Source organism: Miniopterus schreibersii, assembly GCF_964146895.1.
Source record: "Miniopterus schreibersii genome assembly, chromosome: 7".
Classification (NCBI taxonomy): Eukaryota; Metazoa; Chordata; class Mammalia; order Chiroptera; family Miniopteridae; genus Miniopterus; species Miniopterus schreibersii.
Window position 1 is genome coordinate 82,432,975 of NC_138108.1, and position 143,605 is coordinate 82,576,579.

General features: G+C 49.2%; 1 protein-coding gene and 2 long non-coding RNA genes across 29 annotated transcripts in view; 1 reads left to right on the top strand and 2 right to left on the bottom strand.

Moving 5' to 3' along the window:
* The window catches only part of LOC308559452, an 8,272-nt gene extending 7,832 nt beyond the window's left edge, over positions 1–440 (bottom strand). Inside the window, exon 1 of the long non-coding RNA XR_013999135.1 lies at positions 150–440. This is a non-coding gene — a long non-coding RNA (uncharacterized lncRNA). The remainder of the gene's footprint in view (positions 1–149) is intronic.
* Positions 441–25,868: 25,428 nt separating this feature from the next.
* Positions 25,869–72,855, bottom strand: BIN1 (bridging integrator 1). Of its 27 annotated transcripts, XM_081141940.1 has the most exons (20): positions 72,631–72,814; positions 49,833–49,913; positions 46,109–46,163; positions 45,798–45,892; positions 45,523–45,618; positions 44,386–44,493; positions 43,648–43,740; positions 40,792–40,877; positions 40,519–40,594; positions 39,096–39,178; positions 37,708–37,752; positions 36,192–36,339; positions 34,644–34,772; positions 31,591–31,698; positions 31,055–31,078; positions 29,836–29,943; positions 29,054–29,143; positions 28,707–28,817; positions 28,303–28,404; positions 25,900–26,544 (listed from the first exon to the last, which is right to left on the bottom strand). In XM_081141940.1, exons 1-20 carry the CDS (start codon positions 72,712–72,714, stop codon positions 26,437–26,439), a joined length of 1,830 nt encoding a protein of 609 aa, XP_080998066.1. In that variant the 5' UTR covers positions 72,715–72,814; the 3' UTR covers positions 25,900–26,436. The 27 variants fall into 27 exon arrangements, with proteins under 27 accessions (XP_080998084.1, XP_080998066.1, XP_080998077.1 ...); XM_081141951.1 differs by lacking the exon at positions 37,708–37,752; XM_081141961.1 differs by lacking the exons at positions 37,708–37,752; positions 43,648–43,740.
* On the top strand, positions 70,796–86,012 carry LOC308559323. Its single transcript, XR_013999131.1, has 4 exons — positions 70,796–71,145; positions 73,309–73,470; positions 73,580–73,688; positions 85,852–86,012. It is a non-coding gene; the product is annotated as an uncharacterized lncRNA (long non-coding RNA).
* Positions 86,013–143,605: the final 57,593 nt, after the last annotated feature.

Here is a 143,605-nt window from a genome sequence, read left to right on the forward strand (position 1 = left end):
AGATTCCTGAGGCTACAGCGAGTTACTGCAAATGCCCAGTTTTACCCTAGTTAATTTTATTAAACAGGTTTTGGAAGAAAGAGGCCTTGGTGTGTGAGTCAGAGTAGAGCAAGTAAACCCCGTGTCTAATAAAAATGTGGTGGGCTTACCTGTCACGTCAGGGGTCGCCCTTGGCTCCGTCCCTTCAGTGATGATGTGCTTGTGGGGTGAGGGCCAACTGGAGCACTGGAGAGTTGGGGCCTGTCAGTTCAAGGCCATTGTGTGGGTAGGTTCTGGTCCCGGGGACCCTCCAGCCCCCAGGACTGCTTTTTCCAGTGGCCAAACTTGCAACAGAGGGGGTACAGCCCTTGAGGTGACCTATGGCTTAAAACTGAGACGTTTGTTTCTGCGGGATGGTTTCTTGCTCTCTCTGCCGTCTCAGGTGTTAAAACCACTGAAGGTTATTTCCACCGGTTGCTCAGTGGGAGCCTGGGGGGCCTAAGAGTAGTTTTTGGTAACTTTCTCCTAATGTCTGGGGCTATCTGTTGGGGAAAACTGTATCCCCGAAGTGCTCAGCCCTTAACAGACTTGTACAGCTCCTTTAAGGGGTCCCTATGTATTGCTTTCTCAGCGACAACACGGTAAGGCTGGGGCGACTGTGGGCTCCGCTCCGGGCAGCGCGGGGCTGCCAGGCGCCTGCAGGCTGGTGGTGAAGACGGCGCCGCGGGGAGGGCGGGCGCTGCGAGGACAGTTCCCTCAACTGGATACCGTGGCAACATGTACTTCGTAAGTTCTCCTCCGATCCCTGTCCTGGCGAAAGGGCTGTAAAGCGCTTTAAGTGGAGAGCGGCGCCGCGACTCAGGTCCGCCGAGCGGCCCGGGCTCCCCGTCCGCGTCCGCGTCCGCGTCGGGCTGAGCCGCGTCACAAAGAATTAACCTCTGAGGCCTGAGCGGCAAAGCTTTCTCACTGCCCAGGGGCAAATCTCGCGGTTTCCCATCTGAAAGAGCAGGGGCGGTTACGGGCGAGGCGATGCCAGCTCCGGACAGCCTTTCCAGGCCAGGCGCCCGGCCGGCGGGCGACCCAGCGCGGGCACGGAGGCCAAGCCCGCAGCCTCCCGGCCCCGGGGACCGCCGGCGGGTGCCCGAGGTGCGCCTGTGCCCGGGTGGGGGGAGGGCTGCTTGGGGCCGAGCGCCAGGGGCGAAGGCGGGGGCACCCGTCACCCCGCGACCTGGGTCGGGGTGGGCGCCGACCCCGGGCCGCAGGCCAGGCCCGGATCCCAGCTCGAATCGAGGGTCCCGAGTCCGAGCGCAGCCCCGCCAGACCCCGCTCGGACACTGGCCGGAGCGCGAGCGGGCGGAGGCGTCCTCCCAGTCGCACCCCGAGTGACAGGCGCGAGCGGGGCCCCGCCCCGAGGCCCGCGGGAGGCAGACGCCACCCCCACGCTGGGGGCTGCGGGGTCCCCGCGGCCGGCACGGCTGACCGGGAGACGGGCACCGGGGTGTCCGCGAGGCCGGAGGGGCGAAAGGGGGACCCCGCTCCCGGAAGCGGGGACGGAGGAGGGCGCCACCCAGCGCCAGGGCTCGGCCGCCGAGGGGCTCGCGGCTGGAGTGGGGCGGGCGCAGGAGGGGCCCCCGACACCCCGGCCCGCCGCCGGGAAAGGCGGTGCGGCGCTGTCAGCGCGGGGGGACCGGGGCGGCCGGCTGCCTGCGCCCGGGGCTCCGGGGTCACCGCGCGCCTCCCGGCTCGGGGAGGGGCCCCGCACCCCCGCCCGCTGCAGGCCGCGTGCCCCGCGGGGCCGCCCTCCCCCCGGCGGGCGCCCGGCAAGTGCACAAAGGGCGGGACAGCCCGCTTGGGGGCAGCCGCCCCTCTGCCCCTCCCCCGGGGGCGGGTCCCGCCTGGGAGGTCGGTCGGCGCCGTCCGCGCTCCGCCCCGCGGTCCCCGCGCCCCGGGGAGCAGGCCCCGTCCCGGTCCCCGCCCCTTCGGCCCCCGCGACGCTCGCGGCTCGTCGGCATCGCCGGCCCGCTCCTTCCCCGCGGGCAGCCGCGCACCCCACGGCCAGCGCGCCCCGCACGCAGTCCCCAGGCCACAGGGCGGACCGCGGCGGGGGGGCCGAGGCGGGGCCGTGCCCCGGGCGCCCGCAGCCCCAGCGCCCTCCTGAGCCAGGGCCCCCCGCCCCGCGGCCCCCAGCGCCCTCCTGAGCCAGGGCCCCCCGCCCCCCGCCCCCCGGCCCCCAGTGCCCTCTAAGCCAGGGCCCCCGCCCCCCGGCCCCCAGCGCCCTCCTGAGCCAGGGCCCCCCGCCCCCCGGCCCCCAGCGCCCTCCTGAGCCAGGGCCCCCCAGCCCCCCCGCCCCCCGGCCCCCAGTGCCCTCTAAGCCAGGGCCCCCCGCCCCCCGGCCCCCAGCGCCCTCCTGAGCCAGGGCCCCCCGGCCCCCCGGCCCCCAGCGCCCTCCTGAGCCAGGGCCCCCCGGCCCCCAGCGCCCTCTAAGCCAGGGCCCCCCGCCCCCCCGCCCCCCGGCCCCCAGCGCCCTCTAAGCCAGGGCCCCCGCCCCCCGGCCCCCAGCGCCCTCTAAGCCAGGGCCCCCCGCCCCCCCGCCCCCCGGCCCCCAGCGCCCTCTAAGCCAGGGCCCCCCGCCCCCCGGCCCCCAGCGCCCTCTAAGCCAGGGCCCCCGCCCCCCGGCCCCCAGCGCCCTCTAAGCCAGGGCCCCCCGCCCCCCGGCCCCCAGCGCCCTCTAAGCCAGGGCCCCCGCCCCCCGGCCCCCAGCGCCCTCTAAGCCAGGGCCCCCCGCCCCCCGGCCCCCAGCGCCCTCCTGAGCCAGGGCCCCCGCCCCCCGGCCCCCAGCGCCCTCCTGAGCCAGGGCCCCCGCCCCCCGGCCCCCAGCGCCCTCTAAGCCAGGGCCCCCGCCCCCCGGCCCCCAGCGCCCTCTAAGCCAGGGCCCCCCGCCCCCCGGCCCCCAGCGCCCTCCTGAGCCAGGGCCCCCGCCCCCCGGCCCCCAGCGCCCTCTAAGCCAGGGCCCCCCGCCCCCCGGCCCCCAGCGCCCTCTAAGCCAGGGCCCCCCGGCCCCCGGCCGCCTCCACTCCGGGCCGCCCCGTTTCCGGCCCCCGGCAGCACCGCGTCCCGCGGGCTCCGCGCTCCGCAGCTCGGGGAAGGCCGGGCCGCTCGGCAGGACGCGGCCGGGGCGCCGGAGCCGAGCCCGGCACCGGGAGGAGCCGCCTGTGTCTAGCGCCGTCTGCCGGCCGCCCCGAGCGCTGCGAGGACCGACGGAGCCGCCGCGCCCGGAGCCTTCTCTGGCATCTGGTCGTCGGTGACCAGGCGAAAAGCCCAGCTGGGGGTTCCGGAGGAAGACAACGGTTTTTAAATTTTCAAGCGCTTACAGGAGCAGTGCCAGGGTACATAAGCAACCAATAATATTGGAGGCTTAGGAGAGGGGAACTGGGTGGCTTTGGACAGGAATGAGGAGACTTTAGAACCTTTTCATTTTAAACATATTTATTTTCAGTAAGTCTATGTACTTTTTCAGGCATACGTAAAGGAAAGAATGGTCTCTGTCACATGGAGACTGACCAGGAGCTGGAAGGGCAATATTTCACCTGAATGAGCAGAAAATGAATGATACGTTTTTAGGTAGAGTAGTAAATTTTGTGCATTTCTCTGTTCTTGTTTCTTTAGTTATTCCAGGGCTTTCAGGAAAGTACTGAACATTCCAGGCTTGAGTCAGCCATGCTGCAGGATGTAGTTAGCAATTCCAAAAATGCTAAGATGTGGGTTCTGCCTTCAAGAAGTTCCCAATTTTCCCGGGTCAAGAAATACTTATAATACCTTGAAATTAATAAATATGGATTATATTTGCTATGCAATAAACTACCACAAAACAGTGGCTTATAATAATAATGTGTCATTACCCTTATGTCATATGGGTTAACTGGGATCTGCTGGTGACTGCAGTCTGAAGGTGGCTGGAGTTGGAGTCCTCTGAGGGTTCACCTGAGCTGGACATTGACGATGAGGTCTTCACTCCCGTGTCTGGCTCCCCGTTGGGTGCTGGCCCACCTCTCTCCATGTAGCCCCTCCACGTGGCTGGTTTGGCTTCCTCGCAGTGTGGCTATCACAGAGCTCAATGGCTTCTCCCAGAAGCTGCAAGGCTTCCTGTGACACGACCTCAGGAACCATGCAGTCTCTTCTGCTGCAGTTGTCAGAGGCACATGGGGGGCCAGCCCAGCCTCCAGGGGAAGGGACTACACAGGGCATAAACTGAAAGCAGGTTTCCTTGGTGGTCATCTTTGGAAAATGGCCACCACAAGCTAAGAGAAAGACAAGTCCAGGGTGCAATCGGAGCCCAGAACTTAATCCTGACTGACTGGCTGTCCAGTTTATTCCGAACTGGAGCTTTATTATGCTTTTGGGAAAAGGGCTTTTGGGGGAGTTATCCAGGATTCCAAACTGCAAGCCTAGGCAAACAGGATAACTAATCAGAGAGACTGTAAACCTTGTTTCTGATTTATTGTATTAGAAAGACACCTGGCCAAAACACACAGTACACACACACGCGCGCACATGCGCACACACATACATACACAGCACACACACAGCACACACATTTCAGAATCAACTTTACCCATTCTGGAGTGTTACAGTAAAATCAACGTGGATGGTAGTGGGGCGACCTCTGGGTTTCAAGGCCACACCTCTTCTCTCCACACAGCACACATGCACACACACACGCAGCACACATGCACACACACACGCAGCACACAGCACACACACATCATCTGGAAAAAGAATGGCCTTCTCAACCTGTTCACCCTGAAACAAGACCACCATCCCTGTGGGGTTGTTCTATCCAAAAATGAACCCAAATAATCAACAAGAAAGTTATGAAAAATCGTTATAATACTAGTGAGATTCATCCTTAGACTTCATTCAGATATATATGATATAAAGATAATAGAATATAAGTATAATAACATCTTATAGAACTAATTAAAATAATATCTTTTGAACAAGATTAATTATATGAGGAGGTGATCATGACATATTGGTAACTAAAAAAAGAAAAGATACAAAACTGTCCACAGTATTTATAAACATGGGGCAGGGGGATTAGTGGATAAGATGCTGAAAATATTAACAGTGATTCTCTCTAGTAGTAAGATTCTGGAAGACTTATTCTTTATAAATTTCTATATTTTATAAAATGAACGCACGGCCCTTTTATAAACAGAAGAAAATCTATATATGCACCTGTATCTACATTTTTCTCTTCTCTAAACGCCTTTCCTAATTCCCACCTCAGAATTTTCCTGTGGCTGCAGTTTGAACTGACAGCTTGACCGGGGCCTGCTGGGACGGCAGCGGGTTGGTCCGAGGGCCTCCGGAGGCTGGCAACAGTCTTCTGTTTGGATTCTGCTCTGGTTCTCGATACCGGTATAAAGAGGCTGCTTAAAATTGTGAGCTCTTTGGGAGCACATGTGTGTGGCTGAGTGAGGGGCTGACTTGGCGAGGAGAGCTGTTAAGACGGTAGTTTGAACAAAGACACTTGACTGCCAAGAACCGAGACGGGAGCAGACCGCGGCAGAACGTTTCTGGGAGCTGCCCAGCCTGTGCACGCCCTGCTCTCCCCTCCGGCTCCCGCCCTGCTCACCTGCACGCACACCTGCCTGTCACTGTAACCGAGTCTTTCAATGACAGACTCGGACAAACTGGCCGGCTTCTGTGAGACACTCGAAGCCGAGAGGAGTTTCTGACGCACTTCCAGTCACCGCGGATCAGCTGTCCGCTCCCCGGAGGTGAGCCTCAGGGGCGATGCGTGCTGAGAGCACCCGGGAGAGGCCCAGCCCACTCTCCTTCCAGGGCTCAGCCCTGTCCGCAGCCGCGAGCCTCGCAGCGTGAGCAACCGCTGTGTCACTCTGGGGGAGTTCATGGTGTCACTACTATGGGAATAGGCGATGTGTTTGGGCAAACCCCTTCATTAACAATGGTGTTCACAGCCCAGGAGTCAAGGGTGGTTCTGTTGGGTTCTCATTAAAACTGGCCCCATAAGGAACAGGAAAAAAGCAATCAATCAGCCCTGGATCCAGTCGTCTCACGTCTCTGGGGGTCAGGGTCTGGACCACTAGAAAGTGGGTGACAGCCAGAGAATCTACCCTCAGATCTTGCTCCCTGAGCAGGGAGCTGGACAGACTACCTGAGCCGCCCGTCCAGACCACAGGGGGTCTAGACCGCAGGGGCCCTGCACTGTCCTAGGAGGGATGTCCAGAGCTAGGTCCCGTTACCTTCACATGCTCCCCAGCAATCAGTGGTCAGGGAAGAAGAGGGACAGTCCGCAGCCATCTCGGAAACCCTGATTCCCACCAGCTGCCCTACCTGCCAGTCCTGGTGACCCCAGGAATGCGAAGCCCTGGGCTGGGAGAGGAAAGGGTGAAGACTGATTCAGTCGTCATTCCTGGAAAAAACAGGGTTTGTTCCTTGACTTGCCTCAGAGCTGAGGAAATAAATAACATCCATGTGGGATTCACAGTTGACAAGAATGTGTTCATTTATTTTTATGATTTATATCATGCTCTTCGTGGCTTGATAATATGTTTATCATTATTTACTAGTACTACTAAAGAGGATTCCTGTAATTGTCATAAACTTCAGGCAAAATTACTTAGAGAATTAATCCAAAAAGGCATAAACGAAGGGGATTAAGAGGCACAAACTGCCAGTTATAAAATAAGCCCCTAGGATGTAAAGTACAGCACAGGAAATATAGTCAATAATATTGTAATAACTATGTATGGTGTCAGGTGGGTACTGGACTTACCAAGGCCATCACTATGTAAAATAGAGGGGTGGGCAAAGTTAGGTTTACAGTTGCATTACGACATTCGACTTAATAAAGCTTTTATAATCATAACTTGCATGTCTTTTTTTCTCTTTTCTAAAATATGTTGTTATTGATTTGAGAGAGAGAGAGGAAGGGAGAGAACAAGAGAGAAACACCCATGGACTGCCTCCGGAGGCCCCCTACTGGGACTCGAGCACACAACCCGCAGTGCCCTGCCTGGGAAGCGAACCCGGACTCCTCCGCGCCGGGGAGGACGCCCAACCCCTGCGCCACACCGGCCAGGGCACATGTCCTTTTTCACATGAACAATTGTAAACCTACTTTTGCCTAACCCTGTATATGAAAGTCTAACTGTTATGTTTTATATCTGAAACTAATATAATATTGTTTGTCAGCTGTAATTTGAAAATAAATTTTAGAAAAAGAATAAAACAAAGGAGGAAAAAAGGGGCAAATAAAGCAAATGTGACAAAATGTTAATAATCGTGGAACCTAGTGTCACTTTAGGTCTCTGAATCTGTGAGGCCACCATGCAGGCCCCCCCTGAGCTTGTCAGGTTTAGCATGTGGCCCCTTTGGTCCACACTTCCCCTTTGGGTCATAAATCAATCCAAAGGATGTATTGATGGCAGCCTTCAATAAAGCATCTACCTATTGGATAATGGGGTCCCACGGTGCTAGGAAGGCTCAGGGCGAATGTCTGTCTTGCCAAACAATGGGCAACTGGGGATGCCGTAAGACCAGAAACTTGATGAAGTCAAGGCCGAATGTTTCTCAAAAGTGAAAATCAGGTAAATGGGAGGCAGCCAGATCTTATGTACCTGCATTTAGAAAAATACTCTGGGTCATTTCTAACCTACAAGCTACCACGACCCAAGGCTTTCTCTCCATCTCACTTCTCTGTATTTTGCACCCAGCACAATGCTTACTTATAGTCTGAGGGCACAGCAGACACCTTTATCATTTCCATCATCTGACTGTGAGATGGCCCCGTTTACTACGGCCCATTTACTTCTCGTTGGAGCACATGAGTGCCGTTCATTATTAATCTCATTCCTGCTAGTTGTGCAACTGGAAGCTGTAACTTTAAGCTTTATTCAGGGTCAAGATTGTAAGAACACAATGGTGTAAATTACAATTCCACTGAGCTGGACCAGGTCAATTTGACTTTAATTAGACGTATAGAGGCGAGGCCATTAATGAAAAATTTGGAACCCAATTGAAACAATATCCACTCAAATCCAGGAATCTGCCCAGCCAGCGTGCTCAGCCACTGAGCATCAACCTATGATCCACAAGATCGTGATCCGATTCCCAGTCAGGGCTGTTAAAAAAAAAAAAATCCAGGAATCCTCTAAGCTGCTTTCTTGTTTCTGGAAAGGAAAAGATAGGATTCTTCTGAGTCTTTTAGGTTTAATCAGTAGGTCATTTTTTAGATATAAGATGGCCACAGTATTTTACTTGAGGTAAGCAAAATTGAATCTTGTCCTTTAAGATCTTATGTCCCTAATGGCTAGCTGCTGCAATACGTAAGTTGTGTCCTCTTGGGAGTCTAATGTGTCCCAGAGCAGAAAAATAAAGCATCTACCTATTGGATTAGAGTGGAATTTCTGAAAAATTCAATACCATGCAAATCAGCTTTTAGTATCTAAGACAATAGGTGGGACTCTTCATATATCTCTGGGGCATTACTGTCAAAGTAAATTTGTAATCTTCTTGGGTGAAAGCAAAGAAGTCTCTCTCTCTCTCTCTCCCCCCCTCAGAAATGATGAAAAAAGGCACTGCATAAATCTATCACTGAAAAATATTGGCAGTTCACAGGCATGGCTGGTAATAGGTTATGTGGATTTGAAACCACAGGATGTTTGGGAATAACTATTTTATTTATAGCTATGAGATCCTGTACAAATCTCCGTCCTTTCCCATTTGGTTTCTTTTCTGGAAGGATAGGAGAATTACAGGGGCCTATATATGGAATTATAAGCCCCCCTCCTTTTTTCCCCCTCACCCAAGGCTATTTTTTCATTGTTAATCCCTTTTTAAGTAACCTTGCACAATGGGCTACATTCCAGCTACTGCATCAGGTCTTAAAGGATATTGGTGTATATTAGGTAGGGGCAAAGTACTATCAATAGTTATTTTAATAGGAGTGGCTGACTTGATCTTGTCAGGATCTGTACTGGGAAGGGCCCAAAGTTGCATTGGAATGTCCTGCAACATTCCAGGGAGCTGTTAGAATTCCTAGATTATCTTTGTCTGAATTTCTGTTCTTATTTTCCCTTAGGTCAGTAGGGAATGATAGTGGAGGAGATGCAGAGGCTATGGAAGGAGAAGAAAGGAGGCGGGAGGCAAGTCTAAACAAGGAAGCTCAGAGCGCAAAGGAAGCTGGAGGAGCTGCAGAAGGAGGAGGAATGGGGTGTTGGCATTTATTAGTTTCAGAAGCCTTATTTAGTTCAGAGAAAAATCTCCAAAATTTCTTACCTTCTTTTTAAAAAAGATAATTTATCTGTGTTCCTCCTCGAAGCCTCTAATTTCCAGTCAAGATATGCTTCCCATTCATTTGGTTTAATTTTAGAGCCGAATTTTTCTAATTCTTTTGCATGCAAAAAAAGTATAGGAGTCAAAAGAGTTCCATTTTGGTCATCTTAAGTTGACATTGTGGTGGGCAATTAGACAGCCATGAGCAGAGCAAGAACAATGGGCCAGGGCCAGAAGGTCACCAGGGAGGAAAGCCCCCGGTGCCCAGCAAAGGACAATTGTAGGGTGGGACCTTGCCCCCAGGGTGACCTTTCCTCCCCAAACATATCACTGGTCATGTTGTTTGGACCCCCTGACCTTTCCTCCCCGAGATAACATCTAGGCCTCAGTTGTATTTCAGCTCCAGGCCCAGAAAAGCAGCAAAACCAGGCAAGCAATGCCATGGCTGACCTCAGGACCGGCTGCCCTGGTGCTGACCAATCAATCAGTGGAGACCTAGATCCTGAAAGGACACATCTGGAAAGCTGCTGAATATTCTATTGAGATCTTCACCTAGGACCTCCCCTAAAATCTCCACCCTTAAAACCCTTAAGACAGAGGACCCAGGGTGCTCTCCCTCCCTGGAATGTGCCAACGCGGTTCCCCTCCCCCTTCTCCCAGGTGCATTACCATTACCTTTCTCACTCTCAAGCTCCAAGCTTCCTTTGCCTCTATAACTTGTTTCCTCTGTCTATTTCTTCTACAAATTACTTCTTCTACCTCTGTGATTTTATAAATAAATATTCTCTTATAGTTGGAGTCTTGGCTCTGAATTCTTTACTTGCCAGAACTCAAGTACTGAGGGTGCTGAATCCAGGTCTGGTCTGATCCCACGGGTCTAATACCTGGTGCCATTCCCACCACCTACAACATCATTTCTAGTTAAATCTTCCTATTTCTCTACTTACTTGCAAATAAAGTCTTCCTATTAATTCTGTATCTGCAGGTGTTATAGTAAGAAGTTAGGAAAATTCCAAGACAAGCAGAATAGGAAAACTAAGACAGATAGTTAAACAGCAGTTTGCAGCCACCTAGTAAATCCTATCTTCCCTAAACCAAGGACACTTAAGAGTAAATGGTTTGCACTTCTCCTCCCAAGCCAGAAGATAAATAGCTTAAATCATCCTACTCAGGGAGACAGATAACAGAAATCCAATTAAGTGCCATTTGCCAACCACACCCAAGGACAGACAAATTAAGAGAATAAATCTCGTTTTGGTGCAGCAGAGTAAAGCAGATGAATATTCTATTGAACCTCCCCTAAGGCCTCCCCTAAACTCCCCTAATGAACATAGATGCAAAAGCCCTCAGCAAAATACTAGCAAGTCAAATTCAGCAATACATCAAAAAGATCATATACTATGATCAACCTGGATTTACTCCTGAGATTCAAGGTTGGTTCAATATCTGCAAAGCAATTAAGGTGATAAACCACATGAACAAAATGAAGGATAAAAATCCTATGATAATTTTAATGGATGTAGAAAAAGCACTTGTCAAAATCTAGCACCCATTTATGATAAAAAGAAACTCTCAGCAAAGTGGGGATAGAAAAAAAATACCTCAATATAATAAAGGCCATATATGACAAACCCACAGCTAACATAATTAATTCTCAGTGGTGAAAAGATTAAAGTTTTTTTTAAGATAAGGACAAGAAAAGATGTCTACTTTTACAACTTTTATTCAAGTGCTGAATTTGCTATGGAAGTCTTAGCCATAACAATCAAACAAGAAACAAAAAAGACATCTAGTAAAACTGTCATTTGCAGAAGATATAATACTATATATAAACAACACTAAAGATTTCACCAAAAAACTATCAAGACTGATAAATAAATTCAATAAAGTGGCAGGACACAAAATTAATATTCAGAAATCAATTGCATTTTTGTACAGCAATAATAAACTATCAGAAATTTAAAAAAACAATCCCATTATAATTGCATCAAAAAGACTATAACACCTAGGAATAAATTTAACCAAGGAGGTAAAAGACTTATACTTGGAAAATTAAAAGACACTAAAGAAAGAAACTGAAGATAACACAAATAAAGAAAGCATATACCATGCTCATGGATAACAAGAATATCATTAAAACCTCCATACTAACCAAGGCAACCTACAGATTCAAAATACCAATGGCATTTCTCACAGAACTAGAAGATATAATCCTAAAATTTATATGGAACTACAAAAGACCCCAAAGAGCCAAAGCAATCTTGAGAAAGAAGAACAAAGTTGGAGGCATCACACTACCTGTTATCAAACTATACTATAGCGATATAATAATCAAAACGGCATGGCACTGGCATAAAAACATATTCATCTATCAATGTGAAAGAATAGAGAGCCCAGAAATAAACTCGTGCCTATATGGTCAATCTATGAAAAAGGAGGGAAGAATATACAATGGGGTAAAGACAGTTTCTTCAATAGATCGTGTTGGAAAACCTGGACAGACACATGCAAAAAATAAAACTAGACCACCAATTTACACCATACACAAGAATAAAGTAAAAATAAATTAAAGACTTGAATGTAAGACCCAAAACCATAAGACTCCTAGAAGGAAACATAGGCAGTAAACTCTTTGAAATCACTTTTAGTAATATTTTTCTGGATACGTCTCCTTTGGCAAGGAAAACAAAATAAGAAATAAACAAATTGGTACTACATAAAAATAGTTTTTTCACAGCAAAAGAAATCATCAACAAAACAGACAACCTACTGAATGGAAGAAGATATTCACCCGTGATACATCTGATAAGAGGTCACTATATAATAAAATGCTCAACACAATGAGATATCAGCTCATGTCTGTCAGAATGGCTATCATCAATAAATCAACAGACAACAATTGTTGGTGAGGATGTGGAGAGAAGTGTTGGCATGCATTGTGAGTGGGATTATAAATTGTGTTATCCACTATGGAAAACTGTATGGAGGTTTCTCAAAAAATTAAAAATAGGACTACTACATTCTCCAGCAATCCCACTTTCGGGCATTTATCCAGAGAAATCCAAACTACTAATTTAAAAAGATATATGCACCCCTATATTCATTTCAGCATTATTTACAATAGTCAAGTTATGGAACCAACCTAAGTGTCTATTGATAGATGACTGGATAAAGAAGTGGTGCATACATGCAATACAATATTACTCAGCCACAAAAAATAATTTAAATCTGCAACAACATGGATGGACCTAGAGGGTAAGTGAAATAAGTGAACCTAGGCTAAGTGAAATAAGTCAGGCAGAGAAAGATAAATTCCATATGACTTCACTTCTATGTGGAATCTAAAAAAACAAATAAATGAGCAAACAAAACAGAAACAAGCTCTTGGATACTGAGAATAAAGTGATGGCTGCCAGATGAGGGGTGGCTAGGGGGCTGGGTGGAAAAGGTGAAGAAATTAAGAAGTACAAATAGTCACAAGATGTAAAGTACAGCGTAGGGAATAGTCAATAATTTTGTAGTAACTATAGATGGTGCGTGATCGGGACGATCACTTTGTAAGTTACATAAATGTCTAATCGCTGTACTGTACACCTGAAACTAATACAATATTGTACGTCATCTGTAACTGAAAAATAAAAGTAAAAACAAAAAACGATTTCTTTTTCATAAACTTTTTACAACTTTCTTTGTCCCTTTTAGTTTGTCTCTGTTCCCTTACCAACTCAAAAATAACCAGAACAAAATTACTTTCAGTTCCCTTAACAAAAACACATCTCTATACCTTTTATCAAAAGCCAAAATGTATGCTATTTTTGTATATGCAGTTGTTTTTATTATTATTCTGCAGCTTTAATTACACAGATTAGAATTTTTAACCTTTAGAAACCATTATTTCTGGTGAAAACTAAGAAGTAAGCAATTGCAAACTGTCTGTTACACCAGTATTCTTTAGATTGATAAAAATGTATAACCTCTAGAAATATGTTTTCTCCCCCTATCTTTCGGTGTGGCACAAGGCACGTTTACTAACATACATTTATTTTTAGTTCAATAAATAAAAAGATAAATACACCTATGTTCAGTAATTAATGTTTCATTATTTCAACTTATTTGCAAATTATCTGGATGTTTATTATTTAATTTAGCTAGCAAACTTGATAGTCGCAGGTTACCAGAGATTTAGGAAACCATTTTTAAATACACCTTAAATATAATTTTTGCTTAAGAGTTAGCCTAAAATGAAACATTTTACCCTACTTACATTTATTTCATTTACTTGCTCTTAACAATTATGTTTAGATTACTAATGAAATTTCACCATCCCAAATTACTTTTCTTGCAGATAAATTTTGCAACAGAAGTAAAATGAACTTATTTGACTAAAAAAGCCAGGTAGAATAAAAAGTATTATAATTAATGCCAATAACTCTAAAGATATACCTATTTAATTAAACCAACACACTAAATTAGTTTTAATTTAGTAAAGATTAATCTTAGATCATATAAACTTGAAAAACACTTTGGTTCATTTCTGTTATATTTTTTTAGAATTTTTATGTAAATACTTGTTTGTTTAAGCCAACTTAATAGAGCATTTTTACAAATTATCAATACTATTCGAGAGTAGAAAATACCACACACTATACATGGACAGACAGACAGATGCAAGCAGAAACCACCCAGCCTTTATTTAAAATTACTGCCATGAGACAAGTGACAGGTTAAGTTTATCCACTTGGATGGCTAAGGCTTCGTGGGATAGATTTTCATCAAGGGTGCTTCTAAAGCAATTGTATTTTTCAAAAAATCAGACTTTTCTTTCAGTCTTAGAAATCAGGATGGTAAAGATAGGGGGCCTTTGCAGCTTCCAGAGCTGCATTTCTGGCTGCACCAAGATCTGTCAGATAAGAGCAACTGCCTCAAAATTAGGCTGTAACTTAAGGGACATCACAGGCAGCCCTACCTGTCTAACCACATAAGCCCTAATTTGCTTCTTTCCCTCTGGGTATGCAGTTTTATTTTAGCTTAAGGGAAGAGGCCTGAAAAGATTCCTATAGAATTCGAAACATTCAACTTCCAATTTTGCCAAATTCCTAATGAAAAAGTTATTAAATCCTTTCAAATGTCTTGTTGGGTGTCAACTGGGACAAACAGTAAATATTTCTGGCTCGAGAGGGTACAAAATTCATTACCTTCTAGAGTCACCTCTCTAAAAGCCAAGAGAAAGAGCTGACAGCTTGCAGGGCACGTCCCAGGCAGCAGAAAGCGCAGTAAGTGCTTGGGACACGGCCAATCACTGTCCCTGGGAGGCAAAGGCTCAATAAACCGGCTTTGGGACAGAGGAACATAAACTTCGTTTCCCCTCTCCCTGGGCTCGGGAGACGATCCATTCATAAAAACTTTTGAGGACCCTCCCTGGTTGTAATAAATTCTCTAATTGTGGCCCTTAGACAGTTCTTGACCAAGAAATAATACTTCAGAGTAGACTCAGATAAAGGAGGTCGAAGGGGAACAGTGAGAGCTGTGTCAGTCTTATAGTCTGTTATTTTACATACCTTTTGCCTCTTTAATTTTTCATTGGCCCATCACAACAAATTTTTCAATGAAGCTATTAAATTTTTCTAGCATGTCTAATTAACACTGCTTGAAGGGTGGATTTATATACCTCCTGATTTACAATATTGGGCAGGAGAATGTTCCCCAGTGTTTATTTCCACAATACCAGCAGGTAAAAGGGAGGCAGTCACTCGCACCGAGCCTGTTCGCAATGCAGCAGTGTGCCACAAACTTGTACCTTAATTCCAGCAACTCTCACAATTTTAACTACAGCCGCCACAGGACTTCATCAACAGGTTTGGTTTATAGCACTGAGTAGGAGAAGTGTGACTGGCCATACGTGATATCCATTTTCATAAAACATTCAGGTAAAGTTGGCATAGCTTCTTTACATAAAGCCTGTTTAAACATTCCAATTTTCTAATCTTAGCAATCCTTCCATTTCTACATTCTTTTAATCCAGGGGTGAGGAAAGTCTGGCGCTGCCAAGGCAACTGCAGGCGGGACTCAAAATTCAATAAATCTAGGAGCTTTTTTAAGTAGCTAATGTTTAAGTTGATAATTTTGTATGGCCCACGAATGTTATAAATATCCAAGTGGCCCTTGGCAGAAGAAAAGGTTCCCCACCCCTGTTCACGGTAGCCTGAGTCAGGGCTTCACCAATGGGTTTGGTACCACAGTTGATGGAATTCCATATCCAGGAGTCCTGGAAATTGCTCTTTCTATCCCTTGACCACTTTGGCCACTCTTGTGTAAAAGGCTTTGGGTTCCCCGCAAGGGTGTCAAGGCAAGGAACCAATTTTTGCTTGATTTCACTGGCCTGACCGTTGCCCCATGTGATTGCTGCGCAGGCTTCTCACTGTAATCTCTGCCTTCCTGCTTTTTAAAGTTCTGCACACTAAGGTCAATAAGGCAGGCTTGTTCGGGGTCCTTTCATGTTGGGGGTCAACAGTGGGCCACTATGGGGCCATGCACCGCTGGCAGTGCTGTATTAAACTTTTGTTTTGGCCGCATCAATGACCATTTTATTTATCCCAATTTTCTTATCACCATCTAGAGATTCCCACCCTGCTGGGGCAAGTCCTGTGCCTCTCCTTTCGCTTTCCTCTGTTTCACCCTAATCTATCATCTATCTATCTATCTATCTATCTATCTATCTATCTATCTATCTATCTATCTATCTATCATCTATCTATCTATCTATCTATCTATCATCTATCTATCTATCTATCTATCTATCATCTATCTATCTATCATCTATCTATCTATCTATCATCTATCTATCTATCTATCTATCTATCATCTATCTATCTATCTATCTATCTATCTATCTATCATCTATCTATCTATCATCTATCTATCTATCTATCTATTTTAATCACCTGAGGATATTTTTTCCATTGCTTTCCAGAGAGAGGGGGAGAGAGAGAGAAAGAGAGAAGCATCTATGTGAGAGAGACACATCGATTGGTTGCTTCCCATATTCACCCCAACTGGGGCTGGGGATGGAGCCTGCAACCAAGGTACAGCCCTTGGCTGGAATCAAACCCGGGACCAACGCTCCAACCACTGAGCCAAAACGGCTAGGGCCTTAATCAATATTTTAAAATGAGAATCTCATTCTGTTTTATTGATTGTGGAAGCCCTTGTTTTTAAGTGCACCTTAAATGATCTAACCTAATTGGCGCATTCCTCGGAACTGCCAGCGCAGTTAGGCGGCAATCCCTGCAGCTGGCAGCAGCTGGGAGGCCCCAGGCTGTCCCCGGTGTCTGGCCCACGTTGCTGTCGGACTATACCACGGGGCTCAGGGGTTGAACGTCGACCTAGGATCCAGGCGATCGGGGTTCGAATCCCGGTCAGGGCACATGCCCGGGTTGCGGGCTCGATCCCCAGTCGAGGGTGTGCAGGAGGCAGCCGATCAATGACTCTCTCATCCTTGATGTTTCTATCTCTCTCTCCCTCTCTTTTCCTCTCTGTGAGATCAATAAAGATGTATATATATTTTTTTAATTTTTAGGTTGTCTTTTGACAGGATTTGGCCAGTCTTTTCTTTCCTTTTTCTTCTTACATGCAAGACACCTGTACATCCAATGTCCTGTTTTTTTACACTATCTGAAGGAAAATAAGGGGTCTGAGTGGACTTTGAGTTTTGCTCTAATTTCTGTCCCTCCGTCTTAGTAAGGGAATCATAATGACGAGCCATGGTACACTGTAAGAGCCCTCTTAAAAAAAAGTCTTTCTTTTTGATATAGAAGTTTTTCCAATTCAAAACTTTCGACTTAGATATTTTCCCACCATCTGGCCTCGGTAAATAAAATCTTAATAGTGACTCAAACCAAGGACACACAAGGGATTCCCAAAGGATAGTGCAAAAAAAAATCCAACCCTCAGAGGATAAAGTTCACTCCCGGTTAGAAACAGCATTCCAGAACGCAGGGGCTCGCACGCCCCTCCCCTTTGGGTGGTGTTTGGCTTCCCTGAGCTCAGACCCCTAGCCTGCTAGGCTGCCCACCAGACTCTGAGGCATCCTCTGACTAGCAGAAAACAAGATGAGGCCCTGTTTTTACCATCCCTGGGAGCAAATAGATAGACACAGAAAACTCCCTCGAGAGCTTGGCACAGCCCGAGAGCAAGGTGCACCCCAGTTAATGCACCCTCTAGGTGGTGAAGACCAAAGAGAAAATATTCCCACTGGTGATAAGGCCAAGGTCTCGGGACACATAATAAGATGAAAAAAGAGACACCAGACACAGAGAAAAACAGAAAAAACAGTGAGTACTCATACCGAATAACCAAGAGTCGTTACGCCCAAAAAACTAGTCACACAAATATTTTCTCCTGCTAATCTAAGTTTAGAAAAGGAAGAGAAAGGCTCTCGGCACTCCGCTCCCACGGAACCCTGCAGGTGGACACCGGGGGTCGGCCTGGGCAGGGGCTTCCCTTCGCTGCTCACGCTGGAGGCCCCAGGGCCTTCCCGCAGCAGCTTTGGGTGAGCAGCGCCCGGCTGGCGAGGCGTCCTGCTCACGGCACCAGCTGGAGGCCGGATAAACGTCTACCTCCCCTCCACATGGTGTAATGATCAAACAGGCACGAGGCCAGTTAACGAGAAAATAACGTGCGGAGAGGTGCAGAGACGGGAGGGGGAATGAGGGCCACATGGCAGTCTGGGGCCAGGCCGAGGCAGGGCCCGGGCTTTGGGGGGCCGGTCATCCTCAGCCCGGGAAGAAGAGCAGGAGTTCGGGACCCCTGTTTGTCCTCACTACACATAGGTCACAAAATGTTGTTTCTGGTGATAACTCTTGTATGGACCCAGTTCCTAATTTAAATTCTTTAAGGGAGGTAAAAGCATCTCATGAGCCTGCAGGGTCTCAGTGCTCTGAGCTCAAAATAATCCTTATTCCAAAGAGGCACAGCTTGAGTGACTCCTTACGTGGCCCACACGGGGACCCATCATGTAGCACGTCCACATGGAGACTGACTTTTCAGTAGGGTGGGGTCTGCTTTTTACTCTAGATGCTATGTAGGGAGATGGGAACCATCTCAAAAGTCCCCATACTCAAAAGCCTTCTTATGCCCTAGGCACACGCTGTGCAGGCACCCGCAATGCGAGTTGGGGGCGGGCCACAGATGTCTGCAGTCATAGGCCTAACTGAAGCCCAGAGCCGTGCAGTCAGAACTCCTGGCCTCCTGAGGGGTGGGAACAAGGCCGGTGCTTAATTAATAGCCCTCCGGCACACAGACGGGCATTCCTCACTGAAGGCTGAGCTGGGCAAGTCTGCCTGGCCAGGGACAGGCCTCGCCGACCAGCCACAGTTCCCCTCGATGAGAGACACCCGGCCGTCCAGTAGGCTGGACCCCAGGACCCTACCAGGAAGCAAGTCCAAACAGGGACTGGTCATAACGTGTGGTGTTTATGTTTAAATGCTCTTGTTATCAGGGATGCATGCTACAATGCGTCTCGGTAAAATGACATGGTGCATGACATTTCCTTCCAAAGGACTCAAGATTTTAAAAAGTAATGTAAGAGGAGTGGTAGCTCAAATAAAGGTAGAAAATATTGAAAATTATTGAAGTTGAGGGATGGTTAATAGGAATTTTTCATTACACTATCCTCTTTATTTTGTTGTTTAAAACTTTCCAACTGAAAGGTCTTCTATTGTTTTTAAGTTAAAAACAATGAGTTAAGAACATGAAAGTTTATCAAATTACAAATGGCTAATAAACTCACGAAAATTAGATAAAGTCAATAATAATTAAAGAAACCAAATTAAAATTGATGAAATGTTATTTTTAAATATGTTTTAAACCATTGTGGTGTGATGACAAATACACGCACACTGCTGGTGAATTACAAATTGTGCAAATTTTCTGACAAATAATTTAGCAACATGTATTAAAGACTTAAAAATGTACCCCTGGCTTTTGGGAGAAACCGCTGGTTCTAAGAGTGGAGCGGGAAATATTCAGGTGGACCTACAGCATCTTGTAGAGCCAGAAACTAAAGACGTGTGTGTCAGGGGAAAACAACCCACAGTGAGGGGGTTGTGTCGAAGGGACACAGGAGCCACTGAAAGAGCTCCCACTGGACAAAGCTGGAAAATGTGAGCAGCAACATAAAATAGCATCGGGTGGTAGCCTAGAACTTAAGATCAGCAGCCATGAGTCCATGCTGATAAAAGTGAGCAGAGCTGCAGCACACCTGCCCTCCCCTCCACGTGGGCCGTGCACTGCGGCCGGTTTCCAGACCTGGGGGCAGAGGGGCTGACACCACCCGCAGCAAGAAGTCTCGGAGAGTGTGCCCGACAGGCTGAATGAAAGGTCCCTTTGCCTCTGTGGGTTCAAGCTCAAAACACACCCCCCCAGTGAGTATCAGACCAGTCCCAGGTGAGGAACATTCTACAAAATACCTGACCCCCCAAAACTGTGGAGGCCATCAAACCAAGAAACCTGACAGCCAAGTGTAATGTGGGACCTGGGGAATCCTGGAACAGAATAGAACATTAGGGGGAAATGAGAAAACCTAAGCAAAGTATAGAGTGCTGGGCCGCACCTAGTGTGCCCTGGGGGCCGTCTGCGTCTGCGGTGTGTCTTTCACTGGGGCTGGCATGCTGCCGTTCCGCGGAGACGAGTTAGTGACCGCGGCTGAGGGAGAGGCACGTCCCGCTGCTGGAACCTCGTGCAGGAGAGGCCGGAGGGCTCTGCAAACCCAGTTCTCACACAGCTGCCTGTAGCATCCTCATTAACTAAATAAAATGTGCTGCTTTTCTAGTTATATGCTATGTATGATTTTACCTTTATAAAAATATTCTGCGATACTTCTTAATTCATGCAACAACCCCATGAATTGACTGTGTTGTGACTACCGTTTGGTAGGAAGCAGGTCCAAGGCAATGCTGCATCATAAAGGCCAGGTGGCTCGGGCCAGAGCCCCTCATAACTAGCCCAGCAGCCCTCCCGTGCCTGACCACCACCCGGACCTCTGCCCCGTCACTGCCCTGCCCGTGCCTTCGGGCATCACCCTTCCCTTGGCTCCAGGGTAGAATGGCTCACTGTTCCTTCCTACCTATTTTGAAATTTTCAGTTCCTGCCCTGCTGTGTCCTAAGACCTTTGCTGGGCAGCGGGCCCTGGGGAGATGGCATATTCCATGCACTACTCTCTGCCTCCTGCCCAGCAAGTCCTCTCTCCTTGCTGCCTGGTGTCAGCTTCGATGCAGAACTCAGGCCCTTCTTGAATTCCCCAAAGCAACACCGACACCCTGAAGGCTCAGGATCAAAGGTGGGACTGCCAGCCCAGCACAGAATTAGAAACAATCTGCACTGAATGTCAGTCTTCAACGCCCTACAGACTCGTCAGGGGTTCGCCGCAGGGACTTCCTCCCCCAGGTCCTTTCTCAGGCCGGCCACCTGCCATCTCCGCAGGCCCCTCTCCCTCCACACTTTCCTCCTCGCTCTACCCTTCCCCTCACACCCACCTCTCACCCCCCACAGGCAGAGGCAAATGACTCTGTCGTGAAGGAAAGTCCTCTCTGGCTTCTCCCATTCAGCCTACGATGGGGGGCATCATCTTTCAGAACCAAACATGATCTTTTTTTTTAATCGTCACCCGAGGATATTCTCTCCATTACTGCGTTTCAGAAGGGGGGGGCATCTATGTGAGAGAGACACACCAAAGGGTTGCCTCCCGCACTCAGACAGGGCCGAGCCTGCAACCAAGGCAACTGCCCTTGACCGGAATCGAGCCCGGGACCCTTCAGTCCTCGGGCCAACGCTTTAACCACGGAGCCACACGGGCTAGGGCCCAAACATCATCTTTATGGTATCTTTCCCCCAACAAATGACCTTTTGACTCTGTTAAGAGAAAATCTGCCCCAACTTTAAACTGTAGGCAACTTTTTAGCTAGAAATTGCTTTCTGCTTATTACATAGAAATCTAATTTCCCCAACAGATGATGCTGTCAGCATGCAGTGCCTGCAAACCGTTGCTGCTGGCCTGAGACAGTTCCCGGAGAGGACGTTCCAGAGCATGCCGGGCACTGCAGTCTCTGTGAGTACAAAGCACACACAACACGCTATTTTAAAAGATAAACATTCACTTGGATGAGCTGTTGGACACACATCTTAAAATGCAATCCCTGCCTTGCGATCTCATGGTCTCTCAAAAGATTCTTGTAAAATAAAGATCAGTGGATCGCAGGACAATGAAGGGAAGCCAAACTTGGCAAAGCCAGCATTTGGAAAGGGAATACCTGAGCAAGCGAGAGTCGAGGCTGGTGCACCTCAGGGCTCCGCAGGCGGCCCACTCTGGAGTTCAGCGGTTTGATGACAGCCTCCTTACCCAGACACTATGGGGAGCCGGAAGGCGGACAGCTGGAGTCCCCCAGGCGGCACTGAGCAGTCCCTCTGTCTGTCCACTGCCCTGGGTGCCAGGCTTTGCCCCTGTCAGGACACAGGCTGAGACACAAGTCCACCCTGGGCCTGGGCACTCGGGTCCTGAAGGGGAGGGACACCAGCAGGCGAGGGGAAGGGCCTGGCCGCAGTGTGGCAGAGAAGAGGCGGACAGAGGGAAGAGGGCGTGCGGCTCAGCTGTCCCCGGGGTACTAACTGCAAGACCAGGACTGGAGGAAGTGGAATGGTCAGGGCCCAATCCTGCAGGGTCTAGGTAAGGGACCTGTGTGGGAAATGGAAACTACTGGGGGATTTAGACACAGGCGTCATGGCGGTCAGAAGTGAGTTTACGAAAAACCACCCTGGCAGCCAGGGTGTACTCCAGGGATGAACCTACAGGAGATGCCACAGAGGTAGTGAGACCCACCAGGATACCATCACATGCACACAGTGAAGTCTAGCGCTCCCATTTCAGCCTTTACAACCGCTTTTTTTGTTGTTTTTTTAAAATATGTCTTTATTGATTTCAGAGAGAGGAAAGGAGCATGAGAGAGAGAGATGGAAACATCAATGATGAGAGAGTCATTGATCGGCTGCCTAGCTCGCAACCCGGGCATGTGCCCAGCCGGGGAATCGCACCCCGATCACCTGGATCCCAGGTGGATGCTCAACCGCTGAGCCACGCCCAGCTGGCCCAACCGCTCCTTTGGAGATAAGCAAGAGCAACAGAATTTGGTAAACAATGACCTCTTCCCCTCCCCTGGCTCTTTGTAAACTCTGTAAAAGGTTTCCACTGTAAAAATTCCAGGGAGTAAATTCCAGGGAATAGTTAACCAAGAAAGTTAATGAACACTTATCTTAGCTTCCGTCCGCTTTGCTAGTCCCCACCTGCCCCCTTAGCCAAACAGAATGTGGTTTCTGCCTTTATACTCTCTCTGCAGAGACTGTTCGGGCTGCCAGTCTGTTTAGGGCATGAGCCCCTCGCAGCCGCCAGCATAATAAATCTCCAAACACTCAATTTGGTCTCTGTGAATTAATCTCGCGAAAACTGGGTATAACAGCAGGAGGAGGTGACAAGGCCTAAACTCAGAGATGAGGGAGGGACAAAAGTGATCCAGGATTTTTTTTTTTTAATCTTCACCTGAGGATATTTTTCCATTGCTTTTCAGAGAGAGTGGGAGAGAGAAACATCAATGCCAGACAGACACATCAATTGGCTGCCTCCTGCATGTGCCCTACCTAGGCCAGGGATCAAGCCTGCAGCCGAGGTATGTGCCTTTGGCTGGAATCGAACCTGGGACCCTGCAGCAGTCCACAGGCTGACGTTCTAACCACTGAGCCAAAACCTTCTAGGGTAATATTTTTTTTTGTTGTTTTTTTCATTTCAAAGAGAGGAAAAGGGAGAGAGAAACATCATTAATGAGAGAGTTATTGATCAGCTACCTCCTACATGCCCCCTGCTGGGGATCCCTGACCGGAAATCAAACCACAATCTCCTTTATCATACATAGGTCAATGCTCAATCACTGAGCCATGCCGGCAGGGCTTTTATTTTTTTCAATCCCCACCTGAGGATATTCTTTCCATTGCTTTTCAGAGAATGGAAGGGAGAGAGAGAAACATTGATGTGAGACACATCAATTGGTTGCCTCCCATGTGTGCCCCGACCAGGGCCTGGGACGAGCCTGCAACCAAGGTACGTGCCCTTGGCTGGAACCGAACCCAGGACCCTTCAATGTCCATAGGCCAACGCACTAACCACTGAGCAAAACCGGCCAGGGCCGGAATTCTTTAAGGGGCTGCCAGAGGACTTGGGGTGGCAGACACCAGGGCACAGAGCAATCAGGCACTTCGAGTACCAGCAAGCCCCACAGGTGTGATGGGCTTATCTGTGTTGCACAAAAAGAAAAAAATGTCAGGAGATGGCAACCAGGCTGGAATGAACATGACTGTGGTGACACCTCCATCCTGCATGCTCAGCGAGGGGCTGCACCTCCAGCCCTCAGGCCAGGCAGGAAGCAGCGCTTTTCTCTTAGGAAGGCTTTGGCTTTGTATTTAAGAAACAATGCCCTCCCTCATCTCCTTGGCTGGGACTGGGACATAAAGCCACCCAGAGCTACAAGGAAGATTTAGTGGCTTTAGGGGAATTCATTGGTGCCCTGAACGAAATCAGAGTTCAGTTAGGGAGGAGCACGGGGTGAGCACCCAGCAGCATCCAGGGTGTGCCCTATGTTTGAGGTGCCTCAGCATCTGGGGAATTGGGCAGGTGAGGACACCTACCTGAAGCCATAGATTTGAGGTCCCCAGCTCGAGGTGAAGGGCTGAGCTGGCGGCACACCCTCCTACCCCAATTATGTGACTGCTCTATAGAAATTGTGCCCTAGACCTATCAAAGCAAGAATGGGTGTGTGTCTGGCTTCCAGAAGGATCCATGGCCTTAGCCCTGGGACAATCTCTGGGTGTAAACCTTGGCCTGCATGAGCATCTCCTGGGGGGGGGGGGGGGGCGGGGAGCCATGCCTCCTTTCTGGTCACTGGCAGTTCGCACAGGGCAGGATACTTCAGGGACACAAGCCAAACACTTGGTATTGGCATACTGGGGGGCAGGCCTCTGTCTACACTAGGACCACAAGCCTTTCCTTAGCCAGCCTCAGCATCGACCTTCAGCCCTGGGCACTGTCCTTGGCTGACTGGGATGGGAAACCAGCTTCCTTTCTCCCCCTGCAGTGCAGACCCCAAGGGCTGCCAGGAGGGCAGCTTCTGTGCTCACTGCTAATGACTCTTAACTATCCTGAGAGGTGCCTCTCCTTGGTGACTTGCTTTTCCGCAGGAGAGCCAGCCTGGAAAGTCGTCCTCAGCAGCCTGCCCAGGTCCCCTCCCGGGCAGCCCTGGAGACCCAAGAGCAAGGCAGCAGAGGCTGTGGACTGACTATTCCATTCTCTCCAGCCTCGTGGACCACTGCTCTGGAGGGAGTTCTCCTGAGGCCTCTCCAGCTCCTCAGCAGCCAGTGCCACAAAATTCCCTCCTCCCACCTCTACCACAAGGTTTCTCAGGTGCCTTCGACTTTCCCTGGCCTCGGCCTCTCCCTGTCTCCTGAGCTCAGGCTCCTGTCTCTCCCTCCCTCCTGAGCTCCGGCTCCTCAGCAGGAGTTTGAGCCCCAAAGGCCTCTCCAACGCAACAGCAACCTCTTGGCCAGATTTGCCTAAAGTGAGCCTTCCCTGTGTCAGCTTCTGGGAACCCCCACTAACCCTAAAGGCTCAGCAGACACCTCCTCCCATGTGAAGCCCGAAGCCTGGGTGTAGCTTTTGCCTCCAGAACCCTGCGCACACCACCACCCACCACCCACCACTCACCACCCACCACAACAGCCCCTGCTGCGGTCTTCACTGTTCCCCTTCCCCCGAACTGTGAGCACATCAGGGGTGGGAACCACATTTTAAGTCCTAACATCTCCATGCCTGCTGGGAAACGGTGAGTGAGTGAATGCCTGAGACTGCATTTATACATAGGTGCACCTCCTGCCACAAGTCTCCACGTGGCTGAGGAAGGCCACACTGCTACACAGTCCCCACGGTGGGCAGGCGCTGGGATGGATATTCCTCCTGGAACGTGTAGGCACAGACGCACATGGGTGACCTTCCCAGCCACGCACTGACTTTCCTAACGCCAGCCCAGGCGGACTGGACTTCTCGAGAAGCTGAGCGGCCGAGCTTGCTCCTCCTGGCTCAGGTTTTCCCCAGGTGCCTGGGCCAAGTGCTCAGGTTCAGACCCGTCCCACCACTCACCTGTGAGCCACCAAACCTCCTTGGGCCCATTTCCTCTTCTATGAAATGGAATCCTGGCACCTGACCCCCAAGTTCTCACATTATTAAATCACATCACTTAAGGTCACACCTAGCAGACTTCTTGGCACACAGCTGGTTCTTCAAGCTCCTGTCCTCCCTTGCTATCACCTGGCTTCTACCATCTCCATCCCATCCGGCCACCAGCCAAACTCACCAGTGCTGGCTGTGCGGCTGGTGGGAGGGCTGCCGTGAATCAGCCTCTTGCCCAATAGCACATGCCCAGGGAGAGAGCCTGAGGGGGGCTGTGTCCCAGGAAAGCTCCAGACAATCCCAGTTACAATACACAGGAGACAAGAATGGAGGGAGAAAAACATACACACTTTCTAAGCACTTTTGTCAGGTTTTGTTTCATTTTGTTTTGAACACTAAGATTTATTTTCAAACAGCACACAGACGGTCTGCGGGGCAGGGCCAGGCCAGACAGTTGTCTGGGGCGCAAGATGTCTGGAGAGACTGGACCCCACCCACAGCAGCTGCCAGGAAAGGAGGACCCTTGCCCAGGTGGCTCAGCCAAAGCTTCAGGCAAGCGCAGTGGCTCTGCAGCCCCCAGGCCCTGTCCTTGGGCCAGGGACACAAGCTGTTGCAGACACCCAAAGGGCACTGGCAGGGGAGGGGCGGCCAGGAACTCAACTAGGGGACACAGCAGCTTCGAACACTGGTGGTTCGACCAAACGTGCCGAAACCAGGCTCTTTGGAAAACAACCCCATCTTTGGAGAACCCCTCTTGGCTTAGGTCTCTCCTCTCGATTTCCCTTTGCTTTCCAAAAGTCCAAAAACAAAAACAGAAGAAAAAAAAACCCACACATTTTTCGGGAAAAGGTGTTCTTCACACACCCAGAGAGCTGCACCATCTCCACCTGCTGCCCTCACTGAACACGCTCCGTGAAGTTCTCGGGGAAGACTCCCTGGCATTTATCCAGCTCCTTGTGCTGGTTCCAGTCACTCTCCTTCACGCCCATGAGCCAGCCTTCATCCTGAGGGAAGCAGAGCACCCAGATCAGACAGAGATGGGGGAAGGAAGGTCCTCACTGGGGATCAGCTGGGAAGATATCCCCCCCTCTCGCCTGTCACCCCCCGCTTAAAGAACACCTCCTCCAGGCAGCATTCCCTGCTAATCTCCCCAGACCCAAACCTGACTACCCCAGGGCCTATCTGCTCTTCAGCAGGAGGATTTAACTCTGTCATCTGGCAAGTCCTCTCCACTCTGGAAGGCCGCCTGACTGCAGTGCTGGCCTGGATGCGTCTGAACAACTCCCTCAGTCCCAGCCAGGAGCTTCCCACCATCCAGTACCCACAAGGGACACATCACAAGGACATCTGCTGTCCTTCCAGATTTCCACAAGCAATTCCAGAACGAGCTTCTGGCACTGACCACTTAAAAGCTTCTAGAGTGACCCAAGGCCACCCCACCACGCCCTTCGACTGGGCCTCTGCCTTAATGCTGACCCCTCCCAGGGTCATGACGACCTCCCGGGCCCCAGACCCGGACCCTGGGCCTTTGGCTGAGGCCATCCCTGCCCTGTAGCCACACTATGCCTGGTGCCCACCTACATCCTTGTTGCTTCATTCTGGTCATTACCTGCTTGTCAGACCCTGTGTATGTCCTAGCTGAGCCACTTTCATCGGCCCCAGATGACTCCAGCTATGGGCCAGGTCCAGGATTCTGTTTCTGAAAACCCCACCCTGCCCAGGGCTAGACCATGAGGGAGATCCATGGAGTGGAGGTTTAGAAGAACAGGCTGATTCAGCGCCAGGCCCGGGAAATCCTGTCACTCAAACCCCCAGCCCATGTGGCTTCAGTAAGTACCTGGTGCCCTAAAGCCCAGCCTAGGACCCCCACCCAAGTTGGCCTCATCCCAAACCCAGCCCTCCTCCCACCCTCAGTAACCTGACAATCAAACCACACAGACGTGTCAGTGACTAAATGGGTCAGTCTAACCAGGACCCCTACGCACCGTAGATGTCACCTGGATATCAAGGGGGGCGCCCCAACCCACCACAGACACCCACAAAGGCTCACTCGACACCCACAGTGAGATTCCTGCTGCAGGGCCACAGCCACGTGCACAGAGCAGCTCGTCCCAACCTAGGAGATAGTGCTGTCTCGCTCTGGCCAGCCCTGCCGCCAGCGAGCCCACTGCGGAGGCAAACGGACAAGGAGAAGCCACAGCAGGAGGAGGTTCTGAAAGGCATCTGGGATGGGAAACAGCTGGGGGCATGGCTGGGGTGCTCAGGGTGCCTGCCAGAGACCACGCACAGTCCCTGTAGTTCTGTGTGGATGGACGCTGGGCCAGCCTGGAGGGGGTGGAGTGCAGAGCCAACGGGAGCCCACCGGGAGGCCACCGGGAGGCCACCAGGAGGCTACAGAGCTGGCACCTTGGTGGCAGTAAGCAGGGCAGTAGGGCTTACGGAGGGGTGGCCAGGGATCCTGTCCTGGGAGGAGGGAGAACTCAGGGCAGGAAAGGGGAAAGTGGAGAAAGAAACATGCAGAAGCTGAGAGAAAAGCAGACAGAGCCAGAGGAAAGGGGGACACAGAGGGGATGGAGCAGATCAGGTTCGAGCAAGACAGGAGAGCGCACAGACAGAGACTGCAACAGAGGGGGATGTGACACCATGGGAGGCAGGCGTAAGAAAGAGAGGGAAGGGGCAGGACGAAGGAAGAAAGGCGGGGGAAGGAAGATGGGAGAGAGGCAGGCAGGAGGGAGGGAGAGGCCCCGCTCCCACGGCCTCACCTGCTCCTCCGGGTTCTGGAAGGGGATCACTAGCACCACGTCCCCGGCCTTGAGCTGCAGCTCATCCGTGTCAGTGGCCGTGTAGTCGTGCTGGGCCTGCACCTGCAGAGGTTGGACGAAAGCTGGACACCCCTCCCCTCAAAGGCACTTGGTCCCACTTGCAACCTGCACAGTGCACCAGGCCTTGCGGGGGCTTTGGTGTGGTGGGCTACACAGTGACCAGAGTGCGTGAAAGTCACAGGGCCAGGGCACAGACACCACCTCACTGATCAGGTAGCAGCAGTTGTGGGAGCTGGACTTTGGGCCAACTACATAACCTTCTCGTCTATAAAGGGGGTGACTCCACCCCCAGAGCATCGTTGGATAGTGGCAATCAGGCTGTGGGGTCGATAGCCTGGGCTCACCTTGAACATAAACCCCGGGGGCAGGTCCACGCGTGCAGCCCCAGTGCTGCCCTCCGCAGTGCCGTTCACGGCTGCCGAGAAGGTCTCCACCACCACGGCAGGCAGAGAGTTCTGGGGAGGAGCAGAGGTCAGCGTGAGCAGGCAGTGCTCCTGGAGGGCAGGGACCACAGGCAGGGGAAGGGGTGTCTGAGCCTGCTGCCAGCCCAGCCTGCCTCCAGTCTCCTGGACAGGAACGATGACCTGGACAAAGCAAGGAGAAGGGGCAACACAGAGCTGGGAGGCGCAGGCAGGTAGGACGGCAGGCAGACAGCAGAGGAGAAAGGCAGGGCCCTGGCCCTGAGTCTTACGGAGGCTGCTTCACTTGCTGCTGTCTCCCCGGGCTCCTGGGCTCCAGCCGCAGGTTGGGTCCCACCCGCCACCTCTGAGGCCTCTGCTGGCTGCAACATAAATGCCGGATGGGGTGAGACACAGGGCAGGCACCGCCACCAGGGCAGGGCAAGGGGCAGAGGGCAGCACCCGCGTGGTGTCAAGAATCGGCCAGTGTCTCTGCACAGTACAGAGAGCCCTGGAAGAAAGAAGAGGCCCTGGGCTTGGGGAACAGCTTGAGAAGGTGCTGGCATCCCTGACGCCTCCCTCACAGGCTACCGCCGGGAGAGGACGCAGCACCGGCTGGGCACCACGACGGGGCCCAGGCAAGTCACGGGGTGCCCCTGGCGCAGCCAGGCTGCCCGGGACCAGCACTCAAACAGCCACTCCAAGCTCGGGGAGCAATCCCACAACCCTCCTAGCTCTGCCAAAGGAGGGGCTGCACAGTGTAGGGTAAAGGTCCAGTGAGAGAATTCTGAGTTCTCACCACAGCCAGCGGGTGCCCGAAATGCTCCTCCCTCCCAGAGAGGCCTGAGCTGGGAGGCTGGGGTGGGGTTGGTGAAGGGCAGAGGGGCTGATCTGACCCCAGCCAACCCTAACACAAGTGACAAGCCCTGTCCTGAGGCACCTGGCTTGTGGCCCTGACCTCACCCTCTGGCTCACGGAGGCCTTGTCCATCCTGTGCTCCCTCCTCTGGGCTCATCTTCCATGCTACGCCCCCAGATACTGGGGAGAGATGGGGGGCTGGCAGGTGGACACTTACTTCGGCAGGCCCCGGCTCGGCCGTCTGGCTGGGCCAGGCCACAGCAAAGGTGCCCTCAGCAGCGCTGGGCTCCCCGGAAGGTAAGCTGCCAGCTGGACTCTCTGTGGACTGGTGAAGACCACCAGGGAGAGCAGGGTGGGAGGGCGGGAGGCAGGGAGGACAAGGTGGTGGGTAGGGCACGAGACAGAAGACAGGCATGAGCCCCCAGTGCTGGCCGAGGGGAGCTGGTGCCTGCGACAGGCGGCCTGGTTGGAGCCCAGGGGACAGATGCAGACTCCCTGCAGGGACACCTCCTTCCACTCCCTTGATCCCACCACTGCCAGTGGACAGGCAGGCGGGACTGCCCTGTACTCTCAGCACCCACTGGAGACCTGCTGTCAGGATGGCTCTGTCCACCAGGCCTCCTCCAGGTCTGCCCACTCCCACCAGGCCTCCTCCAGGTCTGCCCACTCCCACCAGGCCTCCTCCAGGTCTGCCCACTCCCACCAGGCCTCCTCCAGGTCTGCCCACTCCCACCAGGCCTCCTCCAGGTCTGCCCACTCCCACCAGGCCTCCTCCAGGTCTGCCCACTCCCACCAGGCCTCCTCCAGGTCTGCCCACTCCCACTAGGCCTCCTCCAGGTCTGCCCACTCCCACCAGGCCTCCTCCAGAGGGCAGCCCTACCATGGGGCTCTCCAAGCAGCTGGGAGCCTGGGCTGCCAGCACCGTCGCACCAGCCCTGCTCCTGCAGGGCAAGTCTTATGCCCTCCAGAGCTCCACACCAGAGCCGCTGGGTTATGGCAACATGTGCCAAGCAGGCTCTGCTCACACAAGGGCACCTAACCTCAGCTTGCCTTTCCCTCCCTGTCCTTCCCGTCCCAAAAGCCCCCTGACTGCCACTGCCCCGTGTGGCCCCTGTGAACAGAAAGCTCCTCAAGGGCAAGGACCCTCCACTCCAAGGTTGTCCTGGCTATAAGTCTCAGCCCAGCAAAAGGACACCATGTCCATCCTGGCTGACCATGGTCACTGTCTAGGGCCACTCACAGGCCCTGATAACTGTGCCACACTGAGAAGGACCCCCTTCTCAAGCTGAACCAAGGAGCCCTTTTACCATAGGGCCTGGCTAGGGCATGGTGCGTCCACAGAGGGGAAGCAGAACAGCTGAAGCCAGGCAGGTGCGGTGAGCACCTGCATACGTGGAGTGGCTCCCCTGGGACACGCACAGAGCAAGCAGGCTTACCTCCCAGAGGTCCCAGGGGATTGGCTGAGCGCAGCAGAGGGAGAAGGAAAGGGTTAGCACTGAAGTTACAGACGGGGCAGGTGAGCAGTCCCCAGTGACCCCCACCCCATGCCCACCCAGGGCCCTCGAGCCAGCAGGCACAGGTTAGCGTGAGCCAGGCTGGGGTCCAGAAGGCTGAGTCCTGGACTCCTCTTAGGGCTACAACCCCAGGCCAGGGAATACCCAAACAGGGTTGCTGCTTGAGGCACAGGGTACTTGGGGCGGACGGTACACTGCCAGGTGAGGACAGCTGACCCTCCTCCCAAGGGCCTCTCACCAGCCTGTCTGCTCTCTTCCCTTCCCCCACAGTCAGAACCAGAAGAGGTGACAAGGGTCAGGGACCAGAGTGGGAGTGGGAGAAGAGCCTGGTGACCCTAGGATCCCCAAAGGCTCGGGACTACACTGGCAGGCCCACACGGCCTGTGGGGACACATGAGCCCAGGGCCCAGTGGCCCAGAGGCCAGTGGGCCCATAGGTGGTGGCAGACTCAGACCAACCTGACCAGAGGGCGTGGGCGCCTTCACAGGGCTTGCCACAGGCGGGAGGGGGTCAAAGTCCAGGTCCAGCAGACTGGCCTGCTCCGAGAATGGCCCCGGGGCCTCAAACTTGGCAGCAGCAGCAGAGGAGGAAGGCAGTTAGTATCCAGAGAAAGCACACAACACACACACACACAGCAGGCGCCCATGCTCAGGGCCGTGTCCACTTACACACAGAGCAGTGCCATCCTCGCCAGACACTGGCACACGTCCCCACCCACACAAGCCTGGCACCCACCTCAGTCATCCGCAACAGGCCAACTATCTGCCAGACCAATGCCAAGCCCCCCCCTCGCTCGCTCGCTGGTCTCTGCCCTACAGGCTACAGAGGCGCCTGTGCCTTTCTGCTCCCTGCACCACAAACTCTCAAGACCTCACCATGCCCCCCAGAAGTGCAGGTGACAGACCAGGCTGGACATGACCACACTTAGTTCCCCTGACTCAGAGGGCTCTTGGACAGGCTCCGCCTCCCCTCGCTGCTCCATACTGACATCCACCTGTGATGACAATCACCCACCAGCCAGCTCCAGAAAGCGAAGAGGGCTGAGCCAGCCGTACTGCCTAGGAGTCTGGTCATTAAGGTGGGGTCCCCAACACCTATGGTACCTGTTTCAAACTAAAGATCCCGCCCCAGCCACCTCCCATTCAGGGACTTGGGTGCAGCTCAGGAATGTGCATGTGACAGGCACAGCCCCGGGAGACTGGGACGTGGTGGCCCTGCTCACACTGGGAGAACCAGCCACACTGTAAGCTGGGCCTCATAATCATGGAAGAAAAGGGTCTTTCCCAGAGCGACCTGCAGAAGACAGGTCTGCTCAGCACCAGAGCCCAGAGGATGCGCTGCTCTCCTGGGAGGAGTGGCCTCCACCTGGGATCATCCCTTTGGGGCCAGGGAGGGAGCTGGCTCAGCCCAGGTCCTCCTCCCCTACTCTCATGCAGTCCTGGGAGGCGGCAGCCCAGGGAGCCCAATCCAGCCCAGCTCTGCTTGCTCTCGATGGGCGCCCAGCTCTAACAGGGAGCGACCCCAGCCCTTGTCCCTCCGAGGCCTTCCATAAAGGACTCAAGACTTGGGAGTGTGGGGAGGGGCTCCCCAGAGAAGGTTGCTCAGCTGAGGTGTGCTCTGTCAGGAGAGACCCAAGACCCTATGCCTGAGAACACTGAGTGCCAGCTGTCCCACAGCTCGGGGGACAGGCATTCACTGTGAGGCAAGCCACAGAGCCCAGAGAGCCCAGGACAAGCAGACTCACTTCCTGGACAGGAGGCCCTGCCCCAGGCTTATCCCAGCCACTGCCCTTTCCTTTAGGTCAAACCCTGTCCAGTGAGCTCTGTCCTCATAACCCTTCTGTCTAAGGGAACGCATGCTCAGGGCACCCTAAGTGCAGAGCCTTTAGGTGCCCTCCCATCAGCCTGCTGGAAGCATTTCTCTCCCCCAAGTAGCCACACCACCCACCCTTTCTCAGAAGTCATCCACGCCCAGACAGCTGCCACCTAATGCTCCAAGAGGACACGGTCGCCAGGCCAAAGGGCAGACTTCATTCCCCCACCCCGCCTCCAGCAGGCCAGCATCCCTGCCATGCAGGACCGGGACTGTCCTTGGCACAGGGATGCAGGCTACTTACCACAGCTAAGCACAGCAGCCCTGTCGGCACAGCTTCATGGAAGGGGACCAGCCCGCCCCAGCCCCAGGCAACAGCACCCCCAGTGTACACTCCCCACCTCGCTGGACAGACACCCGGTTCCCTGCAGCGAGCAGAGGGGGCAGCAAGGGCAGCATGCGGTGAGCATGGAGGTGGACACACTCGGGGCAGGCAGGCTGGCTGCAGGTCAGGCCTGCAGGTCACCTGTTACGTGGAGACAGCCCCCTCCCGGAGGGCGGGCAGAAACGAACAGAGTTGTGTAGGTAAGCGCCTCGGTCAGGGTTCACTGGTGCTCAGGTCCCCTGGCAGAGGCACACTCCAGCTGCGAGGGTCCCAGCAGCACGCAGCCCTGGAGGCCGCACCCCAGTCGGTCCCCCAGTACTCCGGGAGTGCCCGAGCCAACTTCAGTGACCTTTTACAGACAGGCTCCTGCATCTCCTGGACCCTGAGCCAGGTCACCACCCTGCATCCACCTAGCACCCCATACAAAAAGTTCCTACTTATGACCCAAAGTCCTCCCTGGGGGCTGGAAGCCCACTCACCCCAAGACCCCTCCTAATAGAGACCACTGTCCTCAGTTCCCATCTACTTCTCCCTCCACACACACCTCTGGCTCTGGCCTCCCCTTCAGGCCTCTGAGCTTGTGCTAAGGAGTCAGAGCCAAGTGCCCCAGGGAGGGCAACCCTATAGCAGCCCAACACAGGCCCACTACAGTCTGGAATTAGTAGTCCACACAAGAGACCAAGCCTTGAGTGGAAGGAGCCTGGCTGGGAGGCCTGGAAACCAGGCCGGGAGCAGCGGGCGCACTGCGGCCCCTTCACACTGCTTCCATCACGTGCCGCCTGCCCCAGTGCTCCCACAGTGACCTTCCCTGCTCCCCCTCCTTTTGTCCACCTGTGAATGGGCATTACACGCCGCCTTAGGGTATTTACGAGCATACTGAACTCCAGAAGTTCCCGAGCCCATCTCTCACCCTCCTGGCCTACGCACAAGCTGCTGTCTCCGCGTACAGCCACCTGGCAAACGTCACCTGCTCCAGGAAGCCTTCCCTGACTAGCCCAGGTCCTCCATGCTCCCCACTCCTTTCGGCCATAGCATCGATGGAACCAGGAGGCCATCGCTGAGATGATCATCTCTGCTAGGACCATTCCCCTATGTCCCTGCATCTGGCGAACGGCCAGAGATGGATGAGGGACGATGGATGAAAGGATGAGTGAACGAATGAATGAGAGAGAGAGGGAGGCTCAGGGCCAATCTCTCCAGCCAAATTCCTGGCTCTCAGGGCAGAGGCACAGGGTATGAGATGAAGGAAAAGGCCATGCACGCCCCAAGAGAGCAAGGGGAGGGGAGAGCTGGGCCGCGGCGGCCGCGGCTGACCTGGGAGGGGGTGGTCACGCTGATCTCAGGGACAAAGGTGTCATCAAACAGGCTGAGAATCTGCTCCTGCTGGACCTCCTTGGATGGGGTGTGTTTGGGAGGCGGAGGGACTGGCGGGCCTTTCCGGAGCTGTGGGTCGCCAGTGGGAGGGGGGCCGCACAGGGAGGCACAGCAAGCATGGAGGTTGTGGGGAGACAGATAGAGACAAAGCCAAGGTTAGTCACACGCAGGCCATGGCCCCACCCGGGCAATTGAAGGAGAGGAAGCAACGAGAGTCCCTGCTCCCCAAGACAGACACCAGGACCACGGCCACCCTCCTAAGGCAGGAGGTCCAGGAACGGAACACTGTGCAGAGAGAGGAGAAAAGGGAGGGGAGGGAAGGAAGAGGGGAGGAGGTGAACGACAGAAAAGAAGAGAGAAGAAGAGGGAGCGGCCACAGGAAGGGTCGCCACCGGCGAGAGAGCTGAGCAACCAGCTGAAAAAGAGCCCAGCCCGGCCTTCTCTCTGCCCCTCTGGCCTCTGTTATCCTGTACACCCAGGCTCTCCACACCCCCTCAGGAGCTCCTGCTTGGCCCTGCTGACACCCGTGGGGGCCAGCACAGAGCCCGGGCCCGGAGGAGGCCTGTGGAAGATGGTCACACACCTGCCCACTTGGGGAGCCTCAGGCAAGTCTTACACAGCACCCCGAAGCCTGGGTTGCCTCATTTGTCAAGCTGAGCTGATAACAGTCTAGCTCACAGGGTGAATGTCAGGATTCAACAAATAAAAATACAGGAAGTGTTGCAGCGTCTGGCCCAGAGTAAGTGCCACTCAAATGTGAGCTCTAGTCACATCTTTATCCTAATCAGCTGTCGAATGGTGTGATGGCACAAACTCAACAAGAGCTGCTGCCAGGAGCGGAAGGGCCAGGACAGCCTCAAACACTCAGCAATGTCTGCCACAGACATCGTGGCCCCTCCCTCACCTTCCAGCTCCTGGGGACGCTGCAGAAACTGGAAACCTGGTGGGGACAGCGCCAGGCTTCTCTAGCAGGCCAGACCGGCAGTCCAGGGCCTGGCCCCCTACCCAGCTCACACAACCCTCACTGAGCCCTTTCTCTCACTGTCCCTCTAAAGGTCCTGCATGGCCCCACGCAGGAGAGAGAAGGCGAGGACATGGGAGGCGACTGCCTCCGGGGACCTGGATGCTCTGGGGCTGAGGGCCCGAGCCTGTGCGTCAGATGGAAAGGAAGATGGAAGAAGTAAAGCAGCCCAAAACCCAGGGAGGGAAGGGAGGTGGGGCACTGCAGTGGGGCAGGGGGACACTGAGGAGGAAAGAAAGTCACAGATTCCCCTGAAAAAGCCAGGGCCATTAAGGTGAGCTGGGCCAGGCAGGTCCCGAGGGGAGCAACGTCAGGCTCAGCCCCATCTGGGCAAAGCCTCTGGCTCCAAACCTGCCCAGGCCCGGGCAGGAAACAGAAAACTAGGAAAGAGGGGAGATGAGAGCAAAGCAGGAAGAAAAGCAAGGAGGGGAGGGGACAGGCCACCGAGAGACAGAGACGGTGCCTACCTGAGACGGGGACTTGGGGAGGGCAGCCCCAGGGGTGGCTGCACTGGCCGGTTCGGGCTCATGGTTGACTCTGATCTCAGGGGTGGCGGCAGGGGAGCCGTCCGGTGGAGGCGAAGGGCTCTTGTTCCCTTTTGCAGGGGCGTTGTCACTGTGGAGGCAAGACAAGAGGGAGCCCAGTGGAAGGAGGTCCGGTGCCTGAGAGGACATGTGCAAACCCCAGGTGTGTGTGGGCAGGGTGTGCACCTGCAGATGCCCGGGGGTCCGTGGGCATGAAAACACGTGCATGTGTGTGAGCATGTAGAGCAGTGTGCGAGACTGAGTGTAACGTATGTCCACCAGGCTCACCGGGAACACGTGATGTCCCCGTGCGTGAACTGCGTGTCTGTGTGCCTGAGGGCTGGTGAAAGTGGGGCTCTGAGCTGGAGGCCTTGGTTCCCAAGGGACACAGGTGTCCAGGAGCCAGGGCCCGTGGCCTCAAAGGCCCGAGCTCTCAGCAGGAAAAAGCCAAACATCCTAGAGGCAAAGTGAGTCTCACCCCACACGCCACACAGCAGCTCCAGTGCCCAGGCTGGGCCCCGCAGCCGGGCCCAACGCCTCCCGCTGCCTCCCTGCCTGCCACCCATTCACACCCAGTGCCAAGCTCCCCGTGCCACCCCCTGCCTCCACGTTCCCGCCCCCACCCCCATCACTGTCTCAAACCTCTGCTCCCACAGGCCCCTCCAAGAAAACATGGGAAACCACCAGAGGCCATGGGCCAGTGGGAGGGCAAAGGGCAGTGCCCTACAGCCCAGGAGCTGGGATGAGAGCGTGGGGTCTCTAAGCCACAGTGTTCAGGACCGAAAACCAGGCAAATGTGTGTATAAGCCTCCACCTGGGCCCACAGTGGGCACAAAATAAACACCTATGTTTGGACACACATACACTCTGGGACAGTGCTGGCCAAGACCAGCCCCTAGCCATAGGTGGCTGTTTACATTTAAATTGAATTAAATTAAAAACCCAGCTCCTCAGTCACACTCCAGGTCCAAATACAGGCCAATCCCGAGGCGAGTGGCCACTGTGTTGGACGGGGTGGGTATAGACGAATCCAAAGAAACCAGTCACCTGGGGGGGGACCTAGACAGCAGGAACCTTCTACCTTATTGAGACTATGTTTTATGGGACGAAGGTGCTCCCTTGGAGAACATACGTGAGGTCAGTACAAGGCGTGCACTGCTTCAGACCCACCCCTGCGCTGCAGGCCCCGCGCCGCCCAGGCCTCCATCCCGGTCACTGTCCACCTGCTGGTGCTCCGGTCCGGCCCGGCCGGGGCACACGCCCGCCGTCCCCCCGGACCCCTCTGCCCTGTCCCACAGCCGCACACGACACAGCGAGCCCCGGCTCCGCCGGGCAGCCCACACAGGAAGGCGGGTTAGGGGTTAGTGGCGCCCTCGGAGCAGGACATGAGGCGCATGCACAGGGCCACCAGCCAGGGTGCTGGCTTCGGCCCCCACAAGGCAGCACTCACTGCCAGTACCTGTGCTTCTTTCTGCGCAGCCGGGAGAACAGTTTAGTTTTCTTTCTGTGGGGATGGAGGGGACGTGGAGGCCTTCACTTGAGGGAAATGTGGGATACGGGCTGGCCTGTCCCCATCCCTCAACAGCAACCCCTAACAAAGGGGTTAGGCAAAGACGTAAAGCCTCCTAACGCCCAGGGGCCGTGAAAGGGCCTGACCCTGCCCTTGGCCCTTCTGTCCAGTCCCAGGGCCCCCGCTGGCCTCGGCCTGCTGCCTGGTAGCACTGACAAAATGAGCAAAGAGGGGGCTGCCCCAGAACAGAGCCTGGCGAGCTACAGGCCGCTCCGCCTGGGGTCCAGCCCACGGGCGCTCCAGAGGCCCAGAGCGTCAGGAAGGAGCGGGCTCAGCTAGCCACATGGGCCCTGAGCGAGGCGGCCAGCAGGCGTCCTGTGGTGAAGGTGGCTCACGAGCCTCCACCTCCCTCCCTTTCCCCTCCCAATGACCAGTCCCTTCCCCTGAGCACCATGGCCCAGGATGATCACCGTGCGCCCTGCCCCCCACTCAACCCGGATGCTCCCGGCCACCTCAGGCCAGGCTGGTCCCTCCAGTGACCTGGGAAACTGCCCTTGGCCGGCATTCCACTCCCACTCCACCCCCAGTGCTCCTCGGCCCTGGGCACACATATATTATTTTCAGGGGAGGGCAGGGGCAATAATATTCACTGAATACCTCCTTAGTACTAGGTAAAATACCCCAATCCCCCCATCCTATGGATGAAAACAGCGGGGTTCCTTGTGCTTCCCACACTGTGCAGCGATGAACAGAAAGGAAGGATAATCCCAGACTTGCCACTGTTTCCCACGAGCCACAGACAGAAGGGAAGAGCTCCTCCTCCCTCTTGCTGGCCCCCAGGAAACAGAGGTCTCCTCCTAGGGGGTGGCAGGAGGGGCCAGGGCTGGGCTAAGGGCAGGAACAAGGACACCTCTGCGGGTGTGCAGAATGCCACCATCCGGGGACTTGCGCTTCCTGGGAGCAGAGGAGGGCAATGGTGGTGCCACCCCCGGCTCTAAGAAGACTGCTCACTCTCCAAAACTCCACACCTGTGAATCACTTAGTCTACCCTCCCACGCCAAGCTGCACAGGCACCTGGCTGTTCCTGCCCCACAGACAGGGCGGCCAGGCTCAGGTGGTATACAGGCGGCTGAGGAAGGCTCCTCCCTGATGGGAGGCACAGGGGAAATGGCAGTGCCCTCACTGTTTCCCTGAGCACAGGCAGGCCGAGCCAGGAAGGCCAAACCCATGGGGCCACAAGAAGCAGCCCTGTGCCAGCCCTGTACGAGCCAGCGGGCAACAGAGGCCCGCCCAATCCCACACCTCCCCACACCCACCAGCAGGCGGGTGTCACACACCTGGGCTGGGCCTTGACCGTGAAGGTGTTGCTCCCGTGCTGCTTCTCCAGGCTGACCAGCACGTCGTTGAGGTTCTGGTTGAGCTGCAGGGGGGACAGCAACCAGGTAGTGGGGCCTCTGGAGCCACCCAACAGCCTCACTCTCCCCAATACCATCCTGCTTCTCCCCTACTGACCCCCCCGCACCCCGTCCCTACCTGAAACAAGCTCTTCTCGCCTCATCAGTGGGAGCTGGGAACCAGCACACCAAACCCAGGAAGCCACGGGGAGAAATGGAGGAAGCAGCTACTCTGCTAACAGTTACTGTTTCTGGGGACCATCTTTTCTTTCCTTTCTACTTGTAGGGATTTCCTGAAATTCCACATAGAGCTTGTACTGTTTTTAAATTTTTTTAAACTGTTTTTGCAAACTAACTGCTGATCCTAATTGTTAAGGTCATTTCGTCACGATGTTTCCAGGCCACACTACTGCTGCCAGAGACGTCTCCCAGTGCAAAGGCAAGAGAAGAGGTTTACCCCAGGCACACAGTGAGCCTCATTACTGAGAATATTCCCCTTTGTTTTGGCCACTAGGAAGCTCAGACATTAACTTTCTTCTGACTTTACATAAATGTTTTCTTCCCCAAACCATCTGTTTTCTAAATTTTCCTACTCTGCCTCGAGTCTTTGACGGGAAAAGGAAAGGAAGGAAGGAGAGGGACAGCTTGAATGGCGGAAGTCGTACTCAGGGCGGTGGCTCGGGAAGACCCCAAGCTTCCTTCTCCTCCTGCCCTGGCCCGAATCCACCACCCTCACTCCATTCCTCTGGGCCCAAGAAACAGAGTCAGACCCACCCCCTTGCACAGAGGGAGGAAGCTGCCAATACCAGGTTTCTCCAACTCAGCTTTGCAGTTTAACTGCCATTAAAATGAAAATAACACAACGTAGGAATTTAAGTTAATCAGACTCTTTCCTACACCAGATTCTGGCAGATAAAACAGACCTGTTTCAATGTCTTAAGACACATGAAAGAACATTAAAATTTCAGAAAATTCTAGTAATTTATTTATTTGCCTACAAATTGGGAAGCCACCACCATTTTCTGACACTGACCTCCCTGAAAACACATTTATAGTTTGAGCGGGGCCGGCTCTGTTCAGCCAAGAGTACGCCTGGGAGCAGAACAGGACAGGCTGGATGGGGCAGGGCTGGACCTTCCTGCTCACTGACAGCCTCCCCAGCACGCCCAGGAGTCCCTCTGGGCGGAACACCCTGAATGGGGAGCTTCTTGAGGGCAGGGGCTGGGCAGCTCCTCCCCAGGGCCAGAGGGAGCGCTGTGGTCACGAGTGTGGGCAGAACCGCAGCCAGAATAGGGAGCTGGCCGGCCTCTCTATGCCTCTGACCTTGGCCCTGGGGGGGAGCACAGCCCACAGGCTGGAGGCCCACCTTACTCATCTCCTTGTGGAAGTTCTCCTCCAGGCCCGCGATGCTCTGAAACGTGTTGACGTAGAAACCTACACGGCTGTGGGGGAAGGGACAGAGACAAAACGAACACGCAGGTCAGGGCGGGCCGCAGGCAAGCCGCACCCATGCTGACACACCTCCACCCTCACCAGAGACACAGCCCCGAGAGGCGCGGGCACCCGGACAGGTGCACCGGGCACAGCTGTGCAGCCTTGGGAAGGAGGCCGAGGCTCAGGCACCATCTTCCGGCCTCACCTGTTCCACAGGGAGGGCAGCTCCTCCTGCAGGTCCACATTCATCTCCTCAAACACCTTCTGGGCTTTGATGAGCTCCTCCTCGGCCTGAGGGGCAGGACCAGTCATTCCTTCTGCCGGGCCTCAGTCCCAGCCAGCCTAGGCCAGGGCAGGCCCACTCGGCAAGACCTGCTCCCCAACCTCCCACCCAACGTGCTCAGACCAGGGCTCTGGGCAAGACAGAGGTGGAACTGGATGTGGGCAGACCAGCCCTTGCAGCCCCTCGAGACCCTGCAGTCAGGCCCAAGGAGGCTGTTCCAGGGAGGGGAGGGCCGAGCAACCACGGCAAAAGGGAAAACCTCTCTCCTGCCCAGATGGACCAGGGATGAGTAGGGCACAATAAGAAAGTGCAGGCATGGGGCCAGGTGCTAGGACACAGGAAGGGTGAAGAGGCACACCCAGACCCAGCCATGTGAGGAGCCCGCCACTTACACGAGGGCCCCTCTGAGGCTCGGGGTCAGCCTGCTGCCCAGATTTCCGAGCTCTGTTGTCCCCTCCAGAGTATTCCTTGCATCCTTTCTCAGGGTCACCTCCTACTCAGTCTCAGCCACCAGCCTGCATTTCACTGCCCTGGGACAGTCTTTCCTACCCTCCCCCCACCTCTACCATTCTCTCCTCTGTCATCTGTCCATCCCAGATGGAGGGCAGGGCCAGGGGAGTATGGAGTTGGGCAGCTGGGCAGGGTGCCTGAGCCTGCTCCGGGTCCTTCGCCTCCCCTGCCCTCCACCTGCTTCCACCCACCAGGCAGTGGTGCTAGGGCCCCATCGCAGAGCAAGAACGAAGGGAAATGTAGCAACAGGTGCGCCTCTAAAGGTTCAGGGCCAGGCAAGGGTGGGGTGAGTCACAAGACCCTGCCCCGGAAGGGGCTCGGCTGGCTCTTCTGGAGGGCACTGCTGGAAACAGTGACTCAGGGGGTGACTTGCATTCAGGGTCTGAGTCACAGGCCAGGAACATGGCCGGCCCCACCCGGGACAAAACTTCCCCGCCAGCAGCCTCGAATTCTCAGGCCTCTAACAAAGGCAGCCAACTGGCCTGAATGCCAAATTGCCACAAAGCAGGAGAGTTCCCTGAGCCCACCAGACTGGCCCACCCAGCTTCAGGCACCAGGATCAGCCCAAGTTAGCCCTATCTCCACTGTGGGGTGAGCTGGAGGAGAGGACCACCGTCTCTCCTGACTACAACTACCTTCAGGTTGTTGGAACTTGCTAGAGTGCGCATGAGCTCCTTGCCTAAGTTAAAAACCTAATTTAAAAATTAAAGGTAGAATGGGGGGGGGGGGGGGAATGCATGCCTCGGCTGCTGCTGGAAGGAGCAGCTCTAGTCTAGTCCAACATCCAAAGATGACATCACGTGCTTTGGCTTCCCCTGCCATTCCCCAAGGGTCAGGGTGTGGGGCCTTCCCACCAGGATCCCCAACCACACCCATCCCAGGAGCCCCCAAGCAGCCACAGGCCTCACCCCAGGCCCCACAGTCTCTCAGAGGCTACTCCTACCCCACAAAAATGTTCACCTGGCCTCCTGCCAAGACCATTTCAGGAAAATTACACAGAAACCCTGTCTCTGGGCCAGTGGTCCCAGTTCCCCTCCAACCAGGGTCCTAAGCTCTACAAAAGCCCACCCCTCCTCCTGCACCTCCTATAGCAGAGGAGCAGAGGCCTGTCAGACTCCCTGGGTCATCTCCCTCAGACCTGGAGATCCTGGGCACCTGACCCTCCAAAATCAGCCCACAGTTCTGGCCTAAAAGAAATCAGGCAGGAGGTCAAGTAAGAACCTGGGCCGCAAGCCCATGCTGAGCGCAGAGCTTTCCCCATCACAGGCACTTGATGCATGTGGACTGAGATGATGAAATCAGAAGGCAGCCCAGCAGAAATGGGCAGATGCCCAGAGAGAAACCCAACCTCCGGGGCTGGGCCTGTCACCTGCCCCCAGCCCAAGACCACAAAGGGGTTCCAGGTGATGTCAGTTTCTCTGAAGAGAAAACCACAAGGCCACCTCTCCCAGGCCTGGCACCCAGTGGCTCTGGGCCACACTGAGCCATTCCGAGAGCAGAGCTGAGAAGAGTGAGGTATTGCCGGGCAGTAGTGTCATTCTGGAGTTTTGCACCAAGACCTCCTCCAGGAAGCCCTCCAGGACCACTGTGGTGCAGACTGCCCTCCATGAAACTCCCAAAGGGCCCACCCCAAGTCTCGGCATACCAGCCTGACTGAAAGGCCGCCTCCAGGGGTGTCATAGGGGCTCACAGTTCCCAAGGGTCCCCATGAGTCTGGCTACCTGTGGTAGGAGGACCCACATGGAGCCCCAGGCCAGGGAACTAGGAAAATGGCCCAGGCCTTGAGTCATGCGAGCCCCAACTCAGACACTAAGCATCTCTGGGACCCTGGGGAGGAGATTTTACCTCCCTGCAGGTTTGTCTCCTCAGAAAACTCAGAATCACCTCAGAGATGAGACTTGAAGGACAGCACAGGCCGGGGGGCCCCAGGGCCATCAGGTCCCTTCCTGCAGGAGCCCTCACAGAGGATAAAGGGCTCCAAGGCTTCCCTGGCCTTCTGGACATAGGATTTCAGAGTCTCAGGACTACCAGAGACCCTGATGCCGAGCAACTGGAGCAAGCCCACCCTGGCCAACCAGAGCCCCCGCCCGCGGCCCCCGTGTTTGACCTCAGGTCTTATCTGCGGCAGGAGCTCCCCAGCACAGGCTTTTGGAAGCAGCCCTGCCTCCCGGCCCAGGAAGGGCCGAGCCCGCCCCAGTCAGGGCAGTGCAGCAGGGCACAGGACAGGCCAGCAGGCACCAGCACGTGCGAGGTTAGAAGCCAGGTCACCTGATTTCGCAGCAGGTTAGTTTGAGCTACGAGATGAGCCTGCAGTTTGCCTTGGCACCACTGGGGGGCGGCTTTCTCAAGCAGCGAGACAGGCTGGGGGAAGGGAGGTCAAGGCGAAGGAGAGAAGAACAGGAGGGAGGTGGGGAGAGAAAGAGACACAGATATTAGACACCAAGTCCAAATGTCCCGAAGGCGGTAACAGACAAGCTGGCTGCCCCTCCGGGGACCCAGCCCCCCTCCGCAGGCTGAGAGAATTAAGGGAAGCCCCCAGCAGGGCGCAGAAGGGGGCGAACTCCAACTGCAAAGCAAAATGTGAGAACTGTTAGCAGGGGCAGAGGGGCTCAGCAAGCAGGGCCCTGCCCTGGGGTGGGGCGACTCTCCCTCAGGGTTCCCTGGAGAACTGGCCAGCCCAAGACCTGTGCCCTCCCCCGACATTCACACCCCCACCACCTGGCTTGTTCCGGTGGAGGCAGGGTCACCTCAATCCTGGGGCGATGCCCGGGGAGCCCAAGCCTGCTCTCCTACCGAAAAGCAGCCTCAGAATGAGCGGAGGCCCGGGCCGGACAGGCACCACAGAATGGGCCGGGGGCTCACTGGGGCCCACGAGGATCTTCCAGTCACCCACCAGCTCCGGGGCTGGTACTAGTCACAGTGGGCGGGAAGGAGCCAGGGTGCAAAGGGGCAGGTGAGCCAGCCTGGGTGGCTGCCCCCCGCCGACACGCACGCCCCGGCCCTCACCTTGGCGATTTTGGCTTCGTCCTTCTTTTTGGCCGTCTGGAGGGACTCATAGTGGTGCCGGGCGCTGTCATAGTCCACCAGCTTCCGCCCTCGCTTGGCGATGCGTGACTGGGAGAGAAACGGGAGAGGGCTGAACGGGGCCTGGCAGAGGGCCAGCTGCGGGGCTGACCTGCTGGGCCCAGGAAACAGGCCCCGGATGAAGCCACAGGCCCACGCAATGGAACCGGGTCCCAGGAGTGTCACTGCGTGCCGGAGACACTGGCTCAAACATTTCTGGTGGCAAAGAGCTCACTTCTTCCAAGCAGCCTGTGCCCTCCGTGGCCCCTTCCTATACAGAGGCCAAACCACTTCCTTGAGGACATTAGCCCACTTGTCAGTACCCACCAGCCAGTTCTGCTTCGGACGGGCCTCTTCCCTGGCCTGGCCCTCAGACCCTGGAAGATGCCTTCTGTGCCCCAGGCTTCTCTTCTCCAGGGCCATCAGCATCAGGTCCCCTTCCACATTCCCCAAAGACACCTCTGGGAGCCTGAGGTGTCTGCATGGGGGGCTAAGGGGGCCAGCATGGAGCACGACCCCCCAGGGGAGCAGGTCCAGCATGATGGTCCCCACTTGGGCTCAGGCACTCTTCTTCCATGGCTTAGGAAACCAGGTCCCACTGGCCTCGGTGGAGATGCTGGCACACTGACCATGCACGGCACAGTTCAGGCCCAGCAGGGGCAGCTGGCTTTTTGAACATACAGTCACACAAATACACCCAGATAGGGGGCGATGCACAGCCCACACAGCCTAACACAAGGCACCTTTAGGCCAGACGACCCCTTGACATATCTTACATAGTCCCACAGACCCCACAATGACACAACCACACACACAGACACACACTGTGGGGTCACTTCCCCTAGCCCAGAGACCCAGGGGTGCGGGGACCAAAGCTCCCAGCTCAGAAAGGCCTAAGTCTGAGGGCTGACCGGCTGGCCTCAGCAGGAGCAACTCTGGAGGGATGAAGTCCCAGTGAAGGGGATGCCTGCCCTCAGGGCAGGGTCACTGCAGTGCCTGAGCCAACCCAGGACTGCCCCACCCCAGTCCCTCTCTCCCTCTCGTTTCCCTGCATGAGCTGCCAGGTGGAGAGTGTCTCACCTTGATGTCAGGGAACTGGCCCAGGTACGTGTCCATGGTCAGCAGTGCCTGGTCCACCAGCTTCTGGTGGTAATCCATCCAGAGCAGGTCATTGTTCTGAAGGAGGCAACAACCGTGAGCGTACCACAGGCCTGTCAGCACCCCAACCCGCAGCTCTCACCCCAGCACTTCAAGGCTCAGTGGCTTCTCAAAACCTGTTTCTTCAGCTGTAAAATGGGCCAGTAACCAAGGCCAGCAGGGCCTATGGGAGGGCCGAGCCCCCTGCCCCTGCTCACCTCAGCGATCTTGTTTGCCTCGTCCCTGCCAGGCCAGTCGGGCTCGTACACCTCCTGCAGGCACTCGTTCAGTTTCTTGGAGGCCTCGTGCATGGCTGTGGGGCAGGAGGGCCATGCTGCAGCGAGGGCCATGGGGACCTGGGATAGGGTTCCCCAGAGGCCCAGGAGGTATAGGGCCTCCACACAGTCCTTACCCCTTCTCCACAGACTCTGACACCTTTCCCAGCTCTTTACGTATCAGTCACACATGGGGAGGGCCCCTCCCTTCATCCTGTGAAGTCCAGCCCACCCAGGCCAGGTCTGCCCCTCACCTTTGACGGAGGCCAGGTAGGTCCGGAGATCCTTCTGCAGCCGGGTACCCTCATTCTGCGAAGAAAAAGACGAGAACAAGGTGAGGGCCAGGGGCATTCCCTGTACCCCACCCTCTCCTTTCTGCACTCCTGCATAGACAAATGAGGCTGTCCTCATCAGGGCATCACCCCCAGGCCAGGCCTGGCACCCAGCTCCACTCAGAACTCAGCAGCACCGCCTCTCTGGCCACAGACACATACTGAAAGCCCACTGTGTTCCCTGCACCATCCCTGCTGTGGGAGACCTGGGCCTTAAGGGACATTCATCCTGAGACTGTCAACACCTATCTGTCCAGACACTATTCTCAGCCCTGTAAGGAAGTTAGGAAGACAGAGAACCCTCCCCCATGGACAGGACACTGGAGGCACGTTTACGATGGGACTGGCGTGCAGCAGGCCGGCCCTCACACAGCCATGACCCGGGTGACCAATGAGTACAGAAAACAGAAACAGGGGCAGGGGACAGGGGCACCTTGTTCCAAAAGCTTAGGTGGTGCCCACGACCAGCGGGCTCCTGCTGCATCATGCCAGGGATGGAGGGCGCCCTACCAGGAGAGGAGATCTCTCGAAGGGGGTGGCCTTGCCCAGGTGCAGGGAAGGGTGGGGTCATGTCCAGGACTCTCAGGACACGGCCCAGCTGAGAGAGAGGGTGTAGGATGTCAGAGAAAAGGTTGAAGAGGGGGGTGGGCCAGGTAGTGAAGCTACCATCGTGCTGGACCTGATCCGCTGGGGGTCACTCACCAAACACAGCTTCCCTTCCTGCCAAGCCTCCATCATCCCACCCCGTCCCCACCGGCCCCCAGTGCCTGCATATACTGCACCCTGAGGAAGGCGTCGCCCCTGGTGTGAGGTGCTGCGCTTGCCTGGACACCAGGCTGTACCAGGGCCCCTTGTGCCTCCCAAACAAGGCCACACTGTCAGTAGGCACATGGGACACAGCTGCACAAGGAGTTGCCCAGAGTCTGCTGCCCACGTGCAACTGCAGTTAGGCCTCTAAGCCAGCTTCGAGGGCAGTCTCCAGGGTCGGACATAGCCTTTCCCCATGGAGCTGCTTCCCACAGGGCAGGGCCCAGGCTGGCCAGCACAGAATTGTGCGCTCACTTCCACACTGGCTCCTTCGGCCCCCAAGTGGCTGTCTGGGAAACCAGTCCCAGCTGCCTGGAGCTCTAGCACACTTCTTGCAGAGCAGCTGGAGGAGGGTGAAGTTCTGCACCCACTAGCCCTTGGCCTGCTCTCCGGGCTCCAGAGTCTGGAAGGACACCACAGCGCAGGACCAGCGCCTAGCACAGCTCTGTGGTGGCAGCTTGGCCAGCACCCACGTCTCTGCTGTACCTCCCTCCAAAAGGTGATCCCCACCACCCCTGAAGACTGAGTCCCCATCTTCCCAGTGGGTCTAGGGGGTAGGAGCATCCCCTCCTGCGTGGCCCCCGTTGGCTCCAGCTGCCTCTTGCCACGTGCATCAGTGCCAGAGGAGCTCTGCTGACAGCCAGGAATGCCTACCTGGAGCAGAGCCTGGGTGGGCCCTGGGATAGGAGGGGTAAACAAAAACAGCAATGATGAGTCCTGGGGTGCAGGCTAGAGTGGCCCCCTAGGACTCTGGATGCTTCCGGGGCTGCCGGAGCTGGGTTTATAGGACTCAGAGACAGGGAACACAGCAGACATCCAGGATTGCTCAGAGCAGGAACAGAGGAAGGGATGCACTGTGACTAGTGGTAAATGGGATCAGTAGGGGATGTGAGAACAAGTGACATCAAAGTGACCTACACCTTCTCCTAAAACCCACTTCCATAGGAAGGGCTAGGAATTTGCTTCCTTGAAGACCATACTCCCTGCCCTGCCAGCCCCTGACCAGCGCCAGGCCCCCTGTGCTTGGGATTCACAGATAAAGAGCAGGAGGCCTCAGCTTCCAGACTTCCCACGCTCAAGCTTTACCCACTTTCCCAGGGTCCTACCAGCCCCGCAGGTTGGCAAGGCTAAGCCCACTTCAGCTCCCTGAATTCACTCCCTCCAGAATAGAGACCCTCCCAGCTTTCTAAATCCTGACACCCACCCCCAGAGCCTAGTCACCCCCACACACCAATCAAATCCAGAACTGCCTGGCCACCTAAACCCCCAACGGAGGTTACCCCAAGCCTCAAATGGAGAACCCAAGTTCACCCCCTCCTGCTACCACCCCTGATCCCTGAAAAGCCAGCCACCTTACCCAACCTGAGGGAGGAAAGAGCACCAGCTCAAGTGGCCACTCCATATCCATAGCCAGGGAGCTACCAACACTGGCTACCTTAGCCCTGGCCTCACTGCCCGGCCCCTCTGCCCAAAGATCAGCGAGTGGCTCCTGGCCCAGAGGCATGGTTCTGAGCAACACATGGGAAGAGCAACCCTCTGGTCAAGCTGTGAGGCCAGGCCACGGAGAACCTCAGCTCCCAGACTGTGCTTTCCTCACCTTCTGCCAAACAGCCCAGCCTGCTCTGGGGCAGCCCCTCACCCCTACCCCAGGCTGCAGCTCAGCGGCTGCCCTAACACTTCTCTCTAGGCCAGCCAGTTGCCCTCAGAACTGGGGCTCAGCTCTAGTGTGGGACCCTGAGTGGAAAGACCTGCATTTAAAATCCTGATCCCCACACCAGCTGTGTGGCTTTGGCAGACCAGCTTAATCTCTCTGAGCCTCAAGTGCCTCATCTGTAAAATGCAGAGAACACTAGCATCCGTTCAAAGATGCAAGGCTCACATATAAGGCACATCACAGTACCTGGTCCACAGCAGGTACTCTAATAACACAATGCCCGAAAAACTTTCGCAGGAGCATCCCACCACTGAGAACGTCAGCTGAGCAGGGGATGTGCTCTAAGGGCTTACAGGAGACAGAATCAGAAGCAAACGCTTCAGGTTTCTTGTTCGACCATCTATTTCGCAGATGAGAAAACTAAGGCCCAAGGAGCAGGGGCTCACCCAGGACCACAGAGGCAGTCTCTGCCATGGTGCCTACCAGAGCCCTGAAACACCTCCTATTGATGGTCTGGCGGATAAGCAGCCATGGGGGCTCCTATCCCTGCCCTGGGAGTCTCTCAGCTAAGCTCCTGAAGAGGCCCTTGGGCCCTCTCCCTGCATGCTCCAGGGCCCTCTCCCTGCATGCTCCCCAGCTCTCTCCCTGCATGCTGCCCAGCTCTCTCCCTGCATGCTCCAGGGCCCTCTCCCTGCATGCTCCCCAGCTCTCTCCCTGCATGCTCCAGGGCCCTCTCCCTGCATGCTCCAGGGCCCTCTCCCTGCATGCTCCCCAGCTCTCTCCCTGCATGCTCCAGGGCCCTCTCCCTGCATGCTCCCCAGCTCTCTCCCTGCATGTTCCAGGGCCCTCTCCCTGCATGCTCCCCAGCCCCTGGCCAGTGGGTTGTCAGAGTTCTCCAAAACAAGGCACCTCTAGCTGAGTTCCATTCCAGCTGCAGAGGTGGTGGGTGGGTGCCTTCAGTTCATTCTGAAGCCTCAGACATGGACAAGGAGAAGAGAGTGGCCTGGTCCCTCCCAGTTCCTAGTCTGTGCCCAGTGATCCCTCCTCCAGGAAATCTCCTGTGACCTTGCCAATCCCTTTCTCCAAGCTCCCCTGCTCCACATATTTAACTCTTGACAGTTCCCACCTGGCAGCCACAGTCCATTTTTCACAAGCTCCCTAAGGCCAAGGGCTACCCACACTCACCAGCTGCTTATTGAAATTCTGGACACACTGTTCAAACTGCTCATCCTTTGTCTCATCGGCCTTCCCCAGTTTCTGGAGGACCTGCAGAGGCAGAGGAAGAAGAATAGAGTGTTGCCCTGAGAAAGAGACTAGCCAAAGCAAGAATGCCCAGTTATCAACACCACAGGCCTCTCCCCAAGCCAGCCAAGGTCTGGGAGGCCCACGGCCAACAGAACCAGCCCAGGGTGCTGGGACCATCAGGGCAGAACTAAGTCCATCAAGTCTTGAGACCCACCTCTCTCCAGGGCCTGTCCACCAGCCAAGAGGAGGAACTTAGGACAGGTTTGCTGTAGTGACTGAAACCAGGAGGAGGGGGCTTCAAGACAGGGTAAGGAATCAGACGTCCCTCACTGCTGATCTCACACTGCACCCCTGGGTGCTCCACCCCCACCCTGGTAGCTGAAAAGTGAGCTAATCACAAGGGCTCCCCGACAGGGCTCCATGTCCTGGACTCAGTCCCTGGGCTGGGAGGTGACTACCCAGGATGAGGAGGGCAGGGGGTGGCCAGGGGTCAGGCTCTTCATGTCACTAGCAGTCAGCTCCCAACCTGACTAGATTCTCAGGTATGACACACTCTAACCACCTGCTCCCTTGTACACAGCCCAGGAGGCTATACAGGGCACATGCACACAGACTCTCTCTCTCTCACACACACACACACACACACACACACTCACAGCCCACAGGGTCACAGCCAAGGCCACACTCTGGGGAGGAGTGGAGGGCAGAGGTGGGGGGTAGCAGAGGTGGAGGGCAGAGTTGGAGGGCAGAGGTGGGTAAAGACAGAGAGAGAGAGACACCTAAGGCCAGAACAGGAGCCTGAGCGGAAGCCCTGACCAGAAGGGCTGGCCCATCAGGTTCTCCCAGATTCCCCTCTTAGGCCCTGCTCCCTCCAGAAGAGGAGGAGAGGGGGAGAAGAGGGGAAGGGGCAAGGGGGACAACTGGACAGAGAGGCACAAAATAAAGAGGCAAGGAAGGAGGGTGAGGGCCATGGGAGAAGAGCAGAGAGAGATGAGAGGGAGGGGAGCAGAAAGGGGATGCTGAGGCGGAGATGGGGGTAGGGTTTGCAGGGAAAGAGAAGCTGAGACCAAGGCGGAGACAGAGGCTGCCATCTACAGCCTGGGCAGGCACCTCCATGAAGCGGCACAAAGAACAACACTAACATGTTCCGCAGAGGCAGTGGTCAAACCCCAACCAGAGTGAGAAGGAAACAGGTGGCGGTGGGCGTGGCAGGCAGAGGGGGAAAAGCTGGGACGGGCCAAGGATGAGCACCCAATAGGGCTGGGCCGCACGGGACCAGGGGAGCCACCCAGCAGCTGTGAGGCCAGCAGGCCACCACCAGCACTCCCCTCGGCTTTGTTCTCCCTCCAAAGACCCTGAAGTGCACTACACTGCCTGGAGCACCAGCTCTGCCCACCCAGGCTCGGGTCCTGAGGGGTGCCCAGATCCAGAGCAGACCCCGACCCTTCCCACCCAGACTGGCCCAGGAAGGCCTGTGCCTCCCTACTGCTCCTTCTATGACTGGCCCAGGAGCCACAGCAGGCCAATCAGCTCTCAGGTGCTCTCTCTTCTCTTATCACGTAGTACATTTGGCCACCTCTTGTCAAGCACCTGCTCTGTGCCCAGATCCAGGCACCTCTGCTGGGGCTGTAGACATTGGTCTAGCCCCAAGAGAGAGGGAGGCACATATACCTGTAGGAGCCCAGGGCAGAAACTCCATCTAGTCTGGGCAATGAAGGAAGACTTCCTGGGGAAAGCAGCAGCTCAGATGGAGAGAGAGCTTACAGCAAAGGCAAGGAGATCAGAAAGATGAGGTGCATTACCAAGGAATTTCCAATCACTCAAGGCAACTAGAGGCCACATAGGATAGGAAGGGAGAGTGTGAGTTGCGGGAGAGGCAGGGATGGGCACTGGGGGGTGGCCCATGAACAATTCTGTGATGCACGGTCAGGATATGGTCTATTGGGCAAGTGCAGCTGGACCAAGTGCTGACACTAAGGTAAGGGGAGGAAAGCAAAAAAGCCACCACCACACCCATGGGTCCCATTTCCCATGGCAGCCACCTCCATCTGGTCCTGTGGAAACACAGTGGAGCTGCAGAGGTGCCTGAACTTAGGTAGGTAGTTCACCCCTATCAGATGCCCACCACCACCAAAGAGAGAAATGGACCCATGGGAAGGAAAGAATGTCCAGAAATCAGTGAGGCCACCAAGTAAGCCAGAGGGTCCCAGGGAGCAGGATCAGAGTCTGGCCAGCCCTCCAACCTGGAGGACCAGGGAGGTGGACTGTCCACCCCAACTTCTCCTTCCCCCTGAGTAAAAGCACTCAATCAGCAAAGATCTACACCTGCCATCCGGACTCTCAGTGCGCACAGAGACACACGCCCGCCCCATTCCAAGATAGCTGTGTGCTCCAGCAGACGGCCAAAGCCAGCAGGGAGACTTTAGGACTTAGGAGAGGCCAGCTACAGTGAGGCCAGGCAGTGAGAAGACCCTGGAGCAAAGGGACTCTTACTATCTTCAGCCTCAAGGGCTTTGTCTGGAAAATAAAGAGAATGTTAGCACCCACCTTAAGGCTCATGTCTGTATAGCATGTCTCTGTACCTGGCCCACAGCACATATTCAAGTAACAGTGAGCCCCTAAAACGCCTTCAGAGCAGCCTTCACACAACTAGGGGCCAGAGCTGACAACAACTAACCCTCACACCAGGTCCAGAATGATGACATCTCAAGATGCTGGACAGAAGTCATACGCACACACTGTTCATGTGTGCAATGGCATGCATGTACACACAGCAAACTCCTATTCATCCTTCAAAGTCTTGCTCTGGTGATACCTCCTCCGTGAAGCTGCCCCAGCTGCGGACCACTCTGTACCACTTAGGGCCTGGGAACTATTCTCCTCACTGCTGTGCAATGGTGCCCGAGTGTCTGCTGCTGGCCCTACCCCAGCCACGTGAACAGCCTGAGGTCAGGGACAGTGTCCAGCTCTCTGTCCCCAGCTCCTATATAGGGCTGGGCACAGGGCAGACACACATGCTCTTGGTGGTAGCTGGTGAAGCCGAGCCATGGGCTTTGAGGGCAGAACCGTGACCTTGAACAAAACATCCCATCTCTCAACCTCAGGCCCCTCTTATGGTCATGTGCGAAAAGTACTCAGCCTAATGCACGGAGAGCTTGCCAGGAGAGGCAGCCACCAGAACTAGAATTGGCATTTGTGTTAATCTGATGCCTGGTAACCGGGGCTGGCTCCAGTGGGTCCCAGCCCTGAAGCAGCAGTGTGGAGGAGGTAACCAGCTCAGGAGGCCCTGGGTGACCTTGGGTAACTACTTAAACCTCTCAGTGCCCCACCTCTGACACAGGAGTAATACCTGTAACCACAGCGTGACAGAGGCTCAGAAAACAGCCCAGCAGATGCACGCTGGTCTTGGCCTTGTCTAATCCTCATTTAAATCTCCCCCTGTTTTAGAGATGAGGGAAGGAGGGCGATGGCTTGGGTCCCTGTCTGCAAGGGGCTCCCAGTGTAGCTACTGGAAGAAAAATCCATCTGAGCCCACCTGCCTGAGGGCAGGGACCAGGACACAATTCAGTCCGATAAAAGCCCACAGCCTCAACTGCCGCCTGATTCCTATTCCCACCCTCCAAAACGGGGGCTGCTGCCACACCCCAGCAGCCGCTGGGTGCCCAGACCATAACCCACTCCCTCCCTGCCATCTCAAAGCTGCTTGGCCACTCCAGGATCTGTGCCCACCTCCATGGGGAGGCCCTAAGGCTGCTGTCTCCAGTCCCCACCAGCCCTTCACCCAGGACGGACACACACACACACACAGACCCTCCACCAGCAGAGGGAAGCTGTGGCCAAGGCGTGGGCCCTGGGGACACAGGTGCTCCACCCATTCAGCACAGTTAGTGGGGCCTCCCTGTGTCAAGCTCACAGACAGACCACTGAGAGCAGCAGGGGCCTGGGGTGTCCAGGAAGGGCCCAGCGCAGGGCTCAGGGAGTGTAGGATGACCAAGCTGGGTTCTGAAGGCTGAGCAGAGTTAGGTTAGGAGCGCCCGATGGCACAGTCAGGATTACCACTCTGTGGGGGGCTGTGCATCGGGGGGAGCCCAGGCCCTCCTATGCCACACTTCTCATGCACTTATCACACGTCTCCCTTTGTAATAAACCACGGGAGCCTTTTGCTGAGGGGACCGAGGACAGGCACACAGGCCCCACCACACTAGGTGTCAGCCCAGCAGGAGCGATCGCCAGCCATCCAGAAAGCCTCCTCTGTGTCACCCGGTTCCTGTCAGCACACCCTCAGCTCAGCCAGATAGGAGCAGGGCTGCAGTGCCTCCGAGTGACACTCTGAAGAGACAGGGCGGAGAGCACGGCGGGGACAGGAAGGAACCTCCTCTGACAGCACCCACAGCCCGCCTCTGAACCTGGGCTGTGAACAGGGCCAGCAGCCCCACCCTAGGGGAAGGATGGGGGCTCACCAGACACAAGTGAATGCCCCTTGAATGCCCCTTGGGGCCCAGGCTCAGCAGGGGCTCCTTGTGGAGGAGAGGTGCTCTTTCCCCAGCCTCTCTGCCTCTCCGCCTCTTGGCTGTGGCCTTTCTCATAGCCCGGAGCATGGCCAGAGGCCTACCAAGCCCTGCCCTCTCCTCCCAGCCAGCACCCAGCCTGAGCACAGGCAAACCCTCGTGGACACCTGCCCCTGCACAGCTGAGCTGGGTGGCCACCAAACCCACAGCGCAGGAGGCCTGGGGCCGCTTACTTGAACCAAGAGAAGTTTATCACTTCCTGCCCACCTGAAGTGCTCCCTCCTCACAGGTGTCTTCACCTCCGTGGCCAGATGGCGGTGAGCAGACAACTCAGGACCAGAGCCTAAGGTCTTATAGTGAGGACTGAGCACTGAGCACCACTGCTCCCAAGCTCCAAACCTGGAGGACAGGCACTGGCAGACCTTGCCCTGCCTGCACCATGCCGCGCCCGCCCGGAGTAGGTAGGTGAGTGTGTGCCGGCCGGCCTGCTGTGCCGAAGCTGGGTGGCCCAGCTGGGGCTGCCGATCCTTAAGCCTGGCCATCTCCTCTTGGGCCTCTGACTCCCAGAGCAGGCAGACCTCACCCTGGCAGTGACACATGCCCACATCTGAATGGTATGGCACAGGGCAGGGAAAAGTACCTTCTAGAACCTAAGGCTGGGGAGGAGGGAAGACCGTGGGAGGCAGGGCCCACATTTGCAGTCAGCCCTGCTCTGAGGCGCTGGGCCATGGCCGGGTCACAGCTGCTGCCGGAGGCACCTCACTCGGCCACCTCTCCCTCCCCCAGAGCGCCCCCAGAACTCCAACCCACAGCTACACACACTCTCACACGCCCGAGGGGGCTTCATCCCGCTCCCCGCGAGGGACCGCCACCCAGCTGCTGAAACCCCAGAGGGCCTTCACCTTCCTCATGGTCTTCAGCCCTGCCCGCGGCCCCGTCAGCCTTGGTTGGAGTGAGCCCCACAGTGACGGGAGGCGCCACCTCACTGCTTCCTCCCAGCAGAGCTGTGGTCCGGGGACCACAACAGGACGCACTTCCTCACACCCTCCCACAGGCTCCCAGGCGGCAGGGCCACACAGGTGGCAGGCAGGTGGAAGCCAGGTTTTCCCACAGCTCACTCAGCACACACAGCTGGGTTCTGTGCTGGGGTGACCCCCAAGGAGGGAAGCATGAGGCAGGGCCGCTGGAATAGGGCCAAAAGCCACCAGTGGCCACAGCTGCCCTCCCCCAGGCAGATATCCCAAGATGGGATATTCTGCCCGCGGATCCCTGGGTTTCTGGCTGGCTCCTCACACCCAGGGCCCTTCTCCCCGTGCGTGCCCAGCCATGCTGGAGAGGGTGCTGACTCCCTGGCTGAGGTTACAGCCCCTGCGAGGGATCTGACACTGGCATGGCCTAAGCCTGTCCCCACAGTCCGCCCGGAGCCCAGAAGCCATTCAGGCAGGGTCCCAGGAGTGCCTGCGAGACAGCAAGGAGGAGGGGAGAGAGGTGAGCCCAAGGCCCACCCCTCACCCCCCACTACATGCCACCTGCCCCCCCCCCAGTCTGAGATAGGAACCTCAAAAGAAGCTGAAGGACAGCACAGCAAGCTGCTAGATACCCTTCCCCATGCACCAGGGGGCCACACCTGTCTGCTCTCTCTCTCCACCAGCAGTATGGACGGCTGGCTTATGTTGGCTGAATCACTGCCAAGCAAGCTGCAGACATTGGGACCCTTCACCCCTGAATACTCCAGCACACTTCCTAAAAGCGAGGATGCTCTTCTAAATACTGCAGCGCCATCAGCACACCCAGTATAAGCCCAGCACTTGTTTAATACTAGTATCATGCAGCCCATTCTCAAATATCCCTAGTTGTCCCCCAAAATGTCTCTGTTGTTTTCAGATCTCGGATTCAACATGGTTCACACATAGCTTTTCAATGTCATGTCTCGCCTCCTTTAATCCAGAGTACTCCCCCCACATACCTACTGATTATTTGTTATTGCATACATTTTTTTCTATTTCACGATACCGACATTTTTACAAGTATAAGCAAGTCACAAAGAGAATGCGCCACACTCAGATTCTGATTATTTCTTTGTGACTACGTTCAGGTCAAAACACTGTGCTGGCAAGAAGACCGCAGAGGTGATGTGTCCTTCCGGCCGCATTCCAAGGGAGATGACCACTTGATTTGCTGTGCTTGGCCCCCCAGCGGGCAGTGCCCACCAGGTCTCTGCGGTAAAGGAAACCTGCCTCTTGGTAATCGACTGGTCGTCCGAGGGGCGATACACTCACTGTGCAACTTTTCACACAGCACCTTTACTACCCATTAATACTTTGCTACTCAAAGCAGAGTCCACGGACCAGCAGCATCACAGTCACTGGGGGCCTGGCTGGTACAAACACAGAGCTGTGGTGTCCCCTTCCCCATCCCGATCTGCTGAGGAAGACCCTGGTTTAGCAGGTCCCTGGAGCTGAGTGCAGCCTGAAGGCGGAGAAGCACCGCAGCTCTTCTCCTGACCCGGCCGTCCGGTGCTGCCACCCCGCTGCCACCTGTCCTCGGCAGGCCTGGCGTTCCACAGAGGACAGCTGGCTGGGCCTCTGGGGAAGGGCTGGAGACGTCACCACGGACTCAGGTCTCCATTTTGCATTAATGAGTTAGAATCTACTACCCTTGTTATTCTTTCTGATGCTCAAACGCTCCTAAATCTGGCCAGTGGGAGGCTGTGGACATGTCCCTATTTGTCTTTGAGAACTTCCTTACTTCCTGACATCACAAGCTGCTCCAGGCTCAGCCCTGCTCTCCTTGCCCTGCCCCAGAATCAGCCATTTCTCCAAGGAGGCCTTGTTCCCTTCAGGGGGAGGTGTGCCCATGGCTGCAGGATGTCCTTGCTCCTTGGCATCTCATTCCATCTCCAGGCCACGCCAGCGCTATCTATGCTCATCCCACTTTAGAGACAGCAGAAGTAATGCTGAGACCCTGAGGAATACGACACCTGGCTAAGCAGCAGCAAAGTCAGAACTCTGGCTTTGTGGTGGTGAACAGGTGTGGCTCAGATCTCATCTGCACTGGAAAACCAGGCAGACCGACAGCCCGACAGCCGCCCTCTGGGTCCATTACTGCATCCCAGTCCGGGCCCTCAGCCCAGGCTGCTCTGGCCAGTGACAGCACGGTGGGGTTGTAGCTCTGGCCAGGCCTCTGTAGGGCCTTCCCTCCTGGGCCTCTTCTCCTAGGTGGGCTTGTGGGAGGCACCCCACCTAGCGAGTGACTGGACGAGGCAAAGTGCTGAGGTGGCCTGGGGCTGGCCAGGGCCAGACCTGGGTACTCTGAATCCTACTCCTCTCGCCAGGTGCCCCTCCTAGGATGTGGCTCTTGACCCCAGGCTGGTGGGTGACTGCATGAGGGGGCAGCTTTGTCTTCTCATCCAGCCCAGGAACTCGGTCTCTCCCCGCAGCGCCAGAGCACTCACTCACAGAGAGGAGCCAGAGACTCTGCCTTCAGAGCAGCAAAACCATCCCCCCCCCCCGCCCCGCTGCTGGTCATCACCACAACTGGGCCCTTGGCTTGAGAGGGGACCGTGGAGAGTGGGGCTAGAAAGAGAGGCCTGGCCCCCTTGGGACGGTGTCAAGCCCTGGACCCCTTGGCCTAGCTCCAGCCCAGCTGGAGAGAGTAGCAGCTGAGGCTCCTACTTGGGAGCAGCGCCCAGGGTCCATCCAGAGAGGAAGTTCAGGACACGTAGCTGAGAGGCTTTGGCCAAAAACAATGCCTTAGCCTCCTATAGCACCAAGAGGCTCTGCCTTAGAGCTTCTCAAAGGCTCGATGACTTTTTAAGAAAGATAAATATTGAAATGCTGGCCTTGGGCAAGAGCGAGGAACTGCATTCCATCCCTAAGAGGCAAAAATGCTCCTTAGCACCAAGACCCCACGTGCCCCCTCCACACACACAGGTCCCCTCTGCACACACACAGGCCCCATGTCCACGCAGCAGGCACACCCAGCACTCACATGTTCACATGCTGATGCTTACCACCTGTCTGTGCACACACTCACACATGTTCCCCAACAGGACTCCTGCAGGAAGGGGGCAGAAACCACGAAGACTGCCACAGAGCCAGGCAAGAAGCAAAGCCAAGGGCAGGAGGAGATGAGCAAGAAGCAGCAGAATCATGGAGACTGAAGAGAACAGAGAAAGGGAGCCAACAGCAGCCCAGGACAGAAAGACCCAGCGCTGGAGCACATTTGTGCACCCACACAGGGCTGCCCCTGAGAATCAGGCCTGGCCAGGTGCCTCAGTCCCCTCCCCTAGTCTCTCTGCCCCTCATCCTCACTCAGGACCTCTGTTCCCCCAGGCTGGCTCTGGGGGTGGGCTGTCTGCCATCCTGCCTTCCTTCTAGGGCAAATACTGGCGCAGCTGGGCTCACACTCCAGAGGGGACCCCTAACCATCATATTCCATCTCTCAGCCACATGCCTGCCCAGCCCAGCAAGCTCTCCATGGACACCTGTGTACCTGCCCCTCCTCCTGGCTCCAATGAGCTTCACTGAAGTCACACAGCAAGGCCTGACCCCAGATAGCCAGGTCCAGGGACCCACACTAAGGGAGGTCCACCAAGGCGACACCCTTACAGGTGGTGTTATGTCACCAGGGCAACCTCAGGTAGTGACTGTTGGTCCCATTTTACAGATGAAGAAACTGAGGCTCAGGGAAGTCACTCAGCTAATGAGACTCAATTAATGAGTGGCAGAGCTAGGATCCCAAACCTGACGATTCCAAAGCCCCAAATCACCTTGTGATTCTCTAACAGGGGATCCACAGGCACTGTCTGGGGTTTACTGCCAAAGATTCAAAGTCAAAAATTTAACTGGTAAAGACAACACTTTTGGGACATAACTAACCGACAGTGTAGCAGAATCCCAAGTTTGCAAAGACTAGCAATGACATGTAAAGCCACAAAAAAACATTTTCCGGTTCCTGCTGGCCACTGAGGCTGAGCCCTCCCCACCCCAGCTCCAGGGCCTCCTCCTCGGGATCCGCTCAGCAGAGTCCTTGTTCTGAAGTTGCTGCGCCGAGACCAGCCTGGAACAGCTGACTAAGGAAGCCACTGGTCTTTCTTGGGAGAGTGTACCTCTAAAATTATCTCTTTCCTCTTTTAGTGACTTTCTCTTTCCTTTATGAAATGCTGGCGAGAGGAAAGTGATGTTTGGTTTCCTCTTTTATGTCCTTAACTGGACACAAAAGCTCAGCCAGCCCCACAGTAATGCCTTGAAATGGGACTGGTTGGTCAAAAGCCCAAGTGCAGAGATGGCCTCCAAGCCCAGGCCCTTCCACGGCGACCCTGCCAGGGGGCAGCTTCACCTCACCCGAGCAAGCTGAGGGCTGGGGTCTCCTCCTCAGCAGTCTCTGCAGGGAGAAGGGAAGGCTCCCACCCCGGGCCAGGAGTTTCCAGTTGACTCCAGGCTGAAAGACTCCCTCCCCCTCTCCTCTCTCACCCCTCCCAGTGTGCCTGAAACTCCACCCCACCCAGCAGATAAGCCTGAGTCCAGGGCAGGGTAGGGCTACCCAACCCCAGAGAAAGGCAGGGTGAGCTAGGTGGCTGGGCAAGCCTAGACAGAGCACAGGGGGGCGGGGGCAGAGGGGATGGTAAGGGCGCCTGGAGGGGCCAGACTGGGCTGGAGGTGGAGGCCACAAAACAGCAGCAGCCGCTCATCCAAAGGCATCCAAAGCCTTACAAGTGTCCCCTAGATCCTCTGAGGAGGTGGAGGGTTCCACAGAAGAAGAAACTGAGGCTCAAAGCCCCTGATCTCGGGGTTGAGTGAGTGAGAAGCCAGAATGTGAGCACGGCCATCGCCCCCAAGCCAAGCAGTACCTTCCCAGGGGTGCTGGAGTCTGCCTGGAGTAGGCAGCACCTTCCCAAGGGTGCTGGGGTCTGCCCAGAGGAGGCAGCACCTTCCCGGGGTGCTGCGGTCTGCCCAGAGGCAGCACCTTCCCAGGGGGCTGGGGGCTGCTGGAGGAGGGATGGGCTAAAGCAGCACTGGAGCCCTGGCTGGTGGGACAGGCTCCCCTCCCCTCAGGGTCCCCCACCAGACTGAGCCCATTCCTAGCCTCACAGAGCCAGGAGTCCACAGGAGGCAGGAGGGCTTCTGGAGGGGCCAAAACCACCCAGACCAAGGCTGGCCCCCACCTTGTATAACCCAGGGCCACACAACTATGCAGACTCCCTGACAGTCCTCTACCACCCAGCCTACATGCCAGGGGAAGAAAGGACTCTTTGCTGACTGCTGCTCCTCCTCGGTGGCCCCCATCTAACTTCACCCCTCACAGCCCAGACCCAATGGCCCCTTCAGCGAGGAGCTTGCACCCTGGACACCAGGCCTTGGCCCCTGGGCTGTGAGGACTCCACTCTTCTTGGATGCCCTCCCCCAGACCGACTAGCTCTGTTCTGCAGGGAGCAAAGCAAGGTCCCTGTCCAGGAGACCTGTTCAGGGACACACTGGTGCTCTAAGTCTACCAACAAAAGTCCTGCAGGGCCCACGGGGGAGGGGGCAAGGGAGGTGCTGCTCTTAGGGAGGGGCTCAGGGAAGTGACATCTGCCACCTGAGGACGGAGGCCATGCCAGGCAGAGGGTACAGCAAGCGCAAAGGCTCTGGGGTGGGAAAAGCAAGGCCAATGTGTCTGAATAGAGGGTTGTAGACAAAAAAAGGGAGGGTTATGGAAAGTAACCTCCCAGGGTGATCTGCTCATAAATTCCAAACTGTGCAGGTCATGGTGGGTGGTTACACCCCAGGCACATAACTTTTTTAGGGAAAGGCTGGTCTTTGCCTTAAGCTGGCCCTGCCCATCGGTTCTGTGCATGTAGGTTAATGTGCCTTTGATACAGCAGCAGAAAGACCCCTCCAAAGGGGTATTAACCCTAGAGAGCACCATCTCCAAGCCCCACCTTGCTTCTCCCACCTTCGTTCTCCTTCCTTTCTTCCCTTCCCTCCATAATTTCAAATGCATGAAAGAAGGTACAAAACCGTATTTCTCCGAAACACTTGAGATCTTGCTCCCCAGCATATATGCCATCAGTTTGGCTCAAATAAACTCACAGATTCTCTAGAAGTTTGGACATTTCTTACAAGTACATTGAAGCCCTTTGGCCTGACCTCCGGGTTTAAAAAACCTCAGGCTGCTGCGAGGACACACTGCAGAGCAGGATGGCACAGAGCTGGGTAGAAGGCAGCTGCAGTGCCAGGTGAGAGGCAATGGAGGCCTGGGCAAGAGCAGGAAGTGGTGAGCTGTAGTCAAATAAGGGGTGAAAGAAGTGATGAGGACTCCAGGGCATGAGCCATGAGAAGGAAGGAGATGTCACCGAGTTGGGGATACCTGGAGATCATGGTGAGCTTGAGGTACCCAGAAATGTCAGGGAGGGAGGTGGGAACACACCAGAAAGAGACTTTGGAGTGGTCAGCACAGACCCCATCATCAGACTCCTATCACTCCCCATTCCCTGCCCACCTGCCTCAGTCACATCCACTCCAGCAACCAGCTCAGGGCGGTGACCAGGTGGGGAAGAGCACCTCCTGCTCTGGACCCCTAGTGGTGGGAGAGACCCTGGGCACAGGTACAGGGAGCAGGCCCAGGCTGTACAACCTGGCAGGGAACCACCTTCCTGAGCCCTGAGCCACACCAGGAAACAGAGCCAAGGCCTCTCTGTCGGGGGGTGTTTGGGACGGATAATGTGTGGTTGTATAGGTAAGAGAGCACAGCTCAGAGAGGTGGCTGGTTTCCTTCCTGCCCCATTACCACATCTTGACCCAAGATTCCTCCCACCCAACCCAGAAAGCTCTGGGAGCCTCTCCCACCTAGTCCCACCCTGCCCCCTCCCCACCACCCAGCCCACACATGCCTTTCCTGGCGCCTGCCGCCTGCTGCCCAGCACACCTGTTCCCCATGACTCACCAGGGCTCACACAGGACATTCTTCACAGACAGCAAACAGCCCACTCCATCTCCCTCCCCTGGCCCAACATCCCCTCAGCAGCCTTCTCACCCCTCAGCTCTGCAGGGATTATGCAACATCCCCCACACACATACCCTGGCCCCTTTGGTAAAGGGTAAAATGATAAGGGCCCCATGGAAACCAAACAGCAGCAGAAAGTACTGGCTACTTCCGACTGCCAGCAGCCACCCGGGGCAGCCCAATGGCCCTTGATATTCAACATCCCAGAGCCACGCTGGATGCAGCCACTCTATGGAGAGGTTCAAAGAGGGCCGCAGACAAGAGCCACCCACTGGCCTTTGTGTCATGCCGGGTGGGGCCTTCAGAGGACAGGCATGCTCCCCCTTGGCCCAACACTCCATACCACCTGTTCAGAGATGTCAGCACAGCCACCTCCAGGGTCACCGCCTGCCCACCTGTCCCCTGCATGCAAGTGTCAGTGCTATTCTCAGCCCAGGCTCCTGGATGCTGGCCGTCCACACAGGGGCAGAATCTGTGCCCCAGAGGACCCACCTCCCCTCATCACCTGCCTCCTGAGCTCACTGAGAGAAGAGCCTGGGTAGAGGAGCAGCCCAGCCCACAGCAGAGCACAGGCCCGGGGGAGGGGAGGGTGAAGGCCCTGCCAACACCCACCCACCTTGCCTGGGGGCCAAGCAAAGGTCTGACCAGTGGAAGACCATGGGACCATGGAGCCCCACAGTCTTCCTCAGGTAACTCTGCTTCCCCACTGATGCACCTCCTCTGAGCAGCCTTCCCTGACCCCACCACAGGCACGGACTCACGTGCTCCTCCAGATGCCCTCAGCCCTTGCGTATCTCTGTTCCTGTCTGAGAAGCTCAACCTAAATGTGCAACCGGGTCATTCATTCATTTTACCAATTGGAGCCCTCCATTTCCAGGTCTGTGTAATTGGAACTATTAAGTAGTACAGAAAGGAGATAAGATGTGTAGTATTTTTGTCAAATACATTATTGCTATTATTTTGGTTATTGTTATTTTTGTTATTCAAAGGAGTCACTTGATGCCCAGAGTCAGCTTTAAACAGCTCCCATCCAGTCCTGCCCACCCAAGTGCATACCACACAGGACACAGCAGTGAGAGGCCTGGTCCTCGTTCCAGCCCCCCCCAATCACCGCCCCTCCTGTGCCGGGAGTTGTGCTAATGGCTGTCCTGCCTCCGCCCTGTACTTTCTGTCCACAAGTTCCCAGTACCCATGAGGGCACCGCAGGGACTCTTCACTCTGTGGATGGAGACCAAGGGAGAGGGACTTGCTGACTCTGGGTGGCCGTGCTCCCAGCCCAGGGCTGGCTCCACTGAATTTCACTGGAGCGAGGGGAGTGGGAAGGGACTGGAAGAGGAGGGGGTGTCTGATCAACTTACAGGTCAAGAATCAAGGTTGGGGGGAACAGAGCAAAAGGGGACCAAGAAGAGACCAGGGGAGTCACACAGCTGCCCCAGTCCCTGACAGGTGGAATGAATGTCCAGGGGACAGGACGGGCTTTTCCAGGCTTCCTCCTGCTGGCCCTGTACCTACTATTCTTGCGCTGGTGGGGACTGGGGAGGAAAGAGAAAGAGTGCACAGTGAGGGGCTGAAGGGGACACTCCGTCCCCCAGCCCAGAAACGCAGGTCAGCACAGTGGCCAGAGCAGGGGCTTCCCAGTCCCAGCCTGGGGGCCTTGCTTCCTCAGGAGCCCGTGCACAGGCTGCCAGAGTCCAGGACAGTCACCACTCTGCAGGTCTCAGGGCCCCACCTCTCCAACTGGAGGAGGGAGACGAGGACCCAGTGAGCACAGATACCCAGCTCTAGCTTCCCGGGCCTCAAGCAGAGTGTCAGTCGAGCCCCTCATATCGCCTAAGGAGGTCCCTGCGGCCTGGCCCACATGCTTCCACTCAACACTTCCAGGCTCCTCCCAAAGGCTCCAGAAAGGCTGAAGCCGTGAGACCAGTGGCAGGGGCCCCCTCGCAGAAACCACAGCTAACACCAGCACACTCTTTCTGCCTGCTGGGGGTGGGGGGAAATGCATACTGTCCCTTCTCCCCAGGACCCCTTTCCCAGGAGAAGCACAGTTCAACCGTTAGGAAAAGCTGAGCAGCCACACAGAGTTTCCAATCCCTTTTGTTAAAAAAAAAAGACAAAATCGAGGGAACGTGCCAAAGGAGGAGTGCAAAAGATAGCAGAGTGGGGCTAGGCCTGGGTCTGAATGCCCAGCTGCCTACAGGGGCAGGGGTCCAGGGGAGGGCAGGAATGGTGGGAAGTGGAGGGGTCTGTGTTGCCACCTGGCCCAGGGCCACTACAGGCCCACAGAAGAACTGGGCCCGCAAGCTGCCACCCCAAACTTGTGTCCACAGGTACGAAACGGAGACCCTGTTCTCCCGTTTAATCCTCAAAAATAAGAAAACTGCAGCTCAGAGAAAATAGGTAATTTCCCCAGCGTCAAGGGCTTGGGAAGAACAGAGCTGAGCCTTGAGCCTGGGTCCTCCTCCTTGCCACACTATATAAGACGCTTTGCAAACCTTTCCCAGCCCTTCTACCCAGGAGACACGCACTCCAGTTTACATGGGTCACAGGCTCCATCCTTGAGGGCGCAAGGCCTGGGACAGATGGTCACCCCACTTCATGGAGGAGCAAAGTGAGAGGGGTCAGGCAGCTGGTCCCAGTCCCAGGTGGGGGTAAGAGGAGCAGGTTCTGGGTGTGTGGAGAGCCCCTGACTCTCAGGCCTCTCCCTCCGCCACGCTGCTCAGGAGTGGCACTGTGCTGGCCACAGAACATGGAGGTGGCCTCCCCTGGTCTCGTGGGGCGCACAGTGACTCTCAAGAGCAGTGGCACAAAGTCGGGACACAGGCATCAGGTTCTGTCCCACTGCTGACCTGGGCCTCCCAGGGTTCTGGCTCCGCTCTCCGCACAGGCCCCGCACACGCCTACTCCCAGGGCAGCTTTTGCAGTCTCCAGGCCAGTAGGCCAGGATCAGGCCCCAGAATGGGTCCCCCACCCAGTCTACCAGACCCTGGGCAGTGCTCAACATCGTCAGACAGGACCTAGGGCCTCCTCCAGGCCCACAGTCCACCCAACCAGGAGGGCCAGGCTTGGGAAAGATGGTGACATTCCAGCCCAGCCAGGCCTGCTTCCCGAACACACAGCTCCACGGAGTCCTCAAGACGGACAGCAGGGAGGACACGCTTAAATCAACTCCGGGCTTAGTTTAAGTTTCAGGAAAACAACAATATTTGGGTCCTGTCCCAGGTCCAGCAAATGCATCCAATTAATTGTGGATTCTTTTTCTTGGTTTAAATCATAAGACTCAACTTGTATTCCTGGCCATTTATGTGTCTTACATCTCCCCGGCCCCAGGATACCCCCAACTCTTTCTTTGTGGGAGTGGGGAGCTTTGGTGTCTGTGCCTGGCTCTCCCTCTACCCTAAGGCTCCCTGGGGAGTGTGGAGTTAAGCCAGCTCTATCCAAATACAACCCCCCCGCCCTGCCCTCTCATGGAGTCTTTGGGGGATCCCCCACATGGAAGGGCCAGCTATGTAGGGTCACCTTCTCCTCTAGTGTGCCAGTCTCCTAGGGCAACCAAGTGTCCCAAGCTACACACACACACACACACACCATGTGTGTGCCCCACAAAGGCAGCCCCCACACTGATTTTCATTTGAAAACACTTAAACATGCACATTTGCACTTTTATGGTTGTTGTTACTCCTCACCAGAGGATATTATTTCCATTAATTCTAGAGAGAGTAGAAGGGGGGGAGAAATGGGGATGTGAGACACATCAATTGGTTGCCTCCCACATGCACCCCGACACCTGCAACCCAGGTACGTGCCATTGACCAGGAATTGAACCTGAGCACAACGCTGCCACTGAGCACCACCAGCCACATATGCACTTTAATAGTCACTGTCACCCTCTAATTCCCTGGATGCAGGATGGCAGTGGCAGCACTGGGAAAGGCCAACCTGGGGCCGAGACTGATGACTAAAAGGGAGGAAATCCCAGGGATGCCGAGCCTCAGTGCTCCCATCTCTCAAAGGGAACCACGCTGAAGACCTGCTACTCCTCAGGCTGAGAGAGACAAATGGAAAATGTGGCTGTAAAGTATAGAATGCCATGGAGATGCTAAGACTGTCCTCCCCTCCTGAACCATTAGACCTGGCTGGACCCACCAGGAGCTCAGCTCTGCCATCAGCATTGACAGGAGTCCTGGAGTTCACTGCACCTCACCAACGGGATCCATGCTGCGCAGTCCCAGGCAGATACACTCTGGGGCCCAGAGTGGCTCAGCCCAAGTCTCTCAATCCCCTGCTCTTCTGCTTCAGGCTCCATGAAGGAAGGAAGGAAGGAAAAGAGGGAGGGACAGAGGAAGGGGAGGGGAGGGGAGGGGAGGGGAGGGGAGGGGAGGGGAGGGGAGGGGAGGGGAGGGGAGGGGAGGGGAGGGGAGGGGAGGGGAGGGGAGGGGAGGGGAGGGGGGAGGGAGGAAGGCAGGCCCCTCACCTCTGTCCCTAGCTCCCTGCCCCTCATCTGGCCTCTCAAACCACAAACCCACCTGGAAGCATTTGCCCTCCCAACCTCATGCAGTCAGGGTCTGACTTTCCACCTCAGGGAGCTGGTACCACCCCTGAGTCAGCTTCTCAGACTAGACAGGAAAGGGGGATGCACTGTAGTTCCTCTCAAGAACCCTGTCATACCCAAGACACATGGCTCAAATCACAAAAGCCAGAATGACACGTACCTGTGGGCTCCCACGGGCTTCCCCACACTGGCCCTCCAGGCAGACACTGACCACATGCACCTCCTGGACCCTCTCCACATGGGTCACAGAGCATAAACTGAGAGCCAGGGAGGGCATGGCTTGCCCAAGGCCCCGAAGAGGGCAAGTGGTCACTGGGGCCCAACTCCTTTCTTTCTCTGTTCCGGCCTGTCTTCCTCCCACGCAAACCCCTTAACTGTCTTCTCCCCTTTCCCTGTTCCATCTCTGCTCCACCCTTGGCCAGCTGCAGTGTTCCAGGCCTGGGTTTCACCTCGCCCGCCCATCGCCAGATCTGGCCCTGAGACACTGATCAATGGGCTAGAGGACATGTTCTGAGAAAGCTGATGCCACCTCACAGCAGAGAAACAGGGAAGCCACAGTAGATGGGGTGGGAGCAAGCTCCCACTCAGCCTCTCTCAACCCCATCTCTTGTGCTGTGTGAGGATCCACGTTCACATCCACACCTGAGTCCTTGACACCCACACTGGGGATGCTCAGGAAAGGCTGAGCCCATCAGATTCCCCTGAGGAAAAGCTAAAGGCACCCTCTGCTTTACTGCCTCTCCAGCTACAATATCAGCTCCCTGGGTAGGGACTTGGTTTTGTTTGGCCTGCATCCCCATCCCTAGCATAGTGCCCATCACCTAGGGGATGCTCAACATTTGTTTCATGAATAAATGAATGAGTAAGCAGCAGCATCCCTTCGCTGATGGCCCAAGTAGAACCTAGAGAGGGGAGGTGACCCAGGCCCACGGTTTATGTGCAGGCAAGTCAAGACCACCGGGGAACCACCTGATTTGTTCCCCTGCTACAGGCCTCCCCTCTACATTTAACACGCATGCACACACTACGTGGGACTAGGGCAACATTGTAAGCCCTGATCAGCCAACGGCTCAGCATGGATCAGCTGTCCATAGAGGCCTGTAATGGATACTCCAAGGAGAGGGCCTGGGAACAGGCCTGCAGGAGGGGCATTCTGCCCCACAGAGCTGGCATTTAATGAACATTTGCTACATCTGGGCACTTGTCCAAGGCTTTACTCCATAAGGAGAGGAGCCAGTATTATTCCCATATTATATATAAAGAAACTGGGCTCAGGGAGGTCCTGAAACTGCCCAAGGTCCAGGACCACCTGCTTGCCAAGCCCACACACACACTCTTCTCCTTTGGCGAGACAGAGGTCTAGTACCAAGGGTAGGATCCAGGAATTCTAGAACCTCGAGGAGAAAGAAGCATGTGAGGCCAGTGGGTTACGGCAGGAGGGAGGGGCAGGAGCATTCTCCTCACATTGTCCAACTCAGACAGCGTTACCGGACCAGCTGGGCTGAGACGGCAGAGCACAGGCGCGGCCGGACAGGTGCCGGAGAGTGTAGGTAAGAAGGGCCTGGGTAGGGTTAGGATGCAGAAGAAGACTTCAAGCCTCAGCTCCTCTAGAACCCAGCTGCACAGCACAAAGATAGCCCTGAATTCAAGACTTGATCTTGTACCAGCTCAGAGGAAAGAGACACAGACCAGGGGCAAATCTGACCCAAATACACTGCCCTCACCCTCACCACTCCCGACAGCACACACACCCCTTCTCTTCAGGTGTACAAGCAGCTTTGCAGTCGTCACACCCACCCCACACTTTGGTCCGTACCTGTCCCTCCTGGAACACCTTCTCCGTGTCTCATGAGGCCCAATGTGCTCACCTCCTCTGCAGGCCCCTGGGCAAAACAGCCTTTGCCTCACTTTAAGCCCTGCCATGAGCCAGCAGCAGACTCTACTCAGTGGAGACTCAATCCAGCCAGAGCCCACTGGGCCTCAGGGAAGGTCTGGAGGCCAGGCTTCCGGTTTCCCCACACATACATTCCCTAGCCAAATGTCCACCAAGCCCCTATAAACACTCCCACCAGAGATGATGCCCAGGAGCCTCTGTCTGCAAGTGAGATGAACCATGTACATCAATAACTCGAGCTCAGGGAGAAGCTCATCTGAGAATGGATAGGTACAGAAAAGCGTGTACCCGCTCAGAGGAGACACACAGACCAGGGACGCAGAGACAGAGAGTGAGGAAGAGGTGGAGTGGAGCTGATGATCAGAAGGAGCAGGGGGAGGCCTCAGACACTCAAGAGCAGGGAGAGATGGCTGCCAAGGGCCAAGCGAAGAGCACTCTCGAAGAGGAGTATCTCTGGGCTGGGGCCTAGGAAGGGGGAGGGGGGAACAGGGCCGCAGAGACCTGAGCAAGCTTCCTGCTCCCGGGGCCTGCTCTTTGGTGTAATGAGGCTACTCTTGAGGCTGCTATGAGGATAAGGATTGGTTGTAAAGGCCGGATTCCCACTGAGGAGGCCAAAATGGATGCTGCGGGAGGAGCCCTTGATCACCAGATGAGCAGGGTGCCGTCCTGGCCACTGTCAGGGTGCTATAAATAACTGCCACTGCACCTTCCCTCCAGGGAGCATCTGCTCCCACAGGCCAGGGCGTTCTGCCCACTGAGAGCCCTGGGCCCTGCCCCTCTCAGCTGGGCCTCCCCACCAGACAGGGCCTCCTTCCTCACCAGCGGCCCACCCCCCAACTCAAGGCCAGCCTCCCTCCCTCAAGCACAGTCTATGAGGACTTCCGGGCATGGACTTCAGCAAGGAGAAGGCCAGATTCCATCCCCACTCCAGCTGTCCCTTCTCCCCAACCATCCCCTCCCACAAGGGGCCAAGCCAGACAACCTCTAATCCTCTGTCATCTGACCCAGCTCCACCCTAAATTAGCCCTGTCCAGCCACCCTACTGAAGCCCAAAAATGGACAGTGTCATTTATAGAGGGTCCAAGAAGCCAAACACAATTGGAAGATGACCTCATGGCGCCCTGGGCCTCAGCTCCAAGCATGCACTCTGCACCCCAGGCCCTCTGGGGGCAGCTGGGGCTGAAGGTGAGCAGCTTCGAGCAGCATGCTGGCAGACCCTGGGGGCCCTTCTCATATATTCTCATGTTCTCCCCACACCAGGCCCAGAGGCCACAGGACCTTACGACCATAGCTCCATGCCAACCAGAGCCACACCCCACTCCCCACTGCCCCTGGGCTCAGCCCAGGATGAGGCATAAGACGCATGGCCAGTCAGGATTTGCTAAAGAAGGGAAAGCACAGGAGCACACAGCACAAACCAGCCCATCCACAGGCCAGTGTAAGGGCTCCCAAGCCAAGCCCCCAAACTCCATTTGTTCATAACCAGCCATCTGGCATCTACAGGGACCAAGTGAATGCTCTGTCCCTCTGGAAGCACCCAGAGCAGTGGTGGAGGCAGGCTGGTCCATGGGCGTTCCAAGCCAGGACCCATAGAGAGACACACGAAGCTGGTCCCAAAGGTACAAGAAGGCAAGCTTTCCTTGACCACACTGTGGCATTCTGAGTTCTCGCGGGCTGAGCTACTGCTTGGTCTTGCTCAGGAAATGCCCTCCTGTGGCAACTGGACAAATGGAATCACCATATTACTAACTGATTGGACTGAGGCAGGTGGGGCAGGGCAGGGGTGCCTGTGAGACCACTGACAATGTGAGTTAGACGTGGTCCCACCACCACCAGAAGGCGCTGGGAGGCAGCCAGGTCATGGCCCTCAGGCTGTGACAGAGCTGCAGGAGGGGAGAGGTTCCTGTGGGCTGAGGCATCAGATTTCCTGGGAAGGGTACTCGGCTGGGCCAACAAGGGAGGGGACACACGGAAGGCTACTTTCTGAGACTCAGCCAGGAAGCCTATGTGCTGTTCTGGCTTTTGATGGGGGACAGTCTCCTAACCATTGCCCACCAGTAGCACTACGCTGCTCATCCCATGAAGCCCGGGCCCTTCTGCAAGGCCAGCATCCACAGCTGACCAGCTGTAAGCCAACTGCCTATAGCCACAAAGCAGGGGCAGGAGGACGGGTGGCAGCTCCGTGGGGTCAACGATGACACGCTACTCACATGGAGGGGACACAGCCCCGGCCTGCTGCCCGCGGTACTAAAAGACGCTGCTGCAGTGACAAGGCAACCAAGGCAAAGGGGACACAGCAAGAGCACAGGGAGCCCGGTAGGGGTTGGGCCTCAGTGGCCTGGGGGCAGGGAACTGGTCTCGGCCACTCGGGGCTTCCCTCTCACCTCCCCGGCCCTTCAGGAGCAGGGAGCGGGCTTGGGCGCAGAGCTGCGGCACCGGGCACCCGGCGGATTACCCGCCACGGGGGAGCGGGGAGTGGGGAGGGGCGGCAGCACCTGCCTCCCCCCGACGCCGCAGCCGCCCCAGCACCCACCGGCTATCCACAGGGCTCTCATCCGCCCTCCAGGCGGAGGGCGGGGCAGGGGGTGTTAACAGCTGGGGGGCCAGGTCTGTAGCTCAGCTGCCCGCCCACAGCCCCCCACAGCCTCAGCCGGGGGCGGGACCACCAGGGCCCAAGCAGCCCCTCCGTCGCCTGCTGCGTCCTTAGGGAGCCCCCAGGCCCGGCTGCAGGAGTCAGTGTTTATAAACGGCCACAGGCCCCGCAGGAAGGCCGGCGGTCCCCGGGTTCCCACCCGGCCGCACTTGGAGCGGCGCGGGGCAGAGCCCGGGGGGCAGAGCCAAGGCGGGGCTCCTGGGGGCCACCCCGGCAGGAGCGCACGTCCTGCGGTCTCGGGTTTCAGAGTCCGAGTGGGCAGGGGCAGCGGGGTCAGGAGCTGGCAGGATCCCGAGCAATCAACCGGCCGCAGCTGGGGCAGAGGGGAGGGCGTTCGGACCCCCGCCCCGTCCTGCGCGTCCCGAAGTCAGGGCGCCGCGGGCAGCCGGCTCCAGCCCCGCTCCAGCCCCCGCCCGCCAGCTGCCCGGCGCCAGGGCTCAGGTTTCCCGCGGCGCCCTCCCCGCCCTGCGGCCCGCCGCCCTCTGCGGGGTCGGCTCCCCACCCCGGCAGTGGGCCCCCCAAAGCCAGGCCCCCACCCTCCCCCGTCGCCGGAAACGCGAGGCCCCCAGGGCTGCGCAGCCTTCCAATCCCCGGAACTTCCAGGCCGCGGGCACCCTCGGGAAAGGAAGCCCGTCCTCCCGCGGGCGCTGGGCAGGGGCGGCGGGACCGGGGCGGGGGCGCGGCGCAGGGCAGCCTCGGGGCTCCCCGGGGAGCCGCTGCCGGGGACGCCGGGCAGGCCCCACCCCCGCGCCGCGCGCCGCAGGACCCGTTGGGCCTGGCGGCCCGGGCGCCACCTCGTCCCCGCTCTCCCGGCCCTCGGCCTCCAGGGCGGGGCTGGCCTGGACCTCACGCGCCGGGGTCGGCGCGGGCCGCCGCTTCCCCGCGGACGGGCGGAGATACAAAGTGGCGCGGGGGCGGCAGGGACGCGTGCGGCGGCGCCCTCTCCTGCCCCGACGCGGGGGTGGGGGCAGATGACGCGGACCGGAGGCGGCGGCCGGAGCCGGGGGGCGCAGCCCGTGGACCCCCGGAGGCCTGCGGCGGCGGTCGTCCGGAGGCGGCCGCGCCCGGCCCCGGCGAGGACCAGCGCCCGGGCGGGATGGAGGCAGGTGGCAGGGAGCGCGCGGCTGCCGGGCCTCGCGCTCGCTCACCTTCTCCTGCGCGCGGGTGAGCTTCTTCTGCATGTTGCTGGCGATCTTCCCCGCCGTCACCCCCTTGCTGCCCATCTCTGCCATCGCGCCTCGGGCCCGCCCGGTGTGGAGCGCCGAGCCCCAGCCCCGCCGCCGGCTGCAGCCCGGGCCCGCGCGGCGCACTGGATGGCCGCGACCACTCGGGGGGCGGAGCGAGCGCCCGGCCGGCCGGCGAGCTGGCGACGCGGGACCGGAGGGCCGGGCCGGGAGGGGCGGGGCTGCGGCGGCCGTCAGCGCCCCCCGCCCGGCCGCCGAGACGCGGCCTTTTAAAGGGCCGCCCCCGCGCGGGGCCCGCCAGCGCGCAGGAGGCCGCGCGCGCACGTGGGCTGGGCCCCCGCGAGCGGGGCTCCCGGGCGCGGGCCAATGGCACGGTCGTGGCCCCGCGCCGCCGCGGGCCGGCTCTCCTCCCCGCAGTCACTTCCCGCAGCCCGGGAGGGAGGCGGGGGAAGAGCAGGGAGGTTTCAAGAAGCGCAGACAGTGCGTGGCCGTAGGTGCGCGCTCCTGAATCCGGGCGCCCCGTCCGCTCCCCGCGGCTTCTGCGGCCCCACGCATCACGCAGCCGCCTCCTGGCTGCAGGCTCGCCGGTCCCCACCCGGGTTCTCTGGGCGCCTCCGGGACTTACTCACATTTCTGTCCTAGGGGCCTAGTCCCATGCCATCCAGGCGCTCAGTCTTCCAGTTTGCTGCGAGTTATTTTATTACAACAACCTAACATTACTGAGCGCTCACTATGGGCCTGCACTCTGCTAGCTGCCTCCTGGTCAGGCATTGTTGCATTCAGTCTCCATAACAGCCCTACGAGGTGAGTGTTATCACTAAAATGCATTTAACAGAATAATAGAATTATTATTTTATCAATTATTCTGTTAATAGTAATAGAAGTATTATTCCCATTTTACAATGAGGCACAGATCATTTGGAACCAGATCTCTGACTCTCAGGCTTTCGCCCACTATACCCTGGATGTCTCCTCTTGCTTGCAGGAAGAAAAATGATTAATGATCATTATTCAAAGAGAAGGTAAGGTTTCTGCTAACCATCTTTGCCAACAGACCAATGACTCTTATTCAACATGAATAAATCCAGGGTAGGGCAAAAGTAGCTTTACAGTTTTTCTTATGGAAAATAATACAATAATTAATAAATAATACAAGAATAAGCTATTTCACGTACCCATGACTATAAGCCTACTTTTGACCCACTCTGTATGTATCCCACCCATACCCCTCCCCCAAATCATGTCAGGGGAGGATGCCACAGCTCTTTGCCACCCTGGAAGGTTTCTCAGGGACTGTGGGTGGAATGGAGTGGAAAGAGGTGTCCTGGAGGCCCTGCTGAGAATGAGAAGGCCTACACATGTCCACTGCATGGACCGGAGCCAGGGCAGGGGTCCCTGGGAGCAGCAAAGGCTCTTGCAGACCATAAGCCAAGCCGCCTATACAAGTGGAGAAACACGCCCCAAAATAAGAAGGTCAGCCTTGGTTCCACAGCCAGTTCTCTCTTCCCTCTGCCTGGTAGGTCCCCTGCATTCTGGATCCTCCCATTACCGCTTAGCACCTAGAAATGAGAATCTTAATTATCCCTGCCTCTAGCCAATTCCTATTTTACAGAAAGACCGACTGAGGCTCTGCAGCTGCAGATAAGCAAAAATCCAGACCCAGGCCCTGCTGCACTAAAGCCCTCAGCCAATACACTGAACTGCTTCCTAGAAAAAGCACCAAGCACTGCATGGGTGGAAAGCATTTTGTCAAAATTATTATTATAAACACATGCCTGATGTGCAAGTTACAAAAACAAAACCTAAATAGCACAGCCTGAGTTTTAAAGCAGCTTCTCCTAAAAGCTCTCAGCATGCTCTCACTCCTAGTCTCTGCTCCTCATTTTATGTCATTTTTCTAACCGTTCTTTAAGAGCAGTTTCTTCCAGCACTCCTCTGAGGACCAGAGGAAAGGAGCAGAAGTCATATCCTATTACAGTCAGCCCCAGGAACAGTTGGCTGCACGGCTCTTTGGTATTTTGAAATATTCTTTCAGCTAGAGTTGCTAAGATGGGAGGATGGGAGTCTAGAGTTGTCAGAGGCCAGCTTGCCCACCATGTTAAAGATCCTACCTAGAAGATGAAGTCAACAAGTATTGAGAGTTAGAGTGTTGGGAACAGAGAGAGAAAAAAGAGACAGAGAGACAGATGTAACAATATTGAGAACTTGCTCCAATCATGCTTGAGTCCTGCCAGGTCTCCACCTCCAACTATCCAGCTACACAAACTAATATGTTTTTTTCTTGCTAAAGCCACTTGCAAGGTCACTTGCTGTCTAAAGGGTCATGACTAATATAAATTGTCATAAAATATTGTTCTCAAAGACAACCCTATTGGAGTTTTAAGTTAGAGTTTCTCTTGAGTGTCTCTACTGGGTCCATCTGAATTAATATAGAATGTCCAAACTCAGGCAGTTTTGAGTGGAAGGGGGTAAAAATACGTAGTTATACCTGGCTAGTGGGCATAAGCCAGGGCTGTCTGGGAAAATCAGGATGTCTGAGCACCTAGATTGGAGGGCAGGAGTTAAAAGTAATGGTGGGAAAGGGGACTCAGGCCATGCAGTTCACAGTCCATGGTTAAGCTGGTGCTGACCACTGCACCTGTCCATTCTCCGGGCCTGTCCAGCCATTCTTTATGGGATCCTTGCAGAGGTGGGAGGGTAACACTCCAGAGGACCTTCTGAAAGGGGACATCTTGTCAGACTTTAGCTCCTGGCTTCCAAACCTACTGACCCAGATGTTTAGCTCCAGTCTCGATCCAGTTCAGTCATTCTCTCCAGGAGTGACTTGGCCAGTCATGGGGCCTGAACTAGCTCCAGGACATTTCCAAGGATTCCAGCAAAAATCAGTTACTCCCTTTTGCCACCAGCAAATGAAATCTTTCCAAGAGCAAAAAAAATTTTTAGATGATTGACTTCCTTGTGTCCCTCCCGCATATCTTTAAACTTTTGGTGACCTGTGTGTGGTCTGTGGTATGGCTGAGCGGTAGTAGACTGAGAAGATAGCAACAACATAAGCTTTGGACCAGAAGTCCCTGGCTCTGTTGGTATGAGTCATGTGATCTTGGGCCATCACTGCCTGCTCCTTTTAAATGGAGCAGTAATAGCAGGCAAGGCGTTTGTTGAAGATTAAAGGTAGCACAGGCAGTCCCTGGCCCAGGGTGTAGTGGCCTGAGTAAGTGGTAATTACTCTTATGACATCCTTTTCTGAAGGCCAGGAACAGTGTCTCTTAGTTAATCTGATCTGTGACCTCTTTGCTGGTGAGACACTACAGGCTAACCTTTGCCAGCTTCACAGATGGGTAAATAGAGTTGCAGAAAAGTAAACTTTTCCCAGCATCCCTTCAATAAATCATTGCTGAGTTCCCCTAGAAGTGAGATTCCAGCTTCTGGAATTGCTTGCTGGAAATTAACTATAATTATATTTACCTGTAAAAAAATGGTTTACTAAACAAAGTGCTGTGACAAGATTGCACGTGTATATTTTTAAGCATTTCTAAAGTTTCATTTATTTATAAACCAATTAACAAGTGATGGGAATACTGAGATGACTGGCTGGTTCCTTGAAACTGGGCTTCATTGACAAGTTACAAGTTGCCCAGCAGGAGAGCCATGCCAAGGTGTAGAGCAAAAGACTTACAAAAGCTGGCCTCCTGAGATGCATCTGATACTATCCTTAGAACACAGGGGGTTTTTTTGTTTGTTTTTTGAATATATCTTTATTGATTTCAGAGAGAGGAAAGGAGGGGGAGAGAGAGAGAGAGAAACATCAATGACGAGAGAGTCATTGATCAGCTGCCTAGCCCGCAAACCGGGCATGTGCCCTGACGGGAATCGAACCCCGATCGCCTGGATCCTAGGTCGATGCTCAACCGCTGAGCCACCCCCAGCCGGGCTAGAACACAGTTTTAATTACAATTTTATTCCTTAAAATAAATAAAATACAAAAAAGCTGGACACAGCCCAAAGGTCCAAGCATAAGCTGGTTAAATAAGTTAATTTCTAAATTTTGGTATATCTATACTTGATTATTGAGCTACCATTAAAAGTTGATAAGTGGGACTTCTTAAAAATTTTAAGTCTGTTTTTCCAAAGATCTGGTTATGAAAATGAAGAGTAATTCACTCAGATAAAAACTACTCGTGATACTTATAACTAACAAAGGACTTGTATCCTGAATATATGATTGTTGTAACTCAATAAGAGGAAGGCAAACAACCCACTTAAAAAAATAGCCAAATGGTTTGAAAATAAGAACTTTCACCAAAGAAGATGACTATAGCACATGAGAAGATGCTAAACTTCACCAGCCTTTAGGGAAATGCAAACTAAAGCCACAATAAGCTAATACTACGCACTTCCCTAAAATGGCTAAAATTTAAAAAACTAACAACATCAAATGTTGGTGAGGATGTGGAGCAACTGGAACTCTGCCTAGAACCACTTCCACCAGATTTCTTCTCCTTTCCTCATAGAAAACGTTTTTCTACATTTTCCTTCTACATATTCCACTCAAGTTCATCATATGTACTTGAAGTCTAATCGTGGGCCCAGCTGTGTGTTTTACCCCTGGAGCATCCTTGTGGCTGCAAATAACAACCTGGATTAAGAGGAGCCACCCAACTTAGACAGACTCCTGATGCATGCTAGGGCTTTTAATGTGTCCTTCATAAACACATGCACACACATACCCAGCTCTCCTTCCCTCATTTCTTTACCTGGCCATCTGACCGCCCCTTCTCATCTTTCAGATCCACTTACATGTCACCTCCAGAGAGACTTCTTCAACCCATCTCACTTAGACAGGGCTAAGTGGCCCTTCTCTGTACTCCCCAGAATTATGTGCTTCCTTTCTTATACACCTAGAACCCCCTCCCAAGTTATTCTGTAATATTGGGGGTAAGGCACTCTGGGATCCAATTACTAATTCTGACAGTTAGTGAGGGTACATCTTCTGTGTTCCTCCTGGCCTGGTAATGACCAAAGATGGGGGAGGAGGTTATGCTCCTTTAGGGGGGAGAATCATTTGTTTCTCAGATTCCAATCTGAGAAATGAAAACCCCTGCACAGAATTGTGCTTGCCTCTCAGTATACATGATGCTCAGTTTGAGAACCATAGCCTCCAACTGAGACTTCTGGGAGGCAGGGACTGGGTCTGGTAGGCTCTGACTCCCATGCCTTCCATGAAGCCAAGCACAGATCAGGCGCTCACCAAATACATGCTGGGTATTGCTACTGCACCTGGTTCTTGATGCATCCACCCAACATCAGGGAAAGTACTCAGAACCCAAGAGTAGGGAACCTACCCAGAGCTGATGTCTCATAAATGGGCAAGAGGCAATTGTTCAAAGTTGCCTGCCTTTTTGTCTTTTCTCATCTATCCCACCCTTGTCACCTCCTCTGTAAATCTTCTTTTGTAAGCAAGAGTATGATGTTATGGCTTTATAAATAAGTCATTGGCCATGCTTAATTTACTTATTTCCTGATGGCCTGTATTACTTGTAAAGTCAGCTTCTACCACCCCAGCCTAATTCCTGGACCCTGGGAGCTGGCAAAAGCACTGCAGACATGGCTGCGCTCTGGCTGGTGGACCTCCGGGTGGCGGGTGCAGCAGGGGACACAGATACACATTCACAGAGTGCAGGTGGCCAGCATTACTCTTGCAATGAAATCATGTTTCTCGAATTTTATATTTTACAGAGTAGGACACAGAACATAATAATAGTTTTTGTTCACTCTAAGTAAACATCTGACAATGCCCAATTCAGTGGGTCCTGCCCACAAAACAACAATGCTTCCTTAATTAAAGATGAATGGAAATATGTGCATTCATAGGTAGCGGGGTGGATCTCAATCCACAGTCTGGCTGTGAAGAAGCAGTTGACTTCCTTTACTCTTGTCTCTCTAACTGCTATCCCACTGTCAGGTCGCTACTGCCCTCTCCTCCCGTGTCTCCAGACCTAGAAGGCTCTGGTCCTCACGTCTGTCTTCTGACCACTTCTGTCCGCCACAGTGTGCTCTTCCCCATCTCTCTGGTCTGCAGTCCATACATCACCCATACAGCTATGTCACAGATCTGTTCCAGGGCAGGGGAGAAACTTCTTTGGGACTGGGTTTTGGGACACCCAACTTTTGTGGCCTCTCAGGCCAGTGGGCAGACATAAGGAATCATGAGGCCACCCACACAGGATGGCAAGATTTCTCCTGCCTTCTGCCTGACTGCTATACTCTGCTCTTAGAGTCTCTCAAACCCGGCTGGGGGTTTTCTCACTCTCCCTGTTCCTGGGATTGGTCCCAGCGCAGGGCCAGCGTGTCTCTCAAGAACCTAGAAGCATCCACTTCCCCACTTTCCCAATGCTCCACAATCACGCTGTAATAATAGCCTTCTGATCTGACAAGAGGAAGACTTGCTCTAGACTAACTCATCAGGGACTGTCCTCAGTCTACTGGCTTAACAGTTCCAGGCTTTTCAATGTGGAAATTCCATTCCTTAAGGCAGTGAAAGGAGAGAACTCCTCTGTGTGAAACAGGCAGGGTAGGGGGTAACAGAAAATGCTGGGGGGAGAAGCATGGTTAGCATTCCAATACCATCCTGTGTATATCACAATATATAGTTTATGTATAAACAGTTTGTGCAAACCCCACTATAAACATAAAGCAGGGAAGTGTTTTGTACAGTCCTGCAAGACCCAAGTGCAGCCAGCTAACCAGAGCAGAAGCAAGGCTGTTGAGAGTGACTCTGCCTCCCAAGCATTGGCAGCCCTGTCAGCATGCACTGGGCACTGAGCCTGGCCCTGGACCCTGGGGACCCCAGGGCAGAAAGCAGCAGGTCCCTGTCGGCAGGAGTCCTCAGTCTGGAAGGAGACAGAGTACCCTATAAGCGACCCATACTAAATGACCATCTGTAACAAAACTAAGTGCTGCCTCTTGTCCAAACGCCTACAGGTGGAAGAGAAACCTGAACAAGGATAAACATTTTGAATTGGTTTTGAATTATAGGCACAAAAATGTAGTCACCTTTGGAGGAAAGCAACTGCCTCATACCTATAGCTGTGGGACCTACACTGAGGTCTTTACTCTCCGCAGCTGCAGCTCCCTGGTGGGTGGGGAGGTCCCGCAGGAACATCCCAACATACGCATTCGAAAAGCCTGACCCTCATGCAAGCCACCTGCAGAAACAAGAGATTCCCGAGCAGTGAGCAGGCTCCTGGCCCAGCGGCTTAGAGGATGGTATGCCGTAGCCCAGGGCTTTGCCCTCCCTTCCCCCAAGGTCCAGACAGGGACAGTTTGGCAGCCAGAAAGAAGTGTGTTCCAGTGATTCCTGGAGGGGGCTGGAACCATGGTAGCTGTGTTGTGTGTACAGCCCTGGTTAACTCTCCCCTCAAGACTGCCTCCCTCTGAACCCTTTCTCCGTGCCTCCTTCAGGCCTCCCACTTCATCTTCATTGCACTGCTGGTTAGATCCTGGCACATCCCCTCCAACCTGCCCTCTTCACGGTTATTCTGACCATGCCTTCTCCTACCTTTCACTGCCTCCCAGATTTTAGAATAAATCCCACATACTTTAGATTAAAGTGCAGCCCCCTGGTGGTCCAGCTCCCACCTGCCTCTGCACCTTCCTCTCCCCACACTCCCAGGCTCAACCCAACCCTTCCTGCTGACCCTCCACTCCAGGCCTTGGACAAGCTATTGCCTCTGCCTGACCAGCATCACCTTCTTTGCCTAACTGGTTCCAGCTTATCTTTCTAGACCCAGTTCAAGAGTCCTGCCACCCAGGAAGCCTCGCAGGTTTGCCAGTTGGGCCAGTGACTTTGTGCTGAGACTCCACAGCACCTACTCTACCTTAGTATCTATCCCTCTAGGGAGCAGGCCCCACCTTGTTCATCTCTACATCCTCCGTGCCCAACAGCATCTGACCCAGAACGTTCTCAAGTGCTTGGGAGAAAGCAAGGAACGTTCTGTTACTGGTCCCTTTTAGGACTGGGAGCCCTCCTCTGCCCCAAGCTCTGCTGCCCTCTTCCGAGCCTCATCTAGACGTCATTTGCACATAATAGGACTTAATCCCAGCCCCTCCCCACACACCCACCTCTGTGGTTCTCAAATTGGAGTTGTGGGCCCCAGAAGTGTAGGAGGTGTGCAAGGGGGCCCACACACTCTATTGTAACTTTTTTCTGAAGAAGTCTGTATTTTGCCACCATTTCTCCCTTACTTGTAATTTTGAAAAAATGGCAAATTCACAGGAAGTTGCAAAGTGGTATAGAGCCATCCCGATACCCTCCAACCAGTTTCCTTAGTGGTAACATCTTGCATGACTCCAAGGCAATATAAAGCAGGAATTTTATGTTGGCACAGTATATGTGTATCGCGTTGTCATTTTATCACATGTGTAGATTCATACTCATGACCACAGAGCTATTCCAGCCTCACAAAGACCTCCCTGGCACTACCCCTTCAAAGTCACACCCCCTCCCACCATCCTTCAGCACTGATAACCACTAATCTGTTCTCCATTTACATAATTTTATCATCTTAAGAATGTTATATACATAGAATCATAGAGTATGTGATGTTTTGAAATTAGCTTTGTACTCAGCATAATGCCATTGAGATCCTTCCAGCTGTTGCATCGATCAATAGCTCATTCCTTAGTGTGACTGAGCAGTATTCCATGGTGTGGCTGGATGCCTCACGCTTTGCTTACCCATTCACCTGTTCAGGAGTGCTTCGCTTGACGAGTTTGTATTCCAAATAAAGCTGCTATGAGCAATTGTGTACATGTTTTTGTGTGAATGTACGTTTTTATTTCTCTGGAATAAACACCCATGAAGATAAATACCAGGTCATATGATAAGTATGTGTTTCATCTCTTAAGAAAGTGCCAAACTTTTCCAAAATGTCTGTATGATTTTACACTTCCACCAGTGAAGTATGAAATGCCCAGGCTTTCTGCATTCTTGCCAGCACTTGGTGGTGTTACTATTTTTCATTTTAGTCTTTCTGACAGGTGTACAGTTGTATCTCATCATGGTCTTGGTTCACATTTCCCTGATGGTTACTGATGCCGAGCATCTTCTCTGTGCTTATTTGCCATCTGTACATGCTCTTCAGTGAGACCTCTTCATGTCTTCTACCTATTTTCTGATTGTTCACTGTTGAGTTCTGAGAGCTTTTTGTATATTCTAGATAATACTTATTTATTGGGAATGTTATTTCCAAATATTTTCCCACAGTCTCTAGCTTGTCTTTTCATCCACTTAACAGGGTCTTTTGCAGGGAAGGGGCTTTTCCTTTTGAAGTTCAATTTATTCATTGTTTTTCCTTTAGTGAGTTCACTTTTGGTGTCATGTTTAAGAACTCTTCATTCAACCTAGGCCCTGAAGAATTTTACCTATTTGCCCATATTCTTTTTCTAAAAGCTCCCTTTGTCAAAAAGCAGTTGGCCATATTTGTGTGGGTCTGTCTATTTCTGGATTCTCTATTTTGTTCTAGTGATCTGCATGTCTGTTCCTTTGCCAATACCACACAGTCTTAATAACAGTAGCTATGTAATAAGTCTTGAAAACAGAGTGGTTCTTCCCTCTCTACACTTTTCAAAATTATTTTAGCTATTATTATATAATAAAGAATTTGACTGGCATTTGTCCCTGGTTCCTGGAAGAAAGATAAAATCCTTGAAATTTCCCAAGTAATAAGAGTATATGTCATTTATGAGCTCCAAGATTTCACCTGAGTTTATGCTAAGAGGTGAAAAGACTCAAGATGGTTGCTAATTACCAGAAAGCCAACCATGCGATAAGCAGGTTGGGACTTTTAGCCATGTTTTATCAGCCCAACGTCTGAGGAAGTCAGCGTGGAACTGGAGATTGAGTTCAATGGCGTGGCCAATGATTCAATCCATAGTGAAACTCCAGTGAAGACTCTGGACACTGAAGCTCACTGGAGCTTCCCGGTTGGTGAGCACATTGATGTGCCACGGGAGTGACATGTCCTGATTCCACGGTAAGAGGCACAGAAGCTCCCTGTTCCCTTTCAGACCTGTCCTATGTGTCTCCTCATTGGGCTCTTTGTGTCCTTTATAATAATACCGAAATCATAAGTACAGCATTTTTCTGAGTTCTTTGAGTCATTCTAGTGAATCATCAAACAGGAGGAGGGCACAGGAACCCCCAGATTTGTAGCCAGTTGGTCAGAAGCAAAAGTGTCCTGGGACCCCACTTGTAGCTGGCATCTGAAGTGGGAGTAGTTTTATTGGGGACCATAACCTATAATTAGTGGAGTCTGTGCTAACTCCAGGTAGTTAATATCAGAATTTTACTGCAGTACACCCATTCATGCCAGAATACTTGGGGTTTAAATGGAATTGCTATCTTAGTTCCTTTGCCTTCCCATATAAATTTCAGGATAATCTAACTTGCAAATAGGGATAGTTTAATTTCTATCTGTTGCATCTATAGGCCTTTAATTTCCTTTTCTTGGTTTATTGCCCTGGCCAGATCTTTCAGTACTGTGTTGAGTAACAGTGGACATCCCTGCCTTGTTCCCAGTGTCACGGGGAGAGCATTCAATCTTTCACCATTAAGTATGATGTCAGCTGTAGGTTTCTTTTAGATGTTCTTTATCAGATTGAGGAAGTTTCCCCTATTCCTCATTTCACCTCATGAATAGGTGTTGAATTCTGTCAAATGCTTTTCCTGCATCAATTGATGTGATCATATAATTTTCCTTATTTAGACTGTTAAATGATGGGTTACATTAATTGATTTTTAAATATTGGACCAGCCTTGCCTCCCAGGAATAAATCCCATTTGGTTATGGTGTATAATTCATTTATATATTACTGAATTGTATTTGCTAATGTTTTGTTAAGAATTTTTGCATCTACATTCATGCCACATGTGATAATCTAAACGTCTAACATTAGTATATTCTGAATTAATCATTCAGGGATGTATTTCTTTGCACGTTAAGTCAATGAGCACTGGCTCAAACACATGAGTTTATTTTTCCTTATGGAATGAGAGGTCTGGAGAAAGGCAGTCTATGGCAGATGGGAGCTGTTCAAGAATGTCATTAAAGACAGAGGGTCCATGCCTGGCCCATATGTCTCAGTAATTGAGCATTGACCAGGAGATTGAGGTTCAATTCTGGGTCAGGCACATGCCCGGGTTGCGGGCTCGACTCCCAGTAGGGGGCGTGCAGGAGGCAGCCGATCAATGACTCTCTCATCATTGATGTTTCTATCTCTTGCTCTCCCTCTCCCTTCCTCTCTCTGAAATCAATAAAGACTTTTTCTTTTTTTTAATTTTTTAAAGGACAGAGTTTCCTTCCATCTTCCAATTCTATTACTCTACTAATTGTTTGTGGGATGTTTATCCTCACAGCTGCAAGATAAATGTTGCATCTCCATTTTAGTTAGGGAGCAAGAGAGGGACAATGAATAAAGGACTGAAGCTACATGCTCTCCAAGTAGATCTCTTGTACCAAGGTTATCGAGAAGCCCCACCAATGAATGACTTTTGCTTCCATCTCATTAGCCAGAGCTGGATCACATGCATGCTTAGCAGCAAGGAAATCTGGGAAAGTGAGTATTAAAGCAGATACAGTGCTATACTCAGTGCTGATAGACTTGAACCACCACTGTCATCACCCTGATAGAAGGCAACCATCAATGTTGTCGCCGTGGATTGTCTACATGACGACCTTATGACTGAGTGCTATCAGCCACATCAGGCTGGAATTTATGTTTCCATTTAGGATAACCCTGGCATCAAGTAAATTACTATGTCTCATGGAAATTATAAAAGAACGGGCAGATTTTATATGTTAATATTGGCATCAAGCCAAGAAAAGACCAAACAAGTTCATAATGCCCCATAAAATGGTTTAATAGCCTGGGTAGAGGAGGGCTGGAGCATGGAGTCTCTCATGGCTGATGTCTATGGGCGTGCTGCATCTGCAAGCTAAACAGCAACAAGAGCTGGCATCCAACTGGTCACCCTAAACAAATGAGTTATTTTTAGTAAAATAATATCCTTTATCACATTAAATTTATGTTGTTATTTTGACTTTATTGGTTTTTCTCTAATTTTACCTAATGAAAAATTTTAAACGTGAAAATGGAAAGAATAAGACAACACTCATACTCATCACCTCAATGCAACAGTGCGAACACTTAGCCACGTGTTATATGTGCTCAAAATTATATACATGTGGAAAATTATTTATGCACTATGTATAAACTATAGGCATAAAGTTAGATATAGCATGTAGATAGCTTAAGTGTGATAACATATATATGAACCATTTGGAAGTCAGTTGCAGATGTCATGACACCTCATTCCAAGAGACTTCAGCGTGCATCTCCTAAGAATAAAGGATTCTCATAAATTCACTACCTAAGAAATTTAACCATAATATGTCTAATGTCATCTAATATCCAATGCATATTAAATTAGATTTAATTTTACCAGTTGTCACAAAGACATATTTATAGGGTGAGGTTTGGGGTGGGCAGGACTCAATAATTAAGGTTGAGACATTCCATTTGTTGCTGAGACATTTTGGTCCATTTTAAAAAGCTCCTCCCTCACCTTTTGGGAGATATGATATTGCCCGTTTGAAGAAACCAGTCATGTGTCTTGTAGAATGTCCAGTGTTCCAAATTGTGTTTCCTGAGGGTTTGCTTTGACCTGTTCCCCTAGGTTACTATAGCTGGAAGCTAGTCTAACCCTCCCCGGCAGGCCTCCTGGACCTGTGATGCTGCATATTTCACACTATATCACAGCAGGAAGTGCCCAATAGCAGCTGATCCTATTATTCGGGATACTCAGTTTGGTCACTTGGCTGAGGTAGTGACAGCCTGTTCTTTTCTTTCCATTGTGAAGGCATTTTATCTTGCAGTTAGCAGATGAGGTGTGGTGTAGTAGTTTGGAACCACGCAAGTATTGTGATCACTAGCAAACTTTCAACTGTTTATTATTCACTGGGAATTGCAAAATGGCTGTTTTCTAGTTCTAACATTCCTTCTACATTTCCTGACAAAAAGATAGTATAAATGTTTTATTCTTCTCTTTATTTCCAGAATAAGAAATTGCTATAATAGTCATTGATAGTGATAAGTAAGGTGTGTTTTTCTTCTTTTTCTTTTCAGATATTGCTATGGACTCATGGGTTTTTATTTATTCAGTAGGTCCCTACCACCTGGCTCCTTGTCCTTTTGATATGCTCCTATTAGTCTTTGAAGGTGTATCGGACAGGGTTCTCCAGAGAAGCAGAACCAAAAGCAATATATATACATATATGTGTGTGTATACATGTGTGTGTGTGTGTGTATTATTTTAAGGGTTTGGTTCACACTTGTTGGGGATGAGCAAGTTTGAAATCTACAGGGCCACCCACAGGATTTTTATGTCACTTTCAGGCAGAATGCCTTCTGCTCTAGAAAAACTCAGCTTTTGCTCTTAAAGCCTTAAACTTTAAGATGAGTGTCACCCACACTATCAAGGGTAAACCCTTTCAGTTAAAGCTTGCTGATTGTGGATGTTCATTACACCTGTAATATACCTTCACAGCAATATCTAGACTAGTATTGACCAAATAACTGGGCACCACAGTCTCACCACATTGACACATAAAATTTGCCATCACAAAAGGCTTTCTTAATCGCTGGCATATATATTCCAAAACTCACCTCGTATTTTTCCCTCCATCCCTGGAGTCAGTCATTTCTCTAAAAGTCCTCATTTCTTTCACTGGAAAATGGTATTTAAAAAAACAAAATTTTGGTTCTAGGCATGTTCATTGCTCCCAATATATGATTGTTCCTGGGCCCTTTTAGTGGACAGAGCTAGAAATTTACATTTTAAAAAACATGCATTCTAATTGATATTTCAAATCCCAATTTAGTGCTATAGGGTTTCCCCTCCTTTTATTTTGTATTTATATCTCTCTTCTCTTAAACTGAAAATCTAGGCTTCAATTAGTATATTTACTTATTTACTTTAATCTACAACATGCATCAAATAATTTTAAAATTATATTACTAAGATTACTTAGAGGACTAAAACTACTGAATGAACTTTAAACTAGTAATTGTCAATTCTTTCATCCTTGGAAGTTTAGGCGTGCTGAACAAAGACAAAAGGAAACAAACAAACAAACAAAAGTAAAGACTTATAGCTTCTAGTCAAGATGGCATCAACATTACAACTAAATTATAGAGCAACCATCATTGAGAACCATCTGAACACAGCTGAACAGAAGTCTTATAACTAAAGATATAAAGAAGCCACAACAAGATAGAAGGGGCGGAGACATGGTAGATTCCACTCCCACAGTGTGGCAATTAAGAATAGGGAGGGATATCTCAGCTAGGAAGTTCCCCCCTTCAGGGCGAGAAGTCCCAGCCCCGCACCTGGCTTCTCAGCCTGGGGCACCAGTGCTAGAACAGGAGTCTCCATAACACCTGTCTGTGAAACCAGTGGGGATTGATTGCATCTAAATTAGACAAAGGGCTTCTGAAGTCTTAGACTTTCCTTTTGAGAGACTGCCCATGGACTCACTCATTTATAGACTCATTCACTCTGAGCTCCAGTGTGGGGGCAATAGCTCAAAGAGGGCCAGGGACAAATGGAGAGGAACATTGACTGGCTTCAGGGCAAGGACTGGAGGTGGAGGGGTTAGGACAGCTTTCTCCAGGGACAAAAGAGCTGGCAGGTGCCTTGAGCCTTCTCCCCACCCAGTCTCAGTCTCCATTGCCCTGCGCTGGTGATTCCTTGAGACCCTGCCCACCCAACTCATAAGACCAGCCCAAGCTGCTTCCAGCAGCTTTTTCACACATGTGGCCTGCCTTGGTTTGTGCTGCAGACTTTTCTACAACTCTCAAAGGTCCACAGACAACAAACAAGCAGCACCTAGCTTCAGCATGCCCTCTACCTCTTGTGAAGCAGTCCCAAGCACAGCATAAGCAGTGACCTGTTTCAACTTGCATTGTAACTCCCATAAGGTGGCCTCAAGCCTGGCGTAAGCTAAGGCTAGTGTTGGCCTAGAATGTGGCTTCAACTAAGCAGCCAAAAGCCCAGCACAAGCAACTTGCCTCAGCTAGCATTGTGGTACCAAAGTGTACCAAGCAAAATGTACCAAGCCAGCATTAGTGGCAGCCAGTCTTGGTTCACAGGATAATCTCTCCCAAGTGTTTCCAAGTCCAACACAAACAGCAACCAACTGCAGATTACTTTGCAGCTCCCATTAGGCAGCCCCAAGCTGGGGTAAAACAGCAGCTGACCTGGGCCCACACTGAAGCAATATTAACAGCCTTCAGAATCAGCACACTGGGTGGCCAGCATCAGACTACCATAGCACCACCCACCCAACTCCACAAATGACACATCCAAAGGGCAGACTCAGGTGGCACCAGAGTCTTGCTACAATCACTCCCATTCAGTGGGGTCAGCTCTTGCACAGCAGCTTGTCCACTGTAGTCACAGCCAGCCCTCACAGCCAGTCAGTCTAAGGGTCAATCCCACCAACAGATGTACCAATAGCAATCAAGGCTCAACTGTAACAGGAGGACACACACAACCCACACAAGGAACACACCAGGGTACCCAATTCAGATGACCATGGAGAATGCAACACTGGACCCCATAGGACACCTACTAAGTAAGGCCACCCTACCAAGACTGGGAGACATAGCAAATCTACCTAAAACATAGAAACAAACACAAAGAGGCAGCAAAAACTGGGAGACAAAGAAACATGCCCCAAATGAAAAATCAGGAGAAATCTCCAGAAAAAGAACAGAATGAAATGGAGATAAGCCATCTACCATCTCCAGAGTTCAAACCACTGGTTATAAGGATGCTCAATGAACTTAGGTGAAGAATAGATAAACTCACTGAGAGCCTCACAAAAATATAGAAACCATAAAAAAGAACCAGTCAGAAATAAAAAATAAAATAACTGAAATGGAGAATACATTAGAGGTAGTCAACAGCAGATTGATAAAGCAGAGGACTGAATCATCAGTTGGGAAAACAAGGTAGTAGAAAATGCCCACTCAGAACAACAAAAAGAAAAATAATTTTTAAAAATAAGGATAGTTTAAGGTCCCACAGGGACACATCAAGTATACCAACATTCACATCATAGGGATACCAGAAGGAGAAGAGAGACAGAAAAACGTTTAAAACATATTTGCAGAAAATTTTACTGAAAATTTTCCTAACCTGGCAAAGGAAATAAATATACAAATCCAAGAAGCAGAGAGAGTACCAAACAAGATGAGCCCCAAGACACATTATAATTAAAATGTCAAAGGTTAAAGACAAAGAGAGAATCTTAAAAGTAGTAAGAGAAAACCAGTTTATCATGTACATAGGCACTCTCATAAGATTGTCAGCTCATTTTCAACAGAAACTGTAGGCCAGCAGGGAGTGGCATAAAACATTCAAAGTGATGGGAAGCAAAGACCTACAACCAAACTACTCTACACAGCAAGGCTATCATTTAGAATTGAAGGACTGATAGAATTTTCCAGACAATAAAAGGCCAAAGGGGTTCATCACCACTTAACTAGTATTATAAGAAATGTTAAAAACACTTTTTAAGTAGAAAAGATAAAAAATATAGAAAAAATTTTCTAGCAAAGGCAAACACATTAAATGTAGTAGATCAACCAACTACAAAAATAGTAAAAAGGTTAAAAGTCAAAAGTAGAAAGAGCGTGTGTAATTACAATAATAAATTAAGAGATAAAAAAGAAGTAAAAATGATGATAAAATAAACGTGGAGGGGGTGGGTAAAAATTGTAGTAATTTTAGAATGTGTTCAAACTTAAGCAAACATCAACTTAAACTGCTTTAAATATTCTTTGGTATACACGAAGCACATAATAACCAAAATAAAAAATCTACAAGAGATACACAAGAAATAAAGAAAAAGAAATCTAAACATGACACTACATAAATTCATTATATACAAGAGAAACAGCAAGGTAATAAGAAAGGAGCAGAGAAGAACTACAAAAACAATCAGAAAACAATAAAATGACAATAACTACATACCTATCCATAATTACTTTCGATGTAAATCAATTAAATGTTCCAATCAAAAGTCATAGTGTGGCTGAAAGGATAAGAAAACAAGACCCATACATATGCTGCCTACAAGACAGCCAATTCCGATCAAAGACACCACAGACTGAAAGTAAAGAGATGGAAAATATATTTTATACAAATAGAAATGAAAAACGTGTTGGGGTAACAATACTTATATCAGACAAAATAGGCTTTAAAACAAAGGCTATAATAAGAGTTAATGAAGGGCATTTCATAATGGTAAGGGGATTGATTTTTAAAAAGGGCATAACACTCACAAACAATTATGCACCCAAATTAGGAGCATCTAAATACATAAAGCAAATATTGACAGATATAAAGGGAAAGAGAAACAATAATACAATAATAGTAAGGGACTTTAACATCCCATTCATATCAATGGGTAGATCATATAGACAGAAAATCATTTAAGTGGCCTTAAATGACACGCTAGACCAGATGGACTTAAGCAATATTTTTTGGATATTTTCCCTCAAAAGAGGAGAACATATATTCTTTTAAAGGGCACACTGAACATTTTCCAGGTTAGACTATAAGACAAGTCTCAATATATTTTTAAAGATTGAAATTGTATCAAGCAACTTCTCTGATTGCTACAGTATGAAACTAAAAAGCAGTTACATAAAGAAAACAAAACACACACACACAAACACTTGGAGGCTAAATAACATGCTACTAAACAATGAATGGGTTAACCACAAGATCAAGGAAGAAATCAAAAGATGCCTTGAGACAAATGAAAATAAAAACACAATGAGCCAAAATCTATGGGACACAGTCAAAGCAGTTCTAAGGGGTAAATTTATAGCAATACAAGCTTATCTCAAGAAACAAGAAAAATCTCAAACAATCTAACCTTACACCTAAAGGAACTGGAAAAAGAAGAACAGACAAAGCCCAAAATTAGTAGGAGGAAGGAAATAAAGACCAGAGTGGAAATAAATGAAATAGTCTAAAAAAGCAATACAAAGATCAATAAAACCAAGAGCTGGTTCCTTAAAAAGATAAACATCATGATAAACTTGTAGCCAGAGTCATCAAGACAAAAAAAAGAGAGAAGGTACAAATAAATGAAATCAGAAATGAAAGAGGAGATGTGACAACTGATACAACAGAAACACAAGGAATTTTAAGGAAATACTATGAACAATTATGTGCCAACAAAGTGAACAACCTGGAAGAAATGGATAAATTCCAAAAAAGAAAAAAAATACAATGTTCCAAGGCTGAATCAGGAAGAAACAGAAAATCTGAACAAACTAACTACTAACAAAATCTAATCAGTAATTTAAAAACACCCAATAAATAAAAGCCCTGAACAGATGGCTTCACAGATGAATTTAACCAAACATTCAAAACAGAATTAATACCTATGCTTCTCAAACTATTCCAAACATTGAAGGAGAGGGAAAGCTCCTAAACTCACTTTATGAGGCCAGCATTACCCTGATAATAAAACCAGATAAAAACACTATAAAAAATTATACACCTATATTTCTCATAAACATAGATGCCTAAATCCTCAATCAAAATATTAGCAAACCAAATTCAGCAAGACATTGAAAAGATTATACACCATGATCAAGTGGGATTTATTCCTGGGATGCAAGGCTGCTTCAATATTCGCAATCAATTAACGTGATACACTGCATTAACAAAGTGAAGGATAAAAATTACATGATCATATCAATAGATACAGAAAAAAGCATTTGAAAACTCCAACATCCATTTATAATAACTCTCAGCAAAGTAAGGATAGAGGAATCAAACCTCAACATAATAAAGGCCATATATGACAAACTTACAGCAAAAATTATGATCAATATTGAAAAAATGAAAGTTTTTTCTTTAAGGTTGGAACAAAGACAAGAATGTTAACTTTTGTTAATTTTATTCAATACAGTATTAAATGTCCTAGCCACAGCAATCAGACAAGAAAAAGAAATTAAAGGCATCCAAATTAGAAAGAAAGAAGTAAAACTGTCATTATTTGCAGATGACATGATACTGTTTAACCAAGGAGGTAAAAGGCCTTACTCAAATAACTGTAAGACATTGAAGAAAGAAACTGAAAAAGATACAAATAAATGGAAGCATATACCATGCTCATGGATAAGAAGCATTGATATTGTTAAAATGTCTGTACTACACAAAGCAATCTACACATTTAATGCAATTCATACCAAAATACCAATAGCATTTCTCACAGAACTAGAAGAAATAATCTTAAAATTAATATGGAACCACAAAAGACTCCAAATAGCAAAAGCAGTCTTAAGAAAGAAAAACAGAGTTGAAGGTATCATGCTGCCTGATATAAAACTATACTACAAGTCTATAATATTCAAAACATCACAATACTGGCATAAAAACAGACAGATCAATGGATCCAAATAGCCCAGAACTAACCCACACCTATATGGTCAATTAATCTATGACAAAGGAGGCAAGAATATACAATGGGGTAAGGACAGTCTACTCAGTAAATTGTATTGGGAAAACTGGACAGGTACTTGCAAAAAAATAAAACTGGATCACTTTGTTACAACATATATAAAATAAACTCAAAATGGACTAAAGACTTGCCCAGCCTGCGTGGCTCCACTGTTGAGCATCAACCTATGATCCAGGCGATCGGGGTTCGATTCCCGGTCAGGGCATATGCCCGGGTTGTGGGCTCGATCAATGACTCTCTCCTCATTGATGTTTCTCTCTCTCTCTCCCTCTCTTTTCCTCTCTCTGAAATCAATAAAGGTATATTTTTAAAAAAATGAGCAGAGAACATTTCTCCAAAGAGGACATACAGATACCAATATACGTTTGAAAAGGTGCTCAGCATCACTAATCATCAAGGAAATGCAAATGAAAACCACAATGAGATATCACATCACACCTGTCAGGATAGCTATCATCAATAAATCAACAAATAATAGCCACCATTGAAAACAATATAAAAGTTTCTGAAAAAATTAAAAATATAACTACCATATGACCCAGCAGTTCCACTTGTAGATATATTTATCTGAAGAAATTCAAAATTCTAATTTGAAAAGATATATGCATCCCTATGTTTGTTTCAGCATTATTTACAATAGCCAAGATATGGAAGCAACCTAAGTGTCCACCAATAGATGACTGAATAAAGAAGTGGTGCATATAGACAATGGAATATTACTTGCACATAAAAAGAAATGAAATCTTGTTATTTGCAATAACATGGATGGGCCTAGAGTATATTGTGCTAAAAACAGAGAAAGACAAATACCGTATGATTTCACTTATATGTGGAACCTAAAAACCAAAATAAACAAACAAAACAGAAACAAATTCATAGATAGAGTGAACAAATTCATGGTTACCAGATGGGAAAGGGGTTGGGGATGAGTAAAAGGGGATGGAATTAAGATGTAAAAATTGCCAGTTATAAAAATAGTCACAGGGATGTAGAGTACAGCACAGAGAATATAGCCAACATTATATTGTAATAACTGTGTATGGTGCCAAGTGGGTATAGATTTATTGGGGTGATAACTTCATAAGTTATATAAATATCTAACCACTATGTTGTACAATATTGTATATAAATAATAAGTTTTTTAAATTTATCTTTATTTTGTTGGAAGTATTATAGATGCTCTCTTTTTTTTCCCATTGACGCCTTCTTCCCCGAATCCACCCCTCCCACCCCAGTACTTCACCGCACTATTGTCTGTGTCCATGGGTTATGCATATATGCATATAAATTCTTTGATTAATCTCTTCCCATCCACCCCTGTTTTCCCTCTAAAATCCCTTAGTCTGTTCCATGCTTCTATGTCTCTGGATCTATTTTGTTCATCAGTTTATTTTTTTGTTTAGATTCCACATATGAGTGAGATCATGTGATATTTGTCTTTCTCTGCCTGGCTTATTTCGCTTAGCATAATATTCTCAGGTCCATCCATACTGTCCCAAAGGGTAAGGGATCCTTCTTCTTCACAGCTGCATAGTATTCCATGGTGTAAATGTCCCACAGCTTTTTTATCCACTCATCTACTGATTGGCACTTGGGCTCTTTCCAGATCTTAGCTATTGTAAATTGTGCTGCTGTGAACATAGGGGTGCATATATCCTAGACACTTCTCCAAAGTGGACATACAGGTGGCCAAGAGATGTATGAAAAAATGCTCAAAGGCACTAATTATCATCAGAAATGCAAATTAAAACCACAGTGAGGTGTCACCTCACACCTGTCAGAATGGCTCAGTCAACAAATCAAAGAATGACAAGTGCTGGCGAGGGTGTGGAGAAAGGGGACCCTGGTGCACTGCTGGTGGGAATGCAGCCTGGTGCAGCCACTGTGGAAAACAGTGTGGAGGTTCCCAAAAAATTAGATATGGAGCTGCCTTTTGACCCAGTGATCCCACTTCTAGGGATATATCCTAAGAAACCTGAAAAACCAACCAGAAAGAATAAATTTTTTAAAAGTAAATCCTTATGCATCTCAGTCATACTATAAGCTATTTTCAGTAAAACATTATCATCCCTCATGTTCAATTAATGTTATTTTGAATCTTGCTGATTTTGTAATGTTTTTATATATGATTTCTAATTTGTTTTGTTCTGTAGTAGTGTTAGAACTATTAGCATAAAGAATTTTTGCTTAATTTTATATACTTAAGAAACATAAAGGCATTTAGGGCACAACTTCAAGTAAAGCTGTACTGTGGTTGGCCATAAGATCGTTCTTGAATAGCAAGATTATGTACAAAATTAGTTTAAATAATGGAAATAATTCACAAATTCAGTTTTTGTATTTTCCTATAATGAGTGACTTCTATAATAAGCTTGTCTCATTCCTTCAAAGTAAAAAGTAATTTTAAAAACAAAGCTATTTTTAAAATATAAGTTAAGGCTGCACTTGGAGTAGGAAGATGTTTCTCTTCAGAAATGAGAAACACTGCTGTAGGCCCGGACGTGGCTTCCAGAAAGAGCAGCAAACAAACACGGCTCAGCGAAGGGCGGGCATTCTGTCGCTGCTAGAGCTCATCATGAACAGGTGACTACCAGGAAGGAGGCGTTCAGAGCCAGGGGTCCCAGATGCCTGGCCCATTATTTTCTGATAGAAAATGACAGGCTTGTCCGCGTTGCCCTCTTCCCCACACTGCCCCGGCCGTGGGAACCGGAGCGGCTCTGAGGCCGCCTTGCCACCCAGTGGGACTGCCACACACCAGCTGCAGCTTTCATTTCTGTCCTGGTTGACTCAGTGCAGGGGGTGCTTTTCATTTTTTTGTGCTTAAAAGTATCTAAAATGTTATTCATGTTTGAAAACACGTTTATTGCCATCTCCTCCCCCACATATTACTTTATACATCTATATCATTTTTTTTCTTTTTTGTTTTATTAAATAATTTTTTATTTTTCAATTAGAGTTGACATACAATATTATATTAGTTTCAGGTCTACAACATAGTGATTAGACATTTGTATAACTTACAAAGTGATCACCTTAATAAGTCTAGTACCCATCTGACTTCATACAGAGTTATTATAATATTATTGGTTATATTCCCTTGCTGTACTTTATATCCCTGTGACTGTTTTTACAATTTGTACATCTTAACCACATACACTTTTCACCCATCCCCCCAGCCTCCCTCCCATCTGGTAAACATCAAAATGTTCTCTGTATCTATGAGTCTGTTTCTGTTTTGTTTGTTGGTGTATTTATTTTGTTTTTTAGATTCCACGTATAAGTGAAATCACATGGCATTTGTTTTTCTCTGTCTGACCCATTTCACTCAGCATAGGTTCACTTGTTTCACTTATCCTCTAGGTCCATCCACATTGTCACAAATGGCAAAATTTTATTCTTTTTATGGCTGACTAATATGCCATTGTAAATATGCACCACTTATTCTTTATCCAACCAACCATCAGTGGACACTTAGGCTGCTCTGTATCTCAGCCGTGTAAACAATGCTGCAGTGAACATATATCGATGTATATGTCTTTTTGAATTAGTGTTTTGGAGTTTCTTTGGATAAATACCCAGAAGTAGAATTGCTGGATCCTTCTATGTCTCTTGCTGTAGCCCTTGTTTTAAACTCTGTCTTATCTGATTTAAGTATTGCTACCCCAGCTTTTTCATGAAATATTTTTTCATCCTTTGCTTTCAGTCTGTGTGAGTCTTTTGATCTAAAGGTGGGTCTCTTGTAGACAGCATATATATGGGTCTTGTTCTCTTATCCATTCAGCCACCCTATGTCTTGTGATTGGAGCATTTAGTCTATTTACATTTAAAGTGATTATTGATAAATATGTAGTTATCGCCATTTTGATATCTATTTTAGTACCCTTTTTTCCTTCTTCATAAAGAAGACCCTTTAGCATTTCCTGTGACACTGGTGTGGTGGTGATGGACTCCTTTAGCTTTTTCTTGTCTGGGAAACTCTTTATCTGACCTTCAATTCTAAATGGTAGCTTTGTTGGGTAGAGTCATCTTAGTTGTAGGTCCTTGGTTTTCATCACTTTGAATATTTCTTGCCACTCCCTGCTGGCCTGAAATGTTTCTGTTGAGAAATCAGCTGACAGTCATATGGGAGCTCCCTGTAGGTAACTTTTTCTCGCTGCTTTTAAGATTCTCTCTTTGTCTTTAACATTTTAATTATGATGTGTCTTGGTGTAGACCTCTCAGGGTTCATCTTGTTTGGGATGCTCTGTGCTTCCTGAACTTGTATGTCTTTTTCTTTCTTCAGGTTAAAAACGTTTTCCATCATTATTTCCTCAAATAGATTCTTAATGCCTTGCTCTCTCTCTCTCTGCTCCTTTTGGTACACCTATGATGCAGATATTGATATACTTGATGTTGTCCCAGTGGCCCCTTAAATTATTCTGTCTTTTTTTTTTTTTCTTTTTTTTTTTTGCTGTTCTGAGTGGGTGTTTTCTGCTAACTTGTCTTCCCAATTGCTGATTCAATCCTCTGCTTCATCTATTCTGCTGTGGATTCCCTCTAATATATATTCTTCATTTCAGTTATTTTATTCTTCATTTCTGACTGCTTCCTTTCTGTGTTTTCTATCTACATTTTTATGTTCCCTATATCTTTGCGTAAATTCTCACTGAGTTCATCTGCTATTCACCTAAGTTCATTGAGCATCCTTATAACCAGTGTTTTGAACCCTGATCTGATAGATTATCTTTATTTTGTGTTGTTTCTTTCTGGGTTTTTGTTTTGTTCTTTTATTTGGGACATGTTTCTTTGTTTCCTTATTTTGGCTGCCTTCCTGTATTTGTTTCTATGTATTCGGTACAGCTGCTTGGTCTTGGTAGAGTGGCCTTGTGTAGTAAGTGTCCTATGGGGCCCACTGGCATCATCTCCCTAGTCATCTGAGCTAGGTGCTCCAGGTGTGTCCTTTGTATGGGCTTTGTGTGCCTTCTTGTTGTACTTGGGCCTTGATTGCTTTGGTATGACAGTGGGAGGGATTCACCCTCAGCCTGATTAGCTGTGAGGACTGGTTATGATTACAGAGGAGGAGCTGTTGTGCAGGGGCTGGCCCCACAGAGCAGGATTCACTTTAGCAGGGCTCTGGTTCCTGCTCAGCCTGCCTTTGGGGTGTATCATTTAAAGTGATTTTTGGGTGGTTTCTGGTGTGGTCTGAAGCTTACTACCAAGTGTTTTGGTTCTGGGTCTTCTTGAGAGGGGCTCTGGTTCAGGCCGAAGTCAGCTGCTGCCTGGGCCCTGCACAGGGCCTCCTGCTGTGAGCTACAAAGTGATGCACAGATGGTTGCCACTTGTACTGGGCTTGGAGTTGCCTGGTAGAGGTTAAGCTTTGAACTGAGGCTGACTGCCACTGGTGCCCGGTTTGGTGCCACTTAGCAAGAGGTACGAGGCATACCAAGGCCAGACGCTACTTGTTTGGTGATTGCAAACTTTTGAGAGATTTTTAAGAAAATTTGCAGCGTGAGCTAAGACAGGCCATTTGTATAGCAAAGTCACTAGAAGTGTCTTGGATAGGCCCACCAGTTCAGTTGGGCAGGGTCTTAGGGAATCACCAGGGCTGGTGAAATGGTTTGTCCAGGTTGGTGCAGACTCAAACTTGATGCCCACATGCACTGGGAGACTGGAATGAAGGAGCGCTCAACAAAGGAGCAATGGCTTCTGCCAGCACTGTGTCTTGGAGACAGCTTCTCCAGTGTAATAATAGCCAGTCCTCACAGCCAATCAGGCTGAGGGTGAATCCCTCCCATTGTTGTACCAACAGCAATCAAGGCCCAAGTGCAACAAGAGGACACAAAACCCACACAAGGGACACACCTGGAGCACCTGGCTCAGATGAACAGGGAGAGATGCCACTGGGCTGTCGCCCTGGAGCCAGACAATTCAGTTCCTTCCCACATGTCCCTGGTGCTTTTTGAGCTGGTGCCCCAGCACTGGAGCTCAGAGCAAGTGGGTCTGAGTAAGTCCATTCACAGGCCCTTTAAAGGAGTGCCCGGGTTGTCTGCAGCCCCCCATCTCACTCAGTTATAGTCTCCGTAGCCACTCCTAGCTGTTTTTAGAAGTTATGAGGACTTCTTTTTCCAACACTAGAGCTCTGGGCAGGGTGCTTAGTGTGGGCCTGGGACCTCTTCTTCTTCAGGGGGGACCTACAGCAGAGATGTCCCTTCAGATTCTCAGCCACCACACGTGGCTGTGGAACAGGCCTGTTCCACACCTCCACCCCTCCTGCCAGTGTCAACATGGCTTCTTCTGTATATCCTCAGTTATAAGACTTCTGTGCAGCTGGTCTTCAGGCAGTTTTCAATGATGGTTGTTCTATAATTTAGTTGTAATTTTTATATGGTTGTGGGAGGAGGCGAGCACAGGGTTTACCTATGCCTCCATCCTCACCACAAGTAAGGGAGGCCTTTCAATGCTATGAATGTATCCATATCTATGCGCATGTATACACAGCTTCTTGCCATCCACCCTGTTCTTCCTTGCTCCCTGACCTCCACACACTGACTTCATGAAGCTAGGCCATAAAAGCTGTAAAGACCCTCACACATCATCTTGTTCCACCACCTCATTTAGGAGCCTAGAAGCCAAAGTCCAAAGAGGAGAACAGACTAGCTGATGGCCACACATCTACTAATACAAACTTCCTGCTCCTGGCCCTGAATTCTGTACCTGACTTTTCTCTCCTCTGTACTCTAGGCACACCTGACAAGTTCCCAAAATGCTTCTCTCCCACAATTCCATCTGAAAAAGGAGGGCACGAAAACCATGAGCTGGGCAGTCAGCAACTGACTCAACCAACAGGAGTTCTCCCCCCCTCCCCATCCTTTGCTGCCTCCATTAAAAAGTTAAATACTTCCTTTACTAGCATCCCATAAAACTGAGTGGACATTTGACATAGCTTTGGGAAATGGGACTTCAGTGAAATTTTTCTCGGATTGGGCAAGGTTTCTGCTTTTCGTGATCAGAGGAAAATGTGCAGCTGGCAACTTCTTTTTCTCCTTCATGCTATCTTGAACACAAATAAAATGTGTGGTGCTGCAGCAACTATTTGGGGAGCATGAGGCAACAAACAAAAAATTGTAGATAAGGTGCATTGATATCATGAGTGGTGCGACCAATGCAAGCAGTTTCTTGATTTGGAGACTCTTGTTATGTGACTATGCCTCTATACATGGGATTTTCTGCTGGGTTTTTTGTTTGTTTGTTTTGTAGGAAAAAATCAGTTTCCGTTGATACAAAGATGTACCACTTACAAACAACTTAATTCAACAGATATTTACTCAGCACTTACCATGAACCTGAATCTAAGGATCCAGACATGATTAAGACATTGTCCCTGACCTCAAGGAATTCACAGCACCAGGATTATATTTTTGTTCTTCTCACAATTCTGTAAGACAAATACTATTGTCCCCATTTGGCAGATGGGCTAAATGGAAGCTCAGAGAGGTGAAGGAATTTGCCAATGTTCACACAGTACTTAGAGTTAATAACCTGATCCATAGAGAGCAGTCAGTCCTTGAGAAGGCCAGCAGCTAAAGACAGGATTACGATTATGATGAGTCCAACTAACCAGGAAGTTCCTCAGAACCCCTCTCCCCAGGTTTCTTTTTCTTTGAATTGGAAACCCAGAGAAGATCAGCTGGTCAGCAAAGGATGCTGAAGTAAAAATTCATGGGGTGAAAACACCCCAGGAGTAAGGGAACACATGGTGGGTACCAAAGTGAGGAGCGAAAAAAGGGAGGAAGGAGAGGGAGGATGGGAAGGGAGAGGGGAGAGCACACAAGCAAAGCAAGGACAGGAGCAGTGCCAGGACCAGGCTTGCTAGGCTCCTACCCTGCCCTCTGGGCCCAGCAGTCATTGGGGGGAAGGGGACAGAAGCTGTAGTGACACCATAGGAAGCAAGAAGAGACCCAGCGTGCCCAGACCCAGAGCAGAGCTGCTGGGGACCTACAGGGAACCCCTCCTCTGTCTGCAGGAATGTGGACCGCTCACCTCGCCTTGACACTAAAATAACTCCATCTAGGGTTCAGATAACAGAAGCTGAATATGCTCAGCTCCAGCGAGCGGGGAATGTGTGACACAAATGCAGATGACAACCAAGGGGCCCTCCTGTTCCATGCTCACCTCCCCCACCCTGACTCCTCACTGAGCAGAGACCCCGGACGAGGAAGGGCCCCTCCAAGTAGGGTCCCCAGTGCCCAGGACTTCAGCCTGACCCCTCAAAGACCACTTCTCCTCCCTGCACTCGCACCATGACCTACGCTGACTTTTCTGGAAACTGGGACTTAAATAGGCTTTAAACACAAAGAAACAAAAAATAAAGCCCAACCTCTGTTCTGCTTTTTAAAAATTCCTTTTTCCTCTTTTTACTTACAGAAGAAGTCACCAGAGGGGACTGGGGAGGGATGTAAAGGGAAGGTGGAAAGAGGGGGAAGTTTCAGTACTGACTGGGAGTGCCGCCTCCTCCTGGCCCTCCCCCTGTCCGCCCCAAGGAGCTGGCACCACACCTCCGGGGCTGCCCTGGAGGCCCCTTACTCACCACACCTACCTCTGTGCAAGTTCAGAGCAGACGCTCATGCCATTGATAAAAACAGCTAACAAGAGCCTTGTATTGAGCCCGTGCTCCAAGGAGGCGCTGCGCACGGTGCTTTACTAACCCTCACACCAGCACTGTGAGGCAGGAAATCCTCCCCCGCCTTTCTGACTGGCTGGGTGACTCCAGAGCCTGTGTTCTGGATCCCTGCCAGAGGCTGCACAGGGTGGGCCCCGGGTCCGAGTGCAGCCTGTACATATGTTTTGCTTGACCCACACGATTTCGGCCTGCCCAGTGTTTTAAATTGGATTTGTTGTCAACACTTAACAATCAAGAGACCTTACATAAAAGCTCATGTTTCTGGATTGTCTAGAAAAATCAGATTATCAGGCTCCTCTGAGCCCACATTTCTTCTTGGCAATAATTGGCTGAGCTGACCTCTTTCTATCAGACCCTGCTCCCTACTTTCCCCAGTCTTCACCACTCCCTATTGCACCTCCAGCACAAATGTGAGCATCAGAGGCCACTGAGCATCCTGCTTCTGGTCTGGTCCACTCACTCATGATACCCACATGGCCCTGTAAACAACTGAGTTTGGAAACTTGCACAAAGTAACACTGCTTCATGGAAGGAAGGAAGGAAGGAAGGAAGGAAGGAAGGAAGGAAGGAAGGAAGGAAGGAAGGAAGGAAGGAAGGAAGGAAGGAGGGAGGGAGGGAGGGAGGGAGGGAGGGAGGGAGGGAGGGAGGGAGGGAGGGAGGGAAGGAAGGAAGGAAGGAAGGAAGGAAGGAAGGAAGGAAGGAAGGAAGGAAGGAAGGAAGGAAGGAAGGAAGGAAGGGAGGATAAATGGATAAATGGATGGGAGGATGAATGGACAGGAAGGGTTCAGTGTGCCTCAGCTGCCTGCCCAGGCAGTATCTGTGGACAATAGCCCAGCATCCTGTCCACCACCTCACCGAGTCTGGGATGCCTGTCCTAACAAGTCAGCCTGGCTGCTCATCCTCTTGCCCTGAGACCCAAACACTAAGAGTCCCCAGTCTCATGGAATGATTCACCCCGCATTCATCTGTCCCTGTCAGAGTATCACTCTCATCAAAGGCCCTAGAGAAGCCCTCATCTATAAGAAAGGCGGAACGTTCACTTGTTCACCCCAGGCTGTGAAGGCACATGGGGTCTGTCATGGGCTTGTTGTGAGGGTAAAATAAGGTGAGGCCCCTGTCCGATGCCCAGTGCAAATTCGCCATAATAAAAGGTGGAAAGCCAAGGGATCGTGACGTGGGACTTAGACAGGACATGTGAGTAGATACCCCACTGGCCCCTGATGCTGGCACAAGTTGAAGTGGGAGGAGTTGAAACATCAGTGGACAGAGGAGGATTCAGGGCTGGGAATGAAGGAAGATGGGAGAAGATGGGATCTTGGGGTAGGATGAGCAATGAGAAAGGAGGGGTGCGGGATCCAATGAGAAGGAAGAGCAAAGGCCTGAAAGTGGCCATGAGAAAATCTGGGCATCTACGGACGCCATCTTCACCCCAGGATGGGCCAGGACAGAAGAGCAGTGATCAGGGAGCTCAGAGCAGCCATGGCCCAGTGTCCATCCCCATCCCTTACCGGAAGAAAGAGATGGAACTGTGCACAAAGGCTAATGATGTAGGCACGTCTCAGCAATAGAACGGGCAGTCCAGGGGCCCAGGGAGGGGCTTTAGCACCCATGGAGAAGGAGGAGGAATAGGCTGGCAGGATGGCAGAGAGGTGCCCTGCAGGGCTTGGGCATTGCTCTGTCAGTGTAGATGGGGAGGGGAAGGGTTGGGCAGAGGGGGGGCATGACTAACTCCCAGACCAGCCTGGAAGCCCTCCTAGTCTGAAAGTGTCAGAAAGCACCAGGCCAGTGTCTCCCTAACTGTCTAGGGCACCCACAGGCCTAAATGAAGTGGAAGTTGGTCAGGAAGCTCATGGCAATTTTCCCTTCAGTCTTTGAAGTGCTGACTCACTAATAATCTCTTCCTGCAGAATCAGGCTGAAGCTTCTCTCCTCCAGACAGACAGAAGGCAGTCTGAGGAGGTACGTACTCCCTTCAAGGGCCAAAGCTCCTCTTGCAAAGCTCCTTCAACTGAGACCCCAGCCCAGCCACACTGTCCAGGAAAGCTGGAAGAGATGGAGTGGCCTCTGGAAGCAGGTGTCACCCAGCCCCCAGGGACAAGCCCAGTGAGCTCATCTCAGACACATGCATAGTCAGACAGCAATACATGAGCTGACAGGGAAAAAGTCAGTTGCCAAAGTCTTGGGTTCCCCTATGTGGCTAGCATGCCGTCTCCCTGTCAGGACATTGCTATGGGAGGCCCAAAGTCTTCTAGGAATTTCTGGGTGAGATTGGCTTAGTGCAAAGGCAAATGGTTGGTCAAACTCAATGGCCCTGTCCTCGAGCAATATCACCCTGGATGTACCTCAGCATGGCCCTGCCATGATGACCAGGAAGGCAGGCTTTTGGGCCAAGACCTCACCTGGGGCCAGAGCTCAAGTCTCCTTGGTTGCACCAATTCCCTAGCTGCCCTTCTAGCACACATGCTTTCTCCAGCTGCTCTCACTGTGAAAATGATCGTGTCTGAGGCACAGCACCTGCACCAAGGCACTCACGGCACGTCTGGGGGTGTCTGCACCAGCTCTCTTAGCAGCAGCATTTCCAGGCCTTCTTCTGGAGGTTGCCGCTGAGCTGCCTGGGCGGGCCCTGGGGTGGCCTGCCCTGCAGGGCCGCACCAGCAGGTGAAAGGCCTCACCCGTTCCAGGCGGGCTGTGTCGGTCTGACTCCAAGTCTGGAAGGAGGATGCTGACTAAGTCCAGCTATGCAGTGGCACTAGCAAAGGAGAGGGAAAGCCTGAAATATTTGATATTGAACCTTCACCTACAGCGCAGACCCAGGGCACCAATTCAGCAGCTCAGCCCTGTCCCCTGTGGGGGAGGTTGCCCCACCTTCTGCCCTGCCTTTCTCAGTGCTGACTTTTCTCCAGCTGCTCTTCCCACCCCAGCACAAAGAAGAGGTGCCATCTCTCCTGGCATCTCTCCTAGAGAATGGATATACTTTCTTCATGTGGTAAAATGCACATAACAAAATTTGCCATGTGGCTTTTTGTGCCTTCACAATGTCATGCATCCATCACCACTGTCTAGTTCCAGACATTCTCATCACCCCAAAAGGAGGTCTCATTGCCATTAAGAAACCACATCCCGCCCGCCCCCGCCCCCCACCTTGAGTAACCGCTCATCTGCTTTCTGTTTCTATTAATTTGCCAATTGTGGACATTTCATATCAATGGAATCGTACAATCTGTGCTCTTTTTAACTGGCTTTTTAAACTTAGCCTCATGTTTTTGAGGTGCATCTATGCTGTAGCGTGCATCGATATTTCATTCCTCTTTAGGCCTGAATAGCCTCTCAGTACTTTTCGTTCTCATTGGGCAGAACCGGGTTGCATGTCCATCCCAGAATCAATCACTGGCAAAACCAATGGGCTCACCCTTAGGTAATGGCTGTCTTGCCTACACATTGGGTCACCTGAGGAGCTTAAAAATCCCTGCGCCCAGGACCCTACCTCAGAGATTTTTATTTAATTGGTCTGGGGTGCTGGCATGGGCATGGAGGTTTTTTTAAAACCGGCTGTTGCCATCATCAGTGGTGGAGATGAAAGATAATGAAAAAATGAATAAGTCAGGAAGCAGCTGGAAGGAACAGGCGATGGGACTCCAAGGGTGAGGAGATGACGTCAGAGAGGAAAAACCATTCGTTTTCTAGTCTCCCACTCAAGCAACTGGACTCCGCCTATGACCCAGGCAGCTGCCAACCCTTTCTTGAGAGCCCGTGTGACAGAAGCAGCCCAGGCCCTTCTTGTGCATGAGTTTTGGGACATGGTTTCCCAGCTTTGCTGTACACTGAACCTCCTCGGGAGCTCCTTGAGGTGAGCTCCAGAGGGGGGGTACCCTGGCATCTGCATTTTAGTGCAGCCCCTCCCAGTGGTTCTGAGGGTATTAAAGGTTGAGAAGCACTGGCTTAGACATTCACCCTCTGCTAGAACATGTTCTCCGTTTCTCAGACTTTGCCCTGTGTTCTGCCGTGGCTCCTGGAAAGGCAGGTGCCTGGAGGATAGCCTTTCCCACTGAGGCTATCCCACTGAGGCTGTCCGTGCTGATTCACAGAGGCCTGTGACCGCAGCTGCACGCCTATCAGTCACTACTTAACCTCTTCCCTTCCCCCTGCAGCCTCCCAGCCTTCTCTGCTGGCTAAGTGATCTGTTCTTCCAGTTTTGGTCCAGCCTGAAGCAACAGCTCTTCCAGGGTCAGTGTGATTTAAGATCAGCCCTTGGCTGTCTGCACCCTCTCTGCACCGTCTTCCCCACTCATCCTCCCTGCATCCCTGGGCTGAGCTTTCCCCAGCTGCTCCCTCCACACCAGAGAAGAGACATTCAATATGAGATGTTAGGGGATTAGAGACTGTTTTTCTGGAGAGATTAATTTTAAAAGCACAGTCTGGTGAAGAAAATAAATCACTAGTGGTGGATTGTTTTGTGGCATTTTCAACTCCATTCTTGCTAGCCATAGGAAAGACCGTGTTAGTTTGATGAGTTTATAACCTGACCAGCATGCTACATTCTCTTATTAATTTTAATCATTTGCGAAAAAACTCCCATGGGTTATCTTGATAGGAGGTTGTACTATGTGCCAACAAGAATAGTTTTGTCTGTTCCTTTCCAGTACTTGTGCATTGTGGTCACAGGAATGTGTATTGTAAGAGATACCAAAAGTGGAAGGGCAGTCTCTCCTCGTCTCAGCCCCTAATCACCCAGGTTTCTTCCCTGAGAGTCACCACTGGGACCAGTTTCTCATCTGGAGACAGTCCACACACCTGCAAACACCTACATGTGTCTTCCCCTCTTCCCACAAAAGTAGTCTTCCAGGTATCTACTTAGCAGCGTAAAATAACAAACATGTAGTAGGCTACAGATTCTGAGTAAGAAACTTTTCAGGGTTCTGGGGGGATGTCTTTCTTCTGTTCTAACCACATTTGGGATCTCAACCGGAAAGACTCAGATGGCTGGGTTTGGCATTGCCTGGAGCTATTTCATTCACACATCTGGCCCCTGCTAGTTGGGACTGTTGACCAGATGCCCCAGATGTGGTCTCTCCAGCCAGCTCAGGCTTCCTCACAGCATGGGAGTCTCAGGTCTCCAAGAGCAAATGTTAGAGTGAGGAAGGCAAAAGTTGCACAGTTTTTGTGACCTAGCTTCAAAACTCAAATAGAATCACTAAGGTCAAAATGGTCACAAAGTCCACCCAATTTCAAAAGGTGGGACATAGACCTTACCTTCCAGTGGGAGGAGTGTCTAAGAATTTCTGGTTGTATTGAAACCACCAGAGAGGAGAATGCAAGATGGTGGCAGAGTAGGTAGAAGCTACACTCACCTCCTCCCAGGACCAAACTGGAATACAACTAAATTATAGAACAATCATCCTGAAGACTAGCTGAAGAGAAGTCTTATAACCAAAGATTTACAAAAGGAGCCACATTGAGACTGGTAGTAAGGACGGAGATGAAGAAAGGGCTGGCCCCGGAGGCTGAGGGTCCTGAGGGATGTCTCAGCTGCGGGGAGTTCCCCTTGATAAGCGTGAAGTCTCAAGTCTCAGCCCCAAGCCAGCTCCCCAGCCCAGTGCACCAGAGCAAGGAAGAGTCAGCCACATAATGTCTGGTTGTGAAAATCAGTAAGGATTTCAGTCTCATGGGGAGAGACAGGAGTTTGTGAGAGACACAGGTGCCCTCTTAAAGGGCCTATTCAAAAAATTTTGTTCTCAGCCACGCCCCCTGGGAGGATGAACCGGACTAGAGTCACCTAAGGAAAGTCTGGTGTTTGAGGCTCTGGGGAGAGAGCTGAAGGGACAGCTGCAAGAATCCCTGAGCTGAGTTGTGAATGCAGACGCCATCGTTCTTGGGTGGCACACTCCCATCCAAACAGCATCAATCTGGAAGAAAGCAATAGCCCCACCCTCTTGACTCTTTTTTGCCCCACCCTGTGGAGCCCTACACCTTATTTAAGAATCAGCTGCCTTAACAAGGTATGGAGGTATGGGTAGACTCAGGGGGTGTCAGTTACTGAGTTGTGTGGCTTTGGGGTAAGGGCTGTTCCCCCCAGTTTTCCATGAACCTAACTAGTGCTTCCCCCTCATGGGAGATCTGCTTGCCACACCCTCCAAATTCCCTGCAGACCCACTCTTCAGCTCCCACTGGCCCCAGCCACCCAACTCCTGGAGGCTAAGCCCTGCCAAGGACTGGCCAAAATTTGAAACAGACTGAGGTGTGCGGCTCTGGGGTGGGGGCCACCCCCACCACCTTCCCCAAAGCCTAACTGACATTTCCCCCTCAAAGGAGACCCACTAGTCCCATCCTTCCAACTCCCAGAAGCCCCACTCTGCTGAGCATGGGCTTCTCATGGAAGAATCTGTGACAGACTGAGTTGTGTAGCTCTAGGACAGGGCCAATTTTTCCCTCACATACCCAAGCAGTGCAGAACCCTACCTTCACATGGCCAAATCTTGGTCTGTTTGGACCTGATAAATGCTGCCAGCCTCACCCTAACAACTCCCTGAGACCCTCCTGCCCCACAATAAAGGTGTACAAACACCCAGTTGGTGGCAGGTAGAGTTGGTATACCCTGGGACTTTTACTGAGTGGACTCAGACCCAGCACTGACACTGAGTTTAAACCTCTATCAGTCTAATAAACACCATTCACTCCTACCTGCTGACTCACTGAGAACCTACCTAATGCAACTCGAGGACCACCAGAGGGGCTTTCAGTGACTGAGCCTAACAGACAGCTGGCAGACAGAGGCAGGTGGAGGCAGATCTTAGGATGCCTTGGGACTTTTGCTGACCTGCCCCTGAGCCCAGTGCTGGTAATAGTTCCTTATTGCATAACTTGGTCTTTCATGCACACACCCAGGCCCAGCAGAGGTAGCCACAAACTGCATATCACTTTGTACCCCCAAACTGGTTGCTCAAGGCCATCACAGGCAGTGTCTGACATTGGCTTGCACCAAGGTCCCTCCAGAGGCCTAGAACCAACACACCCAGTTGCCAGCTTCAGACAACATGAGAGCAAAATCCAGTAAGCTTCACAAGCAGCATATCCAAAAAGAAATCTCAGCAAGCACCAGATCCTGCTGAGTTGAATACTGCATCATGTAGTCAGCAACTGCACAGCAGCCCACATGCTATGGTAGGGGTTGAGCCTCACAGACAGCAAGCCTGAGGGTTAATCCCATGCACGAACAGGCCAATAAAAATCAAGACTCAATTACAACAGAAGGGCCCACATAACCCTCACAAGCACCCAGCTCAGGTGACCAAGGAGACTTCACCACAGGATACAAAATACATAAGGCCATCCTACCAAGACTAGGAGTCATACCTATCTAATACATAGAAACAAACACAAAGAGGCAGCCAAAACTGGGAGACAAAGAAACATACTCCAAATGAAATAACAGGAGAAATCTCCAGAAAAAAGCTAAATGAAATGGAGGTGAGCAACTTATTAGATACAGTGTTCAAAAAGATTGTTATACGAATGCTCAAGAAACTAAGTGAAAACTACAAGACACCTAGTGAGAACAATAACAGCATGATAAAGAACATAAAAGCCATAAAAAAGAACGAGTCAGAAATGAAGAATACAATATCTGAAATGAGGCATAGACTGGAAGGAATAAAGAGTAGATTGTATGAAGCAGAGGAGTGAATCAGTGATTTAGAAGAGAATGTAAAAAACAAACACCCAATCAGAGCAGCAAAAAGATTAAAGGATTTTTTAAAATTAGGATAGTGTAAGGAGCCTTTGGGACAACATGAAGTCCAAAAACATTTGCATCATAGTGTACCAGAAGGAGAAAAAAAAGAGCAAGGGATGGAGAACCTAGTTGAAGAAATAATGACTGGAAATTTCCCTAACCTGGTGAAGGAAAAAGGCATACAAATCTAGGAAGCACAGAAAGTCCAAAACAAGATAAACCCAAAAAGGCCCACACCAAGGCACATCATAATTAAAATGGCAAAGGTGTAAAGACAAAGAGAAAGAGAAAATCTTAAAAGCAGCAAGAGAAAGACAGTTACCTACAAGAGAGCTCCCATAACACTGTCAAGCAAAAAATTTCAGGACAGAAGGGATTGGCATAAAATATTCAAAGTCTTTCTTTCGAAGACTCTGGAGGAAGACCAGGCAATCTCCTGGGGAGGTGGAGTAGCTGGCATGTGGAAGCAGACCTCAAGGAGCCTTGGTCTTTTCACAGATCTGCCCCAGTTCTTAGCTGAAGGAAGCCAAACATTATAGACAGATTCACACCACCCATGCACACCAAGGCCCAATAGGCCCAGCCACAAAGAGTGAACCAGACAGGAAGCCCAAGGCAGGTATCACACAACATATGACATCAGCCTGGACCCAGAACCAGCACAACCAGTGGTGAGCTTCGGACCACTGAGGAGCTCAACCTAACTATCAACACATGCAATACCCACAGGGAGATTCCAGCAGGTACCAGACCCTGCTGGGAACAACTCTGCCTCAGGGGGCAGCCCCTTCACAGCATTTCATACATGGTGATCGAGGTTTACCCTTACAGTCAGCTAGCCTGAGGGTTAACCCTACCCACAAAAAGGCCAACAGCATTCAAGACTTAACTACAACAGGAATGTACACAAAACAAACTAAAACATTCTTAGAGCACAGAGCTCAGGTGATCTGGAAGATTGTGCCACTGAGCCCAACAAGACACATTCATCATAAAGCAGTCATGACAAGTTTGGGAGTCATAAAAGGTCTACCTAACACACAGAGACAAAATGAGGAGACAAAGAAATATGCCCCAAATGAAAGAACAAGAAAAATCCTGAGAGAAAGAAATTAAATTAAATGGAAGCAACCAGAATACCAGATGCCGAATTTAAAACAATGCTTAGAAGAATGCTCAAGGACTTTAGGGAAAGAATGGATGATCCCAGTGAGAAATTAAACAAAGAGATAGTAAGCATTAAAAAGGGCATAGAAACTGTAAAAAGAACCAGTCAGAAATAAAGAATTCAATATCTGCTATGAAGAATACACCAGGAGAAATCAACAGAACTTAGATGAAGTAGAAAATCAAATAAGCAATTTAGAGGACAAGATGACAGTAATCGCCCAAGCAGAGCACCAAAAGGAAAAGAGTATTTTATTTTTATTTTATTTTTATTAATTTATCTTCATTGTTGAAAGAATTACAAATGTTCCCCTTTTTCACCCATTGATCCCCTCTACCCTGTACCCCTCCCCCCAGGTCTTCACCCCACTATTGTCTGTGTCCATGGGTTATGCATATATGCATATAAATTCTTGTGTTAATCTCTTCCCACCCACCACCCCCATCCCTGCCTTCCCTCTGAGATTCATCAGTCTGTTCCATGCTTCTACATCTCTGGATCTATTTTGTTCATCAGTTTATTTTGTTCATTAGATTCCACATATAAGTAAGGCCATGTGACTCTTGTCTGTCTGACTGGTTTATTTCACTTATCATAATACTCTCTAGGTCCCACCATATTGTCTTAAAGGGTAAGGGATCTTTTGCTTTTACAGCTGCATAGTATTCCATGGTGTAAATGTTCAAGAAAATACTTGACATGATTTCAATCTCCTTGAACTTGTAGAGACTTGTTTTGTGTCCCAATATGTGGTTTATCTTTGAGAATGTTCCATCTTCACTTGAGGAGAATGCTTATTCTGCAGCTTTGGGGTGGAATGTTCTGTAAATGTCAATTAAATCCATCTGAACTAGTATGTCACTCAGAGTCACTGTTTCCTTGTTGATTTTTTGTCTGGAAGATCTATCCAGTAAAGTCAGTGGGGTGTTAAAATCCCCTACTATGACTGTATTGCTGTCGCTCTCCCCTTTAAAGTCGTCTAGAAGTTTTTTGTGTTTTTTTCAGCCTGTGTGAGTCTATGAAAAGAGAATTTTAAAAGATGAGGAATTCTAAGGGGCTTCTGGCACAACATCAAGCATAGCAACATTTGCATCATAGATATACCAGAAGCAGAAGAAAGTGAACAAGGAATGGAAAACCTGTTCAAAAAAATAATGGCTGAAAAGTTTCCTAACCTACTGAAGGAAAAAGTCACAAAACTTCAGAAAGCAGAGTCCCAATCAAGATAAACCCAAAAGGCTCAAACCAGGACACATCATAATTAAAATGACAAAGGTTAGAGACAAAACTAGAATCATACAAACAGCAAGAGGCAGTCAGTTACTTACAAGGGAGCTCCCGTAAGGCTGTCATCTGATTTCTCAACAGAAACACTTCAGGCCAGAAGGGATTGGCCTGAAATATTCAAAGTGATGAACTGCAAGAACCTACAACCAAGACTATTCTATCCAGCAAGGCTGTCATTGAAAATTAAAGGCAAAATAAAAAGCTTCTCAGGCAAAATATAGCTAAAGGAGTTTACTACCACCAAAACACTATTGCAAGAAATGTTTAAGGGCATGCTTTAAGAAGAAGAGCCTGGCTGGCATGGCTCAGTGGTTGAGCATTGACTTACAAATTAGAAGGTCACAGTTTGATTTACGATCAGGGCACATGCTCGGGTTGTGGGCTTGATCTCCAGTAGGGGGCATGCAGGAGATAGCTGATCGATGACTCTCTCATCACTGATGTTTCTATCTCTCTTCCTCTCCCTTCTTCTCTCTGAAATCAATTTAAAAAACATTTTAAGAAGAAGAAGAAATCAAAAGAGAGAGGAGCATAGGTATAAATAATAAAATAGCAATAAATAAGTACCTATCAATAATAACCTTAAATGTAAACAGATTAAAGGCTCCTATCAAAAGACATAAGGTAGCTGAATGGTTAAGAAAACATGACCTTTATATATATATATTGTCTACAGAGCCCCATCTCAGAATAAAAGATACACAAGAACTGAAAGTGAAGGATAAAAAAAATATTTATGCAAATGGAAACCAAGAAAAAGATGGGGTAGCAATACTTTTTTTTTTATTAAATAAACTTCAAAAAAAGGGTCATAAAAGAGACAAAGGTCACTGTATAATATTAAAAGGATTAATTCAACAAGAGAATATAATCCTTATAAACATATATGCACCCAACATTAGAGCACCTATATTTATGAAAAAAACTGAGGAGACAGTAAGAGAAAGATTGATAGCAATATAGTCATAGCATGGGATTTTAACACCCACTGTTGTCAATGGATAGATCTTCCAGACAAAAAAATCAACAAGTCAACAGCGGCCTTAAAAAACACACTGGATCACATGGATTTAATTGATATTTACAGAGCATTTCATCCCAAAGCAGCAGAATATACATTCTTCTCAACTGTGTATGAATATTCTTAAAGACAGTCCACATATTAGGACACAAAAAGTCAATAAATTCAAGAAGATTGAAATCATACAGACATCTTCTCAGATCACAATAGTCAGAAAGTAGAAATCAACAACAATTTTAAAAAACTGAAAAAACACCCCGGCTTGGGTGGTTCAGCAGTTGAACATCAACCTATGATCCAGGAGATCATGGTTCAACTCCTGGTCAGGGCACATGCCCGGGTTGTGGGCTCAGTCCCCAGTCAGGCATGTGCAGGAGGCAGCCGATCAATGACTCTCTCATCATTGATGTTTCTATCTCTCTCTCTTTCTCCCTTCCTGTTTCTGAAATCAATAAAGACATATTAAAAAACAAAAACAAAAAAAAACTAACACTGCAGACTTCTTGGGTCTGGATTCTCATTCCATTAAAAAAAATAAAAATAAAAAACTGAAAAACATTCAAACATTTAAAGGCTAAAGAACATGTTATTAAACAATGGATGGGTTACCAATGAGATCAAGGAAGAAGTCAGAAATTACCTGGAAACTAATGAAAATGAACACGCAACAACCTAAAATCTATGAGACACAGCTAAAGCAGTCCTGAGAGGGAAGTTCATAGCATTACAGGCCTACCTCGAAAAGCAGGAAACACTTAATAAACAATCTAACCCAACACCTAAAAGAACAAGAAAAAGAACGACAAACAATGCCCAGAGTAAATAGAAAGAAGGAAATAATAAAGATCAGAGAAGAAATAAATGGCATGGAGACCAAAGAAACAATACAAATATCAATGAAACCAAGAGCTGGTTCTTTGAAAGGATAAATAAGATTGACAATCATCTAACCAGACCCATCAAGAAACAAAGAGAGAGGACCTAAATAAATAAAATCAAAAATGAAAGAGGAAAAGTAACAACCAACATCACAGAAATGCAAAGATGGTAAGAAAACATATGAATAACTCTATGCCAACAAACTGGACAACCTGGGGGAAATGGATAAATTTCTAGAAACATACAATCTTCCAAATGGAATTAGGAAGAATCAGAAAACCTGAATAGGCTGATTACAACTAATGACATTGAAGCAGTAATCACAGAATCTCCAAGCAAACAAAAGTCCTTCACATGATGGCTTCACAAGTGAGTTTTACCAAACAGTCAAAATAAAAACACACCTAAAAACTACCCTTCATAAACAATGATAAGGAATTAAACAGGAGCGAAGACTTTCAAGCTCTTTTTATGAAGCCAGCATCATCCTAATTCCAGAACCAGATAAAGACACTACAAAGAAAGAAAATGACAGACCAATATTCCTGATGAATATAGATGCTTAAATCCTCACTAAAATACTAGCAAACCAGAACCAGCAATACACTAAAATGATCATAGCCCACAACCAAGTGGGGTTGATTCTGAGGATGCAAGGCTGGTACAATATTCAATAATCAATAAATGTGAAACATCGCATAAACACAATGAAGGCTAAAAACCACATGGTCATATCAATAGATGCAGATGGAGCTTTCAATAAAATCCAGCACCATTTATGATAAAAATTCTCAACAAAGTGGGAATAGAGGAATCATACCTCAAGGTAATAAAAACCATATATGACAGACCTACAGCCAACATCATAGTCAATAGGCAAAAAGTGTTCCCCTTCAGATAAGGAGCAAGACAGGGGTGCCCACGTTCACCCTCTTATTCAACATAGTACTGGAAGTCCTCGCCACAGCCATCAGACAGGAAGAAAACATAAAAGGCATCCAAACTGGAAAGGAGGAAGGAAAACTGTCATCATTCACAGATGACACGATATGGTCCATAGGAAGCCCTAAAGACTCCACCAAAAAAGTACTAGTCTAATATATGAATTTGGTGAAGTATTAGGATAAAATTTAATATTCAGAAATTGGTGGCATTTTTATAAACCAATAATAAACTGTCAGAAAGAGAAATTTAAAAAGCAATTCCATTTACTATTGCAACAACAACAAAATAAAGTACCTAGGAATGAATTTAACCAAGGTAACAGACCTCTACTCAGAAAATTGTAGGTCATTGAGGAAAGAAATTGAGGAAGATACAAACAAGTGTCTGTTTGCAATGCAATTCTTATTAAAATTCAATGGCTCACTTCACAGATCTAAAAGAAAATATTCCAAAAATTTACATGGAAAAAACAAACAAACAAAAAAACCCAGAATAGCCGCATCAGTCTTAAGAAAGAAGAACAAATTTGGAGGTATCATAATACCTGATATCAAACTGTATTACAAGGACATTGTAATCAAAACAGCCTGGTACTGGCATAAGACCAGGGTATCTAGATAAATGGAACTGAACAGGGAGACCAAAAATAAACTCATGACTTTATGGTCAATTTATTATATTTGACAAAAAAAGCAACAGTATACAATGGAGTAAAGACAGTCTCTTCAATAAATGGTGCTGGAAAAATTGGACAGGTACTTGCAAAAAATTGAAACTAGACCATCAACTTACACCGTACACGAGAATAAACTCAAAATGGATAAAAGACTGAAATGTAAGACATGAAACCATAAAAATCCTAGAAGAAAACTTAGGCAGCAAAATCTCATACATCTCGTAGCAATATGTTTGCCAGTATATCTCCTTGGGCAGGAGAAACAAAGGAGAAAATAAACAAATGGGACTACATCAAAATAAAAAGCTTTTGCACAGCAAAAGAAATTATCAACAAAATGAAAAGGGAGCCCACTGAGTAGGAGAATGTAGTTGACAATGATACATCTGATAACGGGTTGCTTTCCAAAATATATAAAGAACTTATACAACTCAATCCAAGGAAGACAAACAATCCAATTTTTAAAAATGGGCAAAGGACCCAAATAGACACTTCTCCAAAGAGGACACACAGGTGTCCAAGAGACACATGAAAAGATGTGCAACGTCACTAATCATCAGAGATGCAAGTTAAAACCACAATGAGGTGTCACTTCACACCTGTCAGAATGGCTCCATCAACAAATCAACGAACTACAAGTGCTGGCGAGGGTGCAGAGAAAGGGGAACCTTTGTGCACTGTTGGTGGGAGTGCAGACTGGGGCAGCCACTGTGGAAAGCATTATGGGTTTACCTCAAAAATTAAAAATGAAACTGCCTTATGACCCGGTGATTTCATGTCTGGGAATGTATCGGAAGAAACTCAAAACAGTAATTTGAAAAAAATATATGCACCCCTGTGTTCATTGCAGTGTTATGTACAATCGCCAAGATTTGGAAGCAGCCTGAGTGCCCATCAGTAGGTGAGTGGATAAAAAAGCTGTGGCACATTCACACCATGGAGTACTACTTGGCTGTAAAAAAGAAGAAAATCTTACCCTTTACAACATCATGAATGGACCTGGATATTACTGTGCTAAGCGAAATAAGTCAGTCAGAGAAAGAATATGATTTCATAATGAACAAAATAAACTAACAAACAAAACAGAAACAGACTCATAGAGAACAGACTGACAACTTTCAGAGAGGAGGGGTTTGTGGGTCTGGGTGAAAAAGGTGAAGGGAATAATCACACAAGAAAAACAACTCAGACACAGACAAAGCAGAGTGACCACCGGAAGGAAGGGGGGGGGGTAGAATAGGCTACGGTGGGGAATAAATGGCGGTGGGAGGAGACTCAACTCAGGGTGTTGAATGCATAATACAATATGCAGTTGATGTATTATAAAATTGTATACTTGAAACCTATATAATTTTATCAACCAATGTTTCCCCAATAAATTCAATTTTAAAAATTAAATATTTTTTTAAAAACCACCAGAGGTATAATACTAGCATATTATTATGTATGCCGTTTTCTTTTTGTTTGTTTTTTTACTTAATACATCTTGGCTAGCTTTATATATACATTTTTATAAAATTTATGTAAGGCTTCCTTATTCTTTTTTACAGCTGTATGGTAGTCCATTATAAGAATGTACCGAACTTTGTTGAACCAGTCCCTGTGGATGGACTTGGACTGTTTGCATTGTTTCCAGTCCTTGCTATTACACCAGTGTTTCTATGCATATATCCTGAGCTCACGTCATTGCCACCCTACCAGGAGATTTGGAGGATAGTTGTTTGATAGATGTCACCAAACTGCTCTCCAATGAGGTTGCACCGTTGTATAATCCAGTCAGCAGTATGAGTGACTGCTTCCCAGTCTAGTGTATTGTTGAACTTTTTTTTACCAATATGGTAGGTAAAAAAGTTATTCATTATAGTTTCTTTTTCAGTTATGCTAAAATACACCACGTAAAATTTACCATCTTTACCATTTTTAAGTGTATTGTTCAATAAAGTACACTGACATTACTGTGCAAACAACTTCAGAACTCTTTTCATTTTGCAAAACTAGAACTTTATAACTATTAAACAGCTACTTTCCATTCCGCAAGGACCCAGCCACTGGTACCCATCCTTTTACTTTTTTTTGTCACCCCTGATGTTTATTTCTGACATGACATTTTTGTGCATATATATTCCTCATATTTTTATAGTTGATGTTATTTTAACTGTTCAGTTTTGAATGATTTTTTTATTGTTGACAGTTTACAATGTCTCCAATTTTTCCCTTTTTGCCCCCCTCCACACAACCCCCGACCCATACCAGGTCTTCCCCACACTATTGTCTGTGTCCATGGGTTATGCGTATATGTTTTTTTGGTTAATCTCTTCCTCTCCCTTCCCAACCCTCACCTCCACTGAGATCTGTTATTCTGTTCCATGCATTCATGTCTCTGGACCTATTTTGTTCATTAGATTCCACGTATAAGTGAGATCATGGATATTTGTCTTTCTCTAACTGGCTTATTTTGCTTAGCATAATAGTCTCCAGGTCCATCCATGCTGTCCCAAAGGGTACAAGATCCTTCTTTTTTACAGCTGCATAGTATTCCATGGTGTAAATGTCCCACAGCTTTTTTATCCACTCATCTACTGATGGGCACTAGGACTATTTCCAGATCTTAGCTATTGTAAGTTGAGCTGCTATGAACATAGGGGTGCATATATTCTTTCTCATTGGTGTTTCAGGATTCTTAGGATGTATTCCTAGAAGTGGGATCACTGGGTCAAATGACAGTTTCATTTTTAATTTTTTGAGAAAACTCCACACTGTTTTCTATAGTGGCTGCACCAGTCTGCATTCCCACCAGCTGTGTACTAGGGTTCCCTTTTGTCCACACTCTCACCAGCACTTGTTTGTTGATTTATTGATGGAGCCATTCTAGCAGGTGTGAGGTGATACCTCAATGTAGTTTTAATTTGCATCTCTCTGATGATTAGTGACTCTGAGCATTTTTTTCATGTCTCTTGGCCATCTGCATGTCCTCTTTGGAGAAGTGTCTGTTCAGGTCCTTTGCCCATTTTTAAATTGGATTGTTTGTCTTCCTGGTGTTGAGTTGTATGAGTTCTTTGCATATTTTGGAAATTAACCCCTTATCAGATGTACCATTCTCCCTTACAGTGGGTTTCATTTGCTTTTTGAGGGTGGTTTCTTTTGCTGTGCAAAAGCTTTTTAGTTCGGTGTATACCTTATGTCTTTTGATTGGAGCATTTAGTCCATTTACATTTAAGATGATTATTGATAATTACTTATATATTGCCATTTTTTCCTTTATATTTATGTTCCTCTCTCTCTCTTAATTTCTTCCTCTTCTTAAAGCATTTCCTTTCACATTTCTTGCAATCCTGGTTTTGTGATAATGTACTACTTCAGCCTTTTATTGTCACGGAAGCTCTTTATTTCACCTTCAATTGTAAATGATAGCCTTGGTGGATAGTGTAGTGTTGGGTTCAGGTCCTTGGTTTTTATTACTTTGAATACTTCATGCCAATTCCTTCCGGCCTGGAGTGTTTCTGTTGAGAAATCAGCTGATATTCTTATGGGTACTCCGTAGTAGGTAACTTTCTCTCTCTTGCTGCCTTTAAGATTCTTTCTTTGTTTTAACGTGTGTCATTTTGATTATGATATGTCTTGGAGTGGGTCTCTTTGGGTTCATTTTATTGGAAATCTCTGTGCTTTCTGAACTTCTATGACTTTTTCCTTCACCAGGTTAGGGAAATGTTCTGTCATTATTTCTTTAAACAGGTTCTCTATTACTTGCTCACTTTCTTCTCCATCTAGTACCTTTATGATGCAGATGTTGTTACATATCATGTTGTCCCTAAGTTGCCTTAAACTATCCTCCTGCTTTTTAATTCTTTTTTCTTCTTGCTGCTCTAATTAGGTTTTTTTCTATACCTTGTCTGCCAAATCACAAATCAGTCTTCTGCCTCATTCAGTTTGATTCCTTCCAGTGTATTCTTGATGTCAGATATGTTATTCTTCATTTCCTACTGGTTCTTGTTCATGGTTTCTATTTCTTGGTTTATGCTGTTGTAGTTCCCATCAAGCTTCTTGAAATTCTAAGTTCCTTGGTCATCCTTATAACCATTACTTTGAACTCTATAGCTCATAATTTGTTTGTCTCCATTTCACTTAGCTCTTTTTCTGGAGTTTCTTCCTTTTTTTCCATTTAGGGGTTGTTTCTTTGTCCTCCCATTTTTTCTGTCCCTTTGTATTTGTTTTTATGTATTAGATCAAACCGCTATGCCTCCCAGTCTTTGTAGGTTGGCCTTATGTAGTGTTTTGTGGGACCCAGTGGTGTAATCTCTTTGATCTCCTGAGATGGATGCTCTAGGAATGTTCCTTTTGTGGGTTATTTGGGCTCTCCTGTTGTAATTGGGTCTTGATTGTTGTTGTCCTGTTCTTGGGTGGGATTTCCTCTCAGGCTGGCTGAGTTGAGGCTCACCCCCAACCACATCATTATGTGCTGTTGTGCAGATGCTGACAGAACAAAACCAAACACAATGCAACAAAACAAGAAACAAAGCAAAACATAGAAGAGGCCCCTACAACAGCAACAAAAGCAACCACAAAAGAAAAGAGAATTAGGAAAGAAAAAAGAGAATAATAAAAGAAAAGAAAAAATATGAGAAGGAAAAAGGGGGAAGAAAAAAGAATATGAATAGGCAGCAGAGAAAGAAAGAAAATAAGAATAAAGAATAGGGGAAGGAAAGTGGTATAAAAAAGACAAAGAAAAAAATTATGAAAAGGAAGAGAGGAAAGAAGAAAGACAAAAGAAAAAGAAAAAGGAACAGAAAGCACCCTCCTTTTTTGGCCTTGATGAGTCTGGCTAAAGGTATATGAATATTGTTTATTTTTCAAAAAACCAGCTCCTGGTTTTATTCATCTTCTCTATTGCTTCTATATACTGTATTTCATTTATTTCCACTCTGATCTTTTATTATTATTATTATTATTGATTTTTAGAGAAAGGAATAGGGAGAGAGAAAGAGAGAGAGAGGGAAACATCAATTAGTTGCCTTTCTCATGCACCCTGCCTGGAGAGCGAACCCACAACCTGGATTTGTGCCCTGACTGGGAAATGAACCCACGACCTTCATGTGTATGGGATGATGTTCCAACCAACTCATCCATGTTGGCCAGGGCTCCACTCTGATCTTTATTATTTCCTTTCTTCTGCTCACTTTGGGCTTTGTTTGTCCTTTCAATAGTTCCTTTAAGTGTAAGGTTAGATTTGAGATTATTTGAGATTTTTTTGTTTGTCCGTTCCTTTAGATAGACTTGTATTGCCATGAATTTTCCTCTTAGAACTGCTTTTGCTGTGTCCCATAGATTTTGGCTCATTGTGTTTTCATTTTCATTTATTTCAAAGTATCTTTTGGTTTCTATTTTAGTCTCATTGTTAACTCATTCATTGTTTAGTAACATGTTACTTAACCTCCAAGTGTTTGTGTATTTTTTTAAATTTTATTATTGTTTAAAATATTACAGATGTCCCTTTTTCTCCCCAATGACCCGTTCCACCCTGTCCCTTCCCCCTCCCCAGTCCCTCTCCCCACCATTGTCCATGTCCTTGGGTTGTGTATATATGCAGATAAATTCTTTGGTTACTCTCTCCCCCTCCACCCACCTGCCCTCCTCCATCCCTCTGACATTCATCAGTCTCATCTATGCTTCCATGTCATTGAATCTATTCTGTTCATCAGTTTATTAAGTTCTTTAGATTCCACGTATAAGCGAGATCATGTGATATTTGTCTTTCGCTGCCTGGCTTATTTCACTTAGCATAATATTCTCCAGGTTTTGTTTGTTTTTGTTTTACAATTGATTTCAATTTTTTTATCATTATGGTCAGAGAAGATGCTTGATATAATTTCAGTCTTCTTAAGTGTTTTGAGACTTTTCTTTGACCTAACATGTGGTCTGTCCTGGAAAACGCTTTATGTGTCCTTAAAAAGAATGTATATTTTGCTGCTTTGGGGTAAGATGTAATGAAAATATCAATTAAATCCATCTGGTCTAGTGTGTCATTCAAGGCTGCTGTTTTCTTGTTGTTTTTCTGTCTAGAAGATCTATCCATTGATGTCAATGGGGTGTTAAAGTCCCTACTATGACTTTATTACTGTCAGTCCTTCACTTTATGTCCATCAATATTTGCTTTATATATTATGTGCTCGTATGTTAGGTGCATAAATGTTTACAAGGGTTATATCTTGTTTGAGGTTGATCCCTTTGTCATCATGTGTCTTATTATAGCCTTTGTTTTAATGTCTATTTTGTCTGATATAAGTATTACTACCCCATCTTTCTGTTGTTGTTTCCATTTGCATGAATTATGAATTATTTTTTTCCATTCTTTTACTTTCAGTCTGTGTGTGTCTTTCAATCTGAGGTGGGTCTCTTGTAGATAGCATATATATGGGTCTTGTTCTCTTATCCATCCAGCTCCTTAATGTCTTTTGACTGGAGCACTTAATTCATTTACATTTAAAGTGATTATTGATAAGTATGTAGTTATTACCATTTTGTTCTTCATATTTATGTTCTCCTCGCTTCTCTTTTCTTCTTCTTCTTGAAGTTCCTTTAACATTTCTTGTATTACTGGTTTTGTGGTGATAAACTCCTTTAGCTTTTTCTTGTCTGGGAAGCTCTTTATCTCTTCCTCTGTTTTAACTGGTAGTCTTCTGGGTAGTGTAATTTGGGTTACAGGTTTCTGCTTTTCATTACTTTAAGTATTTTGTGCCAATCCTTTCTTTCCTCCAGAGCTTCTATTCAGAAATCAGCTAAAAGCCTTATGGGAGCTTCCTTGTAGGTAACTGTCCCTTGCTGCTTTTAAGATTCTCTCTTTGTCTTTAATATTTGACATTTTAATTATGATGTGTCTTGTTGTGCCCCTCTTTGAGTTAACCTTGTTTGGGATTCTCTTTGCAACCTGGATTTGCATGTATTTTACTTTCACCTGGTAGGACAGTTTTCAGTAATTATTTCAAATAGATTTTCAATTCCTTGCTCTCTCTCTTCTTCTTTTGGCATCCCTATGATGTTATGCTTGAATTGTCCCAGAGGTTCCTTAAACTGTATTCATTTTTTAAAATTCTTTTTTTCTTTATGCTGCTCTGCTTGGGTGTTTTCTGATACTTTGTCTTCCAAATTGCTGATTTGATCCTCTGCTTCATCTAATCTACCATTGATTCCTTCTAGTGTGTTTTTCATTTCAGTTATTGTATTATTCACCACTAACTGCTTCATTTTTATGGCTCACATATCCTTTTTTGTGCTTACTATCTTTTTGTTGAAGTTCTCACTGAGTTCATCTATTTTTCACCTAAGTTCCTTGAGCATTCTTATAACCAGTGTTTTAAACTCTGTATCTGTTAGATTGCTTGCCTTCATTTCATTTAGTTGTTTTCTGAAGACTTTTTCTTTTCTTTCATTTGGGACATGTTTCTTTGTTTCCCCATTTTGACTGCTTCTGTGTGGTTTTTTCTTCTTCTATATTTTAGGTAAATCTGCTATGTCTCCCAGTCTTGGCAGGGTGGCCTTAAGTCGTAAATGACTTGTGGGTCCCAGTGGTGCAATCTCCCTGGTTATCTGAGCAAGGTACTGCAGGAGTTTCCCTTGTGTGGATTATATATGCCCTCTTGTTGTAGATGTGCCTTGATTGCTGTTGGCATGTAGGTTGGTGGGACTGACCATCAGGCTGATTGACTGTGAGAATTGGCTATGACCATAACATGAACTTCTGTGTGAGGGCTGACCCCATATGGTAGGACTTGCCTCAGCAGAGTCTGGTACCTGTGGAGGCCTCTCTTTAGGTATGCCACTCGTGGAGCTAATTAGGTGGTGCTCTATTGTGGTCTGAAGCTGACCATCAGGTGTGTCTGTTTGGGGGCCCCTTGGAGAGAACTTCAGTAAAGGTCAAAATCTGAAGCTGCCTGTGACTGACTCAGGGCTACCTGTTAGGAGTTGCAAAGTGTTCTGTGGTTGGTAGCTGCCTGTGCTTGGCTTAGACACACATAAGAAGGACCACACTGCAAACTGAGGTTGGATGCTGCTAGTACCATGCCTGGGGCAGGTCAGCAAAAGGCCCAAGGCACCCAGAGACCTTCCATTGCCTGTTGGCTGCCATAAGGCTCAGCCACTGAAAGAGCTTCAGTCAGTATGCAAGTTGGGTTAGGCAGGGTCTCAGGAAGTCGCCAAGGTGGAACTAGTGGAGTTTACCAGGCTAATGCAAATTCAGATTTGGCCATTTGGGGGGAAGGTTTAACACAGGAAAGAGGGCACCCAGCAGCCATATGATAGGAAGGCTCAACACAGGAACAATGGACACCGACCCTCCAGCCCTCACCCTGAAGCCGCAGAAATCAGGTTCTCCCTGTATGTCTCTGGCACCTTGTAGCTTGACCAGAATTCCTCAAGAGTTATTTAATAAAGACTACAACAAGGGTCCAGGCTGGTTGCCACCAAAAGAGCCTTGGGCCGTTCATGAGTTGGGTAGGGCAGAGTCTTGGGAAGTTGTCAGAGTGAAGCTAGTGGAGTCTACCAGGCTAATGTAGAATCACATTTGGCCTTGTGGTGAGATGGCCCATCACAAGGAAAATGTTTGACCTTCCTTCAGCCTCACCCTGAAGTCACACAACTCAGTTTCTCCCTGTTTGTCTCTGGCACCCCTCAAACTGCTGTGCCTTCAATGGAGCCCAAAGTGAATGCCTATGAGTGAGAGTTTGTGCACTGACTCTTTAAGAGGATGCTTACATTTCCAGCAGCCTTCCATCTCATCTCAGGTAGATGGAGTCCTTGCTGATTTCCACAGCCAGATGTTATGTGGGCTTCTCTTCCCAGAACTGGTATTCCAAGCTGGGGCTCCCAGCCTGGGAATGAGGCCCCTCATTCCTCAGCAGGGCTCTACAACTGCAATATCCATCTGGTTTTCAACTGCCACATGTTGGTATGAAGCCACCTGATTAGCAACTCTGCCCCTCCTATCAGTCTTAATGTGGCTTTTTCTTTATATCTTTAGTTATAGGACCTCTGTTCAGCTAGTCTTCAGATGGTTACCCAGGTTGCTTGTTCTATAATTTAGTTGTAATTTTGATGTGATCGTGGGAGGAGGTGGGTGCAGTGTCCACCTACACTGCCCTCTTTTTTTTTTTTAATATATCTCTGTTGATTTCAGAGAGAGGAAAGGAGAGGACGAGAGAGAGATAGAAACATCAATAATGTGAGAGTCATTGATCGGCTGCCTCCTGCACGCTCCCGACTGGGGATCGAGCCCTCAACCCGGGCATGTACCCTGACCGGGAATCGAACCCCAGTTGCCTGGATCCCAGGTCGACGCTCAACAGCTGAGCCACACTCAGCCAGGCACACACTGCCCTCTTTACAAGAATTCAATCTGATTACTGTAGCCTTGAAGTCAGGCAGTCTTCCAACTTTGTTCTTCTTTTTAAGGTTGTTTTGTGTATCCAGTGTCCCTTGAGATTCCATATGAATTTTAGAAGGTATTTTTCTATTTCTGCAGAAATATAGTTAGAAAGGGATTGCATTAAATTTGTAGATCGTTTTGGGTGGCATTGACATCTTAACAATATTAAGGCTTCCAACCATAACCACAGGATTATTTTCATTTACTTATGTCATCTTTAATTTCTTCCTGCAACATTTTATAGTTTTCAGTGCACAAGTCTTTGAACTTCTTGGTTAAGTCTACTCCTTATTACTTTATTCTTTTTGATCCTATTGTAAATGCAATTGTTTTCTTATTTTCCTTTTTGGATTGCTCAATATTAGCATATAGAAACACAACTGATTTCTATCTGTTGTTTTTTTATCTTGCAACTTTGCTGAAGTTCCCTATTATTTTCTACCCTAAAAATAAATTACTTATCCTTTGTGTCCTCTACTTTCAGCACTCTCTTACAACACTACTTCACTTCAAACACCAGATGTTTTCGATTTCCCCCAACAAGCAATTCTGTAACCCCAGCTGTGCATCCTACAATGTAACTCACTTCTGACACTACTTACCTTAGTATTTTATCTTTTTATTGTTATTGTATGTAAAGTCACTTCTTCCATTATATAACTTCTAATTGCTGTTTGTATATATGTGGCTTATTGTGTTCTGTATATTAATTTGTACATACCCAAACTTATTGAGTTCTCTATTATTTGTTATAGTTTTCCAATAAATTATCTTGAATTCTTCCAGTAATGAACCACAAATAATGATAATATTACTTTTTTCTCATTTTTAGAGCTCTTGTTTTATTCTCCAGTTCAGTTATGTGGCTGATATATCCAGAACCATGTTAAATGATATTGTTTATAAGGGACACCTCTCGTCTTCCTAACCTTAACAGGAACATTTCTAGTGCTTCTCCTTTTTGGTTGCAATATGTATATATTTATCATGTTAAATAAGAGTCCATCTACTCCTAGTTCATTAAGTTATTTTATTTAGGGACATTGAACTTTATCAAATACCTCTTCAGCATCTATAGGAAATATAATTTTCTAAACTTTTGATCTATTAACACACATTATATTTATTAAGTAAACCCTGTTTGGTTACAGCTGCAGTTATTTTAATGTGTTCTTTCATTTCTATATTTTAATGTTAGGTGAATAAAAGTTTCTAATTATTACATCATTATGAACTTTTTTCTTTATTGCTTAATTTTTTTTTGCTTTGAATTACATATTTTCTGACAGTAATATTATTAGACTTTTTTTGTTAGCATATATTCAATATATCTTTTCCGGGCTTTTTATCTTTAACTTTTCTGTCATTTTCTTTTCACTATCACCTTAGGAACAGCATGTAGTTAGATTTTGGAGATTTTCTTTGCCTCCTGATTTGCTGTTTTTTCATAAAACAATTTAACCTGCTCACATTTATTGTGATTACCAATGGAAAGGCTTGTTACTGCCATCTTATTATGTATTTTATATTTACCATGTTTCTACTTTTCCTCACTTTTTCCTTTTTTTCAATTGATTGGGTCTTCTTAATTTAATTTCTGATGTTTACATTTTTAAGTAACATCTGATCATTATTTTTTCCCCTTCTATGGCCTATTCAAGTAAGGAGCCTCTCATGACCACCCAGTCAACAAAGCGTGGACTTTGGCTGCTTACACTTCCTCTCCCTCCCCTCCCGCTCCCCACCTGCAGTGTTAATGCCTTTTGGGATTTCAGCTCCAGATGGCAGCATTTCTTTGTTTTTTTCAATTAATACTTATTTAGACTTCAAAAAACTCTATTGATTTATTTACTTACCACTGTTTCTTGAATCCTATAGCTTTCTCTTGGATTTATTTTTATTTGCTGGAGTATGTGCTTTTACAGGGAAGATTAGAAGTAATTGGTCATTTTATCCCCGGATACCTTTGTATACTGTCTTTGTATATTTGTCTTCACACTTAAGTGATAGTTTGGCTGGATCAAGGAATTTTCCCTCAGATCTCTAAAGATGCCCCAGCATGCAGTGTTGTGGTTGAATTTGATATTAAGCTGCTTCCCTTATGAGTAATCTCTTCTCCTTTTCTCTACCCTTCATGTTCTAAATCTCACCACGACATGTCTACGCTTTGCTTATTTCCTTTCCTGCTGGTGCTGTGGGAGGCAGGCCCTTTCGGTACGAGAGCTTTAGTCTTCCATCACCTTGAGAGATTGTCTCCCTATTTATCTCAGTGTTCCTCCTTTCCATTCTCTCTGTTCCCTCTTTCTAAACTTCTGTTTGGTGAGTATTGAAATTTCTGAATCTATTCTTCATATATCTAACTTCTATTTTATGTTTTCTGTCTCTTTTTCTCAGTGCATTCTAGAGCTCCTCGGTTTGATTTTCTAGCTAGTTCATGAATATCCTATTTATTCATCTGTGTCCAACCTGTTCAGAGCCCATTTATTGAGAATGTTTTGGGGAAGTCTTATTTTTATTTCTAAGATCTCAGATTGTTTTCTCTAATAACTCTCTGAGGATGTTTAGGTTTATCGTCAATGTCGAATCTGTGCTTCGCTGTTTCTGGTGTTGGTGCTTCTGTTTGTTGTGCTCTGTGCCTCTTTATGGTAGTTGTTTTCCTCGCTGCTTAATGACTCTTGGTTGTGAACTCATCTTGGATTTGAGATTCCCTGTTACTCAATCTATGGGTGATGTCTCCAGTCATCATTGGGGGGGGGGGGGATGATAGTGGGTAAGAAACAAACTGATGGAAAAGGTGTTCCAGAATCCAGTGTCCATTCTTCTTGGGTGTTTCCTTGCCCCTCTACCCCAGTGCCCACATTGGCATGATGGAGGCAGATATCTCTGCTGCTGCTGTTTGGGTAAACAGGGAAGCTGGGATTGGAGGAGTGGATAGCTGGAGGTCTTGTTTGTTTCTACCTAACATCCCACCCATTACCCTGTGAATTACGACCACCCCCATCCCCTGTCTCCAAACTGGAAGCACCTTCAAAGCCACTCCTACCTTTCAAAGCAGTTCTCTCCGGCTCACATTTTAGGCAGTAGTTTCCTTCTTCCAGCTTCACCATCTGTCTTCTTTTAGGAATTCCTGACAATTTCTGATCCACTGAGGTCTCCCCTTCTTGTTTGCCAGAGTGCTTATGGATTAAATATCTATCTTTTCTGACGTTTCTAAGGTTTGGGATAGGAAAAAGTAGCTGGGATTTAGGCTATCATTTTGATCTAATATTTAAACAGATTGTTGAAATGCTCAGAGCAATCCTGTGAGCTATGTACTAATTATTACTTTCATTTTACAGATGAGAAAACAAGCTTAGAAAAAAAAAATTGCATGTGTGTGTGTATTGCTCAAGATTCCACAGCTGGCAAAGAACAGCATTGGCACCAGAAACCACGTGTGTTCAACACTAAGCCCAGAACTCTGAACCAGCTTCCTGTGCTGATGTGCGGAATGTAATGGAGACCAGGCTCGTGGTTATGCCTGGTGTCCACAGAGAGTCCTAGAGCCTCCAGGTCTTCTGCTTCTGGGTCACATTTGAGAACCATGCTGCATGGTTCTGAAACTCTCCCACCCACCACAGCCCTTAATTCTCAAATCTCACATCACTCATTCATTTACCCATTAATCACTATTCACTGAGCACAGCCTGTGTTGCAGAACTTCTAGAATAAAATATATATGATCCTTAGCTTCATGGGCCTTCCTGTCTACTAAGCAACCACTCATGTTACAGATGAAAATGCCAAAACCCAGAGGGAAAAAAACTTGTCCAAGAGGACAGTGAGAGGCAGAGCTGGCGTTAGGACACAGAATTTCCTCATTTCCAGACCAGTATCCCCTTTCCTCAGTCTTTAGAAAATAAATAATACATGAATGTTGTTGGTAAATTAAAAAACACAAATGAACAATAAACAATGAAGGAAATATCACCTGTAATCCCAGTTTGCTAAGGTCCAAGGTTAACATTTTGGCATTTATCCTTCTAGACATTTTTCTATGCATACATGATTTTTTCCTAACAATCTTTGTAAGGCCTTACATTTGCTTTATTTTACAAAAGTGGAATCACATTACATATACTGTTTCTCCTTAGGACTGTACTGTGCAAGCATCCCTGTGTGGTTAAATGCTGCAACATCGTTCCTAATCCTTGTATGATGCTCACTCTGTGGGCGTATTACATGTTATTTAGTCAATACCATATTGTTGGAAATCAAGGCAGATTTCAAAATTTCATGATTATATATCAATCTTTTAATTAATATTCTCATATCTCGTACTACTAATCTTCACATCAGATAGACTGTGGTCAATATTAGCTTTGCCACCTGTGTGACCTTGGGCAAATTTTAACTTCAATTTCCTCAGCTGCAAAATGAGACAAATGACATCTATTGCATGCAGTATTTATTGCTATTAAATGAGATAAAAAGCCTGGTATGGTTCTCGGATCACTTTAGGTGCTAAATTAGCAGCTGCTGTATGATAGTTATGATGATGATTTGCTACTTTATCTCCTAGGACTCCTGCCTCGCATAAAGGGAAACCCCAGGTCCACGCCAATCACTCCCTCAAGCAATTAGCTTACCTGAGCCTACTACCCAGGTGTCACAGCTAGCCTTCTTCCATCACCACCTCCACCCCTCCAAAACCCCTCTTGCGGGACTGTAGGATTTTTGGAAGTGAGCAGCGTGGGGCCACAGGGATAGGGTCAGTCAGGCCCCTCAGCCCAAGAATGAGGAAGCCCCCCCTTCCCCCAGGACTGGGTCTTACAAGCCTCCTTTTTGTCTCAAGCCTATTATCCAGGGAATTTCACAACGAACGCACAGGAAGGCATGCCGGCTCTCTTCCAAGAGCCCAGAGACATCCCTAACTTAGAGGAAAATTCTTTTTCTTTTTCTACTTGTATTGCTTTCGCTTCCAGTTCCTCTTTGGTGTGAAAGGCAAGAGGGGCAGGAGAGGAAGTACAGGAGAGACAAGGACCTGGTGAGGAGGCGCGGAAGGGGAACCTAGCCAGTCTGCCCAGGAGGCTGATGCAGGAGCCAGGAGGAAAGTCCGCGCTGTGGGCCTGCGGGGAGCCTGGGCACTGCCCACAGTGTCTTCTCCGGTCGTACTGTGAACTAGACCTTCACTCCATCGCAGAGACAATAAAATGTTCTAAGAGGTTCAGCACTAATAGTCATAGCTAGTATCACGGAGTGCTGACCATTTGCCAAGATGCTGTTAAACTCTATTCCGACTATGAGAATAGATTCCATTATTTTTCCTGCTTGGCAGATGATTTAAAAAAGCCAGTGAGGGTTAGACTCTGAAATCGGGTATTTGGTCTCCTTGACTATGGAACCATGCTCTCTTCCAAACCAGGCTTTGAAAGCAAAGGGCCATGTGTTGCCTGTGCCTGCTCCCCTGGCCCCTCCTCTACTGTGACTGGCACATTCTGGGAATGCATGTCCTCTCCCTGCACCCTCTGCAGAGCACCTCTCCAACACTCGGGCTTCAGTGGCAGATGCCTTTTCCCCAAAAAACTTCCATGAAAAATTGGAAACTGGCAGGCCCTAAAAATTCATTTATTCATCCATTTGTTTTTGCAACACATATTCATTGAGCATCTACTGTGAGCAAAACCCTGATTTGGCGCTGGAGATACCGGGATGAACACTAGGAGACACAGTATTCAGGTTGGAAATAATTTTCCTTCAGAATTTTAGAAACATTGTTCCATTGCCTTCTATTTACCAATATTGCTGTCTGGTGTTACTTCAGCATTTTTGTTTCAAATTATGTGTATTACTTTTTCAAATCCCACTAAATTGTTAGAACAAAAATACTAAAGTTAGGACCTAACTACTTAATAAATGGAACTATTAGGTGCTTCCTTTGGCCCAGGGGGATCTGTGGAAAATTCCTGAGACACTCAAGGCACCAAAAATCAAGAAAGTTTGGGGAGCTCTGCTATAGGATAAATTCTCATAATTGTATTGCTGCATCAAAGAGTTTGGTTTTTTACATATAAGTGCAAGTTGCTTTCCAGAGGGTTTTGACATATAATGTAACCAACAGACTGTGAAAGTGAAAGACAGTTTAAAAGTAACTGATATAAGGACTCCAAATATCTGACTTCTTCCCCCTAGGAGGCTGTATTGCACAAAGAATCCAAGAACTTGCTTGAGCTTACCATTTATTTCCATATGTGCAAATGGTGCCTTTTTTAATCTGTGGGATTTAAGGGTTTGCTAGAAAGCATTAGGAGGAAATGCACCAATCAGCCAACAAATGTTTCTCTCAGAATGTTGGATGTCCAGTAATTACTGCTTTCCTCTTTAGAGCTTTCAGTATCATCTGAGTTTTTTACAATGATTATACTCAACCTTTTTAATAAAAAAATATTTGCCCCTCCCCACCTGCAAGCTCATCCAGGCCATTTCCAGGGGCTTTTCTCTGCAAGTGGCCTCTCGAGCCTTATGCTTAGGACTTTTCTAAAATCTCTCAAACAAGCAGCAGTGTGCCCCATAGGTCTTGATAAGTGGTCCCAGGCCTGGCACTGGAGGCAGTCTCCATTGGCTCATAGCTTGGCCTCTCCTGGACACCTCCAAACCCAGCACAAGTAGCAGCCAACTACGGTTTGCTGTGAAGCTCATGCTGGGTGGCCCTGGGCAAGGGACTGTCAGTGGCTGACTTTGCAGCTCCCTGGAGGCCCCAGAGACAGTGCACCTGGTGGTCAGACTCGACCACGCTGGAATACAACCCTACCACATCCACGAGTGACACACTCAAGGGGCACAGTTGGTGAACACCAAAGCTCCACTGAAGTAAATCCTGCTCCATAGGGGTGTCTCCAGCACAGCAGCTCTCTGGCTGTAGTTGCAGCTGGTCCTCACAGCTGATTGGTCTGGGGGTCGGATCCCCCCAGTGACACCAACAGCAATCAAGGCTCAACTACAATAGGACAGTGCACACAGCCCACACAGGGGAGCACCTAGAAGGCCCAGCTCAGGTGACTGAGGAGGCTGAGCCACTGGACCCTACAGGACACCTACTACACAAAGCCACTCTACCAATTCCAGGAGACATAGCAGCTCTACCTAATACATAGAAACAAACACCAGGAAGCAGCCAAAATGCGGAGGCAAAGAAACATGTCACAAAGGAAAGAACAGAAGAAATGTCTAGAAGAGGAACTAAATGAAGTAGATCCAAGCAAGCTAACACATACAGAGTTCAGAATAATGGTTATAAGGATGCTAAAGGATATTAGTAAGAGTATGATGAAAATAATTGAGAAAATCGATGACATAATAAAGAACCAATTTGAAATGAAGGCTACACGAACTGAAATGAAGAATAATTTACAGGAAATCAACAGTGGAGTAGAGGATGCTGAGAATCAAATCAGCAATTGGGAACATGAGGAAACAAAAAACACCCAACCAGAAGAGCAAAAAGAAAAAAGAATCCAGAAATATGAAGATAGCATAAGGAGCCTCTGGGGCAACTTCAAGAGGCCCAACATTCATATTATTGGGGTGCCAGAAGGAGAGGAAAGAGAGCAAGAAGTTGAAAACCTATTTGAAAAAATAATGACAGAAAACTTCCCCTACCTGGGGAAAGAAATAGACTTACAAGTCCAGGAAGCATCCCAAACAAGAGGAACCCAAAGAGGCCCACAGCAAGACACATCATAATTAAAATGCCAAAGGTTAAAGACAAAGAGAGAATCTTAAAAGCAGCAAGAGAAAAGCAGTTAATTACCTACAAGGGAGCACCCATCCAACTGCCAGCTAATTTCTCAACAGAAACTTTGCAGGCCAGAAGGGAGTGGCAAGAAATATTCAAAGTGATGAAAAACATGGAACTACAACCAAGATTGCTCTACCCAGCAAAGCTGTCATTTAGAACTGAAGGTCAGATAAAGAGCTTCTCAGACAAGGAAAAGCTAAAGGAGTTCATCACCACCAAACCAGCACTACAGGAAATGTTGAAGGGTCTTCTTTAAGAAGAAGCTAATGAACAAAAGAATCTGATGAACTAAATCGATCCAGAGACAATGACGCATGCAACAGACAATCATATTTCAGAGGGAAGGGGGATAGAGGGTGGGAAGAGATTAACCAAAGAAGTTATATGCATATATGCATAACTCATGCACACAGACAATGACAGGGTGAAGGCCTAGGGAGGGGGTGGAAGCGAGGTGGAGGGGGTCAATTGGGAGGGGGGAATGGGACACCTGTAATACTCTCAACAATAAAGATAAATTTTTTTTTTAATCTTTAAAAGCTTTGAATATTTTGGATTAAATTCCTTTCATTAGAATGAAGGACACATTACTAAAATATCCACCACCTGCCCTCCTCCCTTTGAGAAATGAAACCCCTGGCATAAAAATAGCCTTTCCCTGCAGTTAGAAGGGAGAGTGTTTTAAAAGAAAAGGGAAAAGAAAAGCAGAAGGAAATTGTCTGTTAGCAAAGTCTAAACTCAGACAAATGTCTGAGGGACTGAAAGATGGAGACAGTGCAGGTCCAGCTTCCCCGGGTTTCTAAATCCTCTGTGGGGTTAGGGGAGGCTGGTGACTTTATGCAAGTTGCTGATTTTAGGGTAGCTGCAGATTAATTTTAGAAGGCCCTGGCATTCCAACAGAGTCATCCTGAGGTGGCCTGATTGGAACTAACTGGGCTACCTTCTCAAGTGTCCCAGACCTCTGGGCCTCTGCCAGCTCCTGGCATACAAGGCCTTGTTCCCATCAGCAAGTGCCATCTCACCAACAGGAAGGACCTGGATCACCAACTGAAAAAGGCAGGACCACCTCAAAGCACACACAGAGAGTCCTGGCCGCTCTGTTTTTATGGCAATTCAAAGACAGCTAGCATGACCATACCTGTCGGAAAACTGACTCTAGCCTTTCCATTATTCCAGCAACTATAAAGCACCTACTGTATACAAACACCATGTGGGCAATGACTCCCAAACCTAACCATCCATATTCACTAGGAAGCTTATTAAAAATATAGACATCAGGGCCAGCCCCAAATTTTCAGATTCAGAACATCTGAGGATGAGCCTGTAAGTCATCCAGGGCTGGGAACCACTGCTGTGGGAGGTCCAGACCTGAGTGACCCATAGCTTCTGCCCTCAGGGCACTCACAGGAACCATGAGTCTGGGCCATGAGTCCCACTTCTGGCTGGGATGGGATCCCATCCCAACATGTGGCCTGGGAGGAGTAGGGGGGTGCCCCAAAGGAAATTGAGGTGGTTGTTTTGGAAAAGAGAGATGAGTGTTAGGCAGCAAATATCCTCAGTCTGCTATCTCAGGAGCTTATCATCCCAAGCAGCTTCAGCGTCAAAGAATCCAGTAAGCATTCTGTAACAAACATCATTTGTTTATCTGCCCAGTACTGCTCCCATTCCTCTAAAATGGGTACCTCCTTGCCTGGAAGATTTTCCCCTCCCCTCAGCCACAGTCAGACCCGCCCTGAGCACCTGACTCAGGTTGGGCCAATCAGAGCCCTTCCCAGAGGTTTTCTGACCTGGGAGGCAGGAGGAGGTGATCTTGGAAGTTTCTAGGGCCATGCTCTTCACTGTGTGAAGAAAACTAGTGTACCATGGAAGAGGTTAGAGGCAATATCCAAACAGAGGCAGAAGTCACAAGAGAGGGGACATCCTGGTAATATCCCTAGTTCCATCAGTGTAGCTGCTACTCAAGTTTTGGGGTTGGGTTTCTGTCACTTGCAACCAGAGTTATAACTAATATTCATTTACACAGTGTATCAGTTTACCCAAAAAGAGGGTAAATAAGCTGGAAAGAATACTGGGGACAGAGTGCTTCCTCGTAGCCCAATAGACCTGCTTCTTAAACAGCACTGATCTATTCACCAGCCAAACTCAGGTTTAGTCATTACAGAAATTCAGAGAAGTTTGGTAAAATCAAGATACACCCTGGAGGAGGGGAATTTAAGGCTGGATTTTGAGGGGAGAAGCCTCAAGGCACTCTGCACGCAGGCTGAGGCTCTCTACTCCAGGAAGGGCCAGAAATGCTCATGACTCCATGGGGAGGTCTTCAGAGGCACACATACTGTACTCTCACTATTCTTAGCAGTATGCCATGGCTCGGGAAGGGCTTAGGATCCCAGGACTACAGGGCCTGGGGGAAAGATGAGCTGGCCTCTCACCTGTGCTGCCCTGATTAGCTAGTGAGCTTAGCATGTGAACTTGACTCACACTGCAGCCGGGGATCAAAGCTGAGGAGCTCCAATAGGCTTCCCTTGAGAGTGCCTGAGTTGGAAGTGTGTCCAGCTGGCATGCTCCTTAAAACCCAACAGATGGAACTGATGCATCCTGAGAACTTGGAAGAACCCTTGTCCCCATGGGCTGGACAACATTAGCAAGTTAGTTTTCATCACAGCACCTTTGCTGGGATTCCAGACTCACCTCTCTTCCAGCATGGGCTACAGGACCTGCAAAATTCTCAGCTGTCTCTTTCGAAAGGCCTAGGTAATAGATTGACAGGGCTCTCCACAGGGACAGGGATCCCTGGAGTCTCAAGATTTCTCCTAAAACACCCATATGCATTTTTAACAGCTTTATTAAGATTTAATTCCCATACCATACAATTCACACATTTGAAGTGTACAACCCAATGGGTTTTAGTATATTCACATAGTTGTGCAACTATTACTGCAATCAATTTTAGAGCATTTTCATCACTCCAAAAAGAAACCCCTTACCTTTTAAGCTATTATGCCCCCCAAATCCCCACCAACTGCAGCTCTGATCTACTTGCTGTCTCTATAGGTTTGACTATATTGGACATTTCATGTAAATGGAATTATACAATATGTTCCCCTAGGGCAAGGAAAATAAAGAAAAAATAAACAAGTGTGATTACATCAAACTGAAAATCTTTTGCACAACAAAAGAAACTATCAACAAAACGAAAAGGGAATCCACACCCTGGGAGAACGTGTTCGCCAATGATACATCTGATAAGGTGACAAATCACCAAAATACATGAAGAATTCATACGTCTCAACACCAAGAGAACAAACAATCCAATTTAAAAATGGGCAAAGGGGCCTGGCCAGGGAGCTCAGCTGGTTGGAACATTGTCCTATACACCAAAGGTTGCAGGTTCGATTCCTGGTGAGGGCACATACCCAGGTTGCAGGTTTAATGCCCAACCTGGGCACATACGGAAGGCAACCAATCAATGTTTCTCTCTAACACTGATGTTTCTCTCTCTCTCTCTCTCTCTCTCTCTCTCTCTCTCTCTCTCTCTCTCTTCCTGTCTAAACCAATAAAAACATATCCTCAGGTGAAGATATAAAAAAGAAAAGAAAAAAAGTGGGCAAATGACCTAAATAGACACATCTCAAAAAAAATATAGATGGACAAGAGACATATGAGAAAATGCTCAAAGTCACTAATCATCAGAGAGATACAAATTAAAACCACAATGAGGTGTCACTTCACACCTGTCAGGATGGCTCCATCAGTAAATCAATAAACGACTTGTGCTGGCGAGGGTGTGGAGAAAGGGGAGCCCTAGTACACTGCTGGTGGGAATGCAGACTGGGGCAGGCACTATGGAAAACAGTATGAAGTTACCTCAAAAAATTAAAAATGGAACTGCCTTTTCACCCAGTGATTCCACTTTTGGGAATATACCCTGAGAATTTTAAATACCAATTCGAAAGTATATGTGCATCCTTATGTTCATTGCAGTGTTATTTACAATAGCCAAAATCTGGAAATAGCCTAATGCCCATCAGTAGAAGAGTGGTAGATATACACAATGGAATACTACACAGCCATAAAAAGGAAGGAAATTTTACCTTTTGCAATAGCATGGATGACCTAGAAATTATTATGCTAAGTAAAATAAGCCAGTCAGAGAAAGACAAGCACTATAAGATCTCACTTATATGTGGGATCTAATGAACAAAATAAACTGATGAACAAAATAAAAACAGGCATGGATACATGGAACAGACTGACAGCTGTCATAGGGGAGGGGGTGACTGAATGAAAGAAAGTGAAGAGATTAGCCAAAGAACATACATGCATAACCCATAGACACAGACAACAGGGTGGTGATGGCCAGAGGAAAAGGGGTGGGGTGGAAGCTGGGGAAATACGGTGACATCTGATAAGTGTAAACAATAAAAATAAATTGTTTTAGAAAGGTGTTTACAACAAAAAAAGAGTGGTGAAAATGGGCATCCCTTTTTCCTGATCTTAAGGAAACACTTGTAGTTTTTGCCCATTGAGTATGATGTTGGCTGTGTGTTTCTCCTGTATGGTCCTTACTGGGTTGAGGAATAATCCCTCTATTCCCATTTTGCTGAGAGTTTTATTATAAATGGATACTCAGTTCTATCAGATGATTTCTCTGCATCTATTGATATGATCCTGTGATTTTCATCTTTCATTTTGTTTATGTGATTTATCACATTTTTAAAAATTTGTGAATATTGTACCAGCCTTGCATCCCTGGAATAAATCCCACTTGGTTGTGGTGTAGGATCATGTCAATGTATTGCTGTATCCGGTTTGCTAGTATTTTGTTGAAGATTTTATCATCTATGTTCATTGGGGATGTTGGCCTATAATTTTCTTCTTTTGTAATGACTTTATCTGGTTTTGGGATTAGGATCATGCTGGCCTCATAAAAAGAGCTTGGAAGTCTTCCCTCTTCTTGAATTGGGAAGACTTAGTTCCTCTTTGAATGTTTGGTAAAATTCACCTGTGAAGCCATCTGGTCCAGGACTTTATTTTGTAATGGACCTATTCAGGTTCTCTGATTATTCCTGATTCAGTTTTGGAAGATTGTATATTTCTAGAAATTTATCCATTTAGGCAACGCTGTCCAACTTGTTCGCTCATAGTATACTGTTAAAATCCTTTGTATTTCTGTGGTGTCAGTTGTTACTTCACCTCTCATTTCTGATTTTATTTGTGTCCTCTCTGTTTCCTGATGAGTCTGGTTAAAGGTGCATCAATTTTGTTTATCTGTTCAAAGAACAATCTCTTGGTTTCATTGATCTTTTGTATTGTTCTTTTAGACTATTTCATTACTTTCTGCTTTAATCTTTACTATTCCCTTCCTTCTACTTACTCTAGGCCTTGTTTATTGTTCTTTTTCTAGTTCTTTTAGGGTTAGATTGTTTATTAGAAATTCTTCTCGGTTTTTGAGGTAGTCCTGCAGTGCTATGAACTTCCCTCTCAGGACTGCTTTCTCTGTGTCCCATTGATTTTGGGTTGTTGTCTGTTCATTTTCATTTGTTTCCAGGTAACTTTTGATTTCTTCCTCGATCTCATTGTTAACCAATTCATCGTTAAATAACATGCTATTAAACTTACAAGTGTCTGAATGTTTTTCCTTTTTTTTTTTTTTATCATAGTTCATTTCTAGTATCTGGCCATTGTGATCAGAGAAGATGCTTGATATGATTCCAATCTTCTTGAATTATTAAGACTTATTTTGTGTCCTAACATGTGTTCTGTCTTTGAGAATGTTCCATGTACACTTTAGAAGAATGTATACTCCACTTTGGGATGAAATGTTCTATAAATATCAATTAAGTCCAGCTGATTCAGTGTGTCATGGAGGGTCACTCTTTCCTTGTTGAATTTTTTCTGGACAAATCTGTCCATTGCTGACAGTGGGGTATTAAAATCTCCTACTGTGACTGTATTGCTGTCAGTCTCTCCCTTAATGTCTACCAAGCTTTTAAAATATATTTATGTGCTCCTATGTTGGGTGCATATATGCTTACAAGAATTATATCCTTGTTGGATCGATCCCTTTAGTGCTATGTAGTGACCTCTTTTGTCTCTTTTATGGCCTTTGTTTTGAAGTCTATTTTGTCTGAAATAAGTATTGCTACCCCAGCTTCCTTTTTGTTTGTTTCCATTTGCATGGAATATTTTTTCTATCTATCCACTTTCAATCTGTGTGTATCTTTTGTTCTGAGGTGAGTCTCTTATAGACAGCATATATGGGTCATGTTTTGATTTCTTATCTATTCACCCACCCTATGTCTTTTGATTGGAGCATTTAATCCATTTACATTTAAGGTTATTATTTATAGGTACTTGTTTATTGCCATTTTATTCTTTATACCTATGTTCTGCTCACTTTTGATTTTTTTTCTTTTGTTTTTTTAAAGCAGGACCTTTAACATTTCTTGCAATACTGGTTTGGTGGTAATGAACTCCTCTAGAATTTGGGGGGCTGTTTATTTGTTGTCTAGGAAGCTCTTTATTTTACCTTCAATTTTAAATAATAGCCTTGCTGGATAGAGTAGTTTTGGTTGTAGGTCTTTTTCATCACTTTTAATATTTCATGCCACTCCCTTTTGGCCTGAAGTGTTTCTGTTGAGAAATCACCTGACAGCCTTATAGAAGCTCCTTTGTAGCTAAATAATTGCTTTTCTCTTGCTGCTTTTCAGACTCTCTCTTTGTCTCTTTGCCATTTTAATTATGATGTGTCTGGGTGTGGGTCTCTTTGGGATCATCTTGATTGGGACCCTCTGTGCTTCCTGAATGTGTGTTCCTCTTTCTTTCCCCCAGGTAGGAAAGTTTTCAGCCATTATTTCTGCAAACAGGTTCTCAATCCCTTGCTCACTCTCTTCTCCTTCCATCACCCCTATGATGCAGAGGTTGTTATGCTTGATGTTGTCTCAGATGTCCCTTAGACTTTTCTCTCTTTTAAAAGAAAATTTCTGTCCTGCCAGGCTTGGCTCAGCAATTGAGTGTCAACCTAAGACCCAGGAGATCATGATTCGATTCCTGGTCAGGGCACATGCCAAGATTACAGGGCTTGATCCCCAGTAAAGCTCGTGTAGGAGGCAGTTGATTGATGCTTCTCTCTCTCTCTGTTTCATATTCTCCCTCTCTCTCTAAGATCAATTTAAAAAACCTTTTCTCTTATTTTTCTGATGCTCTGCTTGAGTGATTACTGTTACCTTGTCCTTTAAATCGCTAATTCAGTTCTCTGCTTCATCTAACCTGCTGCTGATTCCTTCTAGTGTGTTCTTCATTTCAAATGTATTCTTGATTTCTGACTGGTATTTTATGGCTTCTGTGTCCTTTTTAATGCTTACTATCTCTTTATTTAAGTTCTCACTGAGGTCATCCATTCTTCCCCTAAGATCCTTGAGCATTCTTCTAAACAGTGTTTTAAACTCCGCATCTGGTATCCTGGTTGCTTCCATTTCATTTATTTCTTTTTATGGAGATTTCTCTTGGTATTTTATTTGGGGCATATTTCTTTGTCTCCCCATTTTGTCTCTGGGTACTAGGTCAATCTACGACATCACCCAAACTTGTTATGATTACTTTATGATGTAGGTGTCTTGTTGGGCTCAGTGGCACAATCTTCTAGATCACCTGAGTTTCATGCTTCAGGAATGTTTCTTGTGGGTTATGTGCACCCTCCTGTTGTAGTCGAGTCTTGAATGTTGTTCACCCTTTCATGGGTGGAATTAACCCTTCGGGTTCGCTGACTATAAGAATAAGCCTTGATCACCACATATGAGTAGCTGTGTAGGGGTTGCCCCCTGTGGCAGAGTTGTTCCCAGTAGGGTCTTCTGCCTGCTGGAATCCCCCTTTGGGTGTGCCACTTGTGTGGCTAATCAAGTTGAGCTCTGGTGTGGTCTGAAGCCCAACACTGGTTATATTGGTTCTGGGTCCACTTGGGAAAGGTTTAGTTTAGGTACAGGTCAATGTCAGATGTTGAGCTACCTATCTGGAGCTACCACATTATTTACTGTTTGTAGCTGCATCTATTGGGCCTGTGGTGGGGGGAGGAGCCAATATGTGTACAAGAGTTGGCTTCCTCCAGTTTAGAGTTGGGGGGCATATCTTTAAGAGGTCTGAGGCTTCCTGAGGTCTGCCTTCACCTATCAGCTACTCCCCCTCCCCTTCATGTTGCCTGGTCTTCCTCCTAGTTCTCCAAAGAAAGACTTACTGCAACCCACAAACCTTTCCACAAGTTCTCAGCTCAGTAGTGCATGGCAACTGAGGTCAGGAGGACAGGGCTAGTGGGTCTCCTACTTGGTGGTTGCATGGTCAGGCACTCAATGAGAGAAAAGTGGCCCCCACTCCAGAATCAAACCACTCAGTCTCTGCCAGAGTCTCCAACCATAGCTCCCCCAAGAGGAGCACACCACAGGTTTAGGTTGAGGGCAGCCAGCTATCACCTCACAGCAGCAAGCTCAGCAGGCTGGAGACATTGGAGCTCAGGGGTACAGATCAAAAGGTCTTCCATTGGGGGTGATGTTGGGGGTGAGGAGGTCAAGCACTTTGTCCCAGCCCCAGATAATAGTCTCTGAAGGACATACACTCTGTTTGTCCCAGCTCCCAGCAGCTATCCCTTCCCTCCACAACAGTGAGCTCAGCAGGGCAGGGCATCCAGAACTTGGAAGGACAGATCCAAACAGTCTCCCATGGGGGAGCAGCATGCCCTTAAGCCTGTGGGATCTCTCCTACCAGTCTCTATGTGGCTTCTTCTGTAATCCTTGTTTATAATATTGCAGTCCAGCTAGCCTTCAGTTGGGTATTCAGGTTGATTGCTCTATAATTTATCAGTAAATCCAATTTCGGGCTTGAGCAGGTGAGTGTAGCTTCCAATTACTCTGCAGCCATTTTAGAATCTTTTTGTAGATTCTTTAGGATTTTTTATCTATAAGGTCATGCCATCTGTGAACTAAGAAAAAAGACTTTTCTTTCCAATCTGAATTCCAATTTTCTCTTTTCTTGCCTAATTGCCCTGGCTAGAATTTTCAGTACAATATCAAATAGAAATAGTGAAAGCAGACATCCTTGTCTTTCTCCTGATCTTAGGGAGAATACATCCAGTCTTTCACTATTAAGTATTAGTTAGCTGTGGCTTTGGATTTTTTGTTTTTGCTTTTGGTTTTGTTTCATTTTGTGTATGCTCCCTATTAGGTTGAAGGGGTTCCCCTTTACTCCCCTCTACTCAACACTTTTGTTGAGTGTTTTATCATGAAAGGGTGTTGGATTTTGTTAAATGGTTTTTCTGCTGCCTTGTCTATAATATGTGGGTTTTGTTTTTAATCTACTGATATAGTATATTAAATTGTTATTTGCATGTTAAACCAACCTTGCATTCTGGGAGTAAATCTCACTTGTCATGGTGTGTAAATCTCATGTGTTGCTGGACTTCATTTGCTAGTGTTCTGTGGAGGATTTTTACATTCATATTCATAAGGTATATTGTCTGTAGTTTTCTTTTCTTGTGGTGTCCTTGTCTTATTTTGGTATCAGAGCAATACTGGCCTGATAGAATAATTTGAAAAGTATTTCTTCCTCTTTTATTTTTTTGTTTGATTGAAAAGAATTGGTACTGTTTCTTCTTTAAATGTTTGGTGAAACTTATCAATAACGACATCTTAGCCAGGGCTTTACTTTCTGAATAGTCCTTTGATCATTAAGTCAATCTCTTTTCTTGATTTAAGTCAATTCATATTTTTTATTTCTTTTTTTAGTCTTTTTTTATGTTCCAAATGTGATGGGTTTAAGTACTCAAGTGTTTTAATATAATATTATTTGATTTTAAGTTATTTACCATGGAATAAAATAGACTCTCTAGAAAGACAAACTGAGTCTATTCCAGTGCTTCACATATCCCAGCACAGTCCTAAGAAGTATAGCTCATTATAACATTCCAGTTATGTGTTGTCTCTTATATGAGACTGTAACTTCCCTGGGTATAGAACCAAGTAGCCTTCATTTCTGTCAACTGTGCCCGGCACAACACTGAAATAGGGTGATTGTAAATATGGAGCCAAAATCAAAAGTCCATATTCTTATTTACCTGAATGTCCCAACATTGGGCTGCCAATCCAATAACACCTGGAGGGAATATACATATAACCCAACTAGACTGAGTTCAGTTCTTATCCCAAAATCTAACATAAACCTCAGTCATTCCCAAACTGTGTGTCTCTGCTGTGAGCTCTAAGAGGTTTCCTGGTGGAAATCACCATTTCAAAATTCTAGGTTAGAAGGAAGCTTCTCATGCTATTAGAATAAAGAGTCTTTCAAAATGAATAAAATCAAGTATATTAGAAAATGACTGTTTTCAGAGGCTTTTCTATCACTGCTTCTTTCTCTGATCTCAAATAGCAGCAGCCCAGAACTACATGAATGGTGAACTCCAATGGCTTACCACAGTCCAATGCACACAAACATTTTAATAAGACTATGAAGCCTGAGAACTGATCTTTTATGTTCAGCTCCAATGCTATTGTTGAGCATTATGCATTGTAGAGCCTGAGACAGAAGATATATCTACTGAGAAGGGCTCCTGGTGGCTAACTGGGCTCAAATTTAAAAGCAGAGCTTAGAGGAGGGAAGATGGCAGCCCTGTGAGAAACAGCAGAGGCCCCCGCTCCCAGCCACGGACTCGATTTCCTCCTAAAATCCTACATAGCCAGCTTGGAAAAACCAGAGAAACATACCTGAGTGGACGGAGATCGAGTGGGGAGCACTGAAGACACATCACAGAGTGTAAGGGGGGGGTTAGGAAGGGGGAGTCCCCCCTGAAGCCTGTGCGGGGCTCTGAGCCTGGAGGCCTGGAGGCTGCAAAGCTCCCTCCCCTCGGGAGTGCAGACAGCGTCCAAAAGAGGGGACCCCTCGCCGGAGCGACGAGAGGGGAAGGAGGGCCCTGCTCACAAGGCAGAGGGTCCCAGGGGAGGGGTGAGTCCCAGAGGGCACGGCGCCTTCCTAGGAAACAAAGCCTCTAGTGGCAGCTGCGACGGGTGTCTGGTGCTCGGGGTGCCGACCATAGGGAAGGCTGTCCCAAGGTCTGTGGCACCCAAGTGGTAAGGGACCAGAGGACTGCGCTGAGCAGCCACACACAGGGACCCTCTGCCTCCCTGTGGGGCACTGTGTTGAGCCCCAGAAAGCGCTGAATTTGCAAGGTGCAGGGAGGGGAGGAGCCCTCCCGCCCTGAGCTCCTGGTGCTGGTGCCGAGAGGCTGGGATCGGTGGCCAGCCCTGAGGGGCGCCGTGGTGGCCCGTGAAGCCACTCGAGCTTTGCTGAGACCAGCGGTGCGGGGAGCTGTGTGGAGCTGACTTTGGGTCCCCTCCTGCTGGGGTCCTTGGTGCACCAGCGGAGGGACCTTGCAGGGCCAACTTTCGGCCTGTGTGTTGCTTTGTGCGTGTTACTTTGTGCGTTTGTGAGTCTGATCACGGAACTGGCTCCCACCTTCCCAGCGTGCACTGCGCGGACAGACCAGCGGAGGCTGGGATTGGGGTCTGCGCAGTAGATGGTCTGAGGGGCGCGCCTGGTGCGACCAGCCAGCCAGAGCTGAGCAGGGAGGGGCGGCCTCTCCTGCAGCTGGGAGCCCCGCCCCCAACAGGAAAGGGGCGGGTCCCACTCAGGGAGGCCCCAGACACCCCCACAGGGCACAGTCCTGAGGGGGAAGGGAGAGCAGCTCACAGGAGGACTTTACAAGAATAAGACTCTCAGGACTGTTGTTTGGGAACTGG

Bases quoted from the DNA above. Each gene is read 5' to 3' on its own strand.
- BIN1 (XM_081141940.1), bottom strand. From the start codon at position 72,714: ATGGCAGAGATGGGCAGCAAGGGGGTGACGGCGGGGAAGATCGCCAGC. The intron at 46,164-49,832 runs GTGAGTGTGGGT...TTTTCTTCGCAG, and splicing joins AGAATTTCAATAAGCAGCTG to AATGAGGGTACCCGGCTGCA. The intron at 45,893-46,108 runs GTGAGGGGCAGA...CCTGCCCCACAG, and splicing joins CTACCTGGCCTCCGTCAAAG to CCATGCACGAGGCCTCCAAG.